Source organism: Salarias fasciatus, chromosome 12, assembly GCF_902148845.1.
Source record: "Salarias fasciatus chromosome 12, fSalaFa1.1, whole genome shotgun sequence".
Lineage (NCBI taxonomy): Eukaryota > Metazoa > Chordata > Actinopteri > Blenniiformes > Blenniidae > Salarias > Salarias fasciatus.
The window spans coordinates 31,339,141-31,466,585 of record NC_043756.1 but is presented as its reverse complement, the minus strand read 5'-3'; the positions used below and the strand labels follow the sequence as shown (position 1 = coordinate 31,466,585).

Below are 127,445 nucleotides of genomic sequence, written 5' to 3'. Positions count from 1 at the left end.
TCCTCATTTGCCATTTTGGTGTTGTCGGTCAGGAGCAGCAGCCTGGCACTGTCCATGGTGATGTCATTGATCTGCTTCTTGAGCTCCTCCAGAGGTTTCTGGGTAGGGATGAACGATATGGGCAAAATTTCATATCTCTGTATCCATGCCAGATATCTCGATATCAATACGATATATTACAATGGATTCAGTGAAAGTTAAGCATTTTTCAGAAAAATAAAAACATCATAAAGAAAAGCAGTTTTATTCATGAGAGCTCGCTGCCACCGCCGGACTCTGCAGCCGCCCTCTCTTCAGCACTCCTGTTGCTGTTTTGCTTACTCTCTGTGGCGTGTGCGTCTCGTCTCCCTCCTGCCCCTCCCTCTGATGCTTCTCATTGGCTGCCATCAGCTGTCAACCAGTAAAGGAGGCTTGTGATTGGCCGGCCTGACCTGTGCATGGAGCTGACACGCAGGGCGAGCAGGGGAATCTTGATGTCGTTGATTTTGAGAAACTAAAGTCCTGAATGTTCAGATCCCGATATCGATATGATAACGATGTATCGTTCAGCCCTATTTCCGGGCCTCCTCCCAGTCGCGCCCCTCTGGGGTTTTCCTCTGTACTCTTTTTGTTGTTCAGCTGCTGCTTCAATGTGAAGAGCAACAGCGTGAAAAGCAGTGCACAGTCCTGTAAGAACTGAGCTGGCATAGTCACCAGGAGCACCTGGGATGGACTGTGAGGGACTGTGAGGGACTGTGAGGGTCCTGTGAGGGTCTGTGAGGGTCTGTGAGGGACTGTGAGGGACTGTGAGGGTCCTGTGAGGGACTGTGAGGGTCTGTGAGGGACTGTGAGGGACTGTGAGGGTCCTGTGAGGGACTGTGAGGGACTGTGAGGGTCTGTGAGGGACTGGGAGGGTCTGTGAGGGACTGTGAGGGACTGTGAGGGTCTGTGAGGGACTGTGAGGGTCCTGTGAGGGTCTGTGAGGGACTGTGAGGGACTGTGAGGGTCTGTGAGGGACTGTGAGGGACTGTGAGGGACTGTGAGGGACTGTGAGGGTCCTGGGAGGGTCCTGTGAGGGACTGTGAGGGACTGTGAGGGTCCTGGGATGGACTGTGAGGGTCCTGTGAGGGTCCTGTGAGGGACTGGGAGGGTCCTGTGAGGGACTGTGAGGGTCTGTGAGGGTCTGTGAGGGACTGTGAGGGACTGGGAGGGACTGTGAGGGTCCTGGGAGGGTCCTGTGAGGGACTGTGAGGGTCCTGTGAGGGACTGTGAGGGACTGTGAGGGACTGTGAGGGTCCTGGGAGGGTCCTGTGAGGGACTGTGAGGGACTGTGAGGGACTGTGAGGGTCCTGGGAGGGTCCTGTGAGGGACTGTGAGGGACTGTGAGGGACTGTGAGGGTCCTGTGAGGGACTGTGTTGTGTGCAAATTGAACCTGTCTTCGGCGGTTGTCCCACTCACCCCCTCTGGTGTAGAGATATTTTCCCTTTACGGTTCGATTTGCTCTTCCAACCATTCTGCCCGACACAGCATGATGGGGAGATGTCCTGGTTTCCTGTATTCCCAGCTGGGAGCAAAGTTCTCGGACTAGATCTGAGTCAAGCTGACGGCCTTGGTCGGTGTTCAAGCTGCGAGGAACTCCACGATGGCTGACGCAGTCCTCAAACTGACATTTTGCCACAGTTGGTCGCTTGTTGGTCAGGAAGGGCACACAAGTCGAGGTGCTTGGTAGAATAGTCCATGACGACGGGACGTAGAGATTAGCACGGAGAAGCGGCAGTTCAGTCAGGTCGGCTGCAGGTTTCCTGGAACGGGGTGGATGTGACAGCGTTTTGCATCGGGCCGGCCGGTGTGGTGGCGGTGCTGTCCTGGCTCCACAGGCGGCGTTCAAGACGCCACTGCTTCTGTAAGCCGTCGGGGACAACAGTCTGTGAGACAGTGTCCCCTGGTGGACGTCTTACTTCACGGCACAGGAGACCGTCGAGTGTGAGTTTAGGGAACGCTCTCCAGTATCGTCTCATCGCAGGTGAACCTGTTGAATGGTGGTCTACCGCCAGCTGACACCCAGGTCACGCTTATCTTCAGGCCAGATCCAGGTCCAGGGCGTTAGAACCAGGTCAACTAGGCCAGATCCAGGTCCAGGGCCTGTTAGAACCAGGTCAACTAGGCCAGATCCAGGTCCAGGGCCTGTTAGAACCAGGTCAACTAGGTCAGATCCAGGTCCAGGGCGTTAGAACCAGGTTAACTAGGCCAGATCCAGGTCCAGGGCCTATTAGAACCAGGTCAACTAGGCCAGATCCAGGTCCAGGGCGTTAGAACCAGGTTAACTAGGTCAGATCCAGGTCCAGGGCCTGTTAGAACCAGGTTAACTAGGTCAGATCCAGGTCCAGGGCCTGTTAGAACCAGGTTAACTAGGTCAGATCCAGGTCCAGGGCGTTAGAACCAGGTTAACTAGGCCAGATCCAGGTCCAGGGCCTGTTAGAACCAGGTTAACTAGGTCAGATCCAGGTCCAGGGCGTTAGAACCAGGTTAACTAGGCCAGATCCAGGTCCAGGGCGTTAGAACCAGGTTAACTAGGTCAGATCCAGGTCCAGGGCGTTAGAACCAGGTTAACTAGGCCAGATCCAGGTCCAGGGCCTGTTAGAACCAGGTTAACTAGGTCAGATCCAGGTCCAGGGCGTTAGAACCAGGTTAACTAGGCCAGATCCAGGTCCAGGGCGTTAGAACCAGGTTAACTAGGCCAGATCCAGGTCCAGGGCGTTAGAACCAGGTTAACTAGGCCAGATCCAGGTCCAGGGCCTGTTAGAACCAGGTTAACTAGGTCAGATCCAGGTCCAGGGCGTTAGAACCAGGTTAACTAGGCCAGATCCAGGTCCAGGGCGTTAGAACCAGGTTAACTAGGCCAGATCCAGGTCCAGGGCCTATTAGAACCAGGTTAACTAGGTCAGATCCAGGTCCAGGGCGTTAGAACCAGGTTAACTAGGCCAGATCCAGGTCCAGGGCGTTAGAACCAGGTCAACTAGGCCAGATCCAGGTCCAGGGCGTTAGAACCAGGTTAACTAGGCCAGATCCAGGTCCAGGGCCTGTTAGAACCAGGTTAACTAGGCCAGATCCAGGTCCAGGGCGTTAGAACCAGGTTAACTAGGTCAGATCCAGGTCCAGGGCGTTAGAACCAGGTTAACTAGGCCAGATCCAGGTCCAGGGCCTGTTAGAACCAGGTTAACTAGGCCAGATCCAGGTCCAGGGCGTTAGAACCAGGTTAACTAGGTCAGATCCAGGTCCAGGGCGATAGAACCAGGTTAACTAGGCCAGATCCAGGTCCAGGGCGTTAGAACCAGGTTAACTAGGTCAGATCCAGGTCCAGGGCGTTAGAACCAGGTTAACTAGGTCAGATCCAGGTCCAGGGCGTTAGAACCAGGTCAACTAGGCCAGATCCAGGTCCAGGGCGTTAGAACCAGGTCAACTAGGCCAGATCCAGGTCCAGGGCGTTAGAACCAGGTCAACTAGGCCAGATCCAGGTCCAGGGCCTATTAGAACCAGGTTAACTAGGTCAGATCCAGGTCCAGGGCGTTAGAACCAGGTTAACTAGGCCAGATCCAGGTCCAGGGCGTTAGAACCAGGTCAACTAGGCCAGATCCAGGTCCAGGGCGTTAGAACCAGGTTAACTAGGCCAGATCCAGGTCCAGGGCGTTAGAACCAGGTCAACTAGGCCAGATCCAGGTCCAGGGCGTTAGAACCAGGTTAACTAGGCCAGATCCAGGTCCAGGGCGTTAGAACCAGGTCAACTAGGCCAGATCCAGGTCCAGGGCGTTAGAACCAGGTTAACTAGGTCAGATCCAGGTCCAGGGCGTTAGAACCAGGTCAACTAGGCCAGATCCAGGTCCAGGGCGTTAGAACCAGGTAAACTAGGCCAGATCCAGGTCCAGGGCCTGTTAGAACCAGGTTAACTAGGCCAGATCCAGGTCCAGGGCCTATTAGAACCAGGTTAACTAGGTCAGATCCAGGTCCAGGGCGTTAGAACCAGGTTAACTAGGCCAGATCCAGGTCCAGGGCGTTAGAACCAGGTTAACTAGGTCAGATCCAGGTCCAGGGCGTTAGAACCAGGTTAACTAGGCCAGATCCAGGTCCAGGGCGTTAGAACCAGGTTAACTAGGCCAGATCCAGGTCCAGGGCGTTAGAACCAGGTTAACTAGGTCAGATCCAGGTCCAGGGCGTTAGAACCAGGTCAACTAGGCCAGATCCAGGTCCAGGGCGTTAGAACCAGGTTAACTAGGTCAGATCCAGGTCCAGGGCGTTAGAACCAGGTTAACTAGGTCAGATCCAGGTCCAGGGCGTTAGAACCAGGTCAACTAGGCCAGATCCAGGTCCAGGGCGTTAGAACCAGGTTAACTAGGTCAGATCCAGGTCCAGGGCGTTAGAACCAGGTTAACTAGGTCAGATCCAGGTCCAGGGCGTTAGAACCAGGTTAACTAGGTCAGATCCAGGTCCAGGGCGTTAGAACCAGGTTAACTAGGTCAGATCCAGGTCCAGGGCGTTAGAACCAGGTTAACTAGGTCAGATCCAGGTCCAGGGCGTTAGAACCAGGTTAACTAGGCCAGATCCAGGTCCAGGGCCTGTTAGAACCAGGTTAACTAGGCCAGATCCAGGTCCAGGGCCTGTTAGAACCAGGTTAACTAGGTCAGATCCAGGTCCAGGGCGTTAGAACCAGGTTAACTAGGCCAGATCCAGGTCCAGGGCGTTAGAACCAGGTTAACTAGGTCAGATCCAGGTCCAGGGCCTGTTAGAACCAGGTTAACTAGGCCAGATCCAGGTCCAGGGCCTGTTAGAACCAGGTTAACTAGGTCAGATCCAGGTCCAGGGCGTTAGAACCAGGTTAACTAGGCCAGATCCAGGTCCAGGGCGTTAGAACCAGGTTAACTAGGCCAGATCCAGGTCCAGGGCGTTAGAACCAGGTTAACTAGGTCAGATCCAGGTCCAGGGCGTTAGAACCAGGTTAACTAGGTCAGATCCAGGTCCAGGGCGTTAGAACCAGGTTAACTAGGCCAGATCCAGGTGTGTGCGCACGCGCGTTTCACACATACAAACTATATGAAGTTTATACTGCAGCACCACGGACAGCTCATTGTTTAAAATTGATTTAATATTGATTCTTACATTTCGGCTTGTGTGTGTGTGTGTGTGTGTGTGTGTGTGTGTGTGTGTGTGTGTGTGTGTGTGTGTGTGTGTGTGTGTGTGTGTGTGTGTGTGGTGTGCTTCACATAATGTAATGAGTAACTATGGATTTTATACGTCAGTACCATGGACAGGTCTGTTTCATAGAATTATCATACCTATGTTTATGCGTATGTGTGTGTGTCTGTGTGTGTGTGTCTGTGTGTCTCTGTGTGTGTGTGTGTGTGTGTGTGTGTGTGTGTGCATCTTCCACAGTGTAGCGATTACCTGTATGACATTAGTACTTCTGAAACGTGGTCAGTTCTATGTTTAATCCATACGTATGTGTTTATACTTGAAAGTGTGTGTGTGTGTGTTCTTGCAGATACTCAGATGTTATATATATATATATATATATATATATATATATATATATATATATATATATATATATATATATACATTATACATGTGTATCTGTCATAAATGTATGTTTAAATTGTATTTATTTATTTATTTATTTATTCTGTTAGTTTATATCCGTTATTTAACTAAATCTATCCTAATTTTTTATTGAAATGATTTTGAATGTTTGTGTGTGTGGTTGGCTTTGTAACAGTTTCACATTTCCGTTGTGTTTCTCTTTCTGTTCTCTGCGCTGCTGGATCTGTGGATCCGCAGGCTCCTCCTGAGGGACAAATAAAGGACTGAACTCGGTCCAGCTTCAGGACCTCAGCGGGTTCACTGTTCCTCCCTCTGCTCAGCAGGGGGCGCTGGAGACGAGGACTTTCATTCAAGAAATTCAAACTTCAAACTTCAGTCAAAGATTATTTTATTAATTTCCTGAACAGCGTGTGTGTGTGTGTGTGTGTGTGTGTGTGGTGTGTGTGTGTGTGTGTGTGTGTGTGTGTGTGTGTGTGTGTGTGTGTGTGTGTCTGTGTGTGTGTCTGTGTGTGTTCTAAGTTTCTCTCACGTTTTCAGCAGAAATGAAAGTGAAAGTCCGGGACTCGCTCCGCCTCCGCCCAGAATCACCGAGTCCCGCCAGACCCAGACCGACCCAGACCGGCAGCATGGACGGGCCCCGCTGTCCGCCCGTGACCGTGGAGGGCTCGTGGAGTCCGGATCAGAGCCGCGCCGTCTACACCAAGCTGGAGCTGCACTTCAACAGCCGCAGGAGGTCCGGAGGGGGGGACTGCCGCGTGGAGCTGCTGCCCGGAGACCCCCCCCGGGCCACGGTCCACTTCCGGTCCGCGGAGGGTGAGTTCACCTCCCGGAGGAGGATCCACAGATCTGTTGATCTGTTGATCTGTTGATCTGTTGATCTGTTGATCTCCACTGTGGCTTCAAACTATTTTCTTATTGGATTTGTTGTTGTTGTTTTTTGTTTATGCATAAACAGCCAATCAAACAGCCAGAATCTGGACCTGCAGATAACTAGAACCAGGTTCACTCTGGACCTGCAGGTAACTAGAACCAGGTTCACTCTGGACCTGCAGGTAACTAGAACCAGGTTCACTCTGGACCTGCAGGGCGGCAGTGTCTGGGATTCCAGGGTAACGCTGTAATCACGTTCTCACGTCACTCACGGCAGCAAAACAGGTTCAGGAACATCCTGAGCTCCCAGCATGCACCTGTGCCCCGATAGCACCACACCCCTCTGACCTAGATCCCTTCCCTCCCGGTCCCTGTTCCGACACCCCGCCCCCCCCCCCCTCCTCCTCAGCGCAGCGTGTTCTGCTGGAGCTGGAGAGAACGCAGCGAGGTCACTGAGAACCTGGAACCTGAACTGATGACAGAGAACAGCTTCACAGAGCGAGTCGCAGCGTCAAACACTGGAAACAGGTTAAAATGACAGAACAGGAGGATCCGGACGAGAAAAATGTGGTGAAACACTTTACTTGAAGGCCCCCTGTATAACACATTATAAGTAGTTATAAACACTCATACATGATCACAATGCTTTATAACTCACTGTACAGCGCAGGGTCAGGGTCAGAGTTAGGGTCAGGGTCAGGGTCAGGGTCAGAGTTAGGGTCAGGGTCAGGGCCAGGGTGAGGTCCTGGCTTTGTGATCATCTATGAATGTTTATAACTGTAGCTACACGTGTTATAATGGCATTATAATGCTTTATGAATGTACTTATAATGTGTTCTACAGGGCGGGGTTCAAGTAAAGTGTTACCAAATGTGGTGAAACAGCTGGTTCCTGTTCTGAGTGTGATACAGCGTTACTCCTCCTGTGGTCTTCAGCCGCCTGTCACTGCTTCACTCAGAGGAAACAGCTGATCAGACGTTCTACTGATCCCGTCATTCCACTGCTGGTTCTCCTGCCGGTCAGACCGGGTTCCTCCTGTCCTCCGTCTGTTCCTCCTGTCCTCCGTCTGTTCCTCCTGTCCTCCGTCTGCTCCTCCTGTCCTCCGTCTGCTCCTCCTGTCCTCCGTCTGTTCCTCCTGTCCTCCGTCTGCTCCTCCTGTCCTCCGTCTGCTCCTCCTGTCCTCCGTCTGTTCCTCCTGTCCTCCGTCTGCTCCTCCTGTCCTCCGTCTGCTCCTCCTGTCCTCCATCTGCTCCTCCTGTCCTCCGTCTGCTCCTCCTGTCCTCCATCTGCTCCTCCTGTCCTCCGTCTGCTCCTCCTGTCCTCCGTCTGTTCCTCCTGTCCTCCGTCTGTTCCTCCTGTCCTCCGTCTGCTCCTCCTGTTCCTCCTGTCCTCTGTCTGTTCCTCCTGTCCTCCGTCTGCTCCTCCTGTTCCTCCTGTCCTCCGTCTGCTCCTCCTGTCCTCCGTCTGCTCCTCCTGTTCCTCCTGTCCTCCGTCTGCTCCTCCTGTCCTCCATCTGCTCCTCCTGTCCTCCGTCTGCTCCTCCTGTCCTCCGTCTGTTCCTCCTGTCCTCCGTCTGCTCCTCCTGTCCTCCGTCTGCTCCTCCTGTCCTCCGTCTGTTCCTCCTGTCCTCCGTCTGTTCCTCCTGTCCTCTGTCTGTTCCTCCTGTCCTCCATCTGCTCCTCCTGTCCTCCGTCTGTTCCTCCTGTCCTCCGTCTGTTCCTCCTGTCCTCCGTCTGCTCCTCCTGTCCTCCGTCTGCTCCTCCTGTCCTCCGTCTGTTCTGGTCTTCATCAGTCTGATCCAGGTTCCAGAGTTAAACTCATGAGAACCGTTCAGTTCTCTCGTCAGGAGACACAGCAGGGTTCCACTGTGGAGCAAAGAGAGATTCAGCAGGAACAGGTTCTAACAGAGAACGTCAGGAGTTTAAGGAAACTTTAACAAACTTTAACAGAACCTTCAGGAGTACAGAAACATCAGGAGGTTAAAAATGACACGTTTTTAAAAGTTCTACTGTTCTTTCTTTTATTTACCAGAAACAACAACAGTATGAACAGATCAGGGATGAGGAGGTCATGTGACTCCAGTCTGCAGGTTCTCCAGAGGTCATGTGGTTCTTCAGGGTTCTGGAGGTCATGTGACTCCAGTCTGCAGGGTTCTAGAGGTCATGTGGTTCTTCAGGGTTCTAGAGGTCATGTGGTTCTTCAGGGTTCTGGAGGTCATGTGACTCCAGTCTGCAGGGTTCTTCTCTCCCTGGATGGGGTCAGGAGCTCCGGTCTGGTTCCGGCAGGGTTCTGATGGATCAGCTGGTCCACTTCCAGACAGGAGCAGGTGGAGGAACCTGGAGCCACGTCAGGATTCCTGCTCCTGCAGAACCTCAGAAACATGGGTTCCCTCAGCAGAACGTTCCTCCGTCACACTGCAGGGTGTCTGTGACGAGGACCTGGTCCTGCTCAGACCCCCAGGAACCAGCTGGTCCTGCCTCCACCAGCTGATGTCCAGAGCGTGAATGTTGAGCTCTGTTCTCTTTCCAGTGAGAGCTCGGGTTCTGGCCTGGAAGCAGCACGAGATCACCGTGGAGAACCAGACCATCGCCTTACGGCTCCACCCGGTGAGAACGGTTCTCCATGCTGCCTTTAAAGAACCTTTTAGAATGTTTGTTGTTCTTTTATACACACTGGATCAGCTCCAATCTGAGTTCACACACACACACACACACACACACACACCAAGGGCCTGTTGCACAAGACCAAGATCAGGGATTCGTCTTGATTTTCCTGGATGTTCTTCTTGGTCTTTCCTGCAGCCAGGTAATCCTGAACCGTCTGGTTCTGGATTAGATGATCCTGGATCTCTGAATCCTACTTTTGTGCAACAAACCCAAACTGTGCGGGAGACAAAGGAACTCTCCAGAGCGTCTCTCCAGAGCGTCTCTCCAGAGCGTCTCCACAGAGCGTCTCCACAGAGCGTCTCTACAGAGCGTCTCTCCAGAGCGTCTCTCCAGAGCGTCTCTCCAGAGAGTCTCCACAGAGCGTCTCTCCAGAACGTCTCCACAGAGCGTCTCTCCAGAGCGTCTCCACAGAGCGTCTCTCCAGAGCGTCTCTACAGAGCGTCTCTCCAGAGCGTCTCTACAGAGCGTCTCTCCAGAGCGTCTCTACAGAGCGTCTCTACAGAGCGTCTCTCCAGAGCGTCTCTCCAGAGAGTCTCCACAGAGCGTCTCTCCAGAACGTCTCCACAGAGCGTCTCTCCAGAGCGTCTCCACAGAGCGTCTCTCCAGAGCGTCTCCACAGAGCGTCTCTCCAGAGCGTCTCTCCAGAGCGTCTCCACAGAGCGTCTCCACAGAGCGTCTCCACAGAGCGTCTCTCCAGAGCGTCTCTCCAGAGCGTCTCCACAGAGCGTCTCCACAGAGCGTCTCTCCAGAGCGTCTCTCCAGAGCGTCTCCACAGAGCGTCTCCACAGAGCGTCTCCACAGAGCGTCTCTCCAGAGCGTCTCCACAGAGCGTCTCCACACAGCGTCTCTGCCTTCACTCTTTCATTTGATGTGACTATATTGTCTTTTTGTCCCCTCAGAGCGGGACGAGCGGCGGCGCCGAGCCAGGTAAATCCAGATTCTTTTATACAGTTTATCAAGTCATGAGAACCAAAACTCCGTGTCTCAAACATGGAGGGCGCCTCGCCAAGCAGAACGCTGTCCTGTTCTTTAGCCAGGAGAGGAGTGGAGGACGTAGCGAGCTGTGTGACGTCTCTTCTTGCGGTTCTCCTCAGATTCGTCTGCAGAACTGAAGAGTCCAGACGGTGAAGACGAGGCGCCGTCGAACGGTGAAGGTTTGTCTTCGGCTCTTCATCCTCCGAACAGAAGAAACTGGTTCTTGGACCCGCTGTGGTTCGTGTTAAAGGTGGTTCTGGTGTCACTCTCAGACTCGGAGAACCATCAGAGCTGCATGGTGCTGCTGGAGAACGTCCCTGAGGACATGTCCCCCGACCTGCTGTCTGCGCTGGTGGAGAGCGTCTCCGGCTCGGACGAGGACCGGTTCCGTCTGGAGAGGATCTGGGAGTCGGGCAGAGCCGTGGTGACCTTCGACAGCGCCGCAGGTAAGGACGGCGGGTCCCCGTCCCGTCGCCGGGACGTCGCGGGACGTCCCAGCGGCAGGACGTCCCGGCGGCGGGGGTGCTGAACGGCGGTGTTTTGCAGATGCGGACAGGTTCCTGAGTTCGAGTCCCACCAGCGCCAAGCTGCAGAAACACGGACTGAGCGTTCGGGCTCTGGAGACGCCGACCAGCGTGCGAGTGGAGGGTCTTCCTCCGACCGCCATCGCGGGTACAGACGATCAGCCGTAACATTAAGACCGCTGGCAGCTGGAGCGACGCTGATGCCCTCACCTTCTTCCGTCCTGTTGTTTCCAGACCTGCTGGAGCTGTATTTTGAGAAGAACTGGGCCCTGCCAGAAGAAATCACCATGATCCCGGAGGACCAGGCCGCCGTCGTCACTTTCCCCGACCCCCGAGGTGATTTCCTGTCATCCTCACTGCTCCTCGTCGTAACGTTGCTTCTCTCGACTGTGGAGTGTCGCACCGCGGCTCTTTAATCCGCTGTGAGAAAATGACACCTGTCTTTAAAGACCTCCTCCTCCTGCGCTGCTGAGGCTAAAGGCGTTAGCATTGAAGCTAGCATCCTGTTCAGACCTGCTTCAGGCCTCGTTCTCATGCTCTCCACAGAAAACGTTCTTATTGCTTTGGGATCCATTCACACGGACCACTGAAGACGCCACTTCCAGTTCCATCACATGGCCTGGCGTGCTCAGCTACACTGGTTTCATTGTTTCTGCCGTTTCTATGGAAACGGACATCGTTTTCTAAACGTTGAATGCCAGAATGATGTCTTTTCACTTGAGACGTTGTCGTGTAAACGAGGCCGAGGCTGAGGACGAGCTGTCCTGTCTCACTGGCCACGGTTACATGGAGTTTCTAATTCAATTCGTTCATTCAGAATTAAAGTATTCTTCATGTTTTTATGGAGAACACAAGGGATTAATTCCACGTTAGCTCCGGGGTTTGGGAGCAGTTCTGATTGGACAGCCAGCGGAAGTAAATAACCTGTTCAGTTTTTTGTTTCCTTTCTTTCTTTGATGCTGTGCGTCACAAAGGTCCACATTGTTAGGCTCACATCTCTCACCTCTTCTGATCTCATCCGATTCTTCTGAGGCGCCATGCTCCAGGAACGAACATGAATACCATGAATAGAAGGTTTACATGTTCGAATTAAAATTTAGTTCCACTTTAGAATAAGAATGAACCAGGCCCTTTTTTTGGAATTACTTTTAATAAAGACTCAGGTGTTTACACGGTCATTTCAAAGTGGAATTAACTTTCATTCAAACCCACCCACTGTCCTCTTTCTTGCTGCAGTTGTGAAAAGCCTCTGTGAGAAACGGGACCTGGTGATGAAGTCCTTTCCGGTCAAAGTATATCCGTACTACAAGTCCCTGAGAACCGCGCTGTACGGCTCCGAGCGGCCGGTGTGGAAGATGCCGGAAGCCTTCGTGGAGCCCGTCCACCCCGTCATCTGGGAGTTCCTTCTGATGAAGAAACTCGCCAAGACCCTGGACGATCAGATGCAGCCGCACTTCTGCTGCGTTGACTTGGAGAAGCCCGAAGTTAAACTCAGCCCGGCGCCGAGCTTCTTGAGGCAGAAGAATCTGACAGAAGCTCAGGTGGACGGCTGGATGAGCTCGTCTCGGGACGCGTTCCGCCGGCTCATGTCTCAGTTTGTTGCCTTTGAATGTGCAGCCACCCCGTCTGCGTGGAAAAGCGTGGAGCCAGACGTCCGGTCCGTCCTGAAGGAAGACGCCATCCCGGTGTTCGACGCCTCCAAGCAGGTTTTGGTCGTCGCGGGTCGTTTGGAAGACATAAAGAAGATCAGGCCTTCTGTGGAGAGGATTACCCATAAAGCCATGAGCCTCATCGACCGCCAGACCAACAGCATCTCCGAAGCCATGACGCTGCCTCCGCCCTGGTTCTACATCCTGAAGCAGGACGGGCTGCTGAAAACCATCCAGGACATCTCCCCGGAGATGAAGTTCTCCTACAGCGAGGGTTCTCAGACGTTAACCGTCACCGGCCTCCCTGCTGAGGTTTACAAGACCACATCCTGGATCCACGAGAAGAAGGCCAACATGGGGACAAAACAGCTGGTCCTAGACCCGAGTCTCCTGGACTTCCTCGGAAGCGTGGACCAAGCCGACTTGTCTCGGGACCTGTTTACTTCTCAGGGCATCAGCGCCGTCTTCACTGTGGACAGCGGGGGCGTCCTGCTGCTGGGGGGCTCCCCGCAGACCCTGGCCCAGGCAGAAACCAGGATGATGGCACTTCTGTCTGCGCAGTCGCTCGCCGTGGAGGACCGCAGGGTGGTGAAACTTCAGGGTTGGGCGGACCTGATCAGGCAGCTGCTGGACACCTACAACTCCACCAAGAAGAAGACTCTGCTGATTCAGACCAGGGACAGAGTGGCGGTGTCCGGGTTCCGGACGCCCGTGGAGGAAGCGAGCCTGAATCTGAAGAAGTTTCTCACAAATTACTCCCAAGTTAAAGAAACTGTTCGAGTTAAGTCTCGAGCTGTCATGGAATTCATCCAAAAGAAGAAAACTCAGGACTGGACGAGCATCGGGAAAGACAACGAGGTGTCAGTTAGCTTCGACCCAGAGAGGCCGAGGATCGTCCTAGCCGGTGCTCGTCTTCACGTCCAGGAAGCCAAATCCTGCTTCAAGCGGCTGACCGGCGGCCTCGCCACTGACACTCTGATCATCCACAAACCCGGCGCAAAGAAGTACTTCCAGTCCACCGGAGGCTTGCTTCTGTCCACGATAATGACGGACCTCAGCTGCATGGTGGTGCTCGGTCCGGAGCTTCTGGACGAAGAGGAGGAAGATGACCGTGACGACGGGAACGCTGATCATTACTGCAAAGTGCAGACCGCCAGCGGAGCCGTGGTTTCTGTGAGCAAGGCGGACATCTGCAGCTTCGCGGGCGACGCTGTGGTCAACGCCGCAAACGAGGAGCTGAAGCACATCGGCGGCGTGGCGCTGGCACTCCTCAGCGCCGCCGGGACCGCAGCTGCAGAAAGCTAGCAATGACCTGATCGATAAAAATGGACCTCTGCGGCCGGGGGACGCCGTCGTGACGCCTTCATTCAACCTGCCCTGCAGGTTTGTGGTGCATGCGGTTGGACCGCGGTACTCTGACTTTGACAGGAAGAGGTCGGTGTCAATGCTGAAGGCCGCGGTGAAAGAGAGCCTGAAGCAGGCCGACATGGCGAGCTGCTCCTCTGTGGCGCTGCCGGCCATCAGCTCGGGTGTTTTCGGATTCCCCACTGACCTCTGCGCCAAAACCATCGCACAGGCGGTGCGGGAGTACTGTGACCAGCCGGGCGGCCCGCGGTCTTTAAGAGAGATTAATCTGCTGGACAACAACACCAACACCGTCACGGTCCTGGCCTCGGCCGTCAACGAAGAGTTCAGCGACCTGGAACCGACCATGAGGGTCCCCGCCGGCCTCGCCGACGCCGGAGCTTCAGGGTGAGTCCAAAACATTCGCAGCACTCCCCCACGCTGGGCTTGCTTTGAGCTGCCCGAATCCTGGAAAAGATGACCTCAAACGCCAACGTCTGACTGATGGTCCAACAGATACCGAGGGGGGCGGGGCAAGAGCCAATCGCAACGAGCTCATTGGTCCAACGAGCAAGGAGGAAGACGAGCTGCATCTCCGCACCGTTCCCCGGGTTCCAGGGGAGGCCGTAGTGCCAGGGGGTCCAGAGGATCCAAATGGTCTGCAGGGTTTGGAGGGTCTGGAGGTTCTCGAGGTTCTGCTGAGTAAGGGTTCCTCCTCCGTTTGGTTTGACCTGTTTGAAGCCTGGTAGCCGTCAGGGGAATGAAGTTTGCACATGCTCACTGGTTCTGTCCTCTGATTGGCTGCAGGCCATGGACGATGGAGCAGACCACCGCCGAGGGGCTCAAGATCGTTCTCCTCAGAGGGAACATCCAGGATCAGAAGGTGAGAACCGTTGTCGTGACACAGAGGGAATGTGAACCGAGAGCTGTTCACAGATGTTCTCCAGATGTGAGGAGGAGAACAGAGGGGTTCACAGATGTTCTCCAGATGTGCAGCTGTTCCGTCACTGAGCCGTCTTGTTCCGCAGACGGACGTCATCGTCAACACCATCTCGGAGAACATGAATCTGGACCAGGGCGCCGTGTCTAAAGCCCTCCTGGAGGCGGCCGGTTCCGGTCTGCAGGCCGCCATCCTGGACCAAGCCGGAACCTCCAGAACCTCCAGGCTGCCGGACGGCGAGGTGGTCGTCACGGACGGATTCAAGCTCGCCTGTCGCAAAGTGTTCCACGCCGTGTGTCCTTTCTGGAGGAACGGAGGTCATGAGGAGGAGGTGAGAGGCCCCGCCCACTTTCCACTGGAGCAGACAGTTCTCAGTCTGGTGGTAATGCCCCCCCACCCCCCCCTTGCAGACCCTGATCTCCATCATCAGACGGTGTCTGGAGGAGGCGGAGAAGCTCGGCATGTCGTCGCTGTCCTTCCCGGCGCTCGGCGCAGGGAACCTGGGGTTCCCCCGGAGCCTGGTGTCCCGCGTCCTGCTGCAGCAGATCCACCTGCACAGCCGCCGCCGGCCGCCGCGCCACCTGACAACCGTCTTCGTGGTCGTCCACCCCAGCGACGGCCTGACCGTAGACGTGAGTCCGGGCCCAAGCAGGCAAACAAACAAACAAACAAACAAACAAACAAACACACACACGCTCTCTGCTTCCCAGAGCTTCACCAAGGAGTTCAGCCACACTGCAGCGACCAGCAGCCTCCAGCAGGAGGCGACAGCAGGCTCCCTGCAGAGCCAGGCCGCTGTCAGCCAATCACAGCAGGCCGCAGGTCAGCAGGCGCTCCGATTGGTCCATCAAGTCAGATCTGCCTGTTGGTGTGTGTGTGTAATGTGTGTGTGTGTGTGTGTGTGTGTGTGTGTGTGTGTGTGTGTGTGTGTGTGAGACAGCCCCCATCCGGCAGGTCTCCTCCCCCTCCCTCGGGGTGTATCGGATAACGCTCCAGCAGCTCACCCTCCAGGTGTCGTCGGGCGACATCACCAAGGTAACCAGTGATGTCATCGTCAACTCGTCCAATCCCAGCTTTACCCTGAAGACAGGTGAGAGGACGTCGGCGGGGCCGTCCACAGTCCCAGAGACGTTCCTCTGACGTTCCTCCGTGTTCCTCAGGCGTGTCCAGGGCCATCCTGGAGGGGGCGGGGCCGGCGGTGGAGGCGGAGTGTGCTCTCATCGGTATGGACGTCTGGAGCGGGACGTTTGTCCGGCAGCTGCACCGTTTTTGTTTTGGTTCTTTTGGATGTTTGGAAGCAGAGACTCGCGGCTCGTCAGGGTCGTTCCGTCTGTGAAGCTCCGCCCACAAGACGTTTCACGTGACAAGGCAGCATTTTTCTCTCTGCAGTGAACTCTACGAATTATCAGCCGAATACGATGATCCTGACGTCGGCCGGGAAGCTCCCCAGCAGGAACATCGTCCACGTCATCGGCCAGAACGACCCGCAGGGCATCAGGGACGTCGTTTTCTCTGTGCTGAGGTTCTGCGAGGAACACAAGTTCCAGTCGGTGTCCTTCCCGGCGCTGGGAACAGGTCGGCTGAAGCCCTGCAGGGACGGGGGGGGGGGGCTCTGTGGGTCCAGCTGACCAGCTCAAGAAGTGGAAACGGGGACATGTGGGAAATGAGGAAGTTGTCAGACAGTCTGCAGCGCCGACCCTCGGTCTGGCCTCACCGGGTCTCTGAGCTTCATCGTGGTCTTCGTCACCTGCAGGTCTGGGGGGCGTGGCCCCCTCGGCGGTGGCGGACGCCATGGTGGGCGCGGTGGTGGACTTCGTGAGGAAGAAGCAGTCGCAGTCCGTCCGCAGCGTCCAGATCCTGATCTTCCAGGCCGCCATGCTGGCCGAGTTCCACCAGAGCATGAAGAGGAGGCAGGGCGAGGAGGCGGGGCCAAAGGGCGTCTTCAGCCAGATCAAAGGTGTCGGATGGGCGTGGCCTTCAGCTCCGGGGCGGGGGGGTGGGGGTGGAGGTCTTCCTCCGACTTGACGTCTCACGTGTCTCCTCCCTGCAGACAAGCTGACGTCCTTCTTCCAGGGCTCCGGGGACGAGCAGCCCGGAACCAGAGACCTGGTCCTGGAGACGGAGGAGTTTGAGCCCATGGAGTTCCAGCTGTGTGCCGACAGTCCCACGGTGAGCTCTGAGTCTCCGGAGCGCCGGTCTCCCGATGGAGGAACCACGCTGTGAAAAGTTAACAACTAAAACGAGTAATCTATTACATTCTTCAGGAGGAGCAGTCTGAGAACACTGATACTCCATTACACTGATACTCCATCACATTGATACTCTGATACTCCATCTCGTCAATACTTTATGACGTCGATACTCCATCACACAATACTCCTTCACACCGATACTCCAGTACACGGATACTCCTTCAGACCGATACTCCAGTACCGGAATGCCGCGGTATCGGCGCCGGGCCGGACTGTGTTGTCCTCGTGGTCTGAATGCTTTTCTAAGATTCAGAAAGTGAAATCGTCGTCTCCGTTTCTCCAGATTGTCCGTCTGGCAAAGCAGAAGATCGAGACGCTGATCGTGACCGAGCAGGCGCAGAGGACCATCCAGGACCGGTACATCCGCCACCTGTCACAGGCGGAGCTGGACCAGCTGACGGCCCTGCAGAGGGAACTGACGGTCAGCATCCGCCTGGAGAGAGGCCGGGAGGACCAGGACTCCCGGATCCGCCTGGAGGGTCTGACCAGGGACGTGCTGACCGCCGAGGCGGACATCAGGTGGGCGGCAGAGACCAGGAGACCAGAAGTCCACGTGGGACCGGTCCAGTGCTGAGTGTGGTGTCGCTTTCAGTCGCATCCTCCGGCGGGTGGAGAGGACGGAGAACCTGAAGAGCAAGGCCCTGCTGACCAGCGAGCTGGTCCAGTGGCAGTTCCAGGACCACGACGGGACCATGGTGGACCTGGACCTCTACGACAACCTGAGGCTGGAGGAGGCTCTGGAAGCCAAGCAGACCGTGAAGATCCAGATCGGGAGCGCCAAGTTCACCGCCGACCCCCACCTGAGGAAAGCAGCCAGCAAGCAGAAAGAGGTGGAGCTGCTGAGAAAGCAGCTGAAAGGTGAGCGACGGTTCGACTCACCTGGACCGTCCGGACGGCCGATACCCTGACACCATGCTGTCGTCTGCAGAGGACGTGCTGCCGTCGCACTGGGACGACATGAAGACCGACCTGGTGAAGCTGTTTCCCGTCACTCCAGGGTCCCGGGAGTTCACCGAGGTGGAGCAGGAAGTGAAGAAGACGGGACTCACTCTCAACATCATCAGTGTACGTGACCCTGAACGCACCACGACACTCCAACGTCAGCGACCCTGACCATGAACGCACCACGACACTCCCATGTCAGTGACCGTGACCCTGAACAACCACGACACTCCCAAGTCAGTGACCGTGACCCTGAACGCACCACGTCAATGACCGTGACCCTGAACGCACCACGACACTCCCACGTCAGCGACCGTGACCCTGAACGCACCACGACACTCCCAAGTCAGCGACCGTGACCCTGAACGCACCACGACACTCCCTCGTCAGTGACCATGAACGCACCACGACACTCCCAAGTCAGTGACCGTGACCCTGAACGCACCACAACACTCCCAAGTCAGCGACAGTGACCCTGAATGCACCACGACACTCGCACGTCAATGACTCTGACCCTGAACACACCACGTCAATGACCGTGACCCTGAACACACCACGACACTCCCACATAAACAACCCTGACCCTGAATGCACCACGACACTCCCACATCAGTGATAGTGACCCTGAACACACCACGACACTGCCACGTCAGTGACCCTGACCCTGAACGCACCTCGACACTCCCAAGTCAGCGACAGTGACCCTGAAGGCACCACGACACTCGCACGTCAATGACTCTGACCCTGAACGCACCACGTCAATGACCGTGACCCTGAACACACCACGACACTCCCACATAAACAACCCTGACCCTGAACGCACCACGACACTCCCACATCATTGATAGTGACCCTGAACACACCACGACACTGCCACGTCAGTGACCCTGACCCTGAACACACCACGACACTCTCACGTCAGTGACTGTGACCCTGAACACACCACGACTTTCTCATGTCAGTGACAGTGACCCTTAACACACCACGACACTCCCACATCATTGATAGTGACCCTGAACACACCACGACACTGCCACGTCAGTGACTGTGACCCTGAACACACCACGACTTTCTCATGTCAGTGACAGTGACCCTGAACACACCACAACACTGCCACGTCAGTGACCCTGACCCTGAACGCACCACGTCAATGACCCTGACCCTGAACACACCACGACACTCCCACATTAATGACGCTGATCCTGAACACACCACGACACTCCCACGTCAGTGACCGTGACCCTGAACGCACCACGTCAATGACGCTGACCCTGAACACACCACGACACTCCCACGTCAGTATCCTGCCCTGGACTCACCACAACACTAACGCCAAACAGACAAGGTCAGATGTGTAACTCTGCGCCGTACTTGAACGCCTCCTTTGCACATTCGGGGATCGTTTACTCAAAACCTCCAGGTCAAAGCAGAAACTTTCATCATGTTTTGGGTTCTACGGCTCCCAAGGTGGAACTTTTCTCCACTGAGATTTGCCAAAATGCAACTTTTTGAAAATGCTGTCTCTATAAAAACTCTGCTTCTGTTCCTGGTCCTGGTCCAGATCCTCCTGGACTCGGTAGTTTTAGTTGACAGTCACTGTAACAACAATACAACTTGGTGTCTGTCCACATGAACGTCTGAGTTCTCCATCTTTACAGAGTGTCGTTCTCTGTGGTTTCATTATCAAAACAAACAGCAGCACCACCTGGTGGACCAACAGGAAAACTACAACGTTTTCAGAGTTTCTGCCGTTTCCATGGAAACAGGCATAATTTTCACAACGTTGTAAATGCAAAACTTTTTTGAAACGAAATAAAGAATGTTCAGTTGAAGCTGAAGGTCTAAGGTCAGACGTGTGGCTGCAGATCGAGCGGGTCCAGAACCAGACGCTGTGGCAGAGCTACCAGCTGATGAAGAAGAACATGGATCAGAAGAACAGAACCACAAACAACGAGCGGCTGCTGTTCCACGGCACCAAGTCCGCCTCCGTGGATCTCATCAACGACAAGGGCTTCAACCGCAGCTACGCCGGAACCCACGGTACCCGCCGAGAACCACACAGAACGTCTGCTGGAGTCTGGTTGGTCCTCCTGACAATGTCAGCCAATCAGAAGCCTCCGCATAGACGGATAGACCCGGTGTCAGATCCAGTGTCAGATCTGGGTTTAGATCAGTTCCAGAGCCAGTTTCAGACCCAGTTTCAGACTGAAAAACAGAGATCGGTCATTCTTTGCTCTCTCTGCAGGTGCCATGTACGGAAATGGATCCTACTTTGCGGTGGACCCGGTCTACTCAGCACGGAACTACGCCAAACCGGACGCCAGTGGGATCCGGCGCATGTTCCAGGCCAGGGTTCTGGTTGGAGAGTACACCCAGGGTAAACCGGGCCTCATCACACCTCCCCACAAGTCCGGGAACGTCGCCAACCTGTACGACAGCGTCACCGACAACACCGCCGCTCCATCCATGTTCGTGGTGTTCAGTGACATCCAGGCGTACCCGGAGTACCTGATCACCTTCAAATGATCCACCAAGCGGCGCCAACAGCACTTCTGCTCAGAGTCCACCGTTTGGTGTTACTTTCCACTGCAACCTTTACTGAAGCACTGCTCACGCCTTTAGCTGCTAGCTGCTAACTGTTCGTCACTAACGGGTCAGAGCTAGCTGCTAGCTGCTAACCGTTAGTCACTAACGGGTCAGAGCTAGCTGGTGGCTGCTAACCGTTAGTCACTAACGGTTAGGGGCTAGCTGTTAGCTGCTAAACATTGGTAACTAACGGGTAGGAGCTAGCTCGTGGCTGCTAACCGTTGAGTGCTAACTATTAGCTGCTTGAACTCGATTAACTTTTTTTCCTTCCACAATCAGCGTTTATAAATCGGAGTCTGTTTGTTTCTAAATGACAGTAGGTGTATTTTTCTTGGTTCACTTTCTAAATTCAAGCTAATGGATCTGATTTGAGCTACTTTGATTTTTTTAAAATCATTCCTGATGTTTACTTTTCTAAAACCTCTGAGTTTGAATGGAACTATAGAAGTAGCTCTGAATATTTCAAACGTGCCATTCGGACCCGAGCCTGGAGAGGAGTAGTCTGTAGGGAGTCGAAGGCTCATTAAAAATAGTTTTTGTGGTTTATTTCTTTTTCACTAAATGTATCGAATCACATTTCTTGGCTGAAATAAATTTCTGTTGGGCTTTACTGTGATCTCTTCTTTCTAGTCAAAACTTGCAGACTGGTTGTTCTCTGGTCTCAATAATCAATAAACAGCTCCAGAACTGAGAAGAGAATGGCTGAAGGCCAGAAAAGAGGACACAAATCCCAAAACCTCAAGACGTCAGGTCACGCTAACAGGAGTCCTGTTGGGTAACGGACAGCGCCGGAAGCGACTCATGAAGGAGCTGAAAACGGAGCTCCGAGGAGACAGTGGCAGCTTACCACATGAAACTCAACACCTGGGACAAGAAATCAACTCCAACCTGACGAGATTTTCACAGAAATGAAGGGTCCTCTGGAGCGAGGTGGTGAAATGGAGGCCTGAGCGGAGCAGGTGGAAGGCCGGGCGGTGGGAGCTAGCCTCGTAAACCAGCCCCGCCCACGCCACAAGGACTGTGGAGCTGGGGAGGGTCTGGGGACAAGGCAATACAAACTTCGTGCAGGGGGCGTCGGTTACTCCTTTGACTGACAGCGCTTCAGCACTTCAGCCAATCAGCGCTTCAAAGCCAATACGTCATCAAAATGCGTTAGCTTCTCTAAGAGTTAGCTTTAGCTCTTTAGCTCTAGCTTCTCGACTCGCAAAGACACGCGAAAAGGTCCTTTCCTGTTAGAACCTCACCAGACTCTGGCTCTGCTTGATTCTTCTAATTCTTGGTATTTTGGCCATAACTTTACTGACTGCAGCTTTCAGACGATGGTTAAAGTTCTTCTCCGTAATCTCCGCTACGTCTGTTTTGGAAGAAGCGACACAGTGATGGCGCCCCCAAAAATCATAAACAAAAAGCAGCAGCGTTGATCGGCTCGGCCGTTTCACTGCTCCGTCACATTCTCTTGGACTGCCTTGTCCCCAGACCCAAGTCCAAAATCCAAATGTGGATGCGGAGTGGGCGGGGCTGGTTTAGGTGGGAGGCACCCGAAGCACCTGAAGCACCTGAAGCACCTGAAGCACCCGAAGCACCTGAAGCACCTGAAACACCCGAAGCACCCGAAGCACCTGAAACACCCGAAGCACCTGAAGCACCTGAAAGAACTGAAGCAACAGAAGGAACCAAAACAACCGTATAACAACCAACGGAACGCATAACAACCGTCTCCTCTGTCTACCCCCGTCTCCACCATCTCTCCATGTGTCCCCCCATGTCCCCCTGTCTCCTCTGTCTCCCCCAAATCAAGAGAAAGCACCAAGCTGAAACATCTTGACCAGAGAGTGGACGGTGACGTGAGAGAGCTGAGGCCATACAGAGCTCTGATCATTAAAGGACAGCTTTAAATGGATGAACAGACATCTACTGACATACATCTGAGGTGTTTCATTATTCTTTTGCAAATGCTATCTACAGTTAAAAATTTAATCTGACTTTGGCTTTTGGTCTGTCTTTTTAACTTGTTTTTATTGATGTTTTCGAAGACATGGCATATGACAAACTCAACATCTGTAAGCAACACACAGCTAAGCAACCTTGGCCACCGACCCAACACATCTTACATATACAGAAGGCGAACAGACACACTGAATCTCAGCAAAGGACATTATTGAGTCCCAACGTCTGTCCCAACAGGACTCCCCTTCCTCCCTGTCATCAGTTAATCTGCTCAGCCTCCAATCACAGGACGCCGCTCCGGTCATTAGAGACCCGTTCCTTCACCTGAGGGGTTTCTGGAGCTGTCCGGTGTCTCCGGATGACTCGGCATGCAGCTGTTGTCTCCACTGAGACGACCGAGAAGTCACACTGGGTAGCAGAGATGTGTCCCCCAGTGAGCAGAGCTTTGGATTTTGGAGATTTGTGATCGGAGCCAGTCACTTCAGATATTCAGAAACTGACTCCGGAAAGGTCTGATCAAACCAATCCCACAGGCTGTGAAGGTTTCATCCAAAAGTTTCAGCCTATATAGTCAAGATGCTGCATCTATGCATTATGCTGTATTGTGTGAGTTTACTCCCTGCTTCTCTCTCATATTCACCACAATCACACACCAATATTGCCCATTCGCCATCTTCAGTCTCCCCACTGAGATCCCTCTGCCACACGGCCTGCAGCCGCTCTGATTCACTGCTGAGAGAGTTCAAATCAAATCAAATCACACTTTATTTATATCGCCCTTTCATGATAATAAAGACAACGCGAAGTGCTGAACAGTAAAAACAGTCATAAAAACAAAAGAATAAAAACCGCACCATCAATAAGTGTACACCACACACACACACACACACACACACACACACACACACACACACACACACACAGACAGACATACACCCAATTTTTGCCCATAGCAAGGCAGAGGAGACATGGCATGGCACTAAGCATCATGGGAAAACACTACCAGTGGGGCGTCCACACCAGGAGAAGGCGAAGGTCATTAATACTGAGGCCCCAGCGCCCGACCCCCGACTCCGCCAGACCAAGGGGAACCCGCACACCGAGGTGTGGAGCCCCCCAGGCCAGCCGGGACCAGAGGACTCAAGTGCAGTGACCCCAGCAGAGGACCGGGACCAACTCCCGGTGTGAAGGACCCCCCTCAGAGTGAAGGACCCCCCCAGAGTGAAGGACCCCCTCAGAGTGGAGGCCCCCCTCAGAGTGAAGGACCCCCTCAGAGTGAAGGACCCCCCCTCAGAGTGAAGGACCCCCTCAGAGTGAAGGACCCCCCCTCAGAGTGAAGGACCCCCCTCAGAGTGGAGGCCCCCCCTCAGAGTGAAGGACCCCCTCAGAGTGAAGGACCCCCTCAGAGTGAAGGACCCCCCAGAGTGAAGGACCCCCCCTCAGGAAACACTGGAGTTAAGCAGCTAACACACGTTCATCAAACTGGGAGATTTTTTGTTTCCAAGGGTCTGATTAGTTTCTGTCTCGATTCGTCAAGAGAGTCACGCCTTGGCGTAAAGACCTCTGAAGAAAAGGAACCAGTACAGAAAACCAAGAAAGAAAAAAACCGAGATAAGGAGCAGGCTTCTTGGAAATGTGACTGATGTGACTGTAAACAGCGACTGAAACGCCTCAGAACCCTTCCTGAGCTTTACTTTCACTTTCTGACAAGATCACAGCTCTTTGTTCTGCCAGGACGACTCAGGAGGGACAGACCGAGGACAGTCCAGCAGGGTCCAGCAGGTAGGTCAAACACACACACACACACACACACACACACACACACACACACACACACACACACACACACACACACACACACACACATAGAGTCTTGTATTTCTATCCTTGTGGGGACCGTCCATTGACTCCCATTCATGTCTAGCCCCTAACCCTGACCCTTACCCTAACCCTAACCCACACCACAACAAAGCCTAACCCTAAAGAAATGTTTTTGCACTTTTACTTTTTCAGTAACAACAACATGGTCAAGAAAACACTGTTTCTCCTACTTAGGACCGGAAAAAGGTCCCCACAAGGCACGTCGTTCCACGTTTTGCTATCCTTGTGGGGACATTTGGCCCCGACAAGGATAGAAATACAAGAACGCACACACACACACACACACACACACACACACACACACACACACACACACACACACACACACACGTGTTAATTTTGACAAGAAATTTAAATTTCGTTTTAGTTATAGTCTGTTGACTAAAATCAATTAAAATTTTAGTCATATTTTAGTCATCTGATTGTGTTTTAATTTTAGTCCAATTCTAGTCGACGAAAATAAAGACCAATTTTAGTCGACTAAATTAGTAATCAATTTTATCGACAAAAATGTTTTTCTGTGTACAATTCAACTTTTATACAGAAAAGTATAACACATTTAAAACAGGAGTTTAAAATCATTAGACGCTCATTTAACACAAGTGTCTTTATTCCACTTTGCTTTGATGAAAAACACTGAAATGACAATATTAAATCTTAAAGCTTAGTTTAAAAAAAAAATAAAAAAAGTGCAGAATTGCGTCAAATGATCTATAGCAGCACAATGAATGTTTGAACATCAATCTAAACAAAGTGCAGTGAACAGTCCTTCCAGTCCCATTCAGGAATGCTGGGAACACAATAAGAGAAGGCCAACATTTATTTACATCCATTGAATTTAAGGAAAGCGCTTTGTGCTAATGTGACTCTTGCTCTATTACGCTTTATTTCACTTTGTTTCGATGAAAAACACTGAAATGATAATATCAAGTCTTAAAACTTAAGTTTTCAAAAAATAAATAAAAAAGGTGCAGAATTGCTTCAAATGATCTATAGCAGCACAATGAATGTAACCATGTTTGAACATTAAACAAAGTGAATAGTCCTTCCCTACAGTCCCATTCCTACAGGAATGCTGGGAACACAATCAGAGACGGCTGACATTTATTTACTTCGGTTCATTTTTAGGAAAGCACTTCGTGCTAATGTGACTCTTGCTCTGTTACGCTTTCCCCTTGTGAGGTCCCCTGTGACACTAAACACTCTCTCGGCAAAAGCTTGGGAAGCTGGCATTGTCAACAGATCCAAAGCTAATGGTTTCAAACTGGAGTAAAATGCATCACATTTGCTCTGCCAAAACTCTACTCCTGTTTCAAAAGTCATGGCTTGTGAGAGCTCTTCCTTATATTTGTTTATCTGCTACTTGATGCCACATGTGGAGGACTTTGGTTTGGGCTTGGAACGGCACTTGGAGAGAAATCTAAAGACTGGTTGCTTTGATGAAGAGGATGGTGCCGATTCAGGTGCTGGATCAGGTGTTGGATCTCGCACTTGCCCTTTCATTTCCTCCACATTGTCATCATCATCATCACGGTTATCCTCATGTGTCTGAGTGCTCTGGACCACATACCCCTCTGCCTGCTTCAGGAGCTCCTGAATACTCTCCTCAGCAACATCAAGAAGGGTTTCACACACAGTGGGGTTGAGAAAACGAGCAGCTGCCACAAGAGGGGAAAACTTTTCATCTGTTGGATCCAATACCCAAGCAAACCGCTGCTTTAAGTTCAGTTTAGCTTTTCGTGCAAGAGCAGCAAAGTCACGATGATTTGTATTTTGCTCAAAATCAGCAAGGTGGCTAACTAAATCCAAGACAGCAGGGACAATCAGTGACATTGACATGGTGTCACTTTGAAGAGTTTGTGTGTGCTCAGCAAAAAGCAAAAGAAGCTCATGCAATGACTTGAGCTTTTGCCACTCACTAGACAGCAAACTGTCCCACCCCATTTCATTAGCTACTTTGCAAAGAGATTCTTTAACTTTCAGGAGTCGTTCAATCATGTTGAAGGTACTTGACCAGCGTGTGGGGCAGTCATTTACAACAATCAAGCCGCACTCATCTAAAATTCTCTGTGTTGCAACAGAAGACTTTCGAAAGAGCTTCACAATTGAGCGCGCTTTGTCAAGGAGTCTCTTTGCACTTGGTTCCTTGTTTATCATCTGGACCACGAGCTGCAGTGTATGGACCACACAGGGCATTCGTTCCATATCCATGTCCATGTTTTGGTACCTAAGAACAGTAAAGACAAATATACATTTAAAGAGACATTTTTGAGATGTTCTATAAAAAAATTGGTAAAGTGGCTTACCGAACATCTTCTGTCTCCTCCTCTGATTCATTCTCGCCCAGGTGGAACTCATCTGGATCATCAGAGCTGGTCTCTTCCTCTTCTTGAGTAGACTGTTTAAATGCCGCCACCATATTGCTCCCATTGTCAGTTATAACAGTGAGTATTTTCTCACTTGAAATGCCCCATTCTTGTATGCACTTATGCACACAGGCCTTAATGGACTGAGCTGTGTGTGGATGGGCAACTTGTTCAAGAGCCAACAGTTTGTGTTCTGGTCTATTTTGTTCAACACAAAAATAGCAGCAGCTTATTGCCAAAAATGATGCAGTCAGTCCCTTTTTAGTCCAGAGGTCAATCCCAATGGAAACTTTCCGGGCACCTGACAGTCTTTTTTTAAACTTTGTCACTTCTGTGTCATATTGTTTCTCAATCAGATTGCTTATCTTTGTTTTCTTTGGCACAGTGAGTTTTTTATCAAATGTCTCAATCATCAGAATGAAATCCTCATCTTCGACTGTGGTGACTGGCAACCCTGTACGTCCAATCCATTTGGCAATAGCATCCTCTTTAATTTGTTGTTCTTTGGCATCACTTTTATACTTAACAGTACTTAATAGAGCCTTTGCAATGTCCTGATGTAGTATTTTTGCTTTCTTGACACTTGGTTCACCACCTTCATCAGTAGATTTCTGCAACTGTGACATAATACAAATAAAATGAATAATTGTTATTTAACTTTTCTATTTCACATGTACTTACAAACAAGAAATGCACAAAATTATAATTAAGTGAGAGGTAAAAATATAATATTAACTAGATTAATATATAATGAAAGCAGTGAACATGGTCATCTTTACATAATATATTAACTGAGACATATCATGACATTTTACCAACATAAGCATAAGTAATTGTGTACAGGAAGACATCATGACGGTAAATGAAGTTTAACCAAGCTTGCTACCCGTAAACTTTCGCGACGCACACACTACGTTTCCATATGCCACAGTAATGCAGAAGAAAAAAACAATGTCAGCAAAAGCAGCGCATTTACCTGAGAGAACAAGGCGGGATGGACATTTTGTAGATGTCTCTTTAAGTTGGTCGTGTTCTTTCCGCGTATGACCGCTTCACATTCTTTACACTTCGTTTTATTTTCTTCATCGTTAAACGTGAAATGGGCCCACAAATCTTGTCGTCGCTTTCTTCCAGCTGTGGACATTTTCTCGAACTTTTAACATTGCATCCTCTTCGTGAGCTGTCTGCTTTCTTCCCGGGAGCCAGCTTCAAACGAGCGCTCGCTCCAGTTCCGGTCTCAAGAAGTCGGCCTCTGATTGGCTCTTTATCTTCTTAATCCTGCCTGTTCGCTTTTCTGAGTGGTTCTTTTCTTCTTCCCACGTATGATTCTCTTCTCTGATTGGATTTCGTCACTGTGTATTTTCGTTTAGTCTTTTATTTGTTGACGAGATTGTCAATCAATTTACTTATCGTCATCGTCTCAATGAATGACTTCTATTTTAGTTTTCGTTTCGTTTTCGTCTGAAAAAAAATATTTGTGACGAAATAAATGACGAAAATATTTAGTCAACGAAATTAACACTGACACACACACACACACACAGATTTAATGAAGAAATATTTCCACTGGCTCTAGGACCCAGACCACATCCTGAATTCATTGCTTCCTCCAGAGACAATGTCAGAAGTGTGTGTGTGTGTGTGTGTGTGTGTGTGTGTGTGTGTGTGTGTGTGTGTGTGTGTGTGTGTGCGTTCTCGTATTTCTATCCTTGTCGGGGCCAAATGTCCCCACAAGGATATCAAAACGTGGAACGACGTGCCTTGTGGGGACCTTTTTCCGGTCCTCAGTAGGAGAAACAGTGTTTTCTTGACCATGTTGTTGTTACTGAAAAAAGTAAAAGTGCAAAAACATTTCTTTAGGGTTAGGCTTTGTTGTGGTGTGGGTTAGGGTTAGGGTAAGGGTCAGGGTTAGGGGCTAGACATGAATGGGAGTCAATGGACGGTCCCCACAAGGATAGAAATACAAGACTGCGTGTGTGTGTGTGTGTGTGTGTGTGTGTGTGTGTGTGTGTGTGTGTGTGTGTGTGTGTGTCTGTGTGTGTTCTAAGTTTCTCTCACGTTTTCAGCAGAAATGAAAGTGAAAGTCCGGGACTCGCGGAGCCTCCGCCCAGAATCACCGAGTCCCGCAGCCAGACCCAGACCGACCCAGACCGGCAGCATGGACGGGCCCCGCTGTCCGCCCGTGACCGTGGAGGGCTCGTGGAGTCCGGATCAGAGCCGCGCCGTCTACACCAAGCTGGAGCTGCACTTCAACAGCCGCAGGAGGTCCGGAGGGGGGGACTGCCGCGTGGAGCTGCTGCCCGGAGACCCCCCCCGGGCCACGGTCCACTTCCGGTCCACGGAGGGTGAGTTCACCTCCCGGAGGAGGATCCACCGATCTGTTGATCTGTTGATCTGTTGATCTGTTGATCTGTTGATCTGCTGATCTGTTGATCGCCACTGTGGCTTCAAACTATTTTCTTATTGGATTTGTTGTTGTTGTTTTTTGTTTATGCATAAACAGCCAATCAAACAGCCAGAATCTGGACCTGCAGGTAACTAGAACCAGGTTCGCTCTGGACCTGCAGGTAACTAGAACCAGGTTCACTCTGGACCTGCAGGTAACTAGAACCAGGTTCACTCTGGACCTGCAGGTAACTAGAACCAGGTTCACTCTGGACCTGCAGGTAACTAGAACCAGGTTCACTCTGGACCTGCAGGTAACTAGAACCAGGTTCACTCTGGACCTGCAGGGCGGCGGTGTCTGGGATTCCAGGGTAACGCTGTAATCACGTTCTCACGTCACTCACGGCAGCAAAACAGGTTCAGGAACATCCTGAGCTCCCAGCATGCACCTGTGCCCCGATAGCACCACACCCCTCTGACCTAGATCCCTTCCCTCCCGGTCCCTGTTCCGACACCCCGCCCCCCCTCCTCCTCCTCAGCGCAGCGTGTTCTCCTGGAGCTGGAGAGAACGCAGCGAGCTCACTGAGAACCTGGAACCTGAACTGATGACAGAGAACAGCTTCACAGAGCGAGTCGCAGCGTCAAACACTGGAAACAGGTTAAAATGACAGAACAGGAGGATCCGGACTAGAAAAATGTGGTGAAACAGCTGGTTCCTGTTCTGAGTGTGATACAGCGTTACTCCTCCTGTGGTCCACAGCCGCCTGTCACTGCTTCACTCAGAGGAAACAGCTGATCAGACGTTCTACTGATCCCGTCATTCCACTGCTGGTTCTCCTGCCGGTCAGACCGGGTTCCTCCTGTCCTCCGTCTGCTCCTCCTGTCCTCCGTCTGCTCCTCCTGTCCTCCGTCTGCTCCTCCTGTCCTCCGTCTGCTCCTCCTGTCCTCCGTCTGCTCCTCCTGTCCTCCGTCTGTTCTGGTCTTCATCAGTCTGATCCAGGTTCCAGAGTTAAACTCATGAGAACCGTTCAGTTCTCTCGTCAGGAGACACAGCAGGGTTCCTCTGTGGAGCAAAGAGAGATTCAGCAGGAACAGGTTCTAACAGAGAACGTCAGGAGTTTAAGGAAACTTTAACAAACTTTAACAGAACCTTCAGGAGTACAGAAACATCAGGAGGTTAAAAATGACACGTTTTTAAAAGTTCTACTGTTCTTTCTTTTATTTACCAGAAACAACAACAGTATGAACAGATCAGGGATGAGGAGGTCATGTGACTCCAGTCTGCAGGGTTCTAGAGGTCATGTGGTTCTTCAGGGTTCTAGAGGTCATGTGGTTCTTCAGGGTTCTAGAGGTCATGTGGTTCTTCAGGGTTCTAGAGGTCATGTGGTTCTTCAGGGTTCTGGAGGTCATGTGACTCCAGTCTGCAGGGTTCTTCTCTCCCTGGATGGGGTCAGGAGCTCCAGTCTGGTTCCGGCAGGGTTCTGCTGGATCAGCTGGTCCACTTCCAGACAGGAGCAGGTGGAGGAACCTGGAGCCACGTCAGGATTCCTGCTCCTGCAGAACCTCAGAAACATGGGTTCCCTCAGCAGAACGTTCCTCCGTCACACTGCAGGGTGTCTGTGACGAGGACCTGGTCCTGCTCAGACCCCCAGGAACCAGCTGGTCCTGCCTCCACCAGCTGATGTCCAGAGCGTGAATGTTGAGCTCTGTTCTCTTTCCAGTGAGAGCTCGGGTTCTGGCCTGGAAGCAGCACGAGATCACCGTGGAGAACCAGACCATCGCCTTACGGCTCCACCCGGTGAGAACGGTTCTCCATGCTGCCTTTAAAGAACCTTTTAGAATGTTTGTTGTTCTTTTATACACACTGGATCAGCTCCAATCTGAGTTCACACACACACACACACACACACACACACACACACACACACACACACACACACACACACACACACACACACACACACACCAAGGGCCTGTTGCACAAGACCAAGATCAGGGATTCGTCTTGATTTTCCTGGATGTTCTTCTTGGTCTTTCCTGCAGACAGGTAATCCTGAACCGTCTGGTTCTGGATTAGATGATCCTGGATCTCTGAATCCTACTTTTGTGCAACAAACCCAAACTGTGCGGGAGACAAAGGAACTCTCCAGAGCGTCTCTCCAGAGCGTCTCTCCAGAGCGTCTCCACAGAGCGTCTCTCCAGAGAGTCTCCACAGAGCGTCTCTCCAGAGCGTCTCTCCAGAGCGTCTCTCCAGAGCGTCTCCACAGAGCGTCTCCACAGAGCGTCTCTCCAGAGCGTCTCCACAGAGCGTCTCTCCAGAGCGTCTCTCCAGAGCGTCTCCACAGAGCGTCTCCGCAGAGCGTCTCTCCAGAGCGTCTCCACAGAGCGTCTCTCCAGAGTGTCTCTCCAGAGCGTCTCTCCAGAGCGTCTCTCCAGAGCGTCTCCACAGAGCGTCTCTCCAGAGCGTCTCTCAGAGCGTCTCCACAGAGCGTCTCCACAGAGCGTCTCTCCAGAGCGTCTCTCCAGAGCGTCTCTCCAGAGCGTCTCCACAGAGCGTCTCTCCAGAGCGTCTCTCCAGAGCGTCTCCACAGAGCGTCTCCACAGAGCGTCTCCACAGAGCGTCTCCACAGAGCGTCTCCACAGAGCGTCTCTCCAGAGCGTCTCCCCAGAGCGTCTCCACAGAGCGTCTCCACAGAGCGTCTCTCCAGAGCGTCTCTCCAGAGCGTCTCCACAGAGCGTCTCTCCAGAGCGTCTCCACAGAGCGTCTCCACAGAGCGTCTCCACAGAGCGTCTCCACAGAGCGTCTCCACAGAGCGTCTCTCCAGAGCGTCTCCCCAGAGCGTCTCCACAGAGTGTCTCCACAGAGCGTCTCTCCAGAGCGTCTCTCCAGAGCGTCTCTCCAGAGCGTCTCCCCAGAGCGTCTCCACAGAGTGTCTCCACAGAGCGTCTCCACAGAGCGTCTCTCCAGAGCGTCTCTCCAGAGCGTCTCCCCAGAGCGTCTCCACAGAGTGTCTCCACAGAGCGTCTCCACAGAGCGTCTCTCCAGAGCGTCTCTCCAGAGCGTCTCTCCAGAGCGTCTCTCCAGAGCGTCTCCACAGAGCGTCTCCACACAGCGTCTCCACAGAGCGTCTCTGCCTTCACTCTTTCATTTGATGTGACTATATTGTCTTTTTGTCCCCTCAGAGCGGGACGAGCGGCGGCGCCGAGCCAGGTAAATCCAGATTCTTTTATACAGTTTATCAAGTCATGAGAACCAAAACTCCGTGTCTCAAACATGGAGGGCGCCTCGCCAAGCAGAACGCTGTCCTGTTCTTTAGCCAGGAGAGGACTGGAGGACGTAGCGAGCTGTGTGACGTCTCTTCTTGCGGTTCTCCTCAGATTCGTCTGCAGAACCGAAGAGTCCAGACGGTGAAGACGAGGCGCCGTCGAACGGTGAAGGTTTGTCTTCGGCTCTTCATCCTCCGAACAGAAGAAACTGGTTCTTGGACCCGCTGTGGTTCGTGTTAAAGGTGGTTCTGGTGTCGCTCTCAGACTCGGAGAACCGTCAGAGCTGCATGGTGCTGCTGGAGAACGTCCCTGAGGACATGTCCCCCGACCTGCTGTCTGCGCTGGTGGAGAGCGTCTCCGGCTCGGACGAGGACCGGTTCCGTCTGGAGAGGATCTGGGAGTCGGGCAGAGCCGTGGTGACCTTCGACAGCGCCGCAGGTAAGGACGGCGGGTCCCCGCCGGGACGTCCCAGCAGCAGTACGTCCCAGCAGCAGGACGTCCCGGCGGCAGGGGTGCTGAACGGCGGTGTTTTGCAGATGCGGAGAGGTTCCTGAGTTCGAGTCCCACCAGCGCCAAGCTGCAGAAACACGGACTGAGCGTTCGGGCTCTGGAGACGCCGACCAGCGTGCGAGTGGAGGGTCTTCCTCCGACCGCCATCGCGGGTACAGACGATCAGCCGTAACATTAAGACCGCTGGCAGCTGGAGCGACGCTGATGCCCTCACCTTCTTCCGTCCTGTTGTTTCCAGACTTGCTGGAGCTGTATTTTGAGAAGAACTGGGCCCTGCCAGAAGAAATCACCATGATCCCGGAGGACCAGGCCGCCGTCGTCACTTTCCCCGACCCCCGAGGTGATTTCCTGTCACGCTCACTGCTCCTCGTCGTAACGTTGCTTCTCTCGACTGTGGAGTGTCGCACCGCGGCGCTTTAATCCGCTGTGAGAAAATGACACCTGTCTTTAAAGACCTCCTCCTCCTGCGCTGCTGAGGCTAAAGGCGTTAGCATTGAAGCTAGCATCCTGTTCAGACCTGCTTCAGGCCTCGTTCTCATGCTCTCCACAGAAAACGTTCTTATTGCTTTGGGATCCATTCACATGGACCACTGAAGACGCCACTTCCAGTTCCATCACATGGCCTGGCGTGCTCAGCTACACTGGTTTCATTGTTTCTGCTGTTTCTATGGAAACGGACATCGTTTTCTAAACGTTGAATGCCAGAATGACGTCTTTTCACTTGAGACGTTGTCGTGTAAACGAGGCCGAGGCTGAGGACGAGCTGTCCTGTCTCACTGGCCACGGTTACATGGAGTTTCTAATTCAATTCGTTCATTCAGAATTAAAGTATTCTTCATGTTTTTATGGAGAACACAAGGGATTAATTCCACGTTAGCTCCGGGGTTTGGGAGCAGTTCTAATTGGACAGCCAGCGGAAGTAAATAACCTGTTCAGTTTTTTGTTTCCTTTCTTTCTTTGATGCTGTGCGTCACAAAGGTCCACATTGTTAGGCTCACATCTCTCTGCTTTTCTGATCTCATCCGATTCTTCTGAGGCGCCATGCTCCAGGAACGAGCATGAATACCATGAATAGAAGGTTTACATGTCGAATTAAAATTTAGTTCCACTTTAGAATAAGAATGAACCAGGCCCTTTTTTTGGAATTACTTTTAATAAAGACTCAGGTGTTTACACGGTCATTTCAAAGTGGAATTAACTTTCATTCAAACCCACCCACTGTCCTCTTTGTTGCTGCAGTTGTGAAAAGCCTCTGTGAGAAACGGGACCTGGTGATGAAGTCCTTTCCAGTCAAAGTATATCCGTACTACAAGTCCCTGAGAACCGCGCTGTACGGCTCCGAGCGGCCGGTGTGGAAGATGCCGGAAGCCTTCGTGGAGCCCGTCCACCCCGTCATCTGGGAGTTCCTTCTGATGAAGAAACTCGCCAAGACCCTGGACGATCAGATGCAGCCGCACTTCTGCTGCGTTGACTTGGAGAAGCCCGAAGTTAAACTCAGCCCGGCGCCGAGCTTCTTGAGGCAGAAGAATCTGACAGAAGCTCAGGTGGACGGCTGGATGAGCTCGTCTCGGGACGCGTTCCGCCGGCTCATGTCTCAGTTTGTTGCCTTTGAATGTGCAGCCACCCCGTCTGCGTGGAAAAGCGTGGAGCCAGACGTCCGGTCCGTCCTGAAGGAAGACGCCATCCCGGTGTTCGACGCCTCCAAGCAGGTTTTGGTCGTCGCGGGTCGTTTGGAAGACATAAAGAAGATCAGGCCTTCTGTGGAGAGGATTACCCATAAAGCCATGAGCCTCATCGACCGCCAGACCAACAGCATCTCCGAAGCCATGACGCTGCCTCCGCCCTGGTTCTACATCCTGAAGCAGGACGGGCTGCTGAAAACCATCCAGGACATCTCCCCGGAGATGAAGTTCTCCTACAGCGAGGGTTCTCAGACGTTAACCGTCACCGGCCTCCCTGCTGAGGTTTACAAGACCACATCCTGGATCCACGAGAAGAAGGCCAACATGGGGACAAAACAGCTGGTCCTAGACCCGAGTCTCCTGGACTTCCTCGGAAGCGTGGACCAAGCCGACTTGTCTCGTGACCTGTTTACTTCTCAGGGCATCAGCGCCGTCTTCACTGTGGACAGCGGGGGCGTCCTGCTGCTGGGGGGCTCCCCGCAGACCCTGGCCCAGGCAGAAACCAGGATGATGGCACTTCTGTCTGCGCAGTCGCTCGCCGTGGAGGACCGCAGGGTGGTGAAACTTCAGGGTTGGGCGGACCTGATCAGGCAGCTGCTGGACACCTACAACTCCACCAAGAAGAAGACTCTGCTGATTCAGACCAGGGACAGAGTGGCGGTGTCCGGGTTCCGGATGCCCGTGGAGGAAGCGAGCCTGAATCTGAAGAAGTTTCTCACAAATTACTCCCAGAAAACCATCCAGGACATCTCCCAAGGGACGATGGAGCAGACCACCGCCGAGGGGCTCAAAATCATTCTCCTCAGAGGGACCATCCAGGATCAGAAGGTGAGAACCGTTGTAGTGACACAGAGGGAATGTGAACCGAGAGCTGTTCACAGATGTTCTCCAGATGTGAGGAGGAGAACAGAGGGGTTTACAGATGTTCTCCAGATGTGAGGAGGAGAACAGAGGAGTTCACAGATGTTCTCCAGATGTGAGGAGGAGAACAGAGGGGTTCACAGATGTTCTCCAGATGTGAGGAGGAGAACAGAGGGGTTCACAGATGTTCTCCAGATGTGAGGAGGAGAACAGAGGGGTTCACAGATGTTCTCCAGATGTGAGGAGGAGAACAGAGGGGTTCACAGATGTTCTCCAGATGTGCAGCTGTTCCGTCACTGAGCCGTCTTGTTCTGCAGATGGACGTCATCATCAACACCATCTCGGAGAACATGAATCTGGACCAGGGCGCCGTGTCTAAAGCCCTCCTGGGAGCGGCCGGTTCCGGTCTGCAGGCCGCCATCCTGGACCAAGCCGGAACCTCCAGAACCTCCAGGCTGCCGGACGGCGAGGTCAGGGCCGCCTTAACCTAATAGTAGGCCCTGGGGCTGAGAGGTTTTGTAGGCCCTACTCCATTGTTCCAATTGACATCACAAAATGCATTAGTTTCTTTCACGACATACAGGTGTGAGTTTTCCTTCTTTAGCCAGAAAACACCAGCATACTTTTATTGATTAACTTATGAACACAAAAGGCACTTTGTATAACAACAATAAATAAGAACTTATGTTGATTATTTAAAACCAACACGGGTGAAAGTTTGAAAATCAACACTATCAGAATAAAATTAGCTTTTTCTGGCTTATATACACACCACAGACACACACCCACACATACATCTGCATACACACTCAGCACCATGGATAGTGACAACAGACTGATGTCTAAACATTCAGTCATTCTAATTCAAACAATTAGCAGCGTCCACAACAACTGAAACCCTGCAGAGGCAGCAATAAGCAGACCACTGTCCTGTTAGAAGTGCTTTCGTCTGGTCTTCTTTGCAGAGAATCCTCTGATTATGTCCTTGAAATCCAAATCACGAAGAATGTCATGCTCAATGGACCAGTGTTCATTTTGACATGAATTTTTCATCTTAGTCAGTCTTAGTCCCTCACCAAAGACTTGATTTAGTTAAAGTCACATTTTAGTTTTTTAGTTTTGTTTCGCTTTAGTTAAAATTTTGTCTGTGGAAATTAGTTTTAGTTTTAGTCTTGATTTTTATTCTTGATGAAATTTGACAGTTTTGTTGTACTGTAGTATGGATGGATAGATAGATAGATAACTTTATTGTCCCAGTGGGAAATTTTTCTTGGGCAAAGTGCTACATCAACATACATATAAAAACAACACAACATAAAACCACAAAATAGCAGAAGTGCAAAAGGATATTTGCCACGGTTGTAAAAACTCCATTGTAAGCATATGTTTATTATGTTTAGATATTTAAATTTAGAATGTATCATATAACTCTTGTATCATAAATATGAATATCTAAGTCTTGTTTGAAAAAATTTAAATACATGAACTTTAAATTTTTTCGATAACCTCTGAGAAAAAAGCTCCAATCATAATGACCAGCAGGTGGCGGTAATGCAACCAATGGGATGCAAGCTGCCGTAAAACATCACAGAAGAAGAAGAAGAAGAAGAGCAGCACAACAACAAAACGGCACTGAGTGACAGTGCTGCAGTGCTGCGTCTCTGTACTGGAGACGGACCGGAGCCAGTGAGCCCGTCGTGAGGATGGTTAAACCCAGCTTGTCCGGCAGCCAGCGTCGTCACATTTTTACTCGTCAGTTCATAATGTCCAGAGATTTTTTTTTAGTTTTTGTTGTCATTACTTATTAAATTTACGTTCTCGTCACAAATTAGTCACAAAGAATCCTGTGAGCTTTGGGATGCTCTTCAGTAGTTCTTTTTGTCGTGATTCTTTCTCGCGAACCGCCTTTCGCTTGTGAGCACCGCTCTCAAATTTCTTTTTCCCCGTCATTTTCCACCTGTCACTCCAGGGGTGAAGCTTGATAGATGTAGAAACAGTCAGTAAACAGGGAGGCGGGGCGGGTCTAGCGAAGGGTTAATTTGGATCAATCAGCGCCACAAACGTGAAGTATAAAATGATTGACAGAAAACTTGACAAGTAACAAAACAACGCAACTTCTCCAGCTTATTGATAGGCCCCTGAATTGGTAGGCCCCTGGGCTGAAGCCCAGGTAAGCCCGTGCATTAAACCACCTCGCTGCGAGGTGGTCGTCACGGACGGATTCAAGCTCGCCTGCCGCAAAGTGTTCCACACCGTGTGTCCTTTCTGGAGGAACAGAGGTCATGAGGAGGAGGTGAGAGGCTCCGCCCACTTTCCACTGGAGCAGAGAGTTGTCAGTCTGGTGGTAATGCACCCCCCCCCCGGCAGACCCTGATCTCCATCATCAGACGGTGTCTGGAGGAGGTGGAGAAGGTCGGCATGTCCTCGCTGTCCTTCCTGGCGCTCGGCACGGGGAACCTGGGGTTCCCCTGGAGCCTGGTGTCCCGCGTCCTGCTGCAGCAGATCCACCTGCACAGCCGCCGCCGGCCGCCACGGCACCTGAGGACCATCTTCGTGGTCGTAGACAAACAGCCAAACAAACAAGAGCGTCTCTCCAGAGCGTCTCTGCCTTCACTCTTTCATTTGATGTGACTATATTGTCTTTTTGTCCCCTCAGAGCGGGACGAGCGGCGGCGCCGAGCCAGGTAAATCCAGATTCTTTTATACAGTTTATCAAGTCATGAGAACCAAAACTCCGTGTCTCAAACATGGAGGGCGCCTCGCCAAGCAGAACGCTGTCTTGTTCTTTAGCCAGGAGAGGACTGGAGGACGTAGCGAGCTGTGTGACGTCTCTTCTTGCGGTTCTCCTCAGATTCGTCTGCAGAACCGAAGAGTCCAGACGGTGAAGACGAGGCGCCGTCGAACGGTGAAGGTTTGTCTTCGGCTCTTCATCCTCCGAACAGAAGAAACTGGTTCTTGGACCCGCTGTGGTTCGTGTTAAAGGTGGTTCTGGTGTCACTCTCAGACTCGGAGAACCATCAGAGCTGCGTGGTGCTGCTGGAGAACGTCCCTGAGGACATGTCCCCCGACCTGCTGTCTGCGCTGGTGGAGAGCGTCTCCGGCTCGGACGAGGACCGGTTCCGTCTGGAGAGGATCTGGGAGTCGGGCAGAGCCGTGGTGACCTTCGACAGCGCCGCAGGTAAGGACGGCGGGTCCCCGTCCCGTCGCCGGGACGTCCCGCCCAGGGGACTGGGCGGGACGTCCCAGCGGCAGGACGTCCCGGCGGCGGGCGTGCTGAACGGCGGTGTTTTGCAGATGCGGAGAGGTTCCTGAGTTCGAGTCCCACCAGCGCCAAGCTGCAGAAACACGGACTGAGCGTTCGGGCTCTGGAGACGCCGACCAGCGTGCGAGTGGAGGGTCTTCCTCCGACCGCCATCGCGGGTACAGACGATCAGCCGTAACATTAAGACCGCTGGCAGCTGGAGCGACGCTGATGCCCTCACCTTCTTCCGTCCTGTTGTTTCCAGACTTGCTGGAGCTGTATTTTGAGAAGAACTGGGCCCTGCCAGAAGAAATCACCATGATCCCGGAGGACCAGGCCGCCGTCGTCACTTTCCCCAACCCCCGAGGTGATTTCCTGTCACCCTCACTGCTCCTCGTCGTAACGTTGCTTCTCTCGACTGTGGAGTGTCGCACCGCGGCTCTTTAATCCGCTGTGAGAAAATGACACCTGTCTTTAAAGACCTCCTCCTGCACTGCTGAGGCTAAAGGCGTTAGCATTGAAGCTAGCATCCTGTTCAGACCTGCTTCAGGCCTCGTTCTCATGCTCTCCACAGAAAACGTTCTTATTGCTTTGGGATCCGTTCACACGGACCACTGAAGACGCCACTTCCAGTTCCATCACATGGCCTGGCGTGCTCAGCTACACTGGTTTCATTGTTTCTGCTGTTTCTATGGAAACGGACATCGTTTTCTAAACGTTGAATGCCAGAATGACATCTTTTCACTTGAGACGTTGTCGTGTAAACGAGGCCGAGGCTGAAGACGAGCTGTCCTGTCTCACTGGCCACGGTTACATGGAGTTTCTAATTCAATTCGTTCATTCAGAATTAAAGTATTCTTCATGTTTTTATGGAGAACACAAGGGATTAATTCCACGTTAGCTCCGGGGTTTGGGAGCAGTTCTGATTGGACAGCCAGCGGAAGTAAATAACCTGTTCAGTTTTTTGTTTCCTTTCTTTCTTTGATGCTGTGCGTCACAAAGGTCCACATTGTTAGACTCACATCTCTCACCTCTTCTGATCTCATCCGATTCTTCTGAGGCGCCATGCTCCAGGAACGAGCATGAATACCATGAATAGAAGGTTTACATGTCGAATTTAAATTTAGTTCCACTTTAGAATAAGAATGAACCAGGCCCTTTTTTTGGAATTACTTTAATAAAGACTCAGGTGTTTACACGGTCATTTCAAAGTGGAATTAACTTTCATTCAAACCCACCCACTGTCCTCTTTCTTGCTGCAGTTGTGAAAAGCGTCTGTGAGAAACGGGACCTGGTGATGAAGTCCTTTCCGGTCAAAGTATATCCGTACTACAAGTCCCTGAGAACCGCGCTGTACGGCTCCGAGCGGCCGGTGTGGAAGATGCCGGAAGCCTTCGTGGAGCCCGTCCACCCCGTCATCTGGGAGTTCCTTCTGATGAAGAAACTCGCCACAACCCTGGACGATCAGATGCAGCCGCACTTCTGCTGCGTTGACTTGGAGAAGCCCGAAGTTAAACTCAGCCCGGCGCCGAGCTTCTTGAGGCAGAAGAATCTGACAGAAGCTCAGGTGGACGGCTGGATGAGCTCGTCTCGGGACGCGTTCCGCCGGCTCATGTCTCAGTTTGTTGCCTTTGAATGTGCAGCCACCCCGTCTGCGTGGAAAAGCGTGGAGCCAGACGTCCGGTCCGTCCTGAAGGAAGACGCCATCCCGGTGTTCGACGCCTCCAAGCAGGTTTTGGTCGTCGTGGGCCGTTTGGAAGACATAAAGAAGATCAGGCCTTCTGTGGAGAGGATTACCCATAAAGCCATGAGCCTCATCGACCGCCAGACCAACAGCATCTCCGAAGCCATGACGCTGCCTCCGCCCTGGTTCTACATCCTGAAGCAGGACGGGCTGCTGAAAACCATCCAGGACATCTCCCCGGAGATGAAGTTCTCCTACAGCGAGGGTTCTCAGACGTTAACCGTCACCGGCCTCCCTGCTGAGGTTTACAAGACCACATCCTGGATCCACGAGAAGAAGGCCAACATGGGGACAAAACAGCTGGTCCTAGACCCGAGTCTCCTGGACTTCCTCGGAAGCGTGGACCAAGCCGACTTGTCTCGTGACCTGTTTACTTCTCAGGGCATCAGCGCCGTCGTCACTGTGGACAGCGGGGGCGTCCTGCTGCTGGGGGGCTCCCCGCAGACCCTGGCCCAGGCAGAAACCAGGATGATGGCACTTCTGTCTGCGCAGTCGCTCGCCGTGGAGGACCGCAGGGTGGTGAAACTTCAGGGTTGGGCGGACCTGATCAGGCAGCTGCTGGACACCTACAACTCCACCAAGAAGAAGACTCTGCTGATTCAGACCAGGGACAGAGTGGCGGTGTCCGGGTTCCAGACGCCCGTGGAGGAAGCCAGCCTGAATCTGAAGAAGTTTCTCACAAATTACTCCCAAGTTAAAGAAACTGTTCGAGTTAAGTCTCGAGCTGTCATGGAATTCATCCACAAGAAGAAAACTCAGGACTGGACGAGCATCGGGAAAGACAACGAGGTGTCAGTTAGCTTCGACCCAGTGAGGCCGAGGATCGTCCTAGCCGGTGCTCGTCTTCACGTCCAGGAAGCCAAATCCTGCTTCAAGCGGCTGACCGGCGGCCTCGCCACTGACACTCTGATCATCCACAAACCCGGCGCAAAGAAGTACTTCCAGTCCACCGGAGGCTTGCTTCTGTCCACGATAATGACGGACCTCAGCTGCATGATGGTGCTCGGTCCGGAGCTTCTGGACGAAGAGGAGGAAGATGACCGTGACGACGGGAACGCTGATTATTACTGCAAAGTGCAGACTGCCAGCGGAGCCGTGGTTTCTGTGAGCAAGGCGGACATCTGCAGCTTCGCGGGCGACGCTGTGGTCAACGCCGTGAACGAGGAGCTGAAGCACATCAGCGGCGTGGCGCTGGCACTCCTCAGCGCCGCCGGACCGCAGCTGCAGAAAGCTAGCAATGACCTGATCGATATAAATGGACCTCTGCGGCCGGGGGACGCCGTCGTGACGCCTTCATTCAACCTGCCCTGCAGGTTTGTGGTGCATGCGGTTGGACCGCGGTACTCTGACTTTGACAGGAAGAGGTCGGTGTCACTGCTGAAGGCCGCGGTGAAAGAGAGCCTGAAGCAGGCCGACATGGCGAGCTGCTCCTCTGTGGCGCTGCCGGCCATCAGCTCGGGTGTTTTTGGATTCCCCACTGACCTCTGTGCCAAAACCATCGCACAGGCGGTGCGGGAGTACTGCGACCAGCCGGGCGGCCCGCGGTCTTTAACAGAGATTAATCTGCTGGACAACAACACCAACACCGTCACGGTCCTGGCCTCGGCCGTCAACGAAGAGTTCAGCGACCTGGAACCGACCATAAGGGTCCCCGCCGGCCTCGCCGACGCCGGAGCTTCAGGGTGAGTCCAAAACATTCGCAGCACTCCCCCACGCTGGGCTTGCTTTGAGCTGCCCGAATCCTGGAAAAGATGACCTCAAACGCCAACGTCTGACTGATGGTCCAACAGATACCGAGGGGGGCGGGGCAAGAGTCAATCGCAACGAGCTCATTGGTCCAACGAGCAAGGAGGAAGACGAGCTGCATCTCCGCACCATTCCCCGGGTTCCAGGGGAGGCCGTAGTGCCAGGGGGTCCAGAGGATCCAAATGGTCTGCAGGGTTTGGAGGGTCTGGAGGTTCTAGAGGTTCTGCTGAGTAAGGGTTCCTCCTCCGTTTGGTTTGACCTGTTTGAAGCCTGGTAGCCGTCAGGGGAATGAAGTTTGCACATGCTCACTGGTTCTGTCCTCTGATTGGCTGCAGGCCATGGACGATGGAGCAGACCACCGCCGAGGGGCTCAAGATCGTTCTCCTCAGAGGGAACATCCAGGATCAGAAGGTGAGAACCGTTGTAGTGACACAGAGGGAATGTGAACCGAGAGCTGTTCACAGATGTTCTCCAGATGTGAGGAGGAGAACAGAGGAGTTCACAGATGTTCTCCAGATGTGAGGAGGAGAACAGAGGAGTTCACAGATGTTCTCCAGATGTGAGGAGGAGAACAGAGGGGTTCACAGATGTTCTCTAGATGTGAGGAGGAGAACAGAGGAGTTCACAGATGTTCTCCAGATGTGAGGAGGAGAACAGAGGAGTTCACAGATGTTCTCCAGATGTGAGGAGGAGAACAGAGGGGTTCACAGATGTTCTCCAGATGTGAGGAGGAGAACAGAGGGGTTCACAGATGTTCTCCAGATGTGCAGCTGTTCCGTCACTGAGCCGTCTTGTTCCGCAGACGGACGTCATCGTCAACACCATCTCGGAGAACATGAATCTGGACCAAGGCGCCGTGTCTAAAGCCCTCCTGGAAGCGGCCGGTTCCGGTCTGCAGGCCGCCATCCTGGACCAAGCCGGAACCTCCAGAACCTCCAGGCTGCCGGACGGCGAGGTGGTCGTCACGGACGGATTCAAGCTCGCCTGTCGCAAAGTGTTCCACGCCGTGTGTCCTTTCTGGAGGAACGGAGGTCATGAGGAGGAGGTGAGAGGCCCCGCCCACTTTCCACTGGAGCAGAGAGTTCTCAGTCTGGTGGTAATGCCCCCCCCCCCACCCGCCCCCCCCTTGCAGACCCTGATCTCCATCATCAGACGGTGTCTGGAGGAGGCGGAGAAGCTCGGCATGTCCTCGCTGTCCTTCCCGGCGCTCGGCGCGGGGAACCTGGGGTTCCCCCGGAGCCTGGTGTCCCGCGTCCTGCTGCAGCAGATCCACCTGCACAGCCGCCGCCGGCCACCGCGCCACCTGACGACCGTCTTCGTGGTCGTCCACCCCAGCGACGGCCTGACCGTAGACGTGAGTCCGGGCCCAAGCAGGCAAACAAACAAACAAACAAACAAACAAACACACGCTCTCTGCTTCCCAGAGCTTCACCAAGGAGTTCAGCCACACTGCAGCGACCAGCAGCCTCCAGCAGGAGGTGACAGCAGGCTCCCTGCAGAGCCAGGCCGCTGTCAGCCAATCACAGCAGGCCGCAGGTCAGCAGGCGCTCCGATTGGTCCATCAAGTCAGATCTGCCTGTTGGTGTGTGTGCGTAATGTGTGTGTGTGTGTGCGTGTGTGTGTGTGTGTGTGACAGCCCCCGTCCGGCAGGTCTCCTCCCCCTCCCTCGGGGTGTATCGGATAACGCTCCAGCAGCTCACCCTCCAGGTGTCGTCGGGCGACATCACCAAGGTAACCAGTGATGTCATCGTCAACTCGTCCAATCCCAGCTTTACCCTGAAGACAGGTGAGAGGACGTCGGCGGGGCCGCCCACAGTCCCAGAGACGTTCCTCTGACGTTCCTCCGTGTTCCTCAGGCGTGTCCAGGGCCATCCTGGAGGGGGCGGGGCCGGCGGTGGAGGCGGAGTGTGCTCTCATCGGTATGGACGTCTGGAGCGGGACGTTTGTCCGGCAGCTGCACCGTTTTTGTTTTGGTTCTTTTGGATGTTTGGAAGCAGAGACTCGCGGCTCGTCAGGGTCGTTCTGTCTGTGAAGCTCCGCCCACAAGACGTTTCACGTGACAAGGCGGCATTTTTCTCTCTGCAGTGAACTCTACGAATTATCAGCCGAATACAATGATCCTGACGTCGGCCGGGAAGCTCCCCAGCAGGAAAATCGTCCACGTCATCGGCCAGAATGACCCGCAGGGCATCAGGGACGTCGTCTTCTCTGTGCTGAGGTTCTGCGAGGAACACAAGTTCCAGTCGGTGTCCTTCCCGGCGCTGGGAACAGGTCGGCTGAAGCCCTGCAGGGACGGGGGGGGGGGGGGGGGCTCTGTGGGTCCAGCTGACCAGCTCAAGAAGTGAAAATGGGGACATGTGGGAAATGAGGAAGTTGTCAGACAGTCTGCAGCGCCGACCCTCGGTCTGACCTCACCAGGTCTCTGAGCTTCATCGTGGTCTTCGTCACCTGCAGGTCTGGGGGGCGTGGCCCCCTCGGCGGTGGCGGACGCCATGGTGGGCGCGGTGGTGGACTTCGTGAGGAAGAAGCAGCCGCAGTCCGTCCGCAGCGTCCAGATCCTGATCTTCCAGGCGGCCATGCTGGCCGAGTTCCACCAGAGCATGAAGAGGAGGCAGGGCGAGGAGGCGGGGCCAAAGGGCGTCTGCAGCCAGATCAAAGGTGTCGGATGGGCGTGGCCTTCAGCTCCGGGGCGGGGGGGTGGGGGTGGAGGTCTTCCTCCGACTTGACGTCTCACGTGTCTCCTCCCTGCAGACAAGCTGACGTCCTTCTTCCAGGGCTCCGGGGACGAGCAGCCCGGAGCCAGAGACCTGGTCCTGGAGACGGAGGAGTTTGAGCCCATGGAGTTCCAGCTGTGTGCCGACAGTCCCACGGTGAGCTCCGGGTCTCCGGAGCGCCGGTCTCCCGATGGAGGAACCACGCTGTGAAGTTAACAACTAAAACGAGTAATCTATTACATTCTTCAGGAGGAGCAGTCTGAGAACAACAATAGTCCAGTACACTGATACTCCATTACACTGATACTCCTTCACACCAATTCTCTGATACTCCATCACATTGATACTCTGATACTCCATCTCGTCAATACTTTATGACGTCGATACTCCATCACACAATACTCCTTCACACCGATACTCCATCACACCGATACTCCTTCAGACCGATACTCCATCACACCAATACTCCTTCAGACCGATACTCCAGTACCGGAATGCCGCGGTATCGGCGCCGGGCCGGACTGTGTTGTCCTCGTGGTCTGAATGCTTTTCTAAGATTCAGAAAGTGAAATCGTCGTCTCCGTTTCTCCAGATTGTCTGTCTGGCAAAGCAGAAGATCGAGACGCTGATCGTGACCGAGCAGGCGCAGAGGACCATCCAGAACCGGTACATCCGCCACCTGTCACAGGCGGAGCTGGACCAGCTGACGGCCCTGCAGAGGGAACTGACGGTCAGCATCCGCCTGGAGAGAGGCCGGGAGGACCAGGACTCCCGGATCCGCCTGGAGGGTCTGACCAGGGACGTGCTGACCGCCGAGGCGGACATCAGGTGGGCGGCAGAGACCAGGAGACCAGAAGTCCACGTGGGACCGGTCCAGTGCTGAGTGTGGTGTCGCTTTCAGTCGCATCCTCCGGCGGGTGGAGAGGACGGAGAACCTGAAGAGCAAGGCCCTGCTGACCAGCGAGCTGGTCCAGTGGCAGTTCCAGGACCACGACGGGACCATGGTGGACCTGGACCTCTTCGACAACCTGAGGCTGGAGGAGGCTCTGGAAGGCAAGCAGACCGTGAAGATCCAGATCGGGAGCGCCAAGTTCACCGCCGACCCCCACCTGAGGAAAGCTGTGTCAGCCAGCAAGCAGAAAGAGGTGGAGCTGCTGAGAAAGCAGCTGAAAGGTGAGCGACGGTTCGACTCACCTGGACCGTCCGGACGGCCGATACCCTGACACCATGCTGTCGTCTGCAGAGGACGCGCTGCCGTCGCACTGGGACGACATGAAGACCGACCTGGTGAAGCTGTTTCCCGTCACTCCAGGGTCTCGGGAGTTCACCGAGGTGGAGCAGGGAGTGAAGAAGACGGGACTCACTCTCAACATCATCAGTGTACGTGACCCTGAACGCACCACGACACTCCCACGTCAGCGACCGTGACCCTGAACGCACCACGACACTCCCACGTCAGCGACCGTGACCATGAACGCACCACGACACTCCCATGTCAGTGACCATGACCCTGAACGCACCACGACACTCCCAAGTCAGTGACCGTGACCCTGAACGCACCACGACACTCGCACATCAATGACTCTGACCCTGAACGCACCACGTCAATGACCGTGAACCTGAACCCACCACGACACTCCCACGTCAGCGACCGTGACCCTGAACGCACCACGACACTCCCAAGTCAGTGACCGTGACCCTGAACGCACCACGACACTCGCACATCAATGACTCTGACCCTGAACGCACCACGTCAATGACCGTGACCCTGAACGCACCACGACACTCCCACGTCAGCGACCGTGACCCTGAACGCACCACGACACTCTCAAGTCAGCGACCGTAACCCTGAACGCACCACGACACTCCCATGTCAGTGACCGTGACCCTGAACGCACCACGACACTCCCTCGTCAGTGACCCTTAACACACCACGACACTCCCACATAAACAACCCTGACCCTGAACGCACCACGACACTCCCTCTTCAGTGACCCTGAACACACCACGACACTGCCACGTCAGTGACCCTGACCCTGAACACACCACGACACTCTCACGTCAGTGACCCTGACCCTGAACACACCACGACACTCTCATGTCAGTGACAGTGACCCTGAACGCACCACAACACTCCCACGTGAGTGACTGTGACCCTGAACACACCACGACACTCTCATGTCAGTGACAGTGACCCTTAACACACCACAACACTGCCACGTCAGTGACCCTGACCCTGAACGCACCACGTCAATGACCCTGACCCTGAACACACCACGACATTCCCACATTAATGACGCTGACCCTGAACACACCACGACACTCCCACATTAATGACGCTGACCCTGAACACACCACGACACTCCCACATCAGTGACCGTGACCCTGAACACACCACAACACTCCCACGTCAGTGACCGTGACCCTGAACACACCACGACACTCCCACGTCAGTGACCGTGACCCTGAACACACCACGACACTCCCACGTCAGTGACCGTGACCCTGAACACACCACGACACTCCCACGTCAGTGACCGTGACCCTGAACACACCACGACACTCCCACGTCAGTGACCGTGACCCTGAACACACCACGACACTCCCACGTCAATATCCTGCCCTGGACTCACCACAACACTAACGCCAAACAGACAAGGTCAGATGTGTAACTCTGCACCGTACTTGAACGCCTCCTTTGCACATTCGGGGATCGTTTACTCAAAACCTCCAGGTCAAAGCAGAAACTTTCGTCATGTTTTGGGTTCTACGGCTCCCAAGGTGGGAGTTCTCCACTGAGATGGGCCAAAATGCAACTTTTTGAAAATGCTGTTTCTATAAAAACTCTGCTTCTGTTCCTGGTCCTGGTCCAGATCCTCCTGGACTCGGTAGTTTTAGTTGACAGTCACTGTAACAACAATGCAACTTGGTGTCCGTCCACATGAACGTCTGAGTTCTCCATCTTTACAGAGTGTCGTTCTCTGTGGTTTCATTATCAAAACAAACAGCAGCACCACCTGGTGGACCAACAGGAAAACTACAACGTTTTCAGAGTTTCTGCCGTTTCCATGGAAACAGGCATAATTTTCACAACGTTGTAAATGCAAAACTTTTTTAAAACGAAATAAAGAATGTTCAGTTGAAGCTGAAGGTCTAAGGTCAGACGTGTGGCTGCAGATCGAGCGGGTCCAGAACCAGACGCTGTGGCAGAGCTACCAGCTGATGAAGAAGAACATGGATCAGAAGAACAGAACCACAAACAACGAGCGGCTGCTGTTCCACGGCACCAAGTCCGCCTCCGTGGATCTCATCAACAACAAGGGCTTCAACCGCAGCTACGCCGGAACCCACGGTACCCGCCGAGAACCACACAGAACGTCTGCTGGAGTCTGGTTGGTCCTCCTGACAATGTCAGCCAATCAGAAGCCTCCGCATAGACGGATAGACCCGGTGTCAGATCCAGTGTCAGATCTGGGTTTAGATCAGTTCCAGAGCCAGTTTCAGACCCGGTTTCAGACTGAAAAACAGAGATCGGTCATTCTGTGCTCTCTCTGCAGGTGCCATGTACGGAAATGGATCCTACTTTGCGGTGGACCCGGTCTACTCAGCACGGAACTACGCCAAACCGGACGCCAGTGGGATCCGGCGCATGTTCCAGGCCAGGGTTCTGGTTGGAGAGTACACCCAGGGTAAACCGGGCCTCATCACACCTCCCTACAAGTCCGGGAACGTCGCCAACCTGTACGACAGCGTCACCGACAACACCGCCGCTCCATCCATGTTCGTGGTGTTCAGTGACATCCAGGCGTACCCGGAGTACCTGATCACCTTCAAATGATCCACCAAGTGGCGCCAACAGCACTTCTGCTCAGAGTCCACCGTTTGGTGTTACTTTCCACTGCAACCTTTACTGAAGCACTGCTCACACCTTTAGCTGCTAGCTGCTAACTGTTAGTCACTAACGGGTCAGAGCTAGCTGCTAGCTGCTAACTGTTAGTCACTAACGGGTCAGAGCTAGCTGGTGGCTGCTAACCGTTAGTCACTAATGGGTAGGGGCTAGCTGTTAGCTGCTAAACATTGGTAACTAACGGGTAGGAGCTAGCTGGTGGCTGCTAACTGTTGAGTGCTAACTGTTAGCTGCTTGAACTCGATTCACTTTTTTTCCTTCCACAATCAGCGTTAATAAATTGGAGTCTGTTTGTTTCTAAATGACAGTAGGTGTATTTTTCTTGGTTCACTTTCTAAATTCAAGCTAATGGATCTGATTTGAGCTACTTTGATTTTTTCTAAATCATTCCTGATGTTCGCTTTTCTAAAACCTCTGAGTTTGAATGGAACTATAGAAGTAGCTCTGAATATTTCAAACGTGCCATTCAGACCCGAGCCTGGAGAGGAGCAGTCTGTGGGGAGTCGAAGGCTCATTAAAAATAGTTTTTTTGGTTTATTTCTTTTTCACTAAATGTATCGAATCACATTTCTTGGCTGAAATAAATTTCTGTTGGGCTTTACTGTGATCTCTTCTTTCTAGTGAAAACTTGCAGACTGGTTGTTCTCTGGTCTCAATAATCAATAAACAGCTCCAGAACTGAGAAGAGAATGGCTGAAGGCCAGAAAAGAGGACACAAATCCCAAAACCTCAAGACGTCAGGTCACGCTAACAGGAGTCCTGTTGGGTAGCGGACAGCGCCGGAAGCGACTCATGAAGTAGCTGAAAACGGAGCTCCGAGGAGACAGTGACAGCTTACCACATGAAACTCAACACCTGGGACAAGAAATCAACTCCAACCTGATGAGATTTTCACAGAAATGAAGGGTCCTCTGGAGCGAGGTGGCGAAATGGAGGCCTGAGCGGAGCAGGTGGAAGGCCGGGCGGTGGGAGCTAGCCTCGTAAACCAGCCCCGCCCACGCCACAAGGACTGTGGAGCTGGGGAGGGTCTGGGGACAAGGCAATACAAACTTCGTGCAGGGGGCATCGGTTACTCCTTTGACTGACAGCGCTTCAGCGCTTCAGCCAATCAGCGCTTCAAAGCCAATACGTCATCAAAATGCGTTAGCTTCTCTAAGAGTTAGCTTTAGCTCTTTAGCTCTAGCTTCTCGACACGCAAAGACACGCGAAAAGGTCCTTTCCTGTCAGAACCTCACCAGACTGTGGCTCTGCTTGATTCTTCTAATTCTTGGTATTTTGGCCATAACTTTACTGATTGCAGCTTTCAGACGATGGTTAAAGGTCTTCTCCGTAATCTCTGTCACGTCTGTTTTGGAAGAAGCTACACAGTGATGGCGCCCCCAAAAATTAAAAACAAAAAGCAGCAGCGTTAATCGGCTCGGCCGTTTCACTGCTCCGTCACATTCTCTTGGACTGCCTTGTCCCCAGACCCAAGTCCAAAATCCAAATGTGGATGCAGAGTGGGCGGGGCTGGTTTAGGTGGGAGGCACCCGAAGCACCTGAAGCACCCGAAGCACCTGAAGCACCTGAAGCACCCGAAGCACCCGAAGCACCTGAAGCACCTGAAACACCCGAAGCACCCGAAGCACCTGAAGCACCTGAAGCACCTGAAGCACCTGAAGCACCCGAAGCACCCGAAGCACCTGAAAGCACTGAAGCAACAGAAGGAACCAAAACAACCGTATAACAACCAACGGAACGCATAACAACCGTCTCCCTGTGTCTCCTCTGTCTACCCCCGTCTCCACCATCTCTCCATGTGTCCCCCCATGTCCCCCTGTCTCCTCTGTCTCCCCCAAATCAAGAGAAAGCACCAAGCTGAAACATCTTGACCAGAGAGTGGACGGTGATGTGAGAGAGCTGCGGCCATACAGAGCTCTGATCATTCAAGGACAGCTTTTACATGGATGAACAGACATCTACTGACATACATCTGAGGTGTTTCATTATTCTTTTGCAAATGCTATCTACAGTTAAAAATTTAATCTGACTTTGACTTTTGATCTGTCTTTTTAACTTGTTTTTATTGATGTTTTCGAAGACATGGCATATGACAAACTCAACATCTGTAAGCAACACACAGCTAAGCAACCTTGGCCACCGACCCAACACATCTTACATATACAGAAGGCGAACAGACACACTGAATCTCAGCAAAGGACATTATCGAGTCCCAACGTCTGTCCCAACAGGACTCCCCTTCCTCCCTGTCATCAGTTAATCTGCTCAGCCTCCATTCACAGGACGCCGCTCCGGTCATTAGAGACCCGTTCCTTCACCTGAGGGGTTTCTGGAGCTGTCCGGTGTCTCCGGATGACTCGGCATGCAGCTGTTGTCTCCACTGAGACGACCGAGAAGTCACACTGGGCAGCAGAGATGTGTCCCCCAGTGAGCAGAGCTTTGGATTTTGGAGATTTGTGATCGGAGCCAGTCACTTCAGATATTCAGAAACTGACTCCGGAAAGGTCTGATCAAACCAATCCCACAGGCTGTGAAGGTTTCATCCAAAAGTTTCAGCCTATATAGTCAACATGCTGCATCTATGCATTATGCTGTATTGTGTGAGTTTACTCCCTGCTTCTCTCTCATATTCACCACAATCACACACCAATATTGCCCATTCGCCATCTTCAGTCTCCCCACCGAGATCCCTCTGCCACACGGCCTGCAGCCGCTCTGATTCACTGCTGAGAGAGTTCAAATCAAATCAAATCACACTTTATTTATATCGCCCTTTTCATGATAATAAAGACAACGCGAAGTGCTGAACAGTAAAAACAGTCATAAAAACAAAAGAATAAAAACCGCACCATCAATAAGTGTACACCACACACACACACACCCACACACACACACACACACACACACACACACACACACACACACACACACACACAGACAGACATACACCCAATTTTTGCCCATAGCAAGGCAGAGGAGACATGGCATGGCACTAAGCATCATGGGAAAACACTACCAGTGGGGCGTCCACACCAGGAGAAGGCGAAGGTCATTAATACTGAGGCCCCAGCGCTCGACCCCCGACCCCGTCAGACCAAGGGGAACCCGCACACCGAGGTGTGGAGCCCCCCAGGCCAGCCGGGACCAGAGGACCCGAGTGCAGTGACCCCAGCAGAGGACCGGGACCAACTCCCGGTGTGAAGGACCCCCCTCAGAGTGAAGGACCCCCCCAGAGTGAAGGACCCCCTGAGAGTGGAGGCCCCCCTCAGAGTGAAGGACCCCCTCAGAGTGAAGGACCCCCCCTCAGAGTGAAGGACCCCCCCTCAGAGTGAAGGACCCCCTCAGAGTGGAGGCCCCCCTCAGAGTGAAGGACCCCCTCAGAGTGGAGGCCCCCCTCAGAGTGGAGGACCCCCTCAGAGTGAAAGACCCCCCAGAGTGAAGGACCCCCTCAGAGTGAAGGACCCCCCTCAGAGTGAAGGACCCCCCCTCAGAGTGAAGGACCCCCCTCAGAGTGAAGGACCCCCCCTCAGAGTGAAGGACCCCCCAACAGAGTTAAGGACCCCCATCAGAGTGAAGGACCCCCCCTCAGAGTGAAGGACCCCCCTCAGAGTGAAGGACCCCCCCTCAGAGTGAAGGACCCCCCTCAGAGTGAAGGACCCCCCCACAGAGTGAAGGACCCCCCAGAGTGAAGGACCCCCTCAGAGTGAAGGACCCCCCTCAGAGTGAAGGACCCCCCCTCAGAGTGAAGGACCCCCCTCAGAGTGAAGGACCCCCTCAGAGTGGAGGCCCCCCTCAGAGTGGAGGCCCCCCTCAGAGTGAAGGACCCCCCAGAGTGAAGGACCCCCTCAGAGTGAAGGACCCCCCTCAGAGTGAAGGACCCCCCCTCAGAGTGAAGGACCCCCCTCAGAGTGAAGGACCCCCCCTCAGAGTGAAGGACCCCCCTCAGAGTGAAGGACCCCCCCTCAGAGTGAAGGACCCCCCAGAGTGAAGGACCCCCTCAGAGTGAAGGACCCCCCCTCAGAGTGAAGGACCCCCCTCAGAGTGAAGGACCCCCCCTCAGAGTGAAGGACCCCCCCCCCTCAGGAAACACTGGAGTTAAGCAGCTAACACACGTTCATCAAACTGGGAGATTTTTTGTTTCCAAGGGTCTGATTAGTTTCTGTCTCGATTCGTCAAGAGAGTCACGCCTTGGCATAAAGACCTCTGAAGAAAAGGAACCAGTACAGAAAACCAAGAAAGAAAAAAACCGAGATAAGGAGCAGGCTTCTTGGAAATGTGACTGATGTGACTGTAAACAGCGACTGAAACGCCCCAGAACCCTTCCTGAGCTTTACTTTCACTTTCTGACAAGATCACAGCTCTTTGTTCTGCCAGGACGACTCAGGAGGGACAGACCGAGGACAGTCCAGCAGGGTCCAGCAGGTAGGTCAAACACACACACACACACACACACACACACACACACACACACACACACACACACACAGAGTCTTGTATTTCTATCCTTGTGGGGACCGTCCATTGACTCCCATTCATGTCTAGCCCCTAACCCTGACCCTTACCCTAACCCTAACCCACACCACAACAAAGCCTAACCCTAAAGAAATGTTTTTGCACTTTTACTTTTTTCAGTAACAACAACATGGTCAAGAAAACACTGTTTCTCCTACTTAGGACCGGAAAAAGGTCCCCACAAGGCACGTCGTTCCACGTTTTGCTATCCTTGTGGGGACATTTGGCCCCGACAAGGATAGAAATACAAGAACACACACACACACACACACACACACAGATTTAATGAAGAAATATTTCCACTGGCTCTAGTACCCAGACCACATCCTGAATTCATTGCTTCCTCCAGAGACAATGTCAGAAGTGTGTGTGTGTGTGTGTTCACATTTACATTTTGCTGACACACAATGTTTTAACAAACTGTTCTGTTTGCCATCAAAGACCTTTAAAAGCTTCATAAATAGCAGGACTTGTCTGATGTGATGTTTGTCTGCAGGATGGTTCTGAAGACCTTCCTGCTCTTCGGCCTCCTCATCCTCACGGAGGGCTTCAGTAAGTAGAAGATCTCTATGGAAATCTACTTTCTGCAGAACCAGACCCAGAGGAGGAGAATCCGTCTAGAACCAGTCACAGCCTCACTTCTCTCAGCCTCCTGGTGTTTCTTTCAGTAGAATTCAGGTGAGGGTGGAGGTCTGAGTTCCAGCTCAGCTCCACCTTCAGTCCAGCACAGACTGAAAACCAGCAGAACCTTCAGAGAAGTGAGAAGTGTGTAAGAATGTGGATGAGAGTGAAGTTTCTTCTGCTTGGACAGATCTGGCAGAAGACGAGTGGGAGGAGCTCGGTCCGGACGTAGCTGCCCTGCACCGCCTCCGAGGACTGTCCCATCACATGTCCCACCACAGTCTGCAGGGGTTCTCCGCTCAGAGGTAACAGAACGTCACAACACACACTCAGCTCTCAGTTCATGGTCTGGACCAGGCGACTGAAACCTGATCAGAATCATGTTCTCCAACTTAAAGGTCTGATACACGATTTTCTCGAAAAGACGAAGCCCCACGTCTGTTACTCACTTTTTGAACGACGCCATGCGCCAGACCATCCGCCCGGCTCTCCTGCTTCTCCCAGGAAACGCAGAAGTGTACGAGCGCGACCTCCTCTTCTCCGGCGTGCGCGACTCTGTTTACAGTTTCTGCGATCCGCCTCGCGCATAAATAAAGCTTTTTTTCCGAGACAGTTCCAGTTTCATTATGTCAGACTCGCCATCGGTCAGTACTAGCTCAGAAGCTCACCGGCTACATAAAAACTCTGAATGCGCAAAAGGGAGAAGCTGATTGGGCGCGAGCACGGAGAACCGCCTTACGAAAGCAGCTCGTCAGAATGATTGACAAACGGACCCACCAGTTATTTAGGTGATCCACCCGGAAATCAAAATCGTGTATTATACCTTTAACTGCTGCTCCTCTTCAGAGACCTGACATGTTGAGAACCGTGCAGTACCCATGTGTGTCCACTAGTTGCCGCTGTTTGTTTTTGTAATGAAACTGGAGAACAACACATCAGCATGAACAACGGAGAACTCAGACATTCTTACGGACAGAACACCAAGTTGGACTGTTGTTACGGTGACTGTCAGCTCTAAAACTACAAAGTCCAGGAGGATCTGGACTGGGACCAGGACCAGGAATAGGACCAAGAGCAGGACCAGAAGCAGGACCAGATCCAGTTTCAGAAAAGTTGCGCTTTGCTGTTTCCTTGGATATGAAGTCGCAGGGTTTTCAAAATGTGGTGAAACTTTTCTGTTCTCGGTGTGAGCGGCTCCTGACTGCCTGTTTCCTCCCAGACAGACGAGGAGAGCGAGGGCGGCCGGGCTCAGGTGAGGATGTGGTGCTGTGTCCTGTCTGTGTCCTGAAGTTCTCCTCACGCTTTCCTGTGTTTCTGCTCCGATGCCTTATACTGTAGTGGATGGCTGTGGCTTTATGATTCTCGGGTTTCGTGTGTGTGTTCACCCCGTCTTATTGTGTGTCCGTCTTTCAGAGCTGACGATCCGATGAGTTGGCTGAAGACTCTTCAGAGATGTGATAACTTCACCTCTTGTGTCAGTCGAAGGGAACAGGTGAGTGGATTCTCTCAGGAAGAGCAGGAAGCATCTGACGGTACCAGTGCATCTGCTGCCGTCCTCCATGTTGACCTGATGATGCAGATCAGGGATGATCAACAGGTCCAACCACAGCAGTCTGGTGCAGAGACTCAGCAGCTGCAGACAGCTGAGGAACTTCAACTGTGTCCAGATTCAAACTCAACAGTGCTGAATCAACGTTGGTCAGAGCCTGCAGGTGTTCCTTCGGTCGCCGTGGTGATACAAGGAGTCTGCAGGTGTTCCTCTGGTTGCCATGGAGACACAAGGAGTCTGCAGGTGTTTGTCCGGGTTTTGCTTCGAGCTGCCCCAGTTCCACTCGTGCCCAGTGGTCTGGTCGGAACATGATTTGCGGCTGTTCGGTTCCTGAAGCTCTGATAAATCGTCAGTGAGGTCATTGCTCTGTTTTCGCTGCAGCTTCAGCCTGAAGAGAACTTTAAACTCTCTGCAGCTCGACGTGGAGCAGAGACGCTGCTATCAGAAACCTTGAAGACACACTCCTCACCCCAGTAGAGATTAGATAGGAGCAGCTCGCCCAGCCCGCCGGCGCCCGAGGGTCGTCACCTGAGCGTGAACCCACCTGTTCTCACAGCCACGCCTCCATCAGGGACCTGTGGAGGAGATCCACACCGCATGCTATCCTCCATGCTTGTAGTCCAGCCTCATGCCTGAAAGAGCTTTTCTCCGTGGATAAATGAACGTCGAAGGCAGCCTCCATCAGAGAGGCAGCAGAGATGTGCCAAACTCCACTTTCTTCAACATTCTGGAGGAAACACGGTCAAACAGCACATCAGTAAGATTAAAGGTGTAATACAGGATTTTCTATTTGCTTTGATTTCCGGGTGGATCATCTAAATAACTGGTGGGTCTGTTTGTCAATCATTCTGACGTGGTGCTTTCGCCCAATCAGCTTCTCCCTTTTGCACATTCAGAGTGTTTCTGTAGCCGGTGAGCTTCTGAGCTAGTACTGACCGATGGCGAGTCTGACATAATGAAACTGGAACTGTTTCGGAAAACAAGCTTTATGTATGAACGAGGCCGAAACTGTAAACAGAGCCGTGCACGCCGGAGAAGGGGAGATCGCGCATTTCCTGGGAGAAGCAGGAGAGCCGGGCGATGGTCTGGCGCATGCGCGTTGTTCAAAAAGTGAGTAGCAGACATTTGCCTTCGTCTTTTTGAGAAAATCCTGTATTATACCTTCAAGAATCCAGTGATTTAACTTCAGTTGTCTGAATCTGGCAGTGCTGCTCGTAAGCTACGCTGGGCGGCCGTGACTTCGCTGCTGGAGCAGGTTCTTGTGCAGATCTCCCTCCGTCATGTGCTGAAGCGTCCTGACCAAGAGTCCCTGAACTGCTCTGGAAAGACGGATTGAGCTCTCTGGGTCCATGTGACCGACAGAGTGAAGCCCTTTGGGGGCTGCTTGACCAATGACAACGTGCTTCAGAAGTTTGGACATATTACGAACAGAAAAATGGATTTCATGTTTTTAACATAAGCTAGGATACAAGGAAATGAAAAATATAGTCAAATATTGCTTGCTGTGTGTTGATTATTACTCTTTACATATGTTGACTGACTTTACTGTTCCTTTTGACAATCCAGGAGGGAACTTTTGAGAACCTGGACCTGTCTGGACATGTAACACATTCCCAACATAACCAGGGGCAGATTTTAGACACGTTTTCAGAGACCTAAACATTTCTGAGGTTTTGGTGACTGACGTTGTCCTTTTGGATTATGACTGTGTTCATCTAAAGTCTCCATCGCAGCAGAACTGAAACAGAGTTGATGTGAAAACAAATCCGTTCTGTTCCCAGACGCTCGCTGACACTGAGCCCTTGAATCAGCTCCTCTCAGTAATCTTCTGGAAACTTCAGCTCTGAAGTCACAAACATAACTGTTGCCTGAGCCACAGTCGGAGCCAAAGCTGTCGTAGTTGAAGAAAAATCCAATACCGCATTGATGATAATAGACTGGAAGTAGGCGCACACAGAGCCGTGTTCAGATCGGAACTTTTCCAAAGGCCCAGAGAATAGCAGCAATTAAACAAGACAATTCCCACGGAAAATGTGGCTTTGTGGCTGCAACCTGCTGCCGAGTGTGTGTGTGTGTGTGTGTGTGTGTGTGTGTGTGTGTGTGTGTGTGTGTGTGTGTGTGTTTGTTCGTATAACTCCTCCATACTCCTGCAGCTGCTCTGTTGCCATGGAAACGAGCTCCACTCACCAGCCATGACAGTGACTCAGCACTTTTTCATGCAGTGCGCATGGTTGAAGAAATGGCATTGTATGAGAACCAAGAATGGAAATTCCACCCCAAAAATTTTACTTTCTGAGTTACAAGCCTTCCATGGATTCATCCTGAATATTTCATGTCTGTAGGATCATCCATTCAGCCACAGCGAGTTTGGAAAGATGTGTGAACTTCTTGATTCAGGCAAGAAAATCTCTCTCCAAAATGCATTGGAGCGGATGGGAGAAAATCCTGCACTCTCCTCAAACAAATGCCTCTGGAGAGAGAACCGTTTGAGGTAGAGATCAAATAACCAGATTGCGAGCGTTGCGAGCAACAAAAATCCCTACGTTTGGAGGTATAATTTGTGCAGATTGAGCCAGAAATGTGGACGGAGGGATGAGAGAGAGAATTATTTTTTGGATTAAATCCAGAGCTTCTCACACTCTAAATTCCTTTCTCCCACTCTAGCCTCTCCAATACACACCCATTATAAACTCCAAAAACGGCTGAAATTCTCTCCACACTTGAAGGCTCATCATTTAAATTTGGTAAAAGATACTGAAATGAGGTTTTCACATCTGCGTAGAGGACAAAAATGCCTACGTTTTGCTGTGAAAATGACGTATCTACATGAAAGTATGGCGACTCACAGTGGAGTTGTTCAGGAAGGATTTTTGTGTGATTGTTGGGCGACTCTCATCCAGAATACATGGGAAAAAAATTCTGGTTTTTCAGGTATTTTTCACCAGAACACCGAGAAAAGTCATAGCACACCACGCCAGGAATTTACACACGTTATGATGTGACTTTTGTAATGCTGCTCCAAATGGTGCAGGACGAGTTTTCCAGCAAAGTTTTCGCGTCAGAAGAATAATGAGGGACCCCTCTGGGGTGAGGAATCCCTCTGGGGTGAGAGGTCCCTCTGGGGTGAGGAATTCCTCTGGGGTGAGAGGCCCCTCTGGGGTGAGAGGTCCCTCTGGGGTGAGAGGTCCCTCTGGGGTGAGAGGGCCTTCTGGGATGAGGGACCCCTCTGGGGCGAGGGACCCCCTGGAGTACCATCCGGCAGCCACGTGTTGGAGACTCATGTTTACTTCTAACATCAAGACAAACAAATAAAATCTTTGTGTTCTGTGAATCCCAACAAGTTCCTGTTGCTGTCAGCACCCGTAACTTGTGTTGGCACGATTCGCAGGGCCAGCCCGGGCCATAGCTGACCACGGTGGTCACCTCGGGCACCATGGAAGGGGTGCCGAATTGTCATCCAAATTATTTTTTATTTTTTGTAATGACCAGCACACCAGCTGGATAGTCAGATTCAATATATGTGTCGTCCAGTGTCCCTCTTATGCGACTTACGCAACAGGACATGTGTCAGTACCACCAGCAACCCCTGTCAGCAAAGCTTGAGATTTGAGATGCTTCCCTATGGAACAAAACCAGCCAGGACAATCACTGACTACATGACAAGGAAGTGTTATTCCAACGGTGATCACATTGGGTAACAGGAAACGAGGAACTGAGAATAACAGAGTGTGTGACTTCTTGAAAGCGACTTTCGTGACAAATTGAAAGAGGAAGTTTAATCATGTGTTCATATTTTTGAAGTATTCGCTGTTCTTTGTTTTGTAGGATTTTGACAACTTCTTGGCAAAGATTGAGGAGCAGAAGGTTGAAGACTGGCTGATCAGCGCTTCAGAGATCTCACACAGCTACAGCCAGAAGCTTCTGGTCTTGACTGATGAAGAGAAGTCCACCAAAGCCAGAGCCCAACAGGAGTACTACACCGATCCTCATTACTCAGCCATCATCAGCAAAGGGTGCCTGCTCAATGACTCCTGCCTACCAGAGGTGGACAGCTCCACTGTGGTCAAGGTATTTGGACGTGTTTCAGAAGACGGACTCACTGTGTCGGACCTTTCTGGCTCAGCTCTTGCCGATCTGCTCTTGACAACACCACTGAGAGCAGCTCCAGTTTTCTCTCTGGATGGAAACACCACCACGGACTTCCAACACAGCTTCATTCGTGTTTCCATGGCCCGGGCCCTCCAAGCAGTCCTGGAAATAAACCATGGCAATCATCACATTTACCAGGTGATGGATCAGCCCAACTCAGTCTCCTCCTACCAGATTCCACAAAGAGCAGTTGATCACAGCACACAGTACGACCACCAGCAGATCGTCATTCTGGAAGATCACCCTGTGGTCAGACAAGCTGCTACTTCTCTATATGAGAAGCATCCATCAGTCAGCTCAGTCTACCAGCTGGATCAGAACCACAGACTCAAACTGATTCATGGTGAATCCACTCCTTTGTCTGCGGACAGCAGGCTGGTGCTGGTCGGCCACGGGGTCCGAGATGGCTCTGGAGAGATGAGACTGGCGGGGTTCACACCCGAAGACGTGAGTAGAATCATTCAGAGGACCTCCAGGGTCAGCAACACCATCAAAACTACCAGTGTGGTGGGATGTGAGGTCGGATCAGATCCAAATTTTATCAAATCTCTGCTGAAGGAGCTCCAGACCGCCGGCATCAAAACCAAGCTGCATGCGAGGAATGCTGTGGTCCAAGTCCGACACACCGGAGAGAAAATCACCCAAGAACTCTCTCCAGATGGAGTGCAGTGGAAACATAAAGATGACAGCAAGAAAGTGGTTGCAACTCTGGACCGGAATGGAGAGGTCGTCATCAGAAATGAGGCTGGTAGTAAAGGAGAAGCAGTTTTTACTAACGAACGGAACTTTCTTGTTAAACCAAAAAAAGGACAAAACAAAAACCAAGGAGCCCAAGCCAACGTCGACACAAACATCTGGCCAGAAGAACCAAGAAGATTTGTTAACCTGGACATTTTTGAGGGGGGCAACAAGCATGAAGTGTACCAAAGAAAGAATTACATGGAGGAACTGGAGGGACTGACCTGGGCTCTTTTTCATCCTGATCAACCACCTCCAAGGAAAATCAGACTCAACAACAACCAACCACTGAGAGAACAATTCACGATAGCAGAAAGAGACGGGAACAATATAAGATGGATGGACAACGAGGAACAAATAAGACGAGTCCTTCAAGAATGTTATGAGGTCAGATCAGGAGAAGATGTTCGAAATGTTGTTCGTCACTACGCAAAGAACAGAGAAAATAAAGTCACCTACGTGATGGTCGATGACTGGATCCTGAAGATTGATCCTGAAAGTCTTTATGCATTTCCAGTTGGAAAGAAACTTGACAACAATCAAATGGGAAACAACAACAGAATTGAGGAGGTGAGAGGGTATATAAAAAGACAGGTTGGAAAAGAAAGCTACACCGCCATGAGAGGAGCAATTACGAAAAAAGGAGAGTATGTTGCATTTGTAAGATCTATCTTTCAGGGAGAGCAACTTAGACTCCCAGCAGCCACTAAGGCCTGGTACGCCACATATTTCACAGCATCCATCATTTCTGAATCTGCCAGAAACTTCCGGACACTCCCTCTAACTCTTATGGCTCTTGAATTGGCTGGAAACTTTGATCCGAAAGGTACTAAGTTCTTTTTTGAGGACCATCCAATGGCAAGAGGAGGAAGCTGGGTGAACGGAGACAAACGAGGATTCAGTGGTGCAGCAGATCCTGGAGATTCAAGTAAACTGAACAACCTGAAAGAAGTCGCAAACCTGGAAATGGACTTTTTCACAAAGTGGATGAAAACTGTTGATCAGAATAAAGTCCTCGGTTCAATGAGAGAACTCGCACAAAAATACAAGGTCTTCACAGATGATGCTCCTGCTCAGTCCTTCACAGAGGATTATAACAAATTCAGAGAAATGATTGAGGCACAACAGCCAAAAGCATCTGGATCACTGGGCGGTCATGGGGATGGCTATGTGACACTACGAGATTTAAACTCCGCTTCAGAATTAGAGAGCTCCTTCAAACACGAGTCCTATTTCTCCAGAGCCTCTGCGTCGATAACCGAGGAGATTCGTGTTAAGCTGACAGAAAAATATGGTGAAAATCTGGCCAAGTGGCGTGTGAAAGAAGGAACAGCCAAACTAGAAAACGGAGAGTTTGTGTGTCAGCTTGTGCCTGAGGGAGCTGATGCTCAGCCAATAGAATTCAGGACGGAGTTATCTGCAGAGAGCAGACAGTACAATGAGAAGATGCTGAAGAGCATCAACACAGCAGTTGGAGACATGGAGACTCACAGCTCCAAACCTTCCCACCAAGTCAACAAGAAGGTGGAGCACATTGGAGACGCTGTTGGAGTTCTGGGTCTCATGCTGGGGATGAAGGGAGCCGTCACTGCCTTTGAACATGGAGACATCCAAGCCGGCGTGGTGGGAACTTTACAAACAGCACATGGAGTAGCGGCCATGACCACAGCTGTTGTTGCAAAACAAGCTTTGTCCACAGAGACGAGAATCGGCAAAGCTGCAGCCGCCATCATGAAGAGCCCTGCAATGAGGAGAGCAATGATAGCTGTACCCATCGTGGGCATTGGATTTGGGGTTTACAGTTTAGTTGAAGATTTTAGGAGAGGTGACACTCTGGGATACATTGACGCTGCATTAGATGCTACGATGATTGCTTTAGATATCGTAGCCCTTGTCCAGCCTGAGCTCGCACCTATTTTAATCCCGATCAGTCTGGCTCTGTCCGTCGTCCGGATCGTCATTGACGATGTTTATGTGGCCATCAAGAGCGAACTGGACAGACTCCCGGCTAACGCCGGAATCCTGCAAAGAATTGGTGCCGCATTTGTTGGTTTGGGAAAAGGTTTGTTGCGTTTTGCAATTCGTGTGGCAAGTCTGTTTTATGATTGGGGTTATGAAGAAATTGAGAATGGACGAAGACTTGTCGCACAGATTTCAGATCATCACGACTATTACCAAATCACAACGCAGGATGGAAGGACTGCCATTGACTTCACCAGTGGTTCTGCCTCCTGGAATGGAGGAGGTATTGACTTCTGCCTTGCTGACCAGGATCCAGCCAAACTCTGCATGGACTATTTTGTTTCCAGTGAAAACAGTTTTGGGAAGAACTGCTGGGACATCTATACCAGTGGAAGTAAAGACATTGTTCTTGGTCTGGGACAATCACACAGCTTAGAGTACAAAACTGTAACAAAAAAAGTACTCATGTTCATACCAGTGGGCTCTGTGAGAGTGGTTTCAGGTTATGAAACTTTATCTAATACAAGGTATGGGACCTACAGGGGAAACAGGGATTCAAATCATTTCTTTGCAGTTCAGAAATCATCAGACCAACAAACCATGGAAGTCATGCTGAGTTACTACTACAATCTTTATGGAGAACCAGGTGATGACATTTTCTTCCTTGGTCCACAGAAAAGTCATGTTGAAGGTTCTGCTGGGAAAGACACGTATATTATTCCTGCAAACGGAGGAAAAACCGTCATTAACAACTACGACCCCGCCAAAGAACCAGACACGCTTCATTTCAGTGTGGACTACAGCCATATCTCTGTGTCCAAATCTGGAAACCATGTAGTGCTGACATATGAGGGCAGCCACACAGTGATGATCCAGAACTGGTTTTCAGGGGAGCTGTATCGTCACATGACCATGCTGTCAGGAGACGGAGTCTTGTTTGAGGTCTCCTCCGCCATCGTTTCCAGAGTCCGGCTGGTGGCCAGAGGAATCAACAAGATGTTCTCCAAAAGCGGTCAGACCGTCAAAGCTTCACAGCCTCTTTTACAAACTGTCACAAACATCCTGGGATCTCCGTTTGATGACGTACTCATTGGAAATAAAGAGAACAACCTGATAGATGGAGGAGGAGGGAGAGACCTGTTGATTGGTGGTGAAGGAGAAGACATATACATGGTGACGGGCCGACAGCAGTCCACAGTGGTTGTTGAAAATTACTCCACAGACAATAAAACAGACCTGCTGATATTAGAAGCTGCTCTTCATGCTGTCACAGTGACTGTACGAGGGGCCGATGCTCTTCTGTCAGCTGTCCAGGACAACGTGGTCTTCAGCGTGACCATCAAGAACTGGTTCAGGTCTTCAGCAGACAGACACTTGCTCATCGTCACCAAGGATCTGATCACTTCCTCAATCTCAGAAAACAAGGCCGACTGCCAGCAGAGGGACGTCTTCAGCAGATGCCTGAAGAGTCACAGCATGGACTACAGCCGCTCCACCTCCGCTCTGAAGGTGGACCTTCAGGAGGACGAGGCTTTAAACAGCGTGACGGAGGTCCGCGGGTCAAACTTAGACGACGTCATCAAAGGAAACAAGGAACACAACGTCATCTACCCAGGAAGTGGAAACGATTTCTTGGAGGGTCGAGGAGGAGAGGACTGGTACATCATCACACCAAGTCCAGGTTCAGGAGGAAAAACCATCAACAACCTGTCACCAGATCTGGACGTGGACGTTCTCTTCTTGAAGGAGGAATACAAGAATATCAGATGTCGCTGTCAGGGACGCAGCATCGTCTTAGAGGTAAGAGGCTCAAAAGCGGTTACTTTGCAAAACTGGTTTGTTTCAAAGAATCATCAGCACCTGCAGATCAAAACCAGTGACGGCGTCACAGCTGGACTGAAGACCGACATGAGCAGCTGTGGAGAGGAGTTACTGTTGCCTTCAACCGTTGATTACAGAAACCAGCAACCCGAGACACTTCCACCACCCCACACTCGTCCCCCCTGCTACAGATACAGAAGCTCTCACTCACAGGACAAAATGCTCTGTGGCAAAGCTGGCAAAGTGATGAGGATGGAGGAGGTGGAGTCAGTCCGAGAAATGTACGGCTCCTCAGGTTTTGACATCATGGTGGGAAACAACAAGGAGAATGTGCTGGATCCGTACACAGGGGGAGCACTGATGTGTGGGGGGGAAGGAAAAGACATGTACATCATCAAACATGGGTATGGAAAGGACGTCATGATCGATAACTTTGCTCAAGATGAAAGTATTGACACTGTGCTGGTGGACATGGATTACCTTGATGGTGGACAAGTCCTGTTGGACTCAACGGATGAGGATCTGAATGTAGCAATCGTAGCAAAAGAAGAAACCTTAACTTTCAGTCTGCTCAACTTTCACAGGAACTCCAAACACCAGCACCTGCAGTTCCAGAGCTCTGACGGGGTGCATTTCAAACTCAAAGCACTCAACGCCACACTTCCTCTCTTTGAGACAGAGGCCTTCAAAGTCACCCTGAAACAGTCTCAGGTGGACTGCCACTTGGACCTCGGCTCTCAGAGAAACCTGTCCAAGGTCCACACCGTGCACAGCTGTCCTTCCCAGTCCAATCTGATAGTCGGGAACCGTGAGGACAACGCTCTGATTGGTGGATGGCAGGATGATATACTGGATGGAGGGGATGGAGACGACTCTCTGATCGGAGGACGAGGAAGTGACTTGTTGATTGGCGGGATGGGGGACGACACCCTTTATGGAGGCGATGGAGACGACACACTGATGGGGAACTCTGGCTGGGATGTCTTCATTCCTGGAGCAGGGGCGGATGTGATGGACGGAGGTCCTGGCAGAGACACGGTGGTGTACCACGGTGACCATCAGAAGAGGGAAGGGGTTTACGTCAACCTGCTGACCGGACAGGGCCGCCACGCCGACGCTGAGGGCGACGTGTTGAAGGACGTGGAGACCGTCATCGGCACCATCTACTCCGACCTTCTGGTGTCCGGTTACGAAAGTTCCCTTCTGAAAGGCTCCGACGGAAACGACGTGTTGGTGTCCACTGGGGAAGACTACCTGGCTGGAGGCGACGGAAACGACGTTTACATGCTGGCTTTCAAAGACGCTTCAGTCACGATTGACAACTGTGCTAAAGATGACGCTGTGGATATCCTGTACCTGAGCTCACACTCAGAACTCATGTTTGACTGCCGACTCCTGCCGGACGGAGTCCTCCTGGACTTCTACGGACTGAACCAAAGAGCCAGAGTTACTGTGAAAGGCTGGAGCAGCGACCGTCATGAATGTGGTCATTTGGTGGTGGTGTTCAGAGGAGTGGAGGCGTCGGTGGACAGGTTGCTTCAAGAGTGTCACTTCAGACAGAAGGAGGCCGTGTGGTCTCTCATCATCACCTCTGTCATCTGCGTCAGCCTCGTCCTCTTTCACTGCGCCTTTGTTGTCCAGTTTTTGACCAAGTCAATCACAGCAGCGCGACAACAGAAGCTTCAGAGAGACACTGAGTGCTGTGTTGAAGGAGAGAATGATTCCATGATGGCTGATGAGACTTAGACATCTGTGGGACCATGGATTCTTTTACTTTCAGTTATTCTCACTGATTTGCTAAGTTCTTACTCGATCATCAATCATTTCACACTTTGTCTTTTTGATTTATAACTTTGTAGAAATTATGATAATGTGACAGGTTCCTCTCAGGAGCATGGCGTTGCAGGCTTGGCCTGCTGCTTTAAATTTAAATGCATTATGGGTAGTTTAGCGTTGGTTTTTGTCTTCTGCGCTGTCTCGGTAATGGTTGTATGTACTCGCTATGAGTTGTTGTCGAAGTGATTGGAAAAATTAAAACAGCCAGTGATCATCCGACGACCGGTGTCTTCCATGCCTCCACCCATCCACCTCCACCCAGACTCCACCTGATGGGCAGCTTGTTACTGGCCGACTCGAGCCACGGCTGTGAGTAAAACTCAGCAGTTAACCTGGTCTACAAATATGGTTAGGAGCTCTAACTCGGCTGAAGGTAACGCTGGTTTTTCTCTCAAAAATCTGAAGAAATCGTGCTGAAAGAGGATCACACTTTATCACAAACCAACCATAGGATCAAGTCAAATAATGTCAGAGTTCTAATCAGACCAATCTTCCTGAACTAGTTTCAACCGAACACGGGTTCAGTTCAATTCTGGGGGTTTCGGGCTTTCATGAGCCTCCAGATTCCAAACCGTGACTGAAAAATCCCATGAGATCAAATGTCTCTTCACTGAGTGATTTGTTCAACCTGCAGAAATATGACAATGAAGTGTTGTGTGATCTGATCAGTCCTTCACTTGATCACAATCTCAAATGTGCTGCTGGGTAAGCAAGCAGTTAGCTTTAGCTTCAGCCACATCTGGAGATGTCTGTCCCCTGCCCTCTGAGCGGCGGTTAGCTTTCAACACATCTGGAGATGTGTCCATGGGACACACTACTTCCTGTGCCATCAGTGTGGTGCCAACTGCTTCCTGTGACTCTGTAGATTATTTATTCATAGTTTATTTATTTTGGGGAACTGTTGTGGGTGAGAGCAATGTATCGTATGTTCTTGGTTCAGGCTGGCCGATCCTGATTGGATGATTTAGATTTGGGCTGAGCTAATACAAGGCTGACAGTCAGAGTCAGAATCTGAGGCTGTAGAAAATGCTTTATGCTGTGAATCTTTGGAAGTTGAAAAATTCAAATGAACTGATTTGAAGAAACTCTGAACCTCCACCTTCGGTTTTTGCTGTGTTCCTAGAATCTAGAACCTCACTGGGTAGGAACCTGGCTGCACGCCACCGCTTTAGAGGCTGCTGGAACACACATGGGAATAATTTCAAATGTGAACATTTTCTTTAAATTTCATCATTTGATGAATGAATCATTTTATCTCCTGATTATAGTGATTTTCTGGTGTCCGGTTGCTTCAGCGACGGGTTTAAAGTCCCAGCATCGATGAACAGGAGCGTAGATTTACTGTTCAACCCTGTTTCAGCCAATCACAGACCTTCTGCTGCTCACGGTCGATTCAATCAAAGCCAGAGAGAGAAAACAGTCTTTATTTCACTCAGTCAGGTCAGAGGAAACACTGTGACTGTTCTCTGCTTTAGCTCGACGGTCTTCCGTCCATCTGGACACTTCTTGTCTCTGACGGAGACATTGAGCGTCTTCACAGGACGTGACGCTTGATGTCGGAGCTTCTGGGAAATTCAGACTTCGGCAGCCGCCTTGTCTTCACCTGCAGAGAGAGAGGCGTCAGCTCGGGTCGACCAGCAGGGGACGGCGTGGCGCCACACGTGGTCGGCGGCCCCCTGCCGGTCTGTGCCCCGCCCCCCCAGACCTCGGAAGGTCATGCTTTCAAGCAGTAGCGGCCGGTGGAGCGGGGCGCAGGTGGTGGGAGAGCTTGTTTTGTTCGCCTAGACCGTCAGCGGCGGGCGGTGCGGCGTTAATTCACTTCCGCATTGGCGGAAGCGCTCGTTTCCTTACCCGCGCATTCCAGGCGGGCAGTGTTGAAGAAACCAGTTTATTAAAAATAATCGTTGCCTACCTGTTGTGTTGTTTGGAATGCGCCTTGAATGCACGGGAGTGGAAACGAGCGCTCCCGCCAATGCGGAAGTGAATTAACACCGCACCGCCCGCGACTGGCAGTGTGGGCAGACAAAACAAGCGCTCCCACCACCTGCGCCCCACGCCACGGGCCGCTACTGCTTTCAAGTGAAACAGAAAACTTCTGCAGTGTTGCGGTTGTCTGTTCACGTGACAACGGTGCTCAAAACCAGTGACAATGCAACTTTTTGAAAACGATTCAGCTCCGTGGAAGCGCGGTAAAACGCCGCCGTGGCCGTGCTTCACTGCACGCTGTGTCCGGCGCTCAGATTGTCGGGGTTTGCAGCACGTTGCTCTCCGCAGCACGACAACAGCAACTAGTGACCCAACATGAAAATGACATGGTTGTCAGTGTGTTTCTGGCGTTGCCGTGGAAACAGACACTGTTTTCAGAGTGTCGTGTGAACATGAAGCTGTTCTGACAAGGATGCGTTTTTGCTTGGAGCGTTGTCGTGGAAACGGGGCCTTGAACCACAGCCTCAACACAACACCGGGGACTGTTTGAGTGTGTGTGTGTGTGTGTGTGTGTGTGTGGAACGAAGGGAGTGAGAGTGCGATTGTACGTACAGTCAGGTTTTGGCGGAGGAGGCGTCGGAGGTGGAGGAGGTGGAGGAGGCGGTTTGGCACAGCTGTAGGACACCTCCAGGTACCTGGTCTCCTCCTTACAGGGGTATTCACCAAAGACCAGCTCAGTGACCGGGACCTGACAAGACCGCCTGTTTCCACAGCTGCACACACACACACACACACACACACACACACACACACACACACACACACACACACACACACACACACACACACAGAACAGAGGAGTTGACAGTTGACTGGGATCCTGAGGCTTGCTGATGTTTGTCGTTGGGATTTAACAGAACCCCCCCCCCCTCAGCGTTCCAGCTGTGTTCTTACAGGTCCTCCACAACCATCTCGGCCCAGGGGAAGGAGCAGAAGGTGTCAGCGCCGTCGTCCGGGTGGCGTTTCCCCTCGCCGCACCTCGTCCCCACGCCCACTTTGTACAGGATGTGCTCCAGGTTTATCTTAGTGCCAACATCTGGAGGATAGGAAGGGAGGGGGTGAGGCTGTGTGTGTGTGTGTGTGTGTGTGTGTGTGTGTGTGTGTGTGTGTGTGTGTGTGTGTCACACATACAATCTATATGAAATCTATACTTCAGCACCATGGACAGCTCTATATTTACTATCAATTTCACAGCAATGCTAGTGTGTGTGTGTGTGTGTGTGTGTGTGTGTGTGTGTGTCTTACCACAGGACATCTCGGCGGTCTGGTTGAGGCAGGCGTAGACGACGTCCCCCTCTGTGAAGACAGCAGACAGGCCGTCTCTCCCCGGATCTGATCTGGTTTAGTCATTTATCACACGGAGGGAAAAACTCACCGGCAGCAGGAGCGAGGAGCCAGGCTGCAGCCAGACCTGAAACCACCCGGAGGACAGGAACCGCTCAGAACCCCAGCGCACGGACGGGACGGAGTCTGAGCCGTGTGTGTGTGTGTGTGTACGCATTTATCTATCCTTGTGGGGACCAAATGTCCCCACAAGGATAGGAAAACCTGTACGATGTGCCTTGTGGGACCTCCTTCCGGTCCTAATGAGGAGAAACTGTTTTCTTGACCATGTTGTTGTTACTGAAAACAGTAAAAGTGCTAAAACATGTCTTTAGGGTTCGGCTGTGTGGTGGGTCAGGGTCAGGGTTAGGGTAAGGGTCAGGGTTCGGGGCTAGTAAATGCATTATGTCAATGAGTTTCCTCACAAGGATAGAAATACAAACCTGTGTGTGTGTGTGTGTGTGTGTGTGTGTGTGTGTGTGTGTGTGTGTGTTTAATGTTCTGTAGTTTTGAAGTGTAGCTGTCTCTCTTTTTCTGTTTTCTGCTTTCATTTGAAAAATCAAACTCTACAAATGTAATAAAAGCAGAATGCTGAAGAATTGTTATGATTCGTTCAGGAATTAGTTGTTTTAAAAGGAATTTGACAATTTAACAAATCTTTAAATTCCTGGAATTTTTAGAAGTTTTCTGGGAAACATTCTGTAAAATCAAGCTTTCTTCCAACGGAAGAACAGAGAAAGAACACAGGTAGAACACAATTAGAACAGAGTTAGAACATAGATAGGACCTACGTAGAACAGAGGAAGAACAGAGGAAGAACGGAGGAAGAACAGAGGAAGAATGTAGGTAGAACAGAGGAAGAACAGAGGTAGACTAGAGGAAGAACAGAGGAAGAACACACGTAGAACGGAGGAAGAACGTAGGAGCGACTCACAGCTGAAGGCCACCAGCCTCATCATGTTGCCGTCTGCAGACGAGGTGACAGCGAAGGCAGCAGGAGAACGTCTGAACACTTCTGCAGGAACACACGAAGGTTCCATCCAGGGGCCCCTTCCTCCTCCTCCTCCTCCTCCTCCTGCCCCCCCATAAATCCACAGGCCTCAGGGCCTCCCAGGCCTCGACAGCTCGTTAAGGAGAACATCTGGATCTGCTAACAGACGCCAGCAGACACGTCCACCACTGTGAAGAACCAGAACTCAGTCCTCAGCAGGACTCGGAGACACTTCACTGAAGGTTCTTCATCCTTTAGAACCCGATTCAGTGGAACAGGAACTTTTCTCTGGGTGAAGACAGCATTTCTCTCTCTGATCACCTTAAACCAGCCCGGTCCTGAACGGACTGGTCCGGTTCAGGACCGGCCGGGCTGAACCAGCACTGAACCAGGCAGAAGAGGACAACTGTCCCACTGTTCACTCCAACAGGTCTGGACCGAGCTCCAGCTGGCGGAGCTGACCCGTGACGGCCCGGTGGGTCTGTGGTCGGGTTTATTCGTGGTTTTTCGTGAAGGAATCGAGTCGGAATCCTCGACGGGCTTCGTCGTCCTCTCAGCTCAGAGGAAGAGTCCCGACACGCAGCAGCTCCTGGAGGCATCCGGAGCTCGTAAATACCACACACACACACACACACACACACACACACACACACACACACACACACACCTGGTCCTGGTCTGTGACTGGAACCATGGGCCCCTCCTCCCACTACGGGGTCCTGGATCATGTTTCAGTGTAAACTGGGGACCTGGTGAGGTGTGTGTGTGTGTGTGTGTGTGTGTGTGTGTGTGTGTGTGTGTGTGTGTGTGTGTGTGTGTGTATGTGTGTGTGTGGGGGGGGGGGGGGGGTCGTGTTGGTACTTTGCTCGGTCAGCAGGCTTCTCTCCCCCCGCTGATCCCCCGAAGGATCCTGATCCTCCTCTTCGCAACAGCAGCCTAACACACACACACACACACACACACACACACACACACACACACACACACACACACACACACACACACACACACACACACACACACACAAATCCTTGAACTTAAGTCAACAATCTTCTGAAAACAATGTCGTTTTCAACATCCGAGCATAAAACACCTCTGAAACTCTCAATCCGAACTAATTCGTCCGGACGAGGTCTTTGGGTCCTGTGAGGAACCAAGGACTGGTCTGGAGACCCCTGGTCTGGACCAGGTCTCCAGGGAGTTCACATTACACGCTGTGAGAAACGTATCTTCACTGTTCTGCACGTCTTCGTCCTCCCGGCTTCAGCACACCTGGATCTGGATCGACCTCTTCGTCAGTCGGGTCCAGATCCCAGCAGGAGCTTCTGGTTCCACCGGATGTGATGTGGAGGAAGCTGGACCTGCAGAACCCAGCTCAGACGCTCCAGTTCCACCAAAAAGCAATAAGCCCAGCCGTGTCTGCTGATGGTGGATCTTTGTGACCCTTCAGAGCAAACATCCGGTCCAATAAGCCGCTCAGCTGGAGCCGGAGGTTTGGAAACAGTTCCAGTTTTCATGAAGAACCGTCATGGCGTCATCCTGCTCTCCAGAGATGTGTGTCATGAGGTTTTTGTTTGGGGTGTGCCACCACACCTGGGAGACCCGAGGAGAACCTCAGCACAGACAGAACATCGACCAGGATCCGCCGTGCTGGACAGGAAGTCCCCGGGTTTGATCCGGCTCATCACAACGTCACAGCTGGCTGTAGATCCTGAAGCTTCCTCAGTTTGACAGACAGGAAGCTGTAGATGATACTGTTGTCGTTATAGTATCAACACAGACCTAAAACTCATCCCAGGCCAACACCAGAGCTGCATGAGCCGTGCGCTGAGTGGAGAGATAAACCGGTTAATTTCTGAAGAAATAAAGCGTCTGCATACGAGTGGAACCGCGGGCCGCCATCTTGGAATATTCCGTCAATGTGACGGCCAATCAGAACGACCGGAATAAAGTTGCCTCATTTACATAGAATCCTGCTCCCGGAGGAGAATAAACCTGGGAATGGGTCACATGACTGCTGAGTCACTCCTGGCGCCGACACAAAACATGGCTGACAGTCCTTCTTTTTACGGTGGAAAGCACGATATAGTAAGCTAGCTCGTGTCTTTAGCTTCATTTTGATAACTTTTCCAGCAACAACATTTCCAAAGTTTCTGATCAGTTTATTTATACGATCCGCAGTTTTTTGTTTCGACGACATTCTTTCAGTTTTCTGAACAAAGCAACACTACGGTTTTCTTGTTGCTGATCGGCAGATGAAACGTACCGATGTCCCAATCTCACGGCGGCTTCAGTGGAATGACTTTGTGCCGGGAACAAGCGAAGCTCTGACAGAGGAGCTGATCGCTGCAGAGCTCCTCTTGATAACGTGGCTTCTCTCTTTATTTGATTGATTTTGAATCCTGGTCCATGATGCTGCTGGAGCTGACAGGAGGACAGAGAGACAGGGTCAAGGTCAAGGTCAAGGTCAAGGTTTATTTCTATAGCACATTAAATACAGAAAACTCTGCCCAAAGTGCTGCACATGTTGATAACACCATAAAAAGAAAAAAAAAACAATAGAAAAATACAAAAGTTTAAAAACAATAACTTACAAAAATGTCCAGCTCAGCCTGTGTTGAACGCCAGAGCAAATAAATGTGATTTTAACAAAGACTTAAAACACTCAACAGATGAAGCAGAACGAATGTTCAGAGGGAGCTCATTCCAGAGTTTAGGACCAGCGACCGCAAACGCCCTGTCACCTCTGGCTTTCAGTCTCGATCGGGGACAGGTTAAGAGCAGCTGGTCACATGACCGCAGGGCTCTTACAGGAGGTACAAACACAACATTTCAGACAAATATTCGGGGGCCAGACCATTCAAAGATTTAAATACAAGCAGTAAAATTTTAAACTGAATTCTAAAAGACACAGGGAGCCAATGAAGTGACTGGAGCGCAGGAGTAACATGATCAAAGCGCCTTCTCCCTGTGAGGAGGCGAGCAGCGGCATTCTGTACCAGCTGTAGGCGACGAATGGATGAAGCATCCAGACCATAATATAGGGAATTACAATAATCCAGACGTGCCGTAATGAATGTGTGAATTAATTTTTCCAACTGGTCAGAGGGCAAGTAGGATTTCCCTTTGGCGATCAGTCGCAGCTGGAAGCAGCTCGCTTTCACCACAGCACTGATTTGCTTCTCTAGTTTAAAAGAACTGTCGATGATGACGCCGAGGTTCTTTACACAAGAACTGTGAGGAACTCCGAGGTCAAAGGCAGGAACAGGTCCACCAAACACAATTACTTCAGTTTTGTTCTCATTTAGGTTCAGAAAATTAAATTTCAGCCAGTCTTTCACTTCCTTCAGGCAATTTTGAAGAGACTGGAATGACCCACTTTCAGATGTGAGCGGCATGTAGATCTGTATATCGTCAGCGAAACAATGAAAGGAAATTTGATGTTTTCTAAAAATTGAGCCAAGTGGCAACAAATATAAAGAAAACAGAGTCGGACCCAGTATAGAGCCCTGGGGAACTCCACACGTAAGCCTAGCTTTAGCTGATGAAAAAGAACCGACGTTTACAGAGAACTGTCTCCCAGTAAGATATGACCTGAACCATTCCAAAGCAGAGACTTTTATTCCAACACATGATTCCAGCCGCAGTAATAAAATCTCATGGTCCACGGTATCAAAGGCTGCAGTGAGATCTAACAGCACCAGGACAGCTGGCTGACCAGAGTCCATTGTTAAAAGCAGATCATTAAAATTTTTTATCAATGCCTTTTCTGTGCTGTGGCATGATTTAAAACCAGATTGAAATTTTTCTGCAATTTTGTTTAAATTCAAGTGACACTGCAGCTGAGAAAGTACAGCTTTTCCTAAAACCTTCGACAGAAAGGGCAACTTCGAGATTGGCCTGTAGTTAGACGACACTGAAGGATCCAAGCTGTGCTTCTTTAGGAGGGGCTGAACGACAGCATGTTTAAAAACGTCAGGAACACAGCCTGAGCTCAGTGAAGTATTTATCAGCTTCAGGATGAAGGGTCCGATCACATCAAAAACAGATTTTAAAAGTTTTGGGGGGAGACTGTCAAGTGGACAGTCAGATGGTTTTAGGCTTTGGACCACCTGAGAGAGTTCCGACAAAAACACAGGCTCAAAAAGACTGAGAGCCACAGAATCAAGGGAACACCCAGTATCTGAACCAGAACCAGCAGCAGGACATTGAGACCTGATATTTACAATTTTTTCAGTAAAAAAGGAGCAAAACTTTTCACACAGCGTGGCGCTTGGAACGATACCATTAGAAGCACCAGGGTTAACCAGCCTGTTCAAAACATTAAATAGGACCTGTGGCCTGTGACTGTTGTTGGAAACAAGATCACACATGTATTCCGACTTTGCAGCTTTAACAGCTCGCTGATATTCCGAAAGACAGTTCCTGAGCATTTCCAAGGAAATGTGCAGCCTGTCTTTTTTCCACTTTCTCTCAGCTTGACGGCAGTTGCGTCGGAGCGCACGAGTAGTGTCATTAAGCCAGGGTTCCCCGGCCGGCTTTGGCCGTCTGGCTTTTAAAGGAGAGACAAGATCAAGGATCCCAGTGCAGGTAACATCAAACAAATTCATGAGCTCATCCACTGAACGGTCCACGTTTAGGAGTTCAGCCTCCTGAGCAATAAAAGCAGTAGAAAAATGTGCTGCTGTCAGTGAGTCCACAGAGCGTCTTTGACACGCAGGGATATTTTGTTTAACAATAGAGCAGGGCAAAGTAACGGTAAACAAAACAGGAAAATGATCCGATATGCAAGTGTCACAAATTTCTTCAACACAAACATTCAACCCATATGACAGAACAAGGTCCAGGGTGTGGCCCTTTTCATGCGTAGGGCAGGACACTGACTGGGTGAGACTAAATGATTCTAAAACATTTAAAAACTCCTTAACCGTTTGTTTAGACTGACAACAGACATGAATGTTAAAATCACCAATAATTAATAAGCGATCGGAAATAAGAGCAAGCCCGGTCAAAAAGTCCGAGAAGTCACTGATAAAACTCTTATTAAACTTCGGCGGGCGGTACACGAGCGCGCACAGCACGGGGACGCTCAGCTTTAGTTGAAAAAGTTGCAGTTCAAAGCTGGAGAATACTTTCGACAGGAAGAGAGACAGACAGAGACGGAAACAAACAAACAAACAAACAGAGTGTGGAGTAGGAAGAGAGCAAAGGTTCCACCATCCTTCAATTAGAACCGACCCTCCAGAACCTGAACAGAGACCAGAGAACCTCCTCTGGACTGCAGTTAGAGGACACAGCTGGTAGTGAAGCCGAGGATCCAGGTGTCAAATTACAGAGCAGGGCATCAGGACAGACCTGATCCAGAGAGTCTGTAGTCCAACAGCCCACAGGACGACAAGGGGACCGAGTCCACATACGGAACATGAAGAGGGACTGAAGATCAGCGTGACCATGACCTCTGACCTTTGAGAAGACCAGAAGCAAACAAGCGAGGCCCTCAGGACCCAGAAAACCAGCAGCAACCCCCCCCCCCCCCCCCCCCCCCCAGGCAGACATTCCCACCAGTCCAGAAGGGGGCAGAGGAAGGCCCTGGCCGGGGCCCCCTGGGGCCATGGGACCCGGGCCCCAGGGGACCAAGACCAGCAGGGGCTGACCCCGACCCCCAGAGCAGACAGCCCAGGACCCAACAGCCCAAGAGCCGACCCCCCAACTCAGGCAGAGGACCATGACCATACCCAAGAGAACCGGGCCACAGGCGTCAAACCCGCCCCAGGCCAGCGTCCCCCAGACAGCTGCTGTCCCGTTACTCTGCTCTCTGGTGTCCTCCTCTGTGGACAGAGTCTCTTCCGGTGAGGACAGGTAACATCCAAGAATCCAGAGCTCAGCAGAGAAAGGAAGCAGGTGGACAGAAGACGTGGACAGATGGCAGTTCTGCTCAGAGCAGGAAGAAAAGCTCGTCCAGCAGGACACAGAGGACAGAGACACATCAGCTGTGGAGACAAGAAGGTCCAGAGGAGGAAAACCTCACAGATCCCATCAAACTGCAGCTCGTTTGGACTGAATCTAAAGTTTCAGATCATATTGATTTGCTCAGATTCCAGTGAGCTGCTGCAGTCTGCCCCCCAGTGGACATCAGTGGAACTACATCTTCATCCGGAGCTCCATCTCTTCTAGAAACTTTCAGACAAATCAACTCAAATCGTCTTCATGGAAAGTTCTGAGCCGCAGGCTGATTCGATCGGATTCAGAATCATCTGGATCAGTGAGGAAATGCCTCCACAAAGTCACGATTCATTTAGAACTGCTTCAATCGAATCACTTTCCAATCATGTCGTCAATTATTTGAGCCGATGATTTAGAGGAATGTTTAGTCCTCAAACTGATGAACTGAGAGTTCAGGCTGAGCGGTGGTTGATAGATTAAGTTATTGAGTCATCTTCAGATAAGACATCATTAAAAGTCTTTCATACATTATTGATCACTACAAAGTAATCAATCACAATAATATAAATGATGAAAATAACTATGAATCAACAGTTTACAATTGAAACACTTCAATAACCCCAGAGGGACATTCTAGAATGTTTTAGTTTCATCTATTGATTCCTTCAGATAAGATCAGACTGAATTCAGCAGAAAGCTGCTCAGGGACAGAAGACACGATGAGGGACATGAGGACGTCTCCCTGCTGATACCTGTGTCTCTGTGCCGTCTGCTCTCTTTGACTCATGTGAGGAAAAGGACTGGGACACGTCCAACCACCATGACCTCCACTCTGCTGGACTCCCAGTGTCCTCCTCAAGGACTGGTCTGTCTGACACTGCCGCCACCTCCTGGACGAATGACGGAACTGAGAACAGAACCGGCAGCACTGAGCTCAGCCCAGAAGCTGCACCGTTCTGTCCCTGCTCCTTCAGATCAGGCTCAGGGGTCTGAGCTGCCCCCAGTGAGGGAGGGGCCTCTGCAGGCCTACAGGAGTCCCTGATGAAGCTGATCTGGTCCCTTCGGATGCTTCTTTACAGCGACAGTAGCTCAGATGGTAGAGCAGGTCGTCTTATAACCGGAAGTTTGGCGGTTCAATCCCCGCTCCTGCAGGTGTAAAACTGTCATTGTGTCCTTGGGCAAGACACTTCACCCACCTTGCCTAAGGCCTCGATCACACATACGTGGCTGTGCGGGCGTGGATCTGTCTGCATGCAAACAGATCAGTGCTTTCACACTGCGCACGTGGCCCGTTCAAATCCGTGCAGCGGTTTCTAAATAGAAATCAAGTCTATTTTCCTGCGCGGGCTGTGCGCGGCGTCCCATTGAAACCAACGGCATAAATACACATCTCGTGTCAGCTCGGCTTTCTATGCAGCATGGAGCTCATGTCTGCCACAAACCGGTCACAAAATGACCTTCAAGATTTTAAAACACTGACTAGAAAAGTTCCAGTGAAAGCAGAATCGTCATGTAAAGCAGGAGTCTGCAGCCTGTGAGTCCAGAGCTCCTCTGGAAGGGAAACACAAAGCTGTCAGAAAATGTCCTGCAGAAAACGACACACTGAAGCCTTTTGGAAAGAACTCTGAGATTCTGGATTAATAAAAATGGAGCAACTAAACTGGATAAAATCACAACAGCAATTACAGAGAGTGAAAAAGCTAAGATGGTTAAAAGATGGACACAAAATACTGAAATGTCTGAAATCAGCACAAAGGAGAAGAGAGAAACCTCCCAGAGGACTCAGAATGGTTAAAACCATTAAAACAGATGGAACAGTTAGAAAAACTGAAACAGCTGAAAAAACTAAAAAAGTAGAATAAATGAGGTTTAATCTAAACTGGAACATGAAGGACTGAAGGCGGCACAATCTGAAGAAGAGGAACAGGCTGACGCTGCTCTGGGCCTTATTAACTTGGCTCAACAATCAGAGATTCTGTGAACTGCTGGGCGAGGCCGGTGAGCGGCAGAGCTGCGGTTTCAACAGGAACTTCGACAGAATTTTGAAGGACTTGCCAAGAGAAATCTGGGAGTGTCACACAGGTGGTGGCCTGAGAAACTATCTGTTTTCAGTCACATCAGGTGATTCAGGGTGACAGGAACATTTGTCCTGCAGCAGCCTCTCTGACAGAGGACAGGCTGGACAGAGATGGACGCTCATTCTGAGGCTCCGCAACGACTTTATCCACTGAATGAAGAGTCCAGGATGCGACCCCTCTCCTCCCCATCAGTGTGTTCAGGGCGACGCCCCGCACTGTCTGAGAGAAGTCCTCTGCCACCAGTCATGTGAAACACCCGTCAGCTCCCCCAGCTGTCCACAGCCAGGCCTCAGACCAGGGGAGACCGAGCCGTCAGCACAGCTGCTGCTCACATCTGGACCTCCCTCTCTGACCAGCTGCAGCTCCACATGGTGCATGATCTGAGGAAGAAGCTTGTTTTTAGCCTTTAGCAGCACTTTGAGGTTTGAACCGAATGAAAAGTCCAGTACAAATAAAATGTGCTCTCATGAACTCCGTTATAGACGTGGTGATCAGACACAGCTCCTCCAGCGGTTTGTCCAGGGAGCACAGCTGGTCTGGAGGGTTAGCCTTTAGCCTAGCAGGGATTCCTCCTCTCTCTCCCTTCACTCCTCTTCCTCCTCCTCCTCTGGCAGGATGCTGCTGCTGCAGGTTTGTCTGCTGTACCTTGAATACTGATCTATATTGATTTACTGACGTATTGATGAGTGTGTGTTTTGCAGATGTTGCACTTGAACTAACTGGCTGCTCACACTTGGATTGTTTCTGTCTCCTGCTACTTGTTGCCTGCTAAAGCAAAGTGTCCTTCAAGGGACGAATCAGTGAAGTGAAGTGAAGTGTGCTGTCAGGTTGATGGCCTCAGTCAGTCACAGTAAGATGTTCACTGTTAAAGACTTGATGAATTAATGTAGTTATTTCCAACATAAATGTTCCGTGTCTGTCTACAATCGTGGCGACTTTTGGACCTGACACGTCCGGTGGCGAATGGCTGAGCTCTGCTGCGGACGACGCACCACGTCGGGTGTAAAATGCGGGTCAGACCTGCTGACAGCAGGACTTCAGCTTCAGGATGGCTTCAGTATCGGGTCCACGGCTCTTCGTCAAACTCTCCACTGAGGGACGGTTTCCACGGCAACGACTCCACCTTCAAATAAAAACGTTTCTTACATTCTCGGCGTCTGCTGTCAGGACAACGGTGTTCAGAACCACTGAAAACACAACAATTCAGAAAAGAATGCCAAGGTGGAACTTGGTGAAAAAGCTCGGGTTCTGTCACCGTGTTGATGGAAGCTCTGCTGCTGGTCCTGGTCCAGGCCTCGGTCCTGGTCCTGGTCCTGGTCCTGATTCTGCACTCCACGGCCGTACATGCTCCGTAGATGGAAAATAAGAGCAGTGTCATGACTCCCAGTCCATGTTGTCCTGGTCCCACTCTCAGTCCAGATCCTCCTGGACTTGGTAGTTTCAGAGCTGACAGTCGCCGTAACAACAATCCCACTTGGTGTTCTGTCCCTAGGGATGTCTGAGTTGTCAATTGTTAAGGTTCAGAGTGTATTGTTCTAAACTGATTGGACAGTTTGTGGACACATTGGGAATCAAACCGACTGAGAGTGGACCAGTCCACCAACCGAGACACGGCCGCCGAGCTTGTGAACAAAGCCTTGAAAGAACTGATCCTCCAGAAAGTGTCTGACAGTCCGACTCAGCCATCCTGACCAAACGAAACTAAGGTAAACCAAACTAAACTAAACTGAACTAAACCAAAGTAAACCAAACCAAACCAAACCAAACCAAACTAAACTAAACTAAACTAAACTAAACTAAACTAAACTAAACTAAACTAAACTAAACTAAACTAAACCAAACCAAACCAAATTACACAATTATACAAAATTAAACTAAACCAAACTGAATTAAACTAAACTAAACTATACTAACTAAATACTAGTTTAAACAGTTAAGTATCCACAAAGCTGCCCTAGGAGCTAGAATGCTGTGGGAAGTACGGTGCACTGAGCCCTGTCCTCTAATGTCTGAATGTTCTTCCCTTTAGTCCCTTCATTGCTTTTCCCCTGCTGTCCCCCCCTTCGAGGGGGAGTCTTCTCCAGTTTCAGTTGCTGACTCCACTATTACGAGGGCCTATGAACAAGCTCCGTCCGGACCGGGAGGACACTCCTGTCGGTCCTGCCCGTGGACTGGCTTCAGTTCTACTGCTGGGATCCGTGGTTCTTGTGCTGGACCGTCCAACGGACTGTCCTCAACATTGTCCTAGGCTTTACTTCTTATTGTCTCATGCTAGCTGTTGCCAAAGCTGTCCGTCCCTGGGAGAGGGATCCCTCCATACTGTGGTTCTCCCCAAGATTTCTTCTTCTCCCACTGGGTTTTTGGAGTTTTTTCTTGCCGGATGTGAGGGTCTAAGGCGGTGGTTGCTTCGTTCTGTCTCGTTACTGTAAATATTGACATATTACCATTATGCTTATTCACTGTTTTTACTTTTACCGACCAATGTAACATCTTGAAGCCTCTGAGGCAGCTGTTGTTGTGATACTGGGCTATACAAAAATAAATTGATTGATTGATTGATTGATTGACTTCAGCCCCAAGCTCTAAAACCACAACATGTCAGTCAGGATGAACCTATGGGAGGAACATGAAGGACTGAAGGCGGCACAATCTGAAGAAGAGTAACAGGCTGACGCTGCTCTGGGCCTTATTAACTTGGCTCAACAATCAGAGATTCTGTGAACTGCTGGGTGAGGCCAGTGAGCGGCAGAGCTGCGGTTTCAACAGGAATTTCGACAGAATTTTGAAGGACTTGCCAAGAGAAATCTGGGAGTGTCACACAGGTGGTGGCCTGAGAAACTATCTGTTTTCAATCACATCAGGTGATTCAGGGTGACAAGAACATTTGTCCTGCAGCAGCCTCTCTGACAGAGGACAGGCTGGACAGAGATGGACGCTTATTCTGAGGCTCCGCAACGACTTTATCCACTGAATGAAGAGTCCAGGATACAACAGAAAATATTCAGGATCATTTGTGTCAGCTGAACTGCTTCTTGTTGCTGTTTAGTATGTTCCATGTCCGGTTTTACTATTCTGTAATAGGTGGGATAATTTTCCTTCTTGCATGTCCTCATGATATTATCATGAAAAAACAATCTAGGATATTATATGTCAGGTTTTTAGAAAACTCTGTGTTCAATAACCCAGAAATGAGGGAAACTCTGAGATTTCCATTCCAAAGAGAGAGAACTCAAACCAGAGACAGAGGAGTAACTCCAGCTGTTCCACCAGGAGAGGGAACTTAACCTGCCGCTCAGTTACCGCAGTAACACACTCCGTGACTCTAACCTGGTGTGAAGCAGGTTTTTCTCAGTCAACCCTGAAGCTTCTCTCTGGCTCCGCCCCCTTTCAGCCACACGCGCTGATCCATTTCCTCATTCTTTCAGTCAGCTGGCGAGTTTTTGTGTAGCTGTCAAAATGTCATGTCCTTTTATCAGCGATCCTGCAGATGAAGGAGCAGCATTACTGCAGCGTGATTTCAACATTCGTCTGGAGATTATTTACAGACCGCAGAGATGTTTTGGCGTTTCCGGACAGTTATCTTTATGAACGGTACCGCTTCACGTCTCAATCCGCTACATTCACAATCTTTTCCGTCCATATTTTGCAACATAACCAAACGTAGTCGCGCACTCACATCCCAGCAGATGTTGCGTGTTGCGCTGCGGTTCTTTGCAAATGGGAGTTTTTTATACAACACTGGAGATGCAGAGCACTGAAGAGTTTATATCACCATCATCATTACACCACAGCAAATAACAGACATGACACACGTTTCATTTTCTCTTCTTTATTTCCTACAATAATAATAATAATAATAATAATAATAATAATAATAATAATAATAATAATAATAATAATAATGATAAAGGGTTTAGTTCATGTTCCAGTAGTGAACATAACTCACCTGTGACCATGAACCCACCTGCAACTTCTGCTGCAGTATCTCAATTTCCAATTTCGTCTTCTTCATCTGGAGGTCCAGATGCTGCTGTTCTTTAAGGGATTTCTCTGTCTTGTTAAGTGGATTTTGTAAATGTCTTTGACTGGTAACTGGGAAAACATAGAGGACATTAAACTATACAGCTGCACATGAACTGGATGAAATGAACCTCTGTTGTTTACTGAACATCATCTCACAGTGTTGATCTGTGATGTGGGAGTTGAGGGACCATCCTGCTGCTGACCAGCCAGGATCTGTTAAAAAGATCCTCTGTGAAGGCAGCAGACACGGTTTCATCCTCCTCATCCTGGATAAATAACATCTTTCAGTATATTTGCATATATTTTTCCAAACTAACATTTGGCAAAAATATTCTGAGTATTTCCTGCTGACAGTTTCAGGTTGGTTGTAGCATGAAGGAGCTCCAGCAGGCAGAGAGAACCTTCACAATCTGGGCCAAAAGAAGAAAAGAACATGAAAGACAAAATAAATATTTGTATCAATAACATTTTTAAAATATTATACTAAAATAATAGATAATAATATTAGATTAAATAGGATTAATTATTTAACATAACATGATATAGATGTGTGACATAAAACAACTGCACAGTCCATCAGCCACTTAGTATTTATGCTACTTTACAATGTTAAACATGCTTAAAATGATGAACCTCAGTGAGATTATGCCGAGGTCTGTTGAACAATTTTTTTATATTTCATCTTTAGCTGCTGCCATGTGCGCGTCTTCCCCGCGAGATTACACCTAAATGAAATACCTTAACTGGTGACCATTCAAACAGTTTCCCTGTAATAATATTTAACATTCAAAAATATTCTGATATAAAGGACTACATTTAAACTTACTCACTGACACGGACAGCAATTTTCTGCCATGGCATCTCCCTCTCCTTCGCTGCTGCAGTGTGTTGCATTTTTTTTGTAAACTGTTTTCCAGCTTCTGTATGTCGCTCTCCGCTTCTCTGTTGCCGTGGTGACTCGTCGAATCGGCGCTCCATTGATGCTGGCTTTTTATAGTTGTCGTGCACGTGCTGAACTCCAGGTGGAACTACTTGAAGTTGAGTAATCCAACTCAAATCAGCTGTTGTGTAACCAAAAACGCAGCGTTTTCCCTTTCAGAGTAGATCAACACAGAGTTCAGGATTAATCTCAGGGTTTTTTCAACCTGCTTGGTGAAATACACCCCTGGTCATACCGCCCGAACTTTGCTGGAGCGTCCCTGGAGCAGTGAAAAAAATCCATCACCGCTCGTAACCGTTCACCACCGTTTAAGAGAAGCTGGCCTCCGTTAAAGCTACGCCGTAAACGCTCGGCCACCGCTGATGTTACCGGAGGGGCCCTCCTACCGCTCCGAAAGTTTTGAGCTGCACAAAATATTCTGAGCGGTGAGGAGCGTTGAATTGTCCGCCCCGGCAACGTTCACCCCCGCTCCACCAACGTCCAGTCCAAGTTTGGCACCGCCAGACGCAAGTTCATGGACGCTCGGGTCCGCCAGGCCGACGCAATCCTGAACGCTGGACCACCGCTGCTTCGCTGCGATGCCCGGGCGGCGATTAAACGTTGCACAAATGTCAGTTAAGCGTTCTACGAGCGGACACGGGGTTGCTGGAATGGTGGAATGGAATAATAGAGGGTTTTCTTGACGCGTCACCAGGCGTGTCATCGACCAGGAAGTCGCCATCTTGGAGGTACTCCGTATCACAACAAAGCACGAGTCCGAAGGAAGATCCAGAGCGTTATCAAGAAAAATGGTAAATTATTGCAGTGTCATTGGTTGTGCCAATAGATCAGACAGAGAAAAACATTTGGAATTATATAGACGTCGCCCTGCGACAGACTGGCGACCTGTCCAGGGCATACCCCGCCTTCGTCCACAGCAGCTGGGAACGGCTCCAGACACCCGCGACCCCGAAAGGGATAAGCAGTAGAAAATGAATGAATGAATGAACGAATAGACTTGGGAAACGCTGAACGGCTGAATCAGTGCTGTGAGGCAAGAGTGTGGATTGAGGATGCGCACCTCTGGCTGACGTCACTCCGGTGAGTGTTTTCCGTGTTGCTGAAGCCTGCGAGCGACTGAAGTGCTTGCTGTCTCTCTCTTGCTATTACTGTTAATTCATGAAGCCATCAAAAAATCGGGGTTATTTACGCCCCCGGGGTTACTTCCCCCCCCGATTGACCAGTGATCTCTCGTGAATTACATTTCTTCTCCGCCGTTAGCGCCACCGGCGTGCTAACAAGCTTAGCGTGCTAACGAGCTTGGTCCGTCGGGACCGCTATGGCGTCCTCCCCTCTGTCTTCTTTTCTTTCCTGCTCAGTGTGCCGTATGTTGAGTCAGAACCCTGCCTCCCTTGACGATAGGGGTATTTGCGTAAAGTGCAGTGTATTGACAGCGCTGGAGGCCAGGGTAACCGAGTTAGAGGAGCGGCTGCGCAGATGTGAGGGGCAGGGCAGCGCTAGCTATAGCGAGGTAGCGGCAGGGCTCGCAGCTCAGAACCTCTAATGCCTTTGAAAAGTCAAAGTCAGCTTCATTGTCCAATATGCCACAGCTCCACACAGGACCTACAGCACAGATGACATCTCAGGCCTCTTGGACCCGCGGTGCAGCAGACCAGGGTGCAGCGATGAACCGGTTTTACTATTAACCGCGGTTTTAAACGTCACGGTTATATAACCGCAGATGTTCGGCAACACCGGTTATTTCCGCACACAACAGTCCGTCAATTTAGACTCCCGTGTGGCGCAAAATGCAGCCAAAACGCTCCCTTCTCCTCTCTCTTTCTCGCTTTGTTTCGACGACCTACTTAGCTGGCGGACCACAACAGCACACAGATGTATGAAAACAGACCAGAGACAAGTAGGCTAGCAGATATAGAGAGAAACAGAGAAACAGTGTTTGCAAAACACACTAAAATAGACGCGAACCATTGTTTGTGTCACAGACAAAGGAGCTGCAGCCCACGAACGTTTGGAGAAACAAGCTCAGCTAACCGGGCTCTGTGCTCTATGCTCTATGCTAACAGAGCCACCATGGCTAGTGGAATGAGCTAGGTGCAGATCCTGTCATTATTGTGGAGCTGTCAGCGGGACTCCGCTTTTTGACACCCCCCCTTTCGTGGAAGCTGCGGAATAATAATATGCAGTATATATGCAGTAATAATAAAATGCAGTGATGCAGCTGGTCAGGAGCTCTCCATGGTCCTCTGTAGAAGGGGGTCCTGATGGGGGCGGGGCTCTCCATGGTCCTCTGTAGAAGGGGGTCCTGAGGGGGGCGGGGCTCTCCATGGTCCTCTGTAGAAGGGGGTCCTGAGGGGGGCGGGGCTCTCCATGGTCCTCTGTAGAAGGGGGTCCTGATGGGGGCGGGGCTCTCTATGGTCCTCTGTAGAAGGGGGTCCTGATGGGGGCGGGGCTCTCCATGGTCCTCTGTAGAAGGGGGTCCTGAGGGGGGCGGGGCTCTCCATGGTCCTCTGTAGAAGGGGGTCCTGATGGGGGCGGGGCTCTCCATGGTCCTCTGTAGAAGGGGGTCCTGAGGGGGGCGGGGCTCTCCATGGTCCTCTGTAGAAGGGGGTCCTGATGGGGGCGGGGCTCTCCATGGTCCTCTGTAGAAGGGGGTCCTGATGGGGGCGGGGCTCTAGCTCTTCTCAGTCTGGAGGAAGTAGAGCCGCCATGGAGCTGTTTAGTCAGTGATGTGGTTCTGATGTTCCAGGTCCTCAGAGACCTGCACACCCAGGACCTCGGTGCTGCTCTCTGTCCACAGCAGCACCGTTGATGGTTAGTGGAGCATGCTGGGAATGCTCTCTCCTGAAGTCCACAGCAGTCTCCTTCGTCTCCTCCTCGTTCAGGTGGAGGTGGTTGTCCTGGCACCACGTGGCCGGGCGGCTCGCCTCGCTCCGGTAGACCGTCTCCGTTGTTGATGAGACCACCATCGTATCATCGGCAAACTGAATGAAGAGGTCTGAGCTGGACGTGGGTCAGCAGAGTGAAGAGGAGGGGGCCCAGCACACATCCCTGGTGGCCCCCGTGTTCCAAGGTGATGGTGCTGGAGGTGTCGCTGTGTCTTCCCCTCAGAAAGTCCAGCAGCCAGGTGCCCAGGGTGGTGCTGAGTCCCAGCCGGTCCAGCTTGTAGATGAGCTGCTGGGGGATGATGATGTTGAAAGCTGAGCTGAAGTCCATGAACAGCGTTCTGACGTGGGGGTTCTCGGTCTCCAGGTGGGCGGGGCTGAGTGGAGAGCAGTGGCGATGGCGTCATCGGTCGAGCGGTTGGACCGATAAGCAAACTGGTGGGGGTCCAGGGTGGATGGGAGGGCAGACTCGACGTGCTGCTTGACGAGCCGCTGGAAGCTCTTCATGAGGATGGGGGTGAGTGCGACCGGGCGATGGCCATTGTGGTGGGAGGGAGACGACTTGTCGGGAACCGGGACGGTGGTGGTGGCTTTGAGGCTCGTGGGGACAGCAGCCCGGCTCAGCCAGATGTTGAAGATGTCAGTGAAAACACCGTGAGCTCCTCAGCACAGTCTCTCAGGACACGATCAGGAATGCTGTCAGGACCTGGGGCTTTCCGGGCGTCGGCCCCTCAGGGATCTCCTCACACTATCTGCGGATAGCGTCAGCGCCTGGCCGTCAGGAGGAGGAGGGGCTTTCTGGAAGTGGCAGGAATTCCCAGGTATTCACCTCCAGTTTGCTCAGGGCCGGGAAGGTCGGTTTGTGATCTCACCACCAGGTCAGTGCATCCCTGTCTCTGGGACTCACTCAAGATCCGTCACAACCATCTCTCCCGGGCATCTCTTCAAACGAGACAAAATCACAGAGCAAAGCAAACGATGGGGCTGTTCTGCTCTTAATGCTCGATCATATTGAGATTGATGCATGTCGTCCCTCCAAATAGCCGACAATCAGGGGATAGAAACACTTGCTGTTTTATAATACTGGGTGACTCAAATTGCAACTGCAAGTCAAAAATTCAATTAAATGAATAAATGCCACAATAATTGCACAAGTTTGTCAATACCTACATTTTAAAATATTCATTGAGCAGTTAAAGCAAATTAGTCTGTTTGTGAATATTAACAAATATATTTTTCCAGATAAAATGTTTTAGTTTGTTTTATCTTTTCTGATATATAATTTTCTGAGTTCACCATGGCTGTTTTTGTCACAATTGCTCTGTGTAGTTTAATGACATCTAGTCTGTGTAATTCACTTTAAATGATCAATTCTTCAGGAAATCTTACCTGAATAAAATTTTTGCGTATGTGAGATTATCTCAGTGATAAACATATTATTATTCCAAGACAAACTTGCGCAATTTCTAGTTGAAGCCTGTGTTTATTCTGTGATTTATTTCATCACCGTATCTGTTAATCTGAGCAGTGCTGACCCCCCCTGCTCTCCTCTGTCCCTGGACGGTTCCTGCCTGCAGCGCTGAAGCACTCCGCCTGAGACGCCTGTCTCGCCCGGGCAGCAGCAGCAGCTGACTCGGCCTCTCCTCTGTCCGCCTCGCCACAAAGGCCTCGTATTCGGTGCTGTGGTTTAGTCTGAGGTGTTTCACAAGGTTTGTCGTGTTGCCACAACTCCTGATGGTTTTTCCACAGACATCGCACAGCCCGTCTCGGCTGTCTGTGGAGCTGAAATCGCTCCACACGACTGTTTCCGCTGAGCCCTGGTGTTTACAGCATGACGACGAGACCAAATGACTGACCGACCGCATTACACGCTCTCCCAGGCTGAAGAAGAAGTAGTTCCCAACAATCGCGTGTCATTTAGACCAAATTTCAATAGCTTAGTTACTTTCCACTGTGTTCCTGTTAATGATATTTATTACCTCAAATGACTGAAGTATCAAAAGTTTCGATGTTTTGATTTTAGAATCGATTTTAGAGCATAGAGATCTGGTATGAGAGGTATCGATATTTCAATGTTGATCTGCTCATCACTACTGTTATTCACTTCTCCTCACATCTGAGCGTCCTGTCATGGAGCATGCTGGCTCACATTATGAAAGAAGCATCACACATTCATTTTCAACGATGTCTCACTTCCCACTGCGAAAACACTCTCCTCATTTCTGCTTTGGAAGAACCGGAGCCTGAAGGTACTAAAAGTCTTGTCTGGTGACCAGTGCTGACCAGCTTCTACTGATCTAAAAGCTCAATCTGATCTTCCAGGTTCGTCGTCTCTCTTCTATCTGCAGTAAAGATCAGGGACGTGGGAACTGGGCCCAAACCGGAGCTGACACTCCTTTCGAGGGAAAATGACTCAGATAGGCACAGGTGGATTCTGTGGAACCCGGAGGTGGAACAGATTGTCAGTTTAATGTTCACCGGGGTTTCTCAAGAAGATCAAAGATGCGGGCGGTGATTTGGCAGTCACCTGTGTTTTGGTCTCTATATAAAGACGAGTGATTCTGTGAGAGAACAGCAGCATCCAGCAGCATCCAGCAGCATCCAGCAGCGTCCAGCAGCATCCAGCAGCATCCAGCAGACTTCAGATCAAACTCCGTCTGTCTTACTGTAAGTGTTTGACTGTGTTCGTTCGTATCTTTTAAATAAATTTCCACAGCTGCTCTTCAACTATTGAGAATTGACACTTCAGATATGGGAGGTTGCTGTTTGAAGAAGTCCATCAAGGGAACTTTGAAGATTTCAGGTTTTTCTAGGAATATTTTGTGGTCTGAAGTTTCAGAAAGAATGCAGACTGTGGAGATGGAGATGATGAGTGAAACACTTCAAATTCAAACCTTCACTGACTAATCGAATCCTGCTCTATTCATCCTCTTTGCTCATCCATTTTCATCCTTCTTCCTGGGATGTGGTGGACGGCCACATCCAGGGAGCTGATGGGGTGCAGGATCTTGTTCAGAGACACGAAGGCCTAAAAACATCTTTGTCTGCAATATAGTGAAGCAGTTTGACATTTTGGAGTTTGCATGTTCACATCCAGTTCAAAGTGACGGTGAAGCGTCTCGTCCCCAAGAGGACAGTTTGTGGTGGAGCCGGCAGACAAACAGGAAACACAGACAGAGCTCACACCAGACACAGTGTTGAGCTCTGATGTCACATGACCCTTTTAATCCCGAACACTTTGCTTCCTCAGGTGTAAACACACATTTTAATGAGCTGATGTTCACTCATGAACCTGTTCTCTTCATCTGATGCAGGAACCAAACATGCCCATCACTCAGCTTGAGATTTCCCTGAATAAAGCTCAGGAGGATGCGCTCCGTGCCCGAGGGTTCAAAATGGTAGAAGGCGATCTGAACCAAGGAACCCAAGGCAACAAGGTCCATCTCTGGTACCAAGATGGACCTGGCAGCAGCATCACCAGGATTCAGTTTTCATACAATGAAGACATGGCAACGTGCCTTTCTGATGCAGGGTACATGAGGATTGACAAGAACCTCAACAGTGGAACCTACGGACCCAAGATCTACCTGTGGTACCTCCAGGGAACCACAGCTGCTGATGTTGCTATCAAAGGCCTTTATCTCTCCATGGATGCCAATGATGAAGCCCAGATGCTCCAAGCCGGCTATGAGAGGCTGACCTGTGACCTGAACTACAACGCTGGAGGAAACTGTGTCTTCCTGTGGCTGCAGAGAGATATGCCAGTCTACATCGAGGACGTCACGGCCACCACTGACTGGAGCAGTGATGTTACCCTCCTGAAGAAAGGCTACACCAGAATTGACAGCTACATCAACAAGTTTGTGGAACAGCAGCGGGTCTACATCTGGTACCTCAACACCACTGACAAGGGGGACACCGTCAAGGATCTGCAGCTCTCACACAATGGGCAAGAGTACAACAACCTCCAAAAACAAGGGTACACTGTGGTCAACATGGATCTGAACCTGGGGACCACAAGACCCCAGATGTTCCTGTGGTTCAAGAAGGATGGCTTCGCCCCCATCAGAAGCATGGGGGTCATCACCGACCGAGCCGTCAAGCAGTATGAAAGCGTCGGGGCCGTCCCCAGAGAGATGTTCCGCATCAACTCCTTCCAGAATGTGTGCGCCTTCTACCTGTATTTCCACCGCTGAGAGCTGTGCTGGTGACCGAGCTGAGCCTGCTCTCTGAGAATAAAGCAACCTGTCCAAAAGATCACTTTCTAACCACTTTATTGAGCTTTAATTCAACAATATTTGACCGTTTGAACTCAAATTTAGATCACGCCATGAATCCAGATGTTTGACACTTGATCAAATGACTCTGAATCACTTTGCTTTCATGACTTCCTGCTTCAATAAAAGGCTCGTTTGAATCTGAAATCAGTCTTTGTCTCATTATTTACACATCTTGGCTTTGGTGAAACGCTGACAGACAGCATAATGATCAGCACACATTCAAACACAATTTATCAGAAAATCAAATGACTAACAGCAAAACACAATAATGAAGGATTAACTATGTTTTAAAAAGTTATTGAAATATAAGCACAAGGACAATTATTGTCATTCTGTATAATTTTGAAAATTTAAAAAACCCCAACACACTCTAAAAGATCCCAACACACTCTAAAAAACCCAAACACACTCTGAAAGACCACCAGTGTTGGGTGAGTTACTTCCAAAATGTAATAAAAGTCATATTATTAGTTACTGTTGTTTGAAAGTCATTAGTTACACTACAATATCACTCTCTTTGAATTGTAATATATTACGCTACGCTTGCATTACCATTAAGTTCCTCCCAAGAAAATAACTGCAGAAACATTACTTCTCATTCTATATCGCTGAAATGTCGTCTGTTGCAGCCGATTCTACGTTCAGTGGAGGTTGATGCAGCATTATGTCGACCCTAAAACTACAAACAACTCTCGATAACGGCCTCGGTGAGGCTCGTGGTGCAACGGAATCAGTTTGAATGGATGTCAGAACCAAAGGATCAGTCTGGTGGGTTATGATAGAGATGCTGCAAGTATTTAAAGTCTTGGACTATTCATGTGGAAAACAGTAGAGCTGCAGCTGGTTTTCCATCACGGGGGCAGAACTGAGATCAGACATTCCCTAATTTCCACTGACATGGGAACATCAGCTGTGGCGCTTTGGGCTGTGGAGGCAAGTCAGTGTCTAACTTTAACACAATGTTGACAACATCAGCTCACCTTAATGATACTGCTGCTGCTCTTCACGGGGTTTTGGTGACAATCTTTCTGAAAGCGACTCCACTGTTGACAGAAGCTGTGTGTCTCTAACAGCATCCTCTGCCACCAGTCTCCTCACTTCTCTGGCTTCAAGAAACTGGGCACGACACAGGGCCAGAGAAACACGACTTCAGTTTCTTTGACGTTGTGTTTGCTGGTCCTGCTTTCTTCATCTGACCGGCAGCTACAGGAGCATCGCTCTCTCAGCTCCAGTCACAGCATCTGTTCAGATTATTTCATCCCTGTGGCCAAGTTTGGCATCCAAAATGAAAATGACAGCCAAGGACGATTTTTAATCTCCCCTGCTGGGGGAGAACGGAGGGAGCGACACGGTCTTCACAAAATATATCAGGAGCCACAAAACATGTAAATTCTTGATTTTTAGAATTTATTTCAGTCATAAAGCATAACAAACAGAAAAGTACATGGCAGGTAAGACATATACACACACATGCATACATTATGTATATATAAATATACACACACACACATACTGTTTATACACACACGGTTAACATATCGTTTGACTGAAAAGGTTTAGGGCTGAAGCTGAAGCTTATTTTGCCCACCATTACCTCGCCGCTGTGTGAAAATTAAATAAGACCTTACACAAAGGTCGAGCCAAGACAACAACACAGCAGTCCAAATAGAAGATGGCAAAGGGAGTCACTGTTTTTTACATTTTCTTCCTGTCGTTTTTATTTCGATTTTTTTGTTTCTGTTCCCATTTGTTCTTTTCCTCTCTTTTTGTTCTACTCTCTTCCCTTCTTCTTTTCCCTTTCCTTTCTCTATCCTCTCTTTTTCTGCCCAATTTCCCTCCTTTTTCTTTGTTCTTCTCGCCCTTTTTGAGGCCGCTAGGAGTAGTGCTTAGAGGAAATGGGAAAGAGAAATAGATTACAGAAAAGAAAACAAGCAAAAATAAATGAATAAATGAGTGAATTAATTAATGATTAGTAAAAAAAAAAGCTGAGCTTGGTTGTGAGTTTTGTATGGTGTGTTGTTGGGTTTGTCTGCTACTTCACTGTAATGTGTTTATTAATGACCCTTGTTTTGTATAATAAAAAAAAAAAAATCAAAGAATGCTGTTTTTTTCTTTTAATTCTCAGAAATGAAAGAGAAGAAAGACCAGACCAGATGAGCGTGACCTCTGAGGCAGTTCTGGCTCTGCAGGAGTGTTTCCGGGGAAAAGGGATCCCATGGCGAGGCGGCTTTTAGTCACTACGGCCCCCGCCTGTGGAACAGCCTGCCGGAGACCCTCAGGACCAGAGACCCTCTGGACCAGAGACCCTCAGGACCAGAGACCCTCAGGACCAGAGACCCTCAGGACCAGAGACCCTCAGGACCAGAGACCCTCAGGACCAGAGAACCTCAGGACCAGAGAACCTCAGGACCAGAGACCCTCAGGACCAGAGAACCTCAGGACCAGAGACCCTCAGGACCAGAGACCCTCAGGACCAGAGAACCTCAGGACCAGAGACCCTCAGGACCAGAGAACCTCTGGACCAGAGACCCTCAGGACCAGAGACCCTCAGGACCAGAGAACCTCAGGACCAGAGAACCTCAGGACCAGAGACCCTCAGGACCAGAGAACCTCGGGACCAGAGAGACTGCTCATGTTTTTAAAGGGAGGTTAAAAACACACCGTTTTAATCTGGCTTTTAATGAACCTTTAATAGTTCTTATCACTGTCATTTTTATTTTTTTATCATTTTTATTTCTAATCTATTCATCCTGTGTCTACGTACTTCTAACTTATTTTACTTTTTTAACTTTATGATCTGATCCTTCTTATTTTCTATTAACTTTGTATCATGTCTTTTTACGTTTTTAGCTGTTTGGCTGCAGTGTTTCCTGAGGGGGGGGGGGTCCTTCACTCTGAGGGGGTCCTTCACTCTGGGGGGGGGGGGGGGGGGGGGGGGGGGGGTCCTTCACTCTGAGGGGGTCCTTCACTCTGAGGGGGGGGGGGGGGGGGGGGGGTCCTTCACTCTGAGGGGGTCCTTCACTCTGAGGGGGGTCCTTCACTCTGGGGGGGTCTCGCCATGAAGACCATCACACATCAGCAAAGCTGCTGATGTAGAAAGACCTGCCATGTGCTCCGTGGTGCCTCAGAAGGCCTGGTTCTGGATCTGGTTCCAGCATCTACAGCAGGACTGTGTCACATTAGGAGACGCCTGCTGCACCGTCATCCCTGATTACTCTGGGGATTTCATTTGAGAAGTTCCAAAACAAGCTCCTGACAGCCTCCTGTGAGCCGAGTTCTGCAGGTTCTCTGAAAGCTCCCACTGAGTCCTGGGAGCAGGTGGAACTGGAACACACAACTCCACCCACGCCAACGTGGAGACCCGACACCACCGTTCAGTCCCGACACAAGCGTCTGTGATCCCCTCACAAATGTGATTTATTTCATATTTTAAAAATAGGCAAGTGTCTTAATACCTTTATTATTTGCAGTTATTGTTGCCAGTGTTAATTGTTAAAAGGGTTAAAAACCAGAAGAATAACGGTGAGGGCCACTGTAGCATTTAAATTGAGGGTAGGAACCTTTGGGTGTGTTCGTTGTTTCTGGATGCTCCTCATAAGGTGTGACACCGCCCCTCCATCTTCAGATGGGTTTTGCAGCAGAACAGCGCGGTTCAGTGTGCCTCATTTTCATGCACTTTTGTTACTTTATTACACGCAAACTTTAGTTTTCCTGCATAAAGACGCTCCACATGCTGTCCTGAACGCACTGGACGCGGAAGCGCTGCGCACGGAGTTTCTGATCGCCTCCCATTAACCTGTCTGACTGCCCGCACACAACGCGCAGGCGGCTCGCGCTCTGCAGCGCGCCCGCTCCGCTTCGTTCTAACGTTTAAAATGCTCTTTAAATGTGAAAACCGAGAGCAGACAGATCCAGCCGAGTGCAGTCGACCAGCGCGGAGCGCAGGCAGCAGACACGCCTCCAATACGAACAGCCGAGCGCCGGGGCCGAGACGTTCGCGGCGCGCAGACGCTCAGGTAAAGGCCTCAGTATACTTCCCCGTCGCCGCTACGTCGTTCCTACGACGTAGACGTCGTAGCCCTACGACGGGCTACGTCGGGCTACGTCGGGGCTTGACGTGCGCCTCCCGAAAATTGTGACTTCGCGTCGTTTCGACGCGTGGTGACGTGAACGTCGAGGGCTGTGATTGGTCCGCTTTCGCGTTGTTTATAGAATAAAGTAGAACTCACCCGGAAAACTTTTCTGGCCCGAACAGTGCTTCGGGAGAAATATAGATCCAAAATTGAGCGGCGCACATCCCCATACTGTTAGCAGTGTTAGCACTGTTAGCAGACGGGGCTGTGTGTATAGCCGCTCCTCAAACGGCTTTAATCGTCCAAAAGCTCATTAGTTTCACCAATATTTCATCACGGTCCGCTCAGCCTCTCCTCCACCACAGCCCGGTGTCACCAGATATGTCATATATGCAGATATATGTTCGGTAAATGCACGCGTGTCTAGATACGTACGTCTAGAAATCTATGACTACAGATCTATGTCTCGGTTAAGCCGGAGCTACAGAAGCCGCATTGTTGTTGTGACTGCTAGCGGCTTGGCAGAGGAGGGTGTTCCCTTGACGCAGGAGCAAGATATGTTCAGTAGCGGCGTAGGGTTGTCGGCGTAGGAACGCCGTGGCGGCGACGGGGGAGTATACTGAGGCCTTAAGGCCTCAGTATACTCCCCCCACGGCGTTCCTACGCCGGCAGCCCTACGCCGCTACTGAACATATCTTGCTCCTGCGTCAAGGGAACGCCCTCCTCTGCCAAGCCGCTAGCAGTCACAACAACAATGCGGCTTCCGTAGCTCCGGCTTTACCTAGACATAGATCTATAGACATAGATTTCTAGACGTACGTATCTAGACACGCGTGCATTTACCAAACATATATCTGCATATATGACATATCTGGCGACACCGGGCTGTGGTGGAGGAGAGGCTGAGCAGACCGTGATGAAATATTGGTGAAACTAATGAGCTTTTGGACGATTAAAGCCGTTTGACGAGCGGCTCTACACATAGCCCCGTCTGCTAACAGTGCTAACACTGCTAACAGTATGGGGATGTGCGCCGCTCAATTTTGGATCTAAATTTCTCCCGAAGCACTGTTCGGATCAGAAAAGCATTCCAGGTGAGTTCTACTTTATTCTATAAACAATGCAAAAGCGGACCAATCACAGCCCTCGACGTTCACGTCACCACGCGTCGCAACGACGCGAAGTCACTTTCGGGAGGCGCACGTCCAGCCCCGACGTAGATGTCGTAGCAATGCCGTGGCGGCGACGGGGGATCATACTGAGGCCCACGTCCAGTGCGTCGGCACTCGCTGCAGCACTCCACTGTGTCCGCCCCCCCCCCCCCCCCCCCCCCTCCGCCTTGTAAACAGTCACACTGCCCCCCCCACAGTCACCACACACACAAACACTCGTTTGCAGTGGCGCATCTCGTGTTTTACTTTCTACAACAAACTACGGCCAAAATCTAGAGTTATTTCAGCCATAAAATGAAGAAGCAGAAGAAAAACCACCTCTGATGACAGTGACGCGCCATGAGGGAATTACAACCGTACAGCAGGGCCATGTTGTTGGTGTTGTTGTTCTCAATCGTGTCGGATTGTTGAAAATGATAAAAGAACGAAGGAAAGTGGGACCCGCGATGAAACTTAATGTAGATATAAAAAGATAGAGCTAAAAAAATATAATTTATTTAGTTTTTTATTTATGAAAATTTAGTTATTTAGTTTTGTTTCTGTATTATGTATATATGTTACATTGTGATTAAAACATATTATGAGTCAAATTCCTTATTTTGATTTTTTGTACTACGGCGACAACGACCGACCCCCTAACCCTAACACCCCCCACCCCAAGGGGCCAATCCTCGGGGAAACACTGCTTTTCACCTGTTTTTCAGGTCAGTATGAAACGAAACACACAAATATAGATGCTCCGACATGTAGAGACGATGTGAGCATGCTGTGTTATGGTTGAAAGAAGGATTTGAGCGTTTTATGACGAGTTTTAGGAGTATGAAAAAGTCCGCGAATTTGGAGCTGTTTTGTGACGGTCAGTAATGGCGCCGGCCATACTGTGCCTCGTGTTGCACTACACCTTGAAATGTGTGAATTTATAATGAATCCCTGTCTGAATGTTGTTTCCTGAGCACTTGAAAGTTACAGAGTTGTTGAAGAGTTTGTTGAGCTTGTAAGTTTTCTTCATTATCGTGTGATGAGCAGCTGGACATTCATGATTCCTTTTTCTAATATCTTCTTCTGAAATTCTTCATATGTCTGAAGTGCTGTGATGTTCATGTGGAGAAATTACAATTAATTGTTTATTGTTTAAGTGCATTTATTTGTGTTTAAAGTGCCGGAGTCCTGTTGGATTTATTGTATTGTTATTATTTCCCTAAAATGTGACGGTGTTTTCATATGTTTAGGACAGAGTTAAAACCTTTCACTTAAACTAGCTTTAAGGTAAATTCATAAATCCAGATTTGTGCTGCACTGTGATTGAGATTAAGAGTTAAGAGTATTACAGTATATCAATTGCACAGTCACTTTAATTACTTAATGGTAGCTACTACATAGGATAAGTATAACTATTAAAAAAAAATGGCTTTCAATGTGTTTCACAATGATGCTGTTATCCATGTAGAAAGATGATGATTTGAAGATGTTTAAGAACTGTGAAGAAGAACACACATTCACACTTTCGACCTGAAAAAGGACTTATGAATGGAAGAGACACTGTTGCAGTTTTTGGGAAATGTTTATTATTTTGTTTGCTTATTAATTGAGTGATTGAATGATAAATTGATTGATGCATTGCTTTGTGAATAAATCAGATGGGTTTTGCAGCAGAACAACGCGGCTCAGTGTGCCTCATTTTCATGCACTTCTCACCTGTTTTTCAGACATTGAACCCAACAACTTAATCTTATTGCTATGCGGTTCCCAACCTAGCTTGGGACCCATAACACGTCCACCGACGCGGAGAACGTTTACGACAGTGAACTTTCACAGGAGACCAGTAGGGGGAGCGCGAGAGCAAAAGTTGCATAGTTCTGCTTTAAAGTGTGACAGAGCGCTCACAATAACGTTCATCGGGCTGAAGTACAGTGGCCCTCATTTATCAAACGATCGTACGGCCATATGAAAGAAGGGATCGGCGTTTATCAATACGGTCGTGATCGTACGGAAAGATGAAATCTCACCACAGGTCTGACATCTTGTACGCAAGTTTGAATCAGCTTGAATTTGCGGTGCAGCACAGAAAAACCTGGCGGAGCATCAAAATAATTATACCGCAAACTTCAAACATGCCATAAAGCACAAGCAGCACATATTCAGGACAGACTGAAAAGTAAAAGAACAAAAAAAAAAAATGCTTTTACAGAAAAATCGAATAAAATTCCCCCTTGTGGAATGAATAAAGCTAACTCCGCTGGTCCATCCCGCCACGGAGAGGAGGCAGGTTTACCAGTGTGTAAAGACGAACACGCTGCTGCAGAGGAGCTTCAGACCAGCAGGGGGCGCTGCTGTTTTGCCCCGAAAAGGTTATTCTGGCTGTGTAGTTTTACACACTACTGCATTGGCCGATAGAGTTACTGTTGATGCACCGGCGCCACGAGAGGACCTGAAGAACCAGGGACCAGTGTTGGGAATAACGGCGTTACAGTAAATGGCGTTAGTAACGGCGTTATTTTTTTCAGTAACAAATAATCTAGTTACTTTTCCCATCGTTGCAACGTCGTTACCGTTACTAAGAATATGAAGTTGTGCGTTACTGCTGGTGGGCGGATCATGCCCCGCTCACGTGTCTCACTCGCTGCACGCCTTGACCGGTAAACACAACAAGACAGAGTCAATGGCGTGGAGCTCCAGCCCAGGACATAGAAAGGTAGCGTCTCACTGGAAGACTTTATCCACGTCTGTCAAATGCTAGCATGACACTTGCTGCTGCTGCTGCTGCTGCTAACCCCATGCTAACCCCATGCTAACCCCATGCTAACCCACCCTGAGCCCAAACGCAGCAGGAGGGAGCCGAGCCGCTCTGTTAAAACAAGCAGCCAGCAGGCGACCAGAGCCGAGCTGAACACTGGCTGCAGGTCCACTGGAACACAGTAGGCTTCATGTAGTTACAGAGATTTCAGTACTTATTGGCCAGAAGTTTACATTTGTGTTTTCTTAACAGGCTGCAGTTTAGTTCAAATGAATACCAAATGTTCTAAAATACTGCATAAAGTGTTTTTATTCTTCAATCAGTTGATGTTATAGATGTTATAGAATGTGGTAATGTGTAGAACATGAAAAACTAGGAATTGGCCCTCAGAGAGGCAGACCTCCGCCACAGCTCAAATCAGTCACCAACAACAATACAAGAACACCAGATATAATCACACAACATTGTGATCGGGGGTGTGATCAGAGCGGAGCGCTGCAGCCTGCGGTGCCTCTCTCTGTCGCCCTCTCTCCCTGTGTGTGTGTGTGTGTGTGTGTGTGTGTGTGTGTGTTTATCTGAAAAGGAAAACCGTAAAGCAACATAATTTATGTTATTTTACTTCATTTTAATTCGAAAATGGACCGGATTCTGTCAGATTTTTTGTTCCCGACTTCCTGTGTGGTGCGATCTGCTCTGTCCAGCTTTACAGCTGGCGGTGCACGGCGCGAAGCTCGCGGAGAAAATAAGAGAGGAGCGGAGCGCCGCGGTCCACGACGCAAGCCTCTACGGACGCCGCGGTCCCCCGCGTCTCCTGTATGAACCGGCGCTTCCCACTTCCGCGTCGGAAGCAGCGCGTCCTGTGAACCAGGCGTTTGCCCCCCCTGTCGGCGGGCTGCCCGACCATGTGAAAGCCTCCCTACCTCTCAATGATAAAGAATCCTTTAAAACATTCCTGGATCCAGACGGTGATCCGGATCTTCACCAAAATGTAATCAATTCTAAGTTAGCCCAAGACCCACCGCTCCACAAAGCTTCATTGCAATCCGTCCATTACTTTTTCCGGGATCTTGCTAACAAACCAACCAACGAACCAACAAACCCACATGATTACATAACTTCCTGGCGGAGGTAATAATATCAGTTACTTTGCTGAGTAACTAATTACTTTGTCAATGACGTTACTGAGTTACTAACTCAATTACTTTTTGGGAGAAGTAATTTGTAATTCTAACTAATTACTTTTTTAAAGTAACTTGCCCAACACTGCCAGGGACCCAGCAGAGCCTCCACTGGGGCTGGACAGAGGAGACAGGACCTGATGAACCACTTCTGAAATATAAATATACTGTAAAGTTGAGCAAATGATTCATTTAATCAGTGATGTGAAGCCAGCAGCCTCGAAAATAACATTTTACCTGAAGGGAGACTAAGAATTCCACTTCCCCCCTCAGCCCTCGCCCTTGGTTTTGCGCGTTCACGTGAAGTGGTAGTGGCGTCCCGATTCCACTTCACCCCCCTTCAGACCGAGGGGGAGGGCGGAGTGCGACGGCTGTCTGGCCCTCGAAACGGAGATTTTCCGGGGGCACGCTAGAAAACGAGGGCCATGTGAAGTTTCCCACATTGCGCTGGGAAATGTGGCAAAATGGTGAAGAAAACATCCGCGGCAGCCAAAGAAATCCACAAATGTGAGTATTTTTTGTTAAAAAAAACAAAAAAAACACACGCTATTTTAAGGTCGCTGCAAAGTTAGTGGCAGCTCGTTAGCGTTAAGTGCTTCTGCATCATGTAACGTTAACGATTAACTTGTTTTAATTTCTGCACGACCATGACACGTTCTATTGATATTACCGCAGCCTGCTTTCTGCTTTGACAAGGGCGTCAGTTTGTTTTCAAAAGTGGGGGGGACAGCTTCAAAATGACTTTTGAGAAGTGCTTGGGGTGATGACTATAATTGATTTTACTTTTTTATGGCTACTGTAAAATTCGTGGACAGACTTGTTTAATGTTGTAAGCATGTGTTTGAATAAAAAAAACCTCTTCAGCTGGGCCGACACTACTAACTCCAAACAACACATCATGCTGAAATCAGCATGTCAAATATATCACCTACATCTCAGCAAGACCAGAAGCTCAGGAAAAGCACATCAACAAATGATGCAACTCTCTTCATCACAAATAAGTCATTTCTGAAGAAGAACGAACCTGACCGCTGGAGTAACGTTGGCAAACATGAAGTTACCACAAGAACCCAAAAAAACCGCATAGTACATCCGTGAGTGGGAGAATCTTGACGTGATGCCTAACCACCAATTTTCAGTCAAATAAAACATATTTTCAACACCAAGCAGCTGAAGGAGTAAAACAAAGCTAGCCAAAAAAAACACAAAGAACTGCCACCACATTGATCAGTCTCATAACTTAACTGAAACTCAGTGAATCAGCAGCAGAACAACAAATCACAACATGAAGCCTTCTTACCTTTGTTGTTGGTCGGCTGGAAACATTTATCATTACTATTATCTTTAAATATTCGAGTAAAATTCCACCATGGGTAGATAATCCGGATCATGACTTCTTCTTCTGTGGTGTTTCATGGAACGGTTTGATTCTGCTATGCTGCGTTTACTGCCTTTCGGACAACCTGCGTACGGCCATTCATTGATTCTTTTTCATACAATTTGAGCAAATCATAAATCAACATGTCAAAAAGAAAAGCAACTGACATCAGAGCTTTTTTCACCAAGCAGAAATGCACTGTAAGTGTCATCTCACACAGACAGCGTTGTTTTTGGTATAGTTACTGTTAGCTTCATATGAATTAGCAACCTTGTGGTTTAGCTAGCTGGATCAATTTCATGAATACCATTGCTGTCGTCCGTAGTTAAGTACTAAAACATTTTGGCTTTATTAGCTGTTTTATCAAAACAGTGTCCATCCACACAGCCACATTCTCATTTGACTGATACCAATTAAAAACGCAAATGCAAGTAGACAATCTGTCAGTCCACTGCAACACCACTAGATGCCCTCAAATCACTTTAGACTCGGCACACTAACATACCAAGTCCACATATACGAGTATTTACATTGATTTGTCATGGTTCAAACGCTCTGACACCATTAAAGAAATAATATACTGGTAGTAACTGTACCATTGATACAAGTACAAACATTACTAAACACACAAAGTGGATGAAACACAGATAATCAGTCTCAGGTGTGTTTTCTATTATTTTATTTGTCCAGGAGCAGAGTTCAACAGAACAAAAACACCTGCCAGAACAGGTGACTGACAGTGAAGAGGTGAGGTCTGCACAAAGAAGAAAACCATTACTTAGTGAGGTTAATTGGTTACTAGTTAGGATTACATGTACTGATTTGATCACATAAAAGTGATGCATTTAATTATTTTTCTAATAAATTATTATGCAGTCTTTGGTTAAAAGAAATGACCCTTGATGTTGTTGCATATTGATCTCATTTGTCAGCTCAGTTTGGACAAGCCAAGTTATCCAGATATTGGACAAAAGATGGCTTTAGTGAACTGAGAAAAGATGACAAGCAATACAATACCTGTCACATTTTAAACACCTGAAAAAAAAAATCATTTCAAATTTGTGTAGCCCAAAATGTTGATTTTAAATGAGAATTATTCCTCATTTTTCACAGTGGCTGAACCTGATTACAATTAAATCTATTTTGTAATTTCACTACAGTAACTGGTTACTCTGTAATACAAACAATAAAATTCACAGAAAGTACAACGTCTCAAAAACATTTCAAACATTGACTATTTACAAAGAACCCATTCAGTTCTACAATTCCAACAAACCTTCACAGCAGGTGGAATCTCAGACCGCATCTGGAAGTGTTCGACAAGAAGAAAGTACAGGTGTACAGGTGAGAACAATGTTGCATTTTATTCTGCAATTTATCCCCAATAATTTATGCCCTAATGTTCACTAAACTGCATTACAGGATGAACAGTCACCTGTGGATGAAGGGGAGCATGGATCCCTGCACCCTTGCCAAAGTGGACAATCCCACAAATCCGACGAACCTTTGACCTCACCATTCCAGCCATCGGCCTCTTTGATCCAGCCACAAATACTGGAAAACAAAACGCTCCGGTTCCAGGACAGCTGGTACAAGGACTACCCATGGCTCCATTACAGTCCAGAGAGAGCGGGTGTTTTGTGCTTCTACTGTATTCGTGCCTTTGGCCATCAAACCTTCTCATTGGCAAAAAACACAGAACAAGCGTTCAGAACACAGGGTTTTAGAAATTGGAAGAAAAGTAAGGAGGTGTTCAACAAACATGCAAGCAGCGAGGCTCATAATATTGCAGTGAACACATTTATGCCCTCCCACAACTCCATCCGAATGAAACTCTGCCACACATCAGCAGCTGCACAGGAGGAAGCGAGGTCAGCATTGACACACATTGTAAGTGCAGTGAAGTACCTGGCACAGCAGGGATTAGCGTTTAGAGGCCATGCCAAGGAGGAGGGAAATTTTCACCACCTTGTCCTCCTTCAAGCTGAGAATGATCCCAATCTGGCCACATGGCTGAAAAGAAACCATTCATACACAAGTGGAGAACAACAAAATGAGTTGTTGAACATCATGAGCAACAGCATCGTCAGAGGCATAGCTGCAGAAATTCAAAAATTACCTGTGCTGCAATATTCCTTAATAATGGATGGAACACAGGACATAACTGGCACAGAACAGATCGCCCTTTGTCTCCGCTATGTGGATGAAGATCTGAACCCACGTGAGGAATTTGTTGGCCTTTATGAAGCCACCTCCACACGAGGGGAACAACTCTGGAGAATTGCCTCAGATGTGCTGCTCCGTCTAAACCTCCCGCTTTCAGGTCTCCGAGGTCAAACCTACGATGGAGCAGCCAACGTGTCAGGTCACCTATCAGGCACACAAGCTCTGATTCGGAAAGAGCAACCATTGGCCACGTTTGTCCACTGTGGTCCTCACTGTGTGAACTTGGTCACGCAGGCAGCCTGTTCCTCTACACCAGTGATCAGGGATGCTCTGCAATGGATCCATGAGCTGGGCTGCTTGTTTGGCCAGTCTGGAAAATGCAAAGCAATTTTTAAAGAAGTTGCAAAAACCACGACTGGCTCCTTCAGCACTATCAAGCCTCTGTGTGCCACCAGATGGACAGTGCGAACACCTGCAATCCAGTCAGTCCTGAGGCAGCATGAGGCTGTCTTGGCAGCATTGGAGGAAATGGCCTCTGTAAGTGGGATGGACACTGCCTCCCGAGCCAATGGTCTCCTTGAAAGGCTGCAAAAAGGAAGCACCGTGCTTGGGCTTCTCCTGGGGCAACATCTCCTGATGAGGTTGGAAAATTTGAACGCGAGTCTACAGGGAAGAACAACAACAATTGGTGGGATGTTACAGGCAGTACAGTGTGTCAAACAGGACATTCTCTCCATGAGATCGGAGCATACCTTTAAAGTCCTCTATGAGGAAGCTTCAAACCTCATCTCATCCGCGGATCTTGTGCCACTACAGCTGCCTCACGTCAGAAAACCATCGAAACGGTATGGTGGTCCAGCGCAGCATCACACCCCTGCAACCCCTGAGGAGTTCTTCCGTGTAGAATTCTTCAATGCCGTCGACACAGTCACCAGCCATCTGACTGATCGATTTGACCAGGAAGGCCTGAACAACCTTGTCAGGCTGGAGAACCTGCTGATTTGTGGAAACATCAGAAACAGCACTGACATGCTTGATGTGTATCCAGAGCTTGATATGCAAACACTGCAAATCCAACTTGCCATGTTGAAAACAAATCATCAGTTCAACACCACCAAAGAGGTTACGGAAATACTAAAGAGCATGGTACCAGAGGTTCGGAGGCTCTTCAGCCAGGTGGAGACCCTGGTCAGGCTCTTGCTGGTGGTCCCAGTATCCTCTTGTGAAGCGGAGAGAAGCTTCAGTGCTCTGCGGCGACTGAAAACGTGGCTCCGCTCCACAATGTCCCAGGCAAGGCTCAACAGTGTGGCTGTCTGCCATGTCCACAAAGACAAGCTGCGGAAGATGGACAAGAAGGACATACAATGGGGGAAATAAGTATTGAACGCATTAACTGTTTTGTCATTACATTTATTTCCAAAGATGCAATTCATGTGACATTTCTTCCAGACACTGGTATTAACTCAAATAATCCACACATGAAAAGAAATCACAACATTCAAATCCATAAATAGTGATTATGTGGAATTAAGTGCAATAACACAGGAAAAAAGTATTGAACACACTATCTGAGACTCGTTTAATACTTTGTGGAGAAGCCTTTGTTTGCAATGACTGCTTCCAGACGCTTGTTGTATGTATGAACTAATCGCCCACACTGCTCAGGTGTGATTTTTGCCCATTCCTCCGCACAGATTGTCTTCAAATCCTGAATATTCTTTGGTGCCCTCTGGTGAACCCTTATCTTTAGTTCTTTCCACAAATGTTCGATCGGATTTAAGTCAGGTGATTGACTGGGCCATTCTAACACATTGATTTTCTTTTTTTTAAACCATTCGAGAGTCAACTTTGCCGTGTGCTTCGGATCGTTGTCCTGTTGAAAGGTCCAGCCCCGTCTCATCTTCATCATCCTGGTGGATGGCAGGAGGTTCATCTCAAGAATTTGCCGATAGATGTTTCCATTCATTGCTCCTTCAATTATATGAAGTCTGCCAGTACCACGAGATGAGAAACAACCCCATGCCATGATGTTTCCACCACCAAACTTCACTGTTGGTATAGTGTTATTTGGGTGATGTGCAGTGCCATTTCTCCTCCAAACATGGTGTGTAGTATGACAGCCAAAAAGTTCAATTTTGGTCTCATCTGACCAGACAACATTCTCCCAGTATTCCACAGGCTTATCCAGATGCTGTTTAGCAAACTTTAGACGAGCTTCAACATGCCTTTTTTTGAGGAACGGAGTCTTGCGGGCTGAGCGTCCATAGAGGCCATGGCGGTGGAGTGCATTGCCTATCGTTTTCTCTGTAACACTTGTACCTGCTGCCTCCATGTCTTGCTGGAGTGCTTTCCGGGTGGTCCTTGGCTCTTTGAGAACTCTTCTGACCATCTTTCTGACTCCCTGGTCAGAAATCTTGCGAGGAGCTCCTGTGCGTGGCCTGTTGATGATAAGGTGATGCTTCTTCCACTTGCGGATAATGGCCCCAACGGTGCTTACTGGAATACTCAGATTCTTTGAGATAAGTCTGTAACCAGTTCCATTCTGATGCTGAGCAACAATCAGGCTGCGAAGGTCTTGAGAGAGCTCCTTGCTTTTACCCATCATGAGATGTGTCTTGTTTGACTACTTGGTGAAAAAACAACCTGTTTATAGGGCCATCAATTAGCACTAACCCAGCTGATGTTGGTTTGCACTTATAGGAAGTACAAAGACTAATTACTTTCAGGTGTGAGATGGTATGGTGCCTTTCCTTGACAAACTATACAGCTTTCCCATGGTGTGTTCAATACTTTTTTCCTGTGTTATTGCACTTAATTCCACATAATCACTATTTATGGATTTGAATGTTGTGATTTCTTTTCATGTGTGGATTATTTGAGTTAATACCAGTGTCTGGAAGAAATGTCGGTAACGCTTCCTTTTACAGTACGGTAATTACCATGTATTAACATGGTAATTGCAAGGTAAGTACCATGTAATAAGGAGAAGTTACTGTAAAATTACCATGTAATTACAGGGTAACTATGTTGCTAATTACCTAGTACTTTTAGAGTAATTACCAAGCAAATTCCAGGCAAATACCAAGTAACTACCTGGTAGTAAGTATTAATTACTGGGTAATTATAATGTATATAGCAACTATGTCGGTAATTGCCAAGTACTTACTAAGTAATTGCTAAGTAATTACCATGCAATCAGTGGGAAATGTAGACTTTTTACTAGGTATTACTAGGTACTGCTAGGTGTGTACGCTATGTATTTCCCTATTAGTCAAGTGTTTTTTACTACTTACCTGGTAACTTCTTAGTATTTCCCAGTAACTACAACATTTACCTGGTAATTACAGTTGATCTGTAGACTACTGCAAAAGGAAGTGAGGCCTGTTTCCACACTATTACCTGGTAACTACTTATTCGTTACCCAGGAACTGCAAAAATACCTACCTGGAAACTACATAGTTATTAAAGTGGATTTGTACTGTAAAAGGAAGTGAGGTCTGTTTCCATGTTATTACATGGTAATTACTCATTTATTACCCAGTAAATAGAAAAATATCTACCTGGAAATTACATAGTTATTAAAGTGGATTTGTACTGTAAAAGGAAGTGAGGTCCGTTTCCATGTTATTACCTGGTAATTACTCATTTATTACCCAGTAAATAGAAAAATATCTACCTGGAAATTACATAGTTGTTAAAGTGGATTTGTACTGTAAAAGGAAGTGAGGTCCGTTTCCATGTTATTACCTGGTAATTACTCAGTATTTAGCCTGTTACTCAGAAACTTTCACATACCCCACACACTTGCACCAAAAATGCAGCAAACCCCATCAGTGTGTGTGATCCAGTCTCTGAACAGCACACTGTATCTGTCAGGAGATCAGAGTTTCCATCAAAACCACATCACCAGCCATCACATTACATTAAGATGAACGCATTATCATTACACTTCCTCACTCCGAACACCTCACTGTGACAGACATGCAAAAACAAGAGAGCTGCCAAAGATAAACATTTTAATCAAATGGAGTTCAACTTCTTATAAAACAATTTACAAAACTGCACATTTTTAGCAGTCAGGCACCTTTTTTTTTTTTTTTAAGAAACAGAACAGACTTCTTTTGCAAAAAACAAAATACAAATAACAGTGATAAACAATCACTATAAATCAACATTAATAAGTACACTGCTCCAGTCTTGTGAATTCACATCATGTGTTTTCTGCAGAACAGTCTACAGGAACCCTTGATCTCCATCATCCCGAATACCCAGGACCGCCGTCACCAGGTGTTGTCACGTCTTCCACGTCCAGACTTGTACCTCCTTCAGCGTGATGGAAACGAGGACAGCACAACTGTTCCTTCTTAATGCTCAGGGTTTATTCACTTTAACACCCAAACCCCAAACTCCCCCGTAGTTACTCCCCCGCCCCCCCCCCCCCCCCCCCCCCCCCCCCCTTCCTTCCCCTGCCTCCGCCCAGGATGCTGGATGGAGATCTTGTTTATTCGGTGCGGCGGCTTGTGGATGTTCGTCGCTGGGGCCGGGGTGTCCAGTACCTCGTGGATTGGGAGGGTTATGGTCCGGAGGAGCGCTCCTGGGTTCCTCGGGGGCATATTGAGGACCCGGATCTTACACGGGAGTTTCATCGCCGCCACCATGATCGGTTGCCGCGTGTGCCTGGAGGCCCACGGAGGGGGAGGGGTACTGTCATGACCCGCACGGCAGCAGCCTCCCAGCAGCGCTGTGCGGGTTCTTGTTTTTGTTTTTCAGGTGGGTGGAGCTGGAGAGGAGGCTTGCTGCAGCATGGGTTCAGCTCGTCAGCAGGATGACTTTCAGCTGCTTGGGGCGCTGGCACTGTTTAAGCAACGCCCGGGCTGAGAGTCAGCGCTGGATCGTAACATCTACGCCCGTGTGTGACGTGTGTTAGCACATTCAGCTTCGTAGCTTCCCAAGCCGACCAAGTTATTCTTGTTGCAGTTGGAGTCCCGATCAGCCTGCTGCTGCACCCAGCAGCTCTCTGCCTTTCCAGCTGCCCACCTGCCCCGGACAGTCTCAACAATCATCAGTTGGACCATGTGGGCAGAAACCAGGTCCAGTCAAATCCATGTGGAAAGTTCTGGATCACCAACGCTAATGTTTCAACGATCATGCAACGATCATGATCAAGTTATTATACCTGCAGCTGAAAATGACTCCTGAGTTCCTCCTGTCTTTAGAGGGCTCCTCCTGTCCTGAGAGGGTCAAGACTCATTCAGACTCATGTAAGGCTGCAGCTATCGATTATTTTAGTAATCGATTAATCTATTGATTCATTTGGTCGATTAATCGGATAACATATATATATATATATATATATATATATATATATATATATATATATATATATATATATATATATATATATATATATTTTTTTTTTTTTTTTACATTTCTTTTTATTTTATTTTGGCAAGCATAAAACTGACCATGGACAAAAAATGAACTACTATTAATGCTTGCAGTAACATTTATTAAACTGCACAGGAACACTCATTGCTAGGATGAACATTGCACTTTAAATTCACAAATTATTTAAATAAAAAATAAAATACCTCAGAGAGGGCTAAGGCCTTACCTTCACTAAAAAAAAAAATGCACATGAAAGCTGATTATTAAAGAACACTTCAAGTACGGCAGGCAATATTCTGCATTATCAAACAATTCCTATTGATATTAATTTGCCATCTGTCTCGTGCAAAAAACAACAAAAGTAATAAAACTCGGGCTGAGTCCAAAACAGCACATTCACCTTTCTAAACTGACAGCTGCCCTAAAATTTTAAAGTGCATTCAAAGGAGTGCATAACAATTTCAGAATACAGTCACATTTTTGTTTAGCATTGACGTGGTGCTGTTATTATACGCCAGCTCCGTTTGGCAGTGCAAACTTTGCACCGAGCTCTTCCCTTTTTTTCATTTAAAGTTGTCCCAAACTTTTGACATTTTCTGGCATTTTCTTTGTTGTACTTCCTCCTTTTCACCAGCATTTTCTTCATTCTGCTCTTCAACGCCCCGACGCGTCTCTGCGTCTCCGCGTCCCGTCGCTGGTGGAACGCGCGTTCCCATTTGTTCTCAATTGTATTTTGACGCAAAATCGCGGAAAGCATTTGGCGGTGTGAACGCAGCTTTATCCATTGCATCGTTTCACCACGCTGTGCTCCATCTGCTTGCTCCGACATGTCCATGCGGCTTACACTCTCGTGCGGAAACATGCTGCGCTTTAGTTCCGGGCGCTACACGCTAGCGGTTCACGGTAGTTTCACTGTACACAATAAATAAACGAATCCTCGAAGCAACAGAATTTAATTCGAAGCTTTTTTATAACTGAATTATTCGATTTATTCGATGAATCGTTTCAGTCCTAGACTCATGGTTAAATGCTTTGAGACACGTTACACACGAGTTCTGACAACAGGACAACCTTTACTGACGCTGAGAGGGAGTTAACAGACACAGGCACTGCTCTGGACATGGCCATGTTCAGGGCCGGTCCGTCCTACAGGCGAAGCAGTTTCCTGCCTGGGGCGGCACGTACTGGCAAGGGGCGCACCGACGCTCCGTGTGAGCACCGCTCTGCGCCGCTCTGACAGTCCGTGTGAGCACCGCACTTCTCGGAATCGCTCGCCGCCGCCAACCCCCCCACCCGCTCTCAGGCTCGCCTATGGGTGCTGGAGAAGCCCGGACCGGCCCTGGCCGTGTTGTGGGTGCAGTGCTGGTTGAAGCCCAGACAGATGGACTCCCCGCAGTCATCGTGTGAGCAGGTAGTGTTCGGCTGCATTGTGCACGCCTTGATCACTGATATAGTTTACTGAATTACAAAAACTCCATCTGGAGTCAGTGCTTTCAAAACGGGCAGAGGACAGGTCGAGGTCCTCAGCATGTTGGCAGAGTGCGGTTTGTTTTACAGTCACTGATTAACTGCAGGCTCTGTCATGTACGTCTGTTACTGCTGTTAAAATCCCCCTCAGTCTTCAGCCTGGGTTCCCTCTTTGCAGCTTTGATGCCACACTCCAGGCTGGAAGCTGCAGTGTCTCTGGCCCTGTTTGTGGTTCCTGAGGTTCCTCACCTTGTTGTTAAACCAGGGGTTCTGGATTGGGAACACATGGATTGTTTTCCTGAATGTTTCAGGATCTGTGCAGAAACTAATGTAGAACATGACTGAGACTGTGTGGTGGTCCAGATCTGAGCTGTCTGGTCTCGGACCAGACCCTGATCTCCCTACTGGCTTCTCCTGCTAATGAGAGGCAACATGAACAGAGCAATGCTGAGACTGAGGTGACAGCAGGCTCCTGCTACAGGGTGGGCTTTACTCACAGTGGACATTTGGTCCAAAGTCTATCATTCCCTATTTGGACAGTGAATGTTCTGCTGGAAGTTGTGAAGAACAGACCAGGAGTTTGCTTGAATGAAGTCTGCAGCAGCAATGAAGACGGCTTCAGGGTGGGAGACGTGTTTACTAACAGCAGCAGGCAGTAGATCCAGGGCTGGCTTCAGGACCAGATCCAAGGCTAGATCCAGGGCTGGCTTCAGGACCAGATCCAAGGCTAGATCCAGGGCTGGCTTCAGGACCAGATCCAAGGCTAGATCCAGGGCTGGCTTCAGGACCAGATCCAAGGCTAGATCCAGGGCTGGCTTCAGGACCAGATCCAAGGCTAGATCCAGGGCTGGCTTCAAGTCCTGCTTTCTGGATTTTTTTGTTGTTCTGCTGACGGCTGTTTTGTTTTTTGTTGTTCTGCTTTCGGATGTTTGTTGTTGTCCTGCTGTTGGTTAATTTTGTTATGTTTTCAGAATAAAACAATCAGCTTAAATTATATTTTCCTTCTATTTGTTTAAACATGTCCTGAATGCTTCCTGGGAGTTGATTATTCTTTGCTTTGAACCTGATTTGTGCCGTTTGACTTTTTATTTGACCGGAAACTTTAACAGTCTTGCCTGCAGAAACCATGGATGTGTGTGTGTGTGTGTGTGTGTGTGTGTGTGTGTGTGTGTGTGTGTGTGTGTGTGTGTGTGTGTGTGTTTTCTCTATCTGCCAGTCTGTTAACAACCCCAAATGCTCTTTTTTGAAGTATGAACAGTGATTGAAGAGAACTCTTGAAGCTGTTACCCCGAACCTCAGGACAATACATATATATATATATATATATATATATATATATATATATGTACACACACACACACACACACACACACATATATATATATATATATATATATATATATATATATATATATATATATATATGTACACACACACACACACACACACACATATATATATATATATATATATATATGTGTGTGTGTGTGTGTGTGTGTGTACATATATATATATATATATATATATACACATACATATATATGTATATATAAACAATTTCACTCTTCTGTTTATATCGCTCCCAGTCTTTCATCGTAACCTTTCTGACCTCGGGCAGACCGTTGAGTCGTATCATTATTTTGCAGTTTCTGGTCGACGCTGCTTGTATCTTGTTTTGTTTTGTTAAACTACGTGCCTGTCAGGCAGCTTCTGCCTTCTTTCTTGTCAGAGGCTCATTTAAATCGGCGTCAGTCCGTTTGACCTTCGTTGCCTGTTTCAGAGGGATGTCTTCAATCCACTGATGACCACCCCAGAGTTGGCTTTTTTTGGTGGTATTGCCTTTTCTTCTGCTCTTCCTCTTGGACTAGAAAAGATAACAATACTGGATCCAGTCTGAAATATTCTGGTCCCGAACAACGTGCTGCGTGAGTAACGATGCTGGGCCACGTCACACCGAAACAGGACGGAGGCTGGATGAACTGAAGCTGCAGGGAACTGAAGTCAGATCAGACCAACACCCCTGGAACCCGAACCAGCCAGAACCAAAGGTCCAGAGCAAAGTCCAGGAAGGTGGACTTCCCTTCACTCCTGAGGAGACGAACATGTCGGTGCTGACGGCGCCTTGGACTGTGGAGGTGCCAGCTCCTGGGTGCGGCGTGACAGGAGCAGGGCTGTCAGGGCCTGTTTTGTCCTGAGGTTGGGTGTTTTTTGTGCGGGTGTTTCGTCCTGCTTTCAGGTGTTGTTTTGTATGTATTTTGAAAGCGAGCACATCCAGCATGAATACAGGCGTGAATTACGATGAGAGCTGTTCCTTCAGGCTGCTGCTGCGACAAGCAGTGTAGAACTGGGAAAACCTTCCCCACCTTTTTAACATGAAACGCAATTCTGTAACATCAAAGAAAACTTTCCAAATGTCGATTATAATACGACTTGTCTGATGTGATGTTTGTCTGCAGGATGGTTCTGAAGGTCTTCCTGCTCTTTGGCCTCCTCATCCTCACGGAGGGCTTCAGTAAGTAGAAGATCTCTATGGAAATCTACTTTCTGCAGAACCAGACCCAGAGGAGGAGAATCTGTCTAGAACCAGTCACAGCCTCACTTCTCTCAGCCTCCTGGTGTTTCTTTCAGTAGAATTCAGGTGAGGGTGGAGGTCTGAGTTCCAGCTCAGCTCCACCTTCAGTCCAGCACAGACTGAAAACCAGCAGAACCTTCAGAGAAGTGAGAAGTGTGTAAGAACCTGGATGAGAGTGAAGTTTCTTCTGCTTGGACAGATCTGGCAGAAGACGAGTGGGAGGAGCTCGGTCCTGACGTAGCTGCCCTGCACCGCCTCCGAGGACTGTCCCATCACATGTCCCACCACAGTCTGCAGGGGTTCTCCGCTCAGAGGTAACAGAACGTCACAACACACACTCAGCTCTCAGTTCATGGTCTGGACCAGGCGACTGAAACCTGATCAGAATCATGTTCTCCAGTTTAACTGCTGCTCCTCTTCAGAGCTCTTCCCTCGCTCGTCTCTGACGCCTCCATTATTCCACAACGCTTCAAGACTCCGGGCCAATAGAAACCCTTTTTAACTGTATTTCAGACATCAAGTCATGGATGCAGTGAATTTCCTACAGCTCAACCAGGACAAGACTGAGGTTTTAGTTATTGGTCACGAAGGTCAGAGAGAGAAAATTTTACCAAAATTATTATTTTTTAAACCAGAACAATCAGTTCAAAACCTGGGCGTGATTTTTGAGTCTAAGCTAAATTTCATTCCACACATTAAAAACATAACTAAGATTGGATTTTATCATCTTAAGAATAAAGCCAGAGTCGCCCGTTTCTCTCTCAGGCCAGCAGGAGGCGCTAATGCAGCTTTTATCTCCTGTAGATTAGATTACTGTAATGCCTTGCTCTCTGGTCTGAAGCAAAAAGAATATTTCAAACTTACAACTGTTACAGAACTCAGCCGCCGTGCTGACGAGGACCAGGGGGCGGAGCCACATTACAGCGGTTTTACAGTCGCTGCATTGGCTCCCTGTCTGCTTCAGGATGGATTTAAGGTTCTCTTATTAGTTTTTAAATGTCTTAATGGCCTTGCACCTTCTTATTTAGCTGATCTGTTTTTACCCTATCGACCCTCGCGGCCCTGAGGTCCTCTGGCAGCGGCTTACTGTGTGTTCCTAAAGCCAGAACCAAAACCCATGGTGAGGCGGCTTTTAGCCACTGCGGCCCCCGCCTGTGGAACAGCCTGCTGGAGAACCTCAGGACCGCAGAGACTGTTGGTCGTTTTAAAGGGAGGTTGAAAACACACCTTTTTAATCTGGCTTTTAACTGACCTTCTGTAGTTCTTATCTCCATCATTTTTATTTTTTGTCATTCTTATTTTTAATCTCCTTATTCTATTTATTCACTCTATTGTTATTATGTACTTTTAACTTATTTTATTTTTCTGCTTCATAATCTCATTTTACTTATTTTCTATTAGCTTTGTATCATGTCTTTTTATGTTTTTAGCTGCTTACCTCCAGTGTTTCCTGAGGGGGGGGGTCCTTCACTCTGAGGGGGGGGTCCTTCACTGTGGGGGGGGGGGGGGGGGGGGGGGTCCTTCACTCTGAGGGGGTCCTTCAGACCGGGAGTTGGTCCTGGTCCTCTGCTGGGGTCACTGCACTCCAGTCCTCTGGTCCTGGCTGGCCTGGGGGGCTCCACACCTCGGTGTGCGGGTTCCCCTTGGTCTGGCGGGGTCGGGGGTCAGGTGCTGGGGCCTCAGTATTAATGACCTTCGCCTTCTCCTGGTGTGGACGGCCCCACTGGCAGTGTTCTCCCATGATGCTTAGTGCCATGCCATGTCTCCTCTGCTTTGCTATGGGCAAAAAAAATTGGGCGTATGTCTGTTGGTTTGTGTGTGTGTGTGTGTGTGTGTGTGTGTGTGTGTGTGTGTGTGTGTGTGTGTGTGGGTGTGTGTGTGGGTGTGTGTGTGTGGTGTATACGTATTGATGGTGCGGTTTTTATTCTTTTGTTTTTATTACTGTTTTTTATTGTTCAGCACTTTCCGTTGTTTTTATTATCATGAAAAGTGCTCTACAAATAAAGTTTGATTTGATTTGATTTGATTTGAAGACAAAACTCTTCTTTTAGGAAAGGATTTTCATTTAGAACGTTTCAGCCACTTCCCTGACCACGGAACCAACACTGAGAACCATGAAGTTCTACTTCTGGTCCACTAGTTGGTGCTGTTGATTGTTTCTGTAATGAAACCATGGAGAACAACACACTCTAAACATTTCAATAGGAGAACATTCCCACGGACAGAACACCAGGCTGGACTGGTGTTACAGTGACGTTCTGTTGGCTGTTTGACAAAATACAGTACATGAGCACGACGACGACTTACTACGGCCATGAAGGGCAGGACCAGAACCAGGACCAGAATCTGGACCACCAGCAGAATCTGGACCACCAGCAGAATCTGGACCACCAGCAGGACCAGGAGCAGGAGCAGGACCAGGAGAGGATGAGGAGCAGAATTCTTAAAAGTTGCATTTTCTCATTTCCTTGGAGACAGAGCCTGATCACAAGTGTTTTCGAAAAGTTCCACCTTGGCCACCATTTTGAAAATGTGTTTTCAGCGGCTCCGACCAGCGTTGTCGTGTCGACGGTTCCTCACTGCTGCTGTTTCCTCTCAGAGTGTCAGGAAGACTCGGACCGGCATTGTGGAGACTGAATCTGGACCATGTTTGTTCCATTAACCATTCCTTTCTGTGTTACGATACTGATGGCGTTCTAGCGGCTGTGCGTTCTCTGTCTGAGTTCATTTGGAGGAGGTTAGTCTGCCGTAGGCTGTGTGGCTCTGGGAGGGGGCAAACCACTGAAATCAGCTGTGCATTCTTGTGTAGGATGTTTACAGCTTCACGTGTTGTTGACTGAATGTTCCCTGCATGTTGGAAGTTCTTACAGTATGCTTCAGTCCTGTGAACGTCCAGCAGATGTCACTGTTAACTAGCTGTGCATCACTTATTCAGTATTCAATATGTTCTGGAGAATTCAGTTAGTATGAAGTTAAATTCATGTTTAGATTGCAGATTCTGAATTGTTTTTTGCTACACATCTTGATTAATACGTATCTGCGGTCGATTAGTTTAATGATCGTTACCTTCTTGTTGTAGCGCCACGAAGACCCGCACCCGCAGATTCAGCTATGAAGACGTCATGAACCCATTGCGGCCTGCCTCCTGGAATCCTCCAGCTTTCCGAAATGAAGACGTGACACATGATTCCCGAGCCTCGTTTGTGTGTCGTGGACGCTGTGCCAAGGCGGGCGTCACCACTTCACCAGGGTCAGTCTCCAGCGGTCCTCAGCGACGCAGATAAGGGTCTGCGAAAACCCCAAACCAACAAACCAAACCTTCAATCAGTGTGTGTGTGTTCCTTCTGTCTTATTGTGTTGTCCTGTTTCAGAGCTGACGATCCGATGAGTTGGCTGAAGACTCTTCAGAGATGTGATAACTTCATCGCTTGTGTCAGTCGAAGGGAACAGGTGAGTGGATTCTCTCAGGAAGAGCAGGAAGCATCTGACAGTTCAGTGCAGCTGCTGCCGTCCTCCATGTTGACCTGATGTTGCAGAACTTGAACAGAGAGTTTTGATCAGGAATGATCAACAGGTCCAATCACAGCAGTCTGATGCAGAGACACAGCAGCTGCAGACAGCTGATGAACTTCAACTGTGTCCAGATTCAAACTCAGAAGTGCTGAATCACTGTTGATCAGAGTCTGCAGGTGTTCCTCTGGTTGCCATGGAGACAAGGAGCAGATAAGTATATTTTATATGTAGGAGCAGATTTTTCAGAGGGATATATGGTGGAACATGGAACTCCTCAGGGGAGTGTCATTAGTCCTGTGCTGTTCTCTATGATGATAACTTCTGTGTTCTCACTAGTTAACGGAGATCCTGGTAAATCTCTTTATGCTGACGATCTCGCTCTGTGGAGAAGGAGAGGAATATTAAGCATGTGGTGAAGAAACGGCAGGAAGCAGTGCATTTGTTTGAAAAATGGTTCTGGTCATGGGGGTTTAGATTTCCGATCAAGAAAACCGAAGTACTACGGTTCTTCAGGTAAAAGTTGTTGAAGGGCAGCTGACCTTGAACAGGCCGGCAATCGAAAGAGTTCAGGTATTTAAGTTTGTAGGGGTGTGATTTGATGAAAGGCTGACATGGAGGGAGAACATAACCAGGACAGAGACCATGAGGTGTTTAAGGGGGTCACAATGGGGAGCGAGCAGGGCACCAATTAAGAGTATATGTGGCATTAACTTGTCCGACAGGGAGACCTGGATGGGGTGATTGGGATGCAAGCAGTGTGCCGTTATGATAAACACCTGGGTATCGTCCTTGACAATCAACTGACTCCTGAGGTGATCCTGAGAAAGTGTCACCAGAGGATGTACCTGCTCACTAAACTGAACTCCTTTTCTGTTAGTTTAACATTTTACTGAAAATGTATTGCGCATTCATTGAAAGTGTTATCTCTTTCTATATCCTGCTCCCCATCTGAGCAGTGTGGACGGGCAGCAGGACTGTGGCCCAAATCGAAGGTTCTTTTCCACAGACCAGTGTGTTTGTTTGTTTACCTTACTGACGGTTTCGAAGGCTGTCAGCCATCTTCCTCAGAGTGTTGTCACGTGATGTTGTTGTGACGTATCTTGTCAGCTCGTTTATACAGGTTTTGGCGCTGTTCTCCCACTACTAGAAGCGGGAGAACAGCGCCATCTGTCGTCCGACTTCTACAGAACAGCATCGCAGGTGTGTGAAAGCAGAAAGGCCTCCTCATCCCGGTTAACTGTCCCGAGGGCACGTCTCGTGTCACGAGATCTCACGAGATCAAAATGCCGCAAGATTTCTCATCCATGCGTTGAATGATATTGAGTATGTTTACATGCAGGCAATAACCCCTTCTTAACTGGAATATTGATGGATTAATACATTACATGGCACACAGCCATGTAAACACGTGCAAAAACCCGAATATGCTCATATTCATATTTAAAAACCCGGTCTAAAGGGACATGAAATAGTTCGGCGCATGTTCTATCCACAAGGAATCTTGGTCTTTTGAGTCCACAAACTACTTGTGATACAGTTTAATTGCTACGAGGTAAATAAAATGTGCAGAAACGATCGTTCAGTTCTTCTCTTTTATTGAAAAAACGGTGCATCGCATCATTGAACATATTACCACGTCTTGCCAGCTCTCACTCTTTTTCTAACAACATGCAGAGAGAGCCTGCAGCGCCTGCAGCGCCCTTCTTCCTCTGTGGTGTCTGTGTAAAATAAGGTTGAACATGCACACAGCACACCTAGTGGCATGAAGTGCAAATGCAGCCATGGCATCGTCTGTGCGCCGCGGTTTGAATGGGGATGTTGCTGATCATGTAGACATTAAAATCTCGTCTCATCTCGATCTTGTGGACTCAATCTTGTGCGACATCTCGTCTCGTGGAATTTGTGTCTCGTCCCACCCCTAGTTGCTCTTGACAAAAAGCTGCACTGTGCTTCACTTTCTATTGATCTGTCAAAAGCTTTTGACACTGTGGACCATGCTTTCCTAAAACATTTCCTAAAACCCACACATTGTGTAGCACTCGTGTCACTAATTCCCAAGTAACCACGATCACTGGACCAGTTCTAGGTTCGAATTGAGTGGGAAAAATGGAAATAACACACCAGGAATCACTGATGACTAAAGCCGGCAACTTTACTTAAGCTTTCACAAAACAAATCAACAATCACACAATCATGAAATAAACACGTCTTTTTTTCCTTTTTAAGAATGAGCAAAGTTTTAACTCAGTATTATTTGAAAAGATTCTTGAATTCTAATTTGGTTTCTAATAGAAACAATGTTAATTCCTATTTTTTTTTTTCTATCTTTTGGACCGGTCAAAATAAATTATTCTATTTTGTCTCAAATGAAATAAATAATGCCTACTTAATTCGATTTTCTTTGAGTTAACTCTTATTTTAGATCTTTGTATTGCAAGTAAATGGAATCTTATAAACCACCTCCTTTTCAAGTTAATTTAGTTTCCCCTTTTTTCACTTTTGCTTCCTTTACAGAACACAAAATATGTCACCAATTGACATCACAATACAAAAAACAAATATCAAATTGATCAGTGTCAAATTCACAGTTCCAAGTTTATCCTGAGTCCAAGTGCTGTCTCAGTCTGAGTCTTCACTCAGTGAGTGAGAGAACGTTCCAGATCCTACCGCAGAAGCTCAGCTCAACCGAGCTGAGTTGGACTGATGCAGTGATGGTGTTGCACGGAGACGACAGTTCAAATCCTCGTAGGTGCTGAATCCTGGGTCAGGCTCGCCATTCCGGACGTCATCCACGTGCATGCGCCGCTTCCTCGTGGTGCTGCTGTGCACACAGCACAGATCGTCTGCAGCTTCACCACGCTCCCAAGTTCTCCCGGGCGGGACAAAAAAACCTGGCCTGCACGACAGGCCGTACACAAAATAAAGTCTTTTAAACCAAATCTTAACTTGAGCAGTTCTTTAAGTTGCATCATGAAGTAAATAAAATGAAAAGAAATGGCGCTGCAGCATCTCTGCTCAGCACGCATGCACAAACATGAGGACTTAAACACAACAGAAAACATCACAAACTCACCAAAACCGGTGATCCAGAGGCATGTGAAACGATCCCCGTTTCACAAAGTGTGTTTTTATCTCTTTTAACGCTATTTTTTCCTTTTCTCGCTGCGCAATCCTGCAGCTCTCCTCGCTCGTTAAGCAGCACGGAGTTTCAGCGTCTTTTTTCAAACGGAAGTTGCATCATAACCCCAAAAAAAATATATTAAATCAATTATTTAAATTCTTCAAATTGCAAAAATAAAAAATGAATTGTTTTTTAAGGTTCAAGTCAATGAATTAAATAAAATATTTATTCAAATTAAAAGCTGTTTCTTTTTCTTCAATTCTAAAACTTTATTTAAACCGGGGGTTACATCCTCCCCTCCTTTCCTGATGTACGTCCCTGTACATCTTTATACCATAGAATTGAAATACAGATCGTAGTTTTGTACACTGGATTCATTCAATGAGTCTGTAATAACAGTACTCAAACTTTGAAATAATGACTGAACAATGGTTACCAACGGGTTACCCAGCTCAGGATAGGTCAGTCTCTTTGAAGGTTGCTTTTGTCTGGTTGATTTCCTTGTTTGTCCGTCAGCCTCGCCACTATCATGGTCACTAATATCTGTACTGCGCTCTGTCAGTGAAACATCAGGAACGAGGCCAGGTCTGTCAGCTGAGTCTTCGTCAGTGTTCGGAAGATCAACATGTATTGTGGGTTGGTCATTCTCGTCATTGTGAACAGTAGGTGAAGTACTTTCCACAGGGTCTTGATCAGGTAAGTCATCTTTAGAAGGATTTTCAACAGGTAAGTTACTTCCATCCAGTAAAACGGAGTCAACAGGTACCACCGGAACATCATCCAAAGAATCTTTTGATAAGTTGGAGTAGTTTTGCTCAGCAGTGGACACTGGTGGGATCTGAAATTGTGAGTTGTTTGCTCTCAATGTCACTTCTTTGCCAGCATGATCAGAATTTAGGGTTTCAACAACCACATTTGTGAACATGAAATCATCAGAATCAGAGTCTCTCTCTTCAGCTTCATCAAAACCCCCATCTCTCGAGTTCTGACGAGTTTTTGGGCGTCTAGGTTTCTTTTGGATTTCAACTTCAACTGGAGTTGCAGGGAGAAACCCACATGGCAACAACAGATCCCTATGAAGAGTTCGTAAAGGACCTTCTTTTGTTTCAGGTTTGACAACATAAACTGGGACATTTTCAGACTGCTTTACTACAACATAAATGTCTGATTCCCACTTGTCTGCCAATTTATGTTTACCTCTGAGGCGGACATTTCTCACCAAAACTCTGTCGCCTTCTCTCAGAGTGGAATCGACAACACGTTTATCAAATCGTGTTTTATTGCGATCTGCAATTTTCTTTGCATTCTCCACTGCTACTCTGTAGCTTTCTGAAAGTTGTGATTTGAGGTTTTTAACATATTGAGAATGTGAGCTTGACTGATGGTTGACCGGTAAGCCAAAAGCTAAGTCAACTGGCAATCTTGGTTGTCGGCCAAACATTAATTCATAAGGAGTGAAACCTGTGACGTCGCTTTTAGTACAGTTGTAAGCATGTACCAAGGGTTTCACATGCTCACGCCAGTGACATTTCTTTTGGTTTTCCAGTGTACCAAGCATATTCAACAACGTCCTGTTGAACCGCTCAACTGGATTTCCTCTCGGGTGATACGGGGTGGTCCTGATCTTTTTGATGCCTGCCAGCTCACATAGTTCTTTTATGGTATGCGACTCAAAGTCTGGCCCTTGGTCGCTGTGAAGTCTCTCAGGAATACCATAATGGACGATGAAATGGTCCCATAGACATTTCGCAACTGTGCGTGCTTTTTGGTTTGGGGTAGGTATCGCAACAGCATACTTTGTGAAGTGATCAGTGATCACTAAAATGTCTTTTGTGTTGCTCGAGTCTGGTTCGAGAGTTAGAAAATCCATGCATAAGAGTTCAAGAGGTCGAGTAGCTGTGATGTTCACCAGAGGCGCGGCTTTTTCTTGAGTGGATTTGCGTCTGATACAGCGGTCACAACTTTTGATTTTTGCCTCAATTTCACTTGCCATTTTGGGCCAATAGAATCGCTTTCTGATAAGATCCAGTGTTCGTTCCACACCCATGTGGCCCATATCATCATGGAGGCTCTTTAAAATCATGGGTCGGAACTCTGAGGGCAACACAAGCTGGTGATGAATCTGTGTACCCTCGTGTCTTTTCCGATAAAGGATACCGTCAAGAACTTCAAGTCTGTTTGACTCTCTCAGTAAAAGAGTGAGCTCAGGAAGTTCTTTTCTCAAAGATGGAGAAGGTGTGACCCCTGTCTCTATCTGGTTAAGGATTTCTCGAATGCATGTATCAGTTCTCTGTTTTTCTCTCAATTCAGCTGATGTGATTGAAGGGATTACAGGCAAACCACCAAACTGCTCTTCCTCTGTGAAGCTATCTGGGATAGCATCTGAATGATGGGCAAGAGAAACAACCAAGGCAGCACCCGAGGGTGTTTCCTCAGTAGAATCGCTCGTGACTTCCTGCACCAAATGTTTCTCACACACTGCTTTAATGATGTCGTCAGAAAGGTTAGCCTGTTCGGACTCCAAAAGGTGTCTTTTTGTGAATTGTTCTATTCTTTCAACTTCTTTCTGTGATGTTGAGTCATCAGGTAACTTGCTGTGTGGACGTCTAGACAGTCCGTCTGCATCCTGGTTTAGTTTTCCAGCTCTGTACTGCAGCTGGAAATCAAATGTTGACAGAGCAGCTAGCCACCTGTAACTCGTAGCGTCAAGTTTTGCAGATGTCAGAACGTATGTTAAAGGGTTGCTGTCTGTGATGACAAGAAATTGGGTTCCATACAGGTAGTCTTGAAACTTTTCAGTGACTGCCCATTTAAGTGCAAGGAACTCCAATTTATGGGCTGGATACCTGGATTCACACTTTGACAAGCCCCGACTTGCATAAGCTATGACTCGCTTATGCCCTTCCTGCTCCTGATAAAGGGCAGCACCAAGACCTGTGGTGCTTGCGTCAGTGTGTAGAATGTAGGGCAATTTGGGATCTGAAAAACCAAGAACAGGAGCTGTGGTTAGTTTTTCTATCACAGTGTCAAAGGCTTCCTGGCAAGCATGAGTCCATCTATCACCAAAATCTTCCTTTGGGTGATGGTACCTTCCAAAGCTTGCTTGGTTGTTGGAATTTTTCCTCAAGGGAGGGTATCCGGAAGTAAGTTCATTAAGAGGTTTAACGATCTTTGAATAATCTTTGATAAATCTGCGGTAATAACCACAAAATCCTAAAAAGGTTCTCATCTCTTTCAGGTTTTTGGGTTTCGGCCAGGTTTTAAGGGCTGCTATTTTCCCAGGATCTGTCTCGACACCTTTCTCAGATACAATGTGACCAAGGTATTTTACAGAGGTTTGAAAGAATCTGCATTTTTTAGGTGAGAGCTTGAGACCGTACTCTTTCAGCCGATTGAGTACACGCCACAGTCTTTCCTCATGCTCCTCCAGTGTTGAAGAAAAAATGATAAGATCATCTAAGAAAACTAAAGCTTGTTTCAAGTTTAAGTCTCCGAGACATCGTTCCATGAGCCTTTGAAATGTACTGGGGGCATTTGTTATTCCCTGGGGCATCCGATTAAATTCAAAGAATCCAAGTGGGCAGACAAATGCTGTTTTATGCTTGTCTGTTTCTTCCATTTCAATTTGGTAGAACCCCGATTTCAGATCCAGTACAGAGAACCATTTTGATCCTGTCAATGCTGAAAAGGTTTCTTCCAAATTAGGTAAAGCATAGGAATCTTTGACTGTCTGGAGGTTTAGTTTTCTGTAATCGATACAGAGTCTGATGTCACCATTCTTTTTCTTAACAACAACGATCGGTGAGGAGAAAGGTGACTGAGATTCACGTATGACTCCTGCACCAAGAAGCTGTTGAAGGTGGCTCCGCACAGCTTCTATGTCATTTGGGTGAATGGGCCTCGGCCTGTGTTTGAAGGGAGTCTGATCACTGAGATTTATCTGATGTTTAATTTTGTCAGTCCGCCCAAAATCAAGATCATGCTGTGCAAAGACCTCTGGGATAGACCCCAGTTTTTCTGATATCCTTTCTTTCCATTCATTTGGTACTGGAGATTCCCCAAAATCAAGATTTATTTTGAAATTAGGTTTGGTAGGTAGATCAGAGTTGTTGGTTTCGATGGACTTGATGCTCGTGATGGCATGTATTTCTGCTATCACGGCTTTTGGAGTGAGAGTAATGTCATGGTCTGACTCGTTTTTTAGGATGACTGGTATGCTATGTGTTGTTTTGGTTGATAGACTTGCTATAGCATCAGTCACTAGTATGCCTCCCGGTAAAGAAGCTGACTTTGGTGCCTCCACCATGACCCATTTCTCAGTATTTGGTACTCTGCAACTCACATAACCTTCAAAAACTCTGGTTTGCCCAGCAGTTACGGTTTCTGAGTTTTCTTTTTTTTTTTAACTTAAATTTTTATTGAAACATTTTTTACAAAAGATGAACACTCCACACACATGCAAACAAAAACACCCATAGACGAAAAAGAGAGAAAAAAAAAAAAAAAAAAAAACCAAGACAAAAAAGGAAAAAAAAAAAAAAAACACGGCAGAACAAACGACAGTGGCATAGAAGTTCCCTCTGTTACTAATGTGTGCAGCATCACCCTGCTCTTGAAATGAAGTATCCTAAACTATGGTGTCGTCCCCTTTCCGTTTATATTCAATCCATTTTTCCCACTTGGATTGAAACTTCCCCTCCTGTAACCTCAATATGTGTGTAAGCCTATCTATGTCAAATATTTCCTCCACTATTCTCATCCACTGCTCCTTTGTAGGTGGTTCAATTTTGCACCATTCCCGTGTTATACTCTTCCTACTAGCAGCAAGCAGTGCCTTTACAAGATAGATATCCTGACCCTGAATATTTCCTTCAGTTAGATTCCCTAAGTATAGTACTGAGCCCATCTTGGATATGTTATAGCCTAAAATCTCCTTTAATACTCCCCACACTCCTTCCCAAAAACCTTCTAGTTTTGAGCACTTCCAAAATATGTGAGTATGGTCTGCCTCCTCCTGTCCACATAACCTCCAACACTTCTTCTGTTCTGGGAGATACCTCCCTTTTATCTTTGGGGTTATGAAGAATCTGATGATGTTTTTCCAGCTGAACTCCCGCCACAATCTTGAGGCAGTGGTTGAATGTTGCATCTTACAGACATTATACCATTCTTCTTCTGTCATCTCAACTTCAAGTTCTTGTTCCCACTTTTCTTTTATATATAATGTTGAGTTCCGCCTACTCTTAACCAGACCTTGATACAGTGTTGAAATCACCCTTCCCATCTTTCCTTTATATGCATCCGTTAATACCTTAATTACTCCATTTTGCTCTGTGGACATATCTGTTTTTATTGCCCTTGCATAATAATCTCTTGTCTGCAAATATCTAAAAAAGTCATTTTTTCCTAAACCAAAATTGTCTTTTAAATGTTGAAAACTCATTATTTCCCCTTTTTCTATAATTTTACATATTGCTGTGATGCCTTCTCTTGCCCATCTCTGAAAACCAGTGTCTTCTTTTCCTGGTTGAAATTTTGTATCATATATTAGCCATCTTAATATTTTTGTCTCTTTTTCTAGCTTGAATTTCTTTATTACTGTATTCCAAATATTTAGGGTGAATTTAGTGATCTGGTCTAACTGATTCTCCTCTGTCTTATATAATTCCCTGTCTCCTAATAGTTTTTGAATCTGATATGTCCCTGCCTTAGTTTCAATATCTTTCCATTTGGCTACGTAGTCATCATTACACCAAGATACTACTGACTTAATTTGAGCTGCATAATAGTAATTTTTTAAATCTGGGACTGCCATTCCACCTTTCTCCTTGGGCAGTTGTAGTGTCACCAGTTTGATCCTGCATTTCTTGCCTCCCCAAATAAACCTTGATATCTCTTTATCCCACTCTATAAATTGACTTTGTGGTACAGGTATAGGTAAGGAGTGATAAAGATACAAGAGCCTTGGCAATATGTTCATTTTGACTATTTCAATTCTTGAACTAAAGTCCAGAATCTGTGTCGTCCATTTTCCTAAGTCCCTCTTGATGCTGGTATTTGTCTGTTTGTAATTTGCATTGTACAATTTCTCAACCCCTTTTGTAATATTCACCCCTAGGTATTTTATTTTGTCCATGTCCCATTTGAGTTTGTATTTATCTTTGATACTGGTTGTTGGTGTATAGTTTAAGGCAAGTGTCTGTGTTTTAGTCACATTAAGTTTGTATCCTGAATAGTGTCCAAATTTCTCCAGTAAGTCCATTAGTCTGGGGAAACTGATGTCTGGTTGTCCTATGTATGCTATTATATCGTCCGCAAATAGACCCAGTTTGTGCTCTGCTCCACCGACCTCCACCCCTTTAATATTCTGATTCTGTCTAACTGCCTGTGCAAGCGGTTCTATAAATATAGCGAAAAGCGTCGGGGATAAACAGCACCCCTGTCTGGTTGACCTCTCTAACTTAATTCGACCAGTCAGACTCCCATTAACTTTCACTCTTGCTGTTGGCTCTTGGTACAATGTTTTAATACATTTAACAGAGTCTTCATTAAAACCGAATTTTCTCAGGACATTATATAAATACGTCCACCTCACACTGTCAAACGCCTTTTCAGCATCCATACTTACTAATAGCACACTTTCTCCCTTCTTCTTAGCCTCCTCTACTATATGTAATGTTTTTCTTATGTTATCCTGTGCCTGTCTTCCTCTTATAAAGCCTGTCTGATCTTCCTCTATAATTTCTGGGATGAATATCTCAAATCTTTTGGAGATTATAGATGTATAAATTTTATAATCTACATTCAGTACTGATATTGGACGATAGCTACCACACAGTTCCCTATCTTTACCTTCTTTTAGTATTATGGAGATTATTGCTTCTTTCCAAGATGGTGGAATTTTTCCCTTTTTCATGGTATACCGGAATGATGCCAACATTACAGGACTAAGCTCCTTCTTAAATATCTTGTAGAATTCAGAGGGGAACCCATCACTTCCTGGTGATTTGTTATTCTTCATTCTGTTTATTGCATTTCCCATCTCTTCTTCTGTGATATCTGAGTTTAATATTTTATTCTGATGTTCCCCGACTGATGGTAGATCCAGCTCCCCTAAAAAAGTTTGTATATGTTCTTCATCTGATGCATCTGGTTGAGTGTATAGTGTCTTATAATATTGTTCGAATACCCTCTCTATCGCATCTGGTTCACTTAATAGTTCATTGTTTTGGGGATTTCTAATTTTGTGGATAATGTTCACTGTTTGTTGCGTCCTGATCCGTCTAGCCAATATTCTGCTAGCTTTTGACCCCCCTTCGTAGTATGCCTGCTTCACAAATCTGGCTTTCTTTTCCACCTCTGTTAACAATATCTTGTCAATCTCTCCTCTGATTTCTTTAATCTCTTTAAGTATCTCTGGGTCATTCATATTCTGATGTTGTCTTTCCAGCTCCTTCAGTTTCCTGTTTGATTTGTGGTATTGTTCCAGTCTATTTTTCTTCATGAATGTTGTTTGTGCTATTAACTTCCCTCTAATCACTGCCTTCAATGCATCCCACAGAACGGTGGGGTCCACTTCTCCATTATCATTTTCTTCTCTATATCTAATTATATCTCTCTTTATTTCTTCCACTATATTTGTGTTATTCAATATGCCAACATTTAGCCTCCAGGTTGTGTTCCTCTTTCTGCCAGTTAGATTTACTGTTAGGTATATTGCACTATGGTCAGACAGGTCAGTCACACCTATCCTACAGTCCTCCACTCTGTGTGTGTCTCGTTTAGTCAATAAATAATAGTCTATCCTTGAGTAAGTTGAATGTGGATGTGAGAAATGTGTGTAGTCTCTGTCTAATGCATGCATGTCCCTCCAAATATCTGTGATTCCCAGCTCTTTCAGTTCAAAATTAATGTACCTCGAGATATGAGTCCGAGCCTTCCTAGTACTTGTTGTGTCCAAATCATAGTTCAACACCACATTAAAGTCCCCCCCACAAATCAGAATCCCCTCCATTTCCGTCACTATGATGTCAAACAAATCCTGAAAAAATTTCTTCTCACTTTCTGGTGGTGCATACACGCTAATTAGTGTGACCATTTGTCCCTCCATTTTCCCCTTCACCATAGCATATCTTCCCTCTTTGTCATATATTTCTTTGATTACTTCAAATTTGACAGAGTCCCTTATCAATATGGCCACCCCCCTCCTATGGCTTTGCTTAAATGAACTATAGAATGTGTTACTGAAGCCATATCTTCTCAGTTTTTCATGTTCTTGTGATGTCAAGTGAGTTTCTTGGAAAAACATAACCTGTATCTCTTCCTTTCTAAATTTTGTTAACACTTTCCCTCTTTTAATAGGATTGTTCATACCATTGACATTTAGTGACACCATTTTTATACCTCTATGTTGCATCACATTTTCCTTCGTCATCACTTTCTTTCCCTCCTATGTCACAAAACAAAAATAATACAAAA

General features: G+C 48.9%; 4 protein-coding genes across 5 annotated transcripts; 3 read left to right on the top strand and 1 right to left on the bottom strand.

Annotated features, from left to right (window-relative positions):
* Nucleotides 1-6,141: 6,141 nt before the first annotated feature.
* Nucleotides 6,142-49,172, top strand: LOC115397673 (uncharacterized). The gene is given in 40 exon segments (XM_030104103.1): nucleotides 6,142-6,385; nucleotides 8,972-9,048; nucleotides 10,008-10,035; nucleotides 10,203-10,262; nucleotides 10,356-10,529; nucleotides 10,630-10,755; nucleotides 10,842-10,943; nucleotides 11,844-13,537; nucleotides 13,539-14,008; nucleotides 14,117-14,302; nucleotides 14,408-14,483; nucleotides 14,629-14,781; nucleotides 32,083-32,110; nucleotides 32,278-32,337; nucleotides 32,431-32,604; nucleotides 32,703-32,828; nucleotides 32,915-33,016; nucleotides 33,916-35,186; nucleotides 35,537-35,689; nucleotides 37,876-37,903; nucleotides 38,071-38,130; nucleotides 38,224-38,397; nucleotides 38,514-38,639; nucleotides 38,726-38,827; nucleotides 39,723-41,886; nucleotides 41,995-42,180; nucleotides 42,286-42,361; nucleotides 42,753-42,995; nucleotides 43,083-43,304; nucleotides 43,375-43,486; nucleotides 43,587-43,736; nucleotides 43,807-43,869; nucleotides 44,036-44,221; nucleotides 44,405-44,608; nucleotides 44,702-44,820; nucleotides 45,257-45,492; nucleotides 45,566-45,837; nucleotides 45,908-46,044; nucleotides 47,842-48,016; nucleotides 48,222-49,172. Coding segments are annotated over 40 exon segments (10,563 nt in total). The 5' UTR covers nucleotides 6,142-6,198; the 3' UTR covers nucleotides 48,503-49,172.
* LOC115397675 (protein mono-ADP-ribosyltransferase PARP14-like) lies at nucleotides 16,151-20,260 on the top strand. The gene is made up of 7 exons (XM_030104106.1): nucleotides 16,151-16,497; nucleotides 16,591-16,709; nucleotides 17,076-17,311; nucleotides 17,385-17,650; nucleotides 17,721-17,857; nucleotides 19,600-19,774; nucleotides 19,980-20,260. Exons 1-7 carry the CDS (start codon nucleotides 16,332-16,334, stop codon nucleotides 20,258-20,260), a joined length of 1,380 nt encoding a protein of 459 aa, XP_029959966.1. The 5' UTR covers nucleotides 16,151-16,331.
* On the bottom strand, nucleotides 24,747-28,193 carry LOC115397674 (zinc finger BED domain-containing protein 4-like). Of its 2 annotated transcripts, XM_030104104.1 has the most exons (3): nucleotides 27,491-28,193; nucleotides 26,455-27,131; nucleotides 24,747-26,375 (listed from the first exon to the last, which is right to left on the bottom strand). In XM_030104104.1, the coding sequence occupies exons 1-3, from the start codon at nucleotides 27,656-27,658 to the stop codon at nucleotides 25,508-25,510; spliced, it is 1,713 nt and encodes a 570-aa protein (XP_029959964.1). In that variant the 5' UTR covers nucleotides 27,659-28,193; the 3' UTR covers nucleotides 24,747-25,507. The 2 variants fall into 2 exon arrangements, with proteins under 2 accessions (XP_029959964.1, XP_029959965.1); XM_030104105.1 differs by lacking the exon at nucleotides 27,491-28,193 and having other exon boundaries at nucleotides 26,455-27,211.
* Nucleotides 49,173-52,914: 3,742 nt separating the features above from the next.
* LOC115398506 (uncharacterized) lies at nucleotides 52,915-65,978 on the top strand. Its single transcript, XM_030105310.1, has 6 exons — nucleotides 52,915-52,993; nucleotides 53,580-53,635; nucleotides 53,895-54,009; nucleotides 54,924-54,956; nucleotides 55,118-55,196; nucleotides 59,079-65,978. Exons 2-6 carry the CDS (start codon nucleotides 53,581-53,583, stop codon nucleotides 65,667-65,669), a joined length of 6,873 nt encoding a protein of 2,290 aa, XP_029961170.1. The 5' UTR covers nucleotides 52,915-52,993; nucleotide 53,580; the 3' UTR covers nucleotides 65,670-65,978.
* Nucleotides 65,979-127,445: the final 61,467 nt, after the last annotated feature.

What these genes read in the sequence shown, in the direction of transcription:
- LOC115398506 (XM_030105310.1), top strand. Translation starts at nt 53,581, where the DNA reads ATGGTTCTGAAGACCTTCCTGCTCTTCGGCCTCCTCATCCTCACGGAG. An exon ending in CAGGGGTTCTCCGCTCAGAG is followed by an intron (nt 54,010 to 54,923) that starts GTAACAGAACGT and finishes GTTTCCTCCCAG; the next exon opens with ACAGACGAGGAGAGCGAGGG. An exon ending in GTGTCAGTCGAAGGGAACAG is followed by an intron (nt 55,197 to 59,078) that starts GTGAGTGGATTC and finishes TTTGTTTTGTAG; the next exon opens with GATTTTGACAACTTCTTGGC.
- LOC115397674 (XM_030104104.1), bottom strand. Translation starts at nt 27,658, where the DNA reads ATGTCCACAGCTGGAAGAAAGCGACGACAAGATTTGTGGGCCCATTTC. An exon ending in ATCCCGCCTTGTTCTCTCAG is followed by an intron (nt 27,132 to 27,490) that starts GTAAATGCGCTG and finishes ATTATGTCACAG; the next exon opens with TTGCAGAAATCTACTGATGA. An exon ending in GAGGAGACAGAAGATGTTCG is followed by an intron (nt 26,376 to 26,454) that starts GTAAGCCACTTT and finishes TACTGTTCTTAG; the next exon opens with GTACCAAAACATGGACATGG.
- LOC115397675 (XM_030104106.1), top strand. Translation starts at nt 16,332, where the DNA reads ATGGTGGGCGCGGTGGTGGACTTCGTGAGGAAGAAGCAGTCGCAGTCC. An exon ending in TCACTCTCAACATCATCAGT is followed by an intron (nt 17,858 to 19,599) that starts GTACGTGACCCT and finishes GTGTGGCTGCAG; the next exon opens with ATCGAGCGGGTCCAGAACCA. An exon ending in CAGCTACGCCGGAACCCACG is followed by an intron (nt 19,775 to 19,979) that starts GTACCCGCCGAG and finishes CTCTCTCTGCAG; the next exon opens with GTGCCATGTACGGAAATGGA.